General features: G+C 43.5%; 1 protein-coding gene across 1 annotated transcript; it reads left to right on the top strand.

The window, feature by feature from the left end:
- The first annotated feature begins 15,024 nt into the window (after nt 1–15,024).
- On the top strand, nt 15,025–71,430 carry LOC141110089 (transmembrane protein 26-like). Its single transcript, XM_073601310.1, has 3 exons — nt 15,025–15,236; nt 55,218–55,353; nt 70,534–71,430. The coding sequence occupies exons 1-3, from the start codon at nt 15,025–15,027 to the stop codon at nt 71,110–71,112; spliced, it is 927 nt and encodes a 308-aa protein (XP_073457411.1). The 3' UTR covers nt 71,113–71,430.
- Nucleotides 71,431–144,179: the final 72,749 nt, after the last annotated feature.

The following is a 144,179-nucleotide window of genomic DNA, read 5'->3' on the forward strand; positions in this document are numbered from 1 at the left end:
ACCATCAACAGACCCTGGAGGGGTGCCAGTATAATCCAGAAAATATCCCAGAATTAAACAAAATGGATGGGTTAAATGTAGAATTAGAGTTAAATTGCTTCATTACAGATTATTAATTTTAGAGGTCACCTCCATTTATTTTATCAATATTAAATTTTTCTCAGTGTAATTAATATATTTTTTTAATCTATTTTTTAAATCTGTTTTAGTAATTATATACCTCGAATCACCACCATTCGAATGTAAAGTTTTTTTATACATAACTGGTTAGCTATTTTATTTCCATGTCTACTCCTATTAACCTTGTTTTATTATCCAATTTCTAAATATTTTATTATCCAACCTTGTGAGTGTTCATATGGGTCATCTACTCACTCAACTCATCTATTTAACACCATATAATATGTCACATTCTAATATTCAATATTTTATCATTAATTTTCACTTAGCAATTTGTTCCACACCATCTACCTTTATTTTTTCACCTTTATGTCTTATGTAATATTATATCACTCCACTAGATGGCCTCTTTAATGTGGTCGAGCAAGAGCTCATTTACTGCCCATGCAAAGCAGAGGGCCTTGTATTTTTTCAGTATTTTTTCAACATCCCACTCGTCCTATTTTCACTATCACCTTTTTATTTAATTTTATTTTTACTTTTTTATCCATATGGACGTACATATTTATAAAATCTTAATTTGTAGATATCAATGTTAGCCCAGTTCTCTAGACATTGTTTAATAAAGATTGTACACTCCCTGAGTATGCAGCAGGTGTTTACATTGAACCAACCAATCAGATTTGTAGTAAGGGTATAAATGCCCATAACAAACATGGTGGATTTACCACTTCCTGATGATGGCTTTGTGATCGGCCGAAACGTCGAAGGTTACACCGCGTCATTGTGTCTCTTCCGTCCATACGAAGCTACCCGGGAATTGAGCAGAACTGCGGCTTTCTTTATCAGGGCTGATTACCCTTAACAATCACCTACTACACACCCTGGGTGCCAGGACTATAAGGCACTTTTAAATGTGAGTGGGACTATTTTAATTTGTGTATTCAATAAACCTGGTTTTACGGTGTTGCGCAATGAAGGTTTTCCTTTGTCATTTCCATTTAGGTGCACTCTTGCAAGAGACGTCATTTCAACAGGCTCCCTAGGGGAATCCTCACGTGCCTATTAGACCATACTAGTGATAGTTGGTCAACATCCAGGGTAAGTGTACATCAATGTGGGGCACCCAGTCTGAACACCATTGCACAGGAGATGTCAATTTAAGCACAAGCACTTTATTTCATCACCTAATGAGACTTTATTAACCCTTTGTGTGGTTTTTTTTGCGTGTTCTGCATTTTTATTGCATGTTCTGCATGTTTTATATAAATTTGATCAACCCTAAGCGCAGCAAACTGTTTTTACAAGATGGAGTCCCCATTTCCCTTCCTCCAGAGCATGTACGCCTTAGTAGTTCCTACCCGTATACAAAGCTATGAAGCTGTTTTTGATAGAGACTACATTCAGAATCCTTTGCAGCTGCTGCTTGTTAGAGTCCCTCATATTGGCTCCTGTAACTGCTCCTATAATTGGCTCTCCTCCTCCTGCCAATAGGGACACAGGGGAGGTTGTAGAGTGAGCAGTTCTGTGTGGACGAGAAACTCCTCATAGCTGCAGACATTCTGAATTTACCCTGTCAGCTTGTCTGTGTTAATGTAAGACTTTGGCTGCAGCACCCGCTACATCTGTTTATTTGTGCACTCTTTTTTCTGTAATAAATATACAGTTGAGCAAAGAGATTGAAGTGGTCTAATTTCTTTGGAGCCACGGTAAACTTTAGTTTATTGATATATAGTTACATAGTTAGTCAGGTTGAAAAAAAAACATCTATTTCAACCAAAAAAAAAAATTATACAATCCCATATACACAATCCTTCACCCATGGTTGAACAAGAGGAAGGCAAAAAATCCCCAAAGCAAAGCATGTTCCAATTTGCTACAGCAGGGGAAAAAATCCTTCCTGATCCCCCGAGAGTGTCAGGGAAGAAATCAGGTAAGAACTGGCAGATATGCCAACATCCATTATGGCCACGCGAATCTGCGCATGCGCATTAGCAATCGGTACATAACGGCGAACGCACGTTGGCAACGGCTAATGTGCATACGCAAAACGTGCTAATTACCAGTGTTCTGCTGGCCTATATAAGGACTCCAAGTGCTCTTATAAATCGCTCTATTATCGTCAGCTCTGTATCCTGTGTTCCTGTGTTCCTTGCTCCTGTTGGATTACCCTGACCTGCTCTGGCTCCAGATTGACTTCCTGTGTTTGACCCCGGCTTGATCACAACTATACCTCCTGCCTCTGCTTCTGACTGCCTTCTTGTGTTTGACCCCCCGGCCTGGCTTCTGACGACATCTCTGCTTTTCCACCTGTTAAGATCCGCCAGTACCTCCAGAGAATCATTGGCTGTGACCACCCTCTCTGCTCCTGGGTGTCCACTCCTGGAACCATCAGACAGCTTCACCGGCAGGCAACCCGTGCATCTCTGGGCATAGCACCCTCTGTCTCCAACTCCAGGGGTACTCTGCACTCAGCCGCAAGGGGAGCCCTCCCATCACCTTAGCCTCCAGCTTGGTACGTGACAGAGAGGCAATCGGATTTTCCCTGGCTCAAATTTACCTATAAATGTTAATACCCAGTTATATTATGTACATTTAGGAAAGAATCCAGGCCTTTTTTAAAGCAATCTACTGAGCTTGCCAGAACTACCTCTGGAGGGAGTCTATTCCATATTTCCAGAGCTCTTACCATGAAGAAACCTTTCCGTATTTGGAGATGAAATCTTTTTTCCTCTAGACGTAAAAAGTGCCCCTTTGTCCTCGGTATTGACCTTAAAGTGAATAACTCAACACCAAGTTCACTATATGGACCTCGTATGTATTTGTTAATGTTGATCATATCCCCCCTTAATCACCTCTTCTCAAGAGCGAATAAATTCAGTTCCTCTAATCTGTCCTCATAGCTAAGCTCCTACATGCCTCTTATCAGTTTGGTTGCCCTTCTCTGCACTTTCTCCAGTTCCTCGATATCCTTTTTGAGAACTGGTGCCCAAAACTGAACTGCATATTCCAGATGAGGTCTCACTAATTATTTGTACAGGGGCAAAATGATCTCTCTCTCTCTCTGGAGTTCATACCTCTCTTAATACAAGAAAGAACGTTGCTCGCTTTGGAAACGGCAGCTTGGCATTGCATGCTATTATTGAGCTTATGTTCTACTAAAACCCCTAGATCCTTTTCCACTATGGATTCCCCCAGTTGTACTCCCCCTAGTATTTATGATGCATAAATATTCTTAGCCCCCAAGTGCATAACTTTACATTCATCAACATTAAACCTCATTTGCCACTTAGTTGCCCAATTAGAAAGTGCATTGAGGTCGACTTGTAAATTGGAGACATCCATCCTGTAAGGACGTTAATCCACTGCATAGCTTGGTGTCATCTGCAAAGACAGAAATGGTACTTTTAATCCCAGACCCAATATCATTTACAAAGATGTTAAAAAGTAAGGACCCCAACACTGAACCTTGGGGTACACCACTGATACCCTTAGACCATTCAGAGTAAGAATCATTAACCACTACTCTCTGAATTCGTTTTTTTAGCCAGTTTTCTATCCATTTACAAATTAATCTTTCCAAGCCTGTAGACTTTACCTTACACATTAGTCGTGTGTGGGGAACTGTGTCAAACGCTTTTGCAAAATCCAAGTATACCATGTCCACAGCCACCCCTCTGTTCAAGGTTTTACTTATCTCCTCATAAAAAGAAATCAGGTTTGTTTCACAACTTCTGTCTTTCATGAATCCATGCTGTCTGTTGCTTAAAATATTTTTTTCCAGCAAGAGCTCGTCGATGTGGTCTTTTATTAAACTTATCTTCCCGACTATAGAAGTTAAACTAACAAGTCAATAGTTACTTGGTAAAGACTTTGATCCCTTTTTAAATATGCTCTAAATATACGTAGTTCTGATTGACATATATTGATGTATAGTTTAGTTTTTATTTTAAAAAGGTTCCCTATAGCTTTAATTGACACATGATCGTAGCAATTGGGTAGCAACTTCTCTATTCAGTGTGGAGTTCTAGCCCGCAGAGACACCTTTGAAAATCACTAATCAGCGGCGGTTGGTCCAAAAGGGGAGTAGGTACAGCCTCCCTAATTTCCGTGCGGGGCACTGGACTCATAGGTTTCTATGAGTTTTTTTTTTTTAAGCACATTATTAAAGCCTACGGCTTTAACTGGCTTCAAAAAGGTTGGACTTGGGGCACAGTGCCACCCACGTGGGACATTAGCGAATCAATATTCGCTATTGTCTTCCAGCTTCTCCTCCCCACCTATCAGGGCAGGAGGCAGATCTTGAGACCGGATTCGATGGAATGGAGAAGCCAGGGAAGTCGCGACTGTGGATGTGGTGAGTGCAGACCTGGTGGGGGGTTTGTGTGCCGCCCTCCTAAAAAATTGAGCACCAGTTGCCACTGTCACCAACAGATCTAAGTTGGTCATATTTTCTTTGCCCGGGAGATTGTTCTTTTCTTGGTGAGCTGGTCAGCAACTTGATCTGTACTTTTTTGTGCAGAGTGGGTGACCCATCAATAAACCAAGATCGTCTCTCCTCATTTTAACTGAGCAGATCACAGACAAACATTTCTTTAACTTCAGGAATGGCAGAGACAGAGCACATCTTACTACAAGACACAATATAGCATACAAGTATGGCCGCACACTGTATTCAACTCTGGTATGAAATAAATTAAAGACAGGCTTCAGCTCAAATCACCACCCACCGGTCACACTGAGGTATGTCAATGAGGCGCTCTTGTGCACGTCTTTGGATTGAGATCAGGCTCAGGTATGTATTCAGGGGTGGCTGCAGAGAAAACTGCATGCAGAAGGTTTTTTTACTGCATAGGATGTAGTAAGGTAAAAAACCATCTGCCTTTACAACTACTTTACATTTCTGTGTTGTACTCAGATGTCTGATCATGCTATTTCTAAAACCCCTAAATATGGCCAGGTTCTCATTCTCCTTGTAACATTTCAAAAAATAAATAAAATAAACTCAGGAAAGAAAAAAAGGGATTGCATCGTCCACAGCTGCATCTGCCACCAACATTACTGCCCTCACAAGCTGAGACCATAGCTGTCCAAATATGGGCAGTGATATCATGAAGAACTACTTCCCTAGATTTCTTAGAACCATGCTAGTGGCAGGAACTTCTTCATTGCTGGAACACAATTTGAGCATTAAGGAAAGCGCTACCTTACATCTGACATGCTGATGCTGGATCAGATGCTGAAACTTTGAAGGCAAAAATTATTTAAAAATACATTTATAAAAGATTTTTAATTTGCTGTGAGTGCTTTTATTTACATCCTATGCTTACCCACAGGCACTGTGAATAGGTTAAGTGTCCTAGGGTGCCCTGAAACCAGTTTACTAGGGAGGGGGTGACCCTATGGAGGGTAAGTAACTGTCACATAAACCTCCCCCCTTTTTCAACACCTGTTTCCGAGCACCAATGTCTAAAGAGCCCAGCGTCCTTCAGCATCAGGCATCAGTGCTTTGGAAGGGATTCATTCGTTTTGCTGTATCAACAAGGCAGGGGGTTGTACTCGCACTGTTTTCTTTGCTATGGGGATACTAGCCTTGCACGCCAGTTAACTCTCCTGATAGAGAGCTATTACCAGCAGAGCTTATACCAGAGCTAATGGTTAGCTAATTCTAGCAGATTTGCCTGCAGTGTACATGTTACTCTTCACAAGTATTGCACAAGTGAGATTTAATGGCTGTTCAACTACTGCTGCACTTGTCTGGTGCACATTCATCCTATTGTAAACAGGGTTGACTGTGGAAAGCAGTGCAAATGTCATTGAATTTCACTGGACATGTGTCAGCAAAGCGCTGCACAAACTGTTGGCGCTATATTAATCCTGTTTAATATTAATAATTTCCCAGTGAATCCTTCATGAATAGACCGCTCTGTGTGCCCAAGTATAAAAAAAAAATGTTTTTACCACCAAAAACCCAGTTAAAGCTCAAGCTTTCTGTGTACAGTCGATGAAATCTGTGAACTGGCCAACAACACAATAAAATAAACAAATACATAAATAAGTAAATGAGCTGTAGTGTAAGAATTTAACCTTTAATAACCAGCTTTGTGACATCTGAAAAAATAGAGCTGTGATGAATCATTATAGACCTAGAGGAGCTTTCTCTTTTTTTATAACAGGCCATTATCTCAAAGTTCTGCTTATGGCACACATTATTTTCTCATCAATTAAATACTACCAGGTCCTCCAGATGCTAAGTGAAGCATTTTAAGCAATCAAATAACATTACATTATTCCCACTGTGAAGGATTCTTTTATGACTAAAAAAACATGTCCCATTGTTCCATTAATTCTGTGGGCTGGTACATAATACCAATCTAACTACTCAAAGAGATGTTCAGACCCCGAAAGCAGACTCTTGAAAACTGATCTCCTTACTGATAACATAGAACGACAAAGGTTTAATAAGGTGGAAGGTAAGTTATCATATATTAACTCAATCTAGTAGAACTTTATATTTGCATTTCTGTATACAGTATATGTTGCATGAACAGATCTACAGATGCTGTATCAAGTTAGCTAAACTTGTGTAGTATATATTTAAGCTTTCCTAATAAATATGTGCAAATAGTGTTCGAGATGTGCATAGGGCAGTTAGCCATAGCAATTAATCAGTTTTCCCCAGTTTAAAGCAAAAGAAAAACAACATTTTTATGAATGATTCTTGTGGTTTACTGCTCTTTGCATGTTTGTTATTGGCATTATTAAAAGTCTTTGTGCTTTCTTAAAGAACAGTGAGGGGACTTTTGATGATGTGAACCTTCGGACCTTGGATGTTTAGCAACAAAATCCCCAGGTTTAGGAGGCTGGCAATGTATTATGCTTGGGAAAAAATTGTGCTTAGCTCAAACCACTCCTGAGCTGCCTTAATGCATATCTAACCACCCCCCACTCAAAAATGTAATATATTGCAATTTACTAGATCTTAGATGTGGTTGCTGCATTATTTTAAATTTGTATTTATTAATATTACAGGTACTTATATAGTGCTGTCAATTTACTCAGTACTTCACATATATATTATACATTCACATCAGTCCCTGTCCTCAAGGAGCTTACAGTCTAAACTCACACTCATACATACTAGGGCAAATTTAGACAGGATCCAATTAACCTACCAGCATGTCTTTTCACTGTGGGAGAAAAACGTAGTACCAGAGGAAACCCACACAGGCACAGGGAGAACATTCAAACTCTAGGCAACTCTAGTGCTCCTAGGCAAAAGTGCTAATCACTTAGGCTAAGAACATTTTCAGCAGCAAGTACAGGATATACCAATTTCTTTTTCCAAAATGCAGTGTGCTTGTCACCTGAGTGAGTTGAAAAGACAGCAAAAGCATTGTTTCTTTTTCTTTCGTAAAACTTCTAATCTCATCAACAACCATGTATGGAAGATGAACAAAGGTAGACATGTTTGAGGTCTAGCCCAGGTGACCAATCATGGCTCCCTGCATAGATACAGTGAATAAGACCCCATACACACTATTAGATTTTTTTCTTCAGATTTACCAAAACCATGTAGTGCAAGGGCCTGCCTGATTGCATACAAATTGAAACTCTTAAGTTTTGACCTCATATTATATGGTTTTGGTAAATCTGAAGACAAAAATCTGCAGAAAATCTAATAGTGTGTATGGATCCTAAGTGTAGTCACAAATGAACATGAAATGTGTTATTCACATGATTACCAGGTGAAAATAATTGGAAGAAGCCTAAAGGCCTGTACACAAGATACGAAAATCGGGTGGAAAAATGTGTACGACGAGCTGTCTGCCAATTTTCGGATCATTAGTACGGTGCTTTCGACAGCCGATTTCGCTTTTTTGTCAGACAAAAGCTGGATGTGCAAACTATAAAATTTTTGTCGGATGTGAACTCAACGTCTGATCTTAATTTCATTAGTACAGTTTTTGTACGAAGAAAATCATAAAAGCAAGACTACGCATGCTCAGAAACGAAAGAATACATACGAAACTATTCAACACATTCCGTCAACACATTACGCTGTATTCTGTCGTACGAAATTTTTCGTATTGTGAGTAACCTCTTCACTTTCGATATGAGACTAGCATGCCACAAAAAAACGGATGTTCGGTCGTCTGAAAATCTAAGCGTGTGTACGAGGCTTAAAAAAAATGAATGTAGCCACCACATTAAAGGATTGGTAAGCTGTGATAGATTAAATTTTTGATTTTGGTTTAAGATACTCTTGGGAAAACAGCTCCCACCATTTAGTGTAAATTATTAAATGAGAGGTACTGTATCTTCTCACAGGCTCCAACAATTGGCTTTCTGTTTTTAAGTTCCCAAGTCTGCACACCTGCTGCAGTCATTATGATGGTGTTCATCTCTATCTTTTTTTTTCTTTATTTGAGTATATTTATCCACCAGAGTTCTGGAAGATTTTAACCCCCTTCATGACCAGGCTATTTTTTGCTATTCAGCACTGTTCTGCTTTAACTGGCATTTTTGTTGTCATGCAACACTCTGCCCAAATTAAATTTATATAATTTTTCTCACACTTTCTTTTGTTGATATTTGATCACCACTGTTTTTTATTATTTCTTTTGCAATATAAATAAAAAAAGACTTAACATTTTGAAAAAAAAGAATATTTTCTACTTTCTGTTATAAAACATATTCAATCAAATCAAATTTCTTCCAAAATTTAGGCCAAAATGTATTCTGCTACATGTCTATGGTAAGAAATCCCAATTTGTTTATAATATTTGGTTTGCGGTAAAGTTATAGCGTCTGCAAACTATGGTTTATATATTTAAAAATTGATCAATTCTGATGTACTGACGGCCAATCTCATTTCTTGAGGCTCTTAAAATGCCAGGACAGTACAAATTCCTCCCAATTGACCCAATTTTGGAAAGTAGACAGTCTGAGGCATTTAGTAAGAGGCATGGCAAGTTTTTTGAAGTTGCAATTTTTTGTCACAATTTTTATGAAAATGAAGAAATTATATATTTTTTACATACTGTCACCAGTGCAGTACAGTATCATCATATGACTGGTGTGGCGGTGATTAGGGATACTGACTGGTAACAGTGTGTTAAAAAAAATTTATAATTCTAACATTTAAGTTTTAACATTTTTTAGCATCTTCTCTCTTTTATTTTTGTAATTTTTTTAAATATTTTTTTTCTACATACTTATCAGAGTAGTTCAAGGTCACCATAGTGACACTGTACTCTGGGGGGTGATTAGGGATTTTTGTTTTGTTACTGTGACGGGAGTCACTTTGGGCAGGGGGCTCGTGGAACCCAGAATCCCTTGGAGAGGTTGGAAAACCCTTGTTTTAGCTCCCCATGCACCTCATGCACCTCCTATGTCTAAGTAACGCTTGTCTATTAGGGACACAAGGTATATATATATACATACATACACACAGTATCTCACAAAAGTGAGTACACCCGTCACATTTTTCTGAATATTTTATTATATTTTTTCATGTGAAAACACTGAAGAAATGACACTTTGCTATAATGTAAAGTAGTGAGTGTACAGCTTGTATAACATATGTAAATTTGCTGTCCCCTCAAAATAACTAAACACACAGCCATTAATATCTAAACCGCTTGCAACAAAAGTGAGTACAAAACCAAGTGAAAATGTCCAAATTGGGCACAAAGTGTCAATATTTTGTGTGGCCACCATTATTTTCCAGCACTGCCTTAACCCTCATGTACGAGACCTTGCGCTCCCCCACCTCCTGTTTGAGGATGCCCCACAGATGCTCAATAGGGTTTAGGTCTGGAGACATGCTTGGCCAGTCCATCATCTTTACCATCAGCTTCTTTAGCAAGGCAGTGGTCATCTTGGAGGTGTGTTTTGGGTCGTTATCATGTTGGAATACTGCCCTGCGGCCCAGTCTTCAAAAGGAGGGGATCATGCTCTGCTTCAGTATGTCACAGTACATGTTGGCATTCATGGTTCCCTCCCAGTGCCGCCAGCACTCATGCATCCCCAGACCATGACACTTCCACCACCATGCTTGACTGTAGGCAAGACACACTTGTCTTTGTACTCCTCACCTGGTTGCTGCCACACACGCTTGACACCATCTGAACCAAATAAGTTTATCTTGGTCTCATCAGACCACAGGACATGGTTCCATAATCCATGTCCTTAGTGTGCTTGTCTTCAGCAAACTGTTTGCAGGCTTTCTTGTGCATCATCTTTAAAAAAGGTTTCCTTCTGGGATGACAGCCATGCAGACCAATTTGATGCAGTGTACGGCATATGGTCTGAGCACTGGCAGGCTGACCCTCCCACCCCTTCAACTTCTGCAGCAATGCTGGCAGCACTCATACGTTTATTTCCCAAAGACAACCTCTGGATATGACGCTGAGCACGTGTACTCAACTTCTTTGGTTGACCATGGAGAGACCTGTTCTGATTGGAACCTGTCCTGTTAAACTGCTGTATGGTCTTGGCCACCATGCTGCAGCTCAGTTTCAGGGTCTTGGCAATTTTCTTATAGCCTAAGCCATCTTTATATAAAGCAACAATTCTTTTTTTCAGATCCTCAGAATTTTTCTGCACCATGAGGTGCCATGTTGAACTTCCAGTGACCAGTATGAGAGAATGAGAGCAATAACACCAAATGTAACACACCTGCTCCCCATTAACACCTGGGACTTTGTAACAGTAACGAGTCACATGACACTGGGGAGGGAAAATGGCTAATTGGGCCAAATTTGGACATTTTCACTTAGGGATATTAATGGCTGTGTGTTGATTTGTTTTGAGGGTACAGCAAATTTACACTGTTATACAAGCTGTACACTCACTACTTATATTGTAGCAAAGTGTAATTTCTTCAGTGTCGTCACATGAAAAGATATAATAAAATATTTATAAAAATGTGAGGGGTGTACTCACTTTTGTGACATACTTTATATATATATATATATATATATATATATATACATATATATTGTATATTGTCTCATTCTGTTGTGGACTCTTTGCTGGGTCGTTTGCGGTGTGGCTGAATTCCATTGTTCTAGTGTGTCTGTCTGCCTTGGGAGAAAAGTATTATGGGATGTGTATGTGTGTTTGCTGTGAGGAAGGAAGGGGGGAATTCCTCCAACAGCTCCTCCTTCTGATTGGACAGTTGTGACAGACCTAGCCAGGACAAAGGCTGTTGGAGAGGACCGAATGCAAGCCTGTTGCCTTTTGATTATGGGCCCTAGCATTTGGGGGAATGGTGCTCTCTGTGAGCTGTATGCCTGGGGACCCTGGGGTTGGTGTTACTTTGGATTCAGCTCCATGTCCCCCCAAAACACACAGACTCTGGGAACCCTTTATATGCCATATTAGAATGATAAGACTGAATTATACTGTTGGGACACATCCTGTGAGGAGATGCTGGTGTCATCAACTCCAACTACCTGTGTTTATGTTAATTGAATGAGCTGATCACATTGTCCTCTATACAATGTAGGAGACGGGACGACTCCTATTGGAGCTGCTGCTATTGTGAGAAGGTGTCCTGTGATAATTAACTCAGTCTGGGCAAAAGGTCATGTCTCAATCACCTAGGATTAGTTAATTAGCTCATGTTAATTAGGTTAATTAGGTTACGTTTGTATTGTTAGAGTAATATTTTCTCTTGTATATAAGACTGTATTCTGGTTCTGAATAAAGTGAGTTCATGTTAGCAACAAGCAAGTGTCGCCTTGTTTTGTGCTCAGAGAGGTTGGAATATCTGATATCTGTATACAGACTGGGAGGAAGTGGTATATGACGGAAGCACACAAGCGGAGTGTGGGACGTTCCGTGACAACAGTCTACCCCGCCCTGAATGCAAAGGGAGGGGGAATTGTCCCGAGTGTTACCTGTGTACCTGTGCTTCAATAAACAGTCCATGTTCAGCAGCCAAAACGAGTACTGTCTAGTTCTTGGTTGTCAGCGGTTGAAATATCTGATATCTATATTCAGACTGGAGGAAGTGGTATATGACAAAAGCACAGTGTGGGACGTTTCATTACAGTTACAATTTAATTGCTGTCACAATGATGATCATTGTAACAGCAATGTTTTCAACTGTCATGAATGGGTTACATTCATGAGAGCTGTGATTACTAGCGATCTGTGATTGGCTACAGCTAATAACATGGTACAGGGTGCTGTGATTGGCCCAGGTACCACGTGATAGCTTTGGGCCAATCACATCATCACTCAGGAAATAACTGCTTTATTGACATTGTGATCATATGATAGCATGATAGATGATGTGATAGCCTTTCGGCAGCCGAGTACCAGGATCTGCAATCTGCTGTGGACACAGCGATCATGGGCAGGGCTGCTGATAAGGCAGTACAGCCAGCCCTCCTTTACTAGGCCAGGGCCCCATCAGTTCAAAAGTAGGGCCCGGGCACGTGTTGAGCAGGAGGTCTGGCTGTACTGTCTTATTGCAAACACAGATGTCCTTCTGCCTCCCCATGCAGCGCTGCCAACTTCTCCTCTTCTTCCCCCTCCGGCTGTACTGTAGGGATTGGTTCTAGCACATGCGTTCCTTCCATCTGCTGTCCAGGCCCCCCATGTGTGCCTCTTTCCCCTGCAGTGCTACCAGCTTTCCTCCTCTCCTCCCTCACTAGCAGCTGCTGCGAGAACACAGAGGGATGTTTTAAGATGTAGCACGAGGGAAGAGGCAAGTAAATATGTCATTTATTTAAAAAAAAAAAAGTATGTAAAAAAAAAAAAAAAAACTGTGCAATAAAACATTTTTTTTAATTTAATTTCTTCTTTAACAAAATATTGTAACACAAAATGACAACTTATTACAAAAATTACAACTTCAGAAAACGTGTTATGCCTCTTACTAAATATCTTCGACTGTCTAATTACCAAAAAGGGGTCATTTTGGGGGGTTGTACTGTCCTAGCATTTTAAGGCCTCGAGAAAAGAGGCTATCAGTACATCAGGATTGATCCATTTTCAACCTTACCATAGTTTGTAGACTCTATAGCTTTCACGCGGACTCAATAATCTACACAGATTTGGTTTATTTTTACCAAACAAATGTTGCAGACTACATTTTGAACTAAATATATGAAGAAAGATTATTTGTTTGCCAAATTGTATAACAGAAAATAAGAATACCTTTTTCTGTATTTTTTCATTTTCAGCGATGGCTGCATGGCATTTCCCAAGATGGGTTACCTGATAGTGACAACAGTAAATCATGCCTGTGTAATGTTTAACTGTCTCTGGTCTAGCCATAGTACATAAACAGCTGGACGGTGGCTCCCTGAGGGCGGTAGGGCATATATATATATATATATATATATATATATATATATATATATATAGGACTTAGGGTGGTGGGGGCCCCTGGGCTTGAGTCACTTTCGGGCCCTACCTTCTATACATTACTTTAAACCTTTAGTTTTCTTTTAAGCGCGCCACTCTGATACATCTCTGTCTAATGCAGACAGGTTTTCTCAACAGCAGTAGACGAGGCACTACTTAACTGCCAATAACCAATCAGCAAACCTCAAGATAAGAGTTTAAGGAATTTTAAGGAAAAAACTGTTTAAGGGAAAAAAATTTCATATAAATGCTTATCAATGCAGCCTTGTACAGCATCCATCTGCATGCTTGTCCAGTGTCATTTACAGCCTTATCAGTGTCATTTGCAGCCTTGCCCAGTGACATTGCAGCCTTGTCAGTGTCATTTGCAGCCCTGCAGCCTTATCAGTGTCATTTGCAGCCTTGCAGCCTTGTCAGTGTCATTTGCAGCCTTGCAGCCTTGTCAGTGTCATTTGCAGCCTTGTCAGTGTCATTTGCAGCCTTGCAGCCTTGTCAGTGTCATTTGCAGCCTTGCAGCCTTGTCAGTGTCATTTGCAGCCTTGCAGCCTTGTCAGTGTCATTTGTAGCCTTGCAGCCTTGTCAGTGTCATTTGCAGCCTTGCAGCCTCCATCTGCAGCCTTGTCCATATCATTTGCAGCCTTGCCCAGGCTGCATTTAAACTGCAGTGACTGCAGTGACTTGTCAGTGTCACTGCAGTTTAAATATGGCGCAGCCGAGATACACAATGCCGGTCCTGTGTATCTCGGCTCTTGTCTGCTTTTCTCGTCTCCTCTCCCAGTCCCGCCCAGTCCCGCCCTATGATGGACATAACACAGGTCAAATAGCGGGACTGGGCGTGACTGTGAGCGGAGCCAAGCGCCGCCGATATACATACATAGCCGAGTGTACTCGGCTAGCTCCGCTCACAGTCAGGCCCAGTCCCTGTGTTATGTCCATCATAGGGTGGGACTAGGCATGACTGTGAGCGGAACTAGCCAAGTATAGCCGAGTACACTCGGCTGGGGCCCACGGGGCCCTCTATTGGGCGGGGGCCCATGGACTTGAGCCCAGTCAAGCCCAATGGTAAGTCCGGCCCTGTATATATATATATATATACGTAATACCCACAGCAGTACGTGCTATGATGGCTGTGTCCTTTTGGTAACTGTCCCGCTGATAACTCGGAAACAACCACTTATGGCCCTGACAGAGATCCAGAAGCTGGCATCTAACAGTAAACCGAAAAAAGGTAAGAGAATTCAATCTTGATGTGTTGCACAAGGAGGACAAAAAGAGGAAATGTGGTCAGGACCAGCCTCAAAATTAATGGCGGTGGGTAACTAGGGGGTAGGAGCGAGGGCAGAGTCTACCTAAACATATGCGGCACAGCTACACTGTTTGCTGGATAGCATGAGCATTTCACAGACTTTATAATTAACAAACAGTAATTTAGCTTATGTAATAACTAATATACACATACATATAGACAGTTTATATAAAATTATTTTATATTTTTACAGATAACTGGACAATGCTAAAATGAAGTCAAATAGCTGGAAGTCAAAATCCTGGAAGTTTCTGTCAGCCTTTCTCAGTCGCTTTTTTTTTTGTGTACATGGGATCTTTATGATATGTTGTACTGTGGAGGAGACAGAGAATGATGATTACATGTATTTGCTCTGTATTATTGTCCTCTTGTTCATTGAGATGGTCATCACACTGGCATTAACAGAGAAAGGAGAATGGAAATGGTAATACCATATGTAAAAGCATATATAATTATAATGCAAAAAAAGACAGCTTAGTTGTCATAAATTAAACAAATATGCATGAATGACTATGCCTCATTAAAAAAAATGCAATAATATGCAATAATATTTGATAATATGTGAAACATTGGTAAAGTGTGCTAATTCAAGAAGCTATACAGCAAAAGTAGACAAATATGCAGGAATACCTACCCCTAATTTAAAAAAAAAAAAAACCACAAAACAAAAATTGCAGTAATATGTTAATATGTGATAATAAGGTCTCTGTGTGGGGAAGCCCAACCAATATTTTTAAATCAGCATTTTTGAATCAGTGGAGATATATAAAGTTGTCTCAGTTCATTCGGAGCCTCCCGCAACCTATTTGCTCTATGAATGAAGCGATTATGCAAAATAAAGACCTGCAGCATAGTATTTCTCAATTTTATAAAGCTTTTGTGATCTTGCAAAATCTGGGTTATATAGGGTATATAACCTACCTATATGTCCGCCACTTCATGCAGTATGGAGGAGGTAGATTTTAAACTCCTTACCAAATGGCACCCTACATCAGTATAATTATATGCTATGTAGAAGTCAAATCCATTGTGTTGGAGAGAATGTGGGAGTCGAGCAACACATGGGCATATATGGTGGTCCTGCCCTATGATTCGTTCGTTATGGGAGGAAGTGGTGAAAGCAATTTCTTTGATACAAGGGGAAGTAATCAGACCTGAACCATTGGCATTTTTATTTCATTGTACAAAGGAATCAATAGGTCAATATAGGGTGTGCATAACCCCAAATCTTTAATTCCATTTTACTGGAGAAAGCGATCTATACCTACTATTTCCAAATGGTTACGAAAGGTCTTTGTTTAATGGAAGAATTAACATGTAGGAATAAGGGGCTGATCAGAAAACATTTTAAGACATGGGCAAAATGGTATGAATCTAAAACTACTTTACTGTACTATGAAATAATTGCAGACTCCTAAGTAAAGCATGACAGAACGAGATACATTAAATAACCTTTAGTTTTTTGGGTTTTTTGTCGCAGGGCAACCTATAGTTGGTGAAATTGACTTCTTGTATGCCCGTATAGGCCAGTATTTATATGTTTTCCTCCAACTTTTGACCTCAAATGGTAAGGAATTTGTGAAGGATAGTAATGATATCATATCAATGTTACAGGAACAGGTCATAAGTGAATCCACGCTATTGGTGACAATCGACGTGGAGTCATTGTATACAAATATTAACCAGGATGATGCCCTTAATGCAGCCAAGTGGGCCTTGCATGGACTTACATATCTTAAACAGACACAAATTGATTTAATATTAGATGGACTCCATATGACGATGTCAAACAATTATTTTGGCCACCAAGGTGAATTTTTTAACCAAATAAGAGGTGTGGCTATGGAAGCTAGCTGCCCCCAGTATAGCCAATATTTTTCTTAATAAATGAGAGGAGGAGGAAGTTTAAAGGTATTGCTTGATTTGAGATGTTATCGTTTGTGCATCATCGACAATATCCTGCTTGTATAGGAGGGGTCAGAGGAGAGGCTGATTTCCTTCATAAATGAACTAAATAGGATAGGAGTAAGTATAATATCAAACTTACTGCCAATTGGAGTGATAAAGTGATACTATTTTTGGATTAAGAGATTTCTAAGGTTAAACAGAGCCTGGTGACCCATACTCAATTCATGGAGGTGGATAGAAATGGGTATAGTTGCCAGAAATGTCCTGGATCCACCAAAAAGAACTAAAACTTTTCTAGATAGAGTAGGATTTTTTAGATGTGGGAGGTGCATTTCATGTAAAACTAGTAATGATAAAGGAAGAAAGGTGGAGCAGTTTTACTCCACAATGGGGAAAGAATAAAACATTGATAAATGTATCACCTGTGGCACTAGGTATGTCACTTATCTCCTCACTTGTCCATGTGGTTTGAACTATTTGGGGAGAACTACTAGACCACTGTTCAAGGGCATTAATGAACATGTAAATTACGTCAGAAAGGGAGTGAAACATCATAGTGTATCAAATCATTTTAGATTGATGCACAACAGAGATCCTTTGAGTATGAGCTTTGTGGGTATTGACAGGCAGGGGCGTCACTAGGGGGGGCCAGAGGGGGCCATGGCTCCAACATTATACTGTGCCCCCTATTTGCCCCCCCATCTTAAAAAAACTGACACTGGGAATGCAGGGGACAGGTATGGACTGAGCCGCTGTGTTGCTGGCTCTGGCTCCGCCTCCACCTCCTGAGTCTACTCCCGGCCACTGGTTGCTATAACCGCCTCGCGTCTAGCAACCAGTGATGTCAGAGCCAGCATTGATGTCTTTCTCTCCCCTCCTTCCTCTCTTGCGCTGAATGATACACAGATGATCTGCTCCTTCTCCCCCTCCCCTCTCCTGTGTGTGTACCGCAGGAAGTGTGAGCTCCTTAGCTTCACACTTGACATCCATGGAGCACACACAGGAGAGGGGAGGGGGAAAAGGAGCAGATTGTCTGTGTATCATTCAGTGCAAGAGAGGAATGAGGGGAGAGAGAGACATCAATGACGGCTCTCGGGCTCTTAGCTGTTCCATGCAGGGACAAACCCTCCCCCCCCCCCCCCCCCAGCATCAGTCAATTTCACAGCAGCCAGGCTAGTTAGCCTATCAGCTGCAGGAGCCAAACTGCAGACGCTGGATACCGGCTGAAAATACATTTGTCCCCGATCTGCCTGCATTGTAAAGAAGGTCGGTTCTTGAGAGGACCCATATGATGTCGGGAGGGAGGAAGGGAGGAAGGCACTTATCGTGAGCTTCAGCTACCTATTGGCTGGGAAGGCAGCAGGGGCGGTGCTTCTGCCTCCTTAGCCAATGGGTACACACAGTGCATTGTCCTTCCCTGCATATTCATCCCACGGGCTTCCAGAAGCTGCAGAAGTTCCTGCAATGATCGAGGTGAGAGAGGAGAAAAGTTACTTTTACTTTCTCCTGATACATCGGCATCTTTCACCCCCAGCTTTACTTTCCTTCTCTCTGTGTATTACATGGCTCCACATTCTCCTGATAAGACTATGCAGTGATCAGACACTCACACACAATCCTCATCCCCCTCCCCTTTCCAGTTCACTAGCTGCTGTTACTTTCTGCTCTCCACTCCCATAAATCTGCACTAAACACATCCTGCAGCCTCCAGTCTCAGATTTGGGCATTCCAAACTAGGAGTACACACACTGACTGTGTGCATGGCACCCTTTCATTCCCAGCTTACTTCCAACTGTTATGCAGCCTCATACATTCTTTACAGTCCTTAAATATATTTTTTTCTTTCAGCCAGCAGGCTAGTATAGTACTAGAGTGAGACTCAGACTGCAGATGTTGCTACAATATACTGCTGTTACTACTTTTGACAAGAGTAGTAAAAGTATACAGTGCAAACACTGTCTGCAGCCATGAAAGATACAGCCACAGCACCTGTGATCATCATTATCATGCTGATGATCACACTGTACAGCCTATATACAGTACAGTCACATGAAGTACAGTGTAATCATCAGCATGATAATGATGATCATAGGTGCTGTGGCTGTATCTTTCATGGGTGCAGACAGTGTTTGCACTGTATACTTTTACTTCTGGCTTTTTTTCAGCTGAAATGTGGCACTCCTAAAATCTGGACTCTGTAAGTAGCACACCCTGTACTCTGCACGTAGCACACCCTGTACTCTGCACGTAGCACACTCCGGACCCTGTACTCTGCATGTAGCACACCATGGACCCTGTACTCTGCACATAGCACACCATGGACCCTGTACTCTGCACGTAGAACACCATGGACCCTGTACTCTGCACGTAGCACACCATGGACCCTGTACTCTGCACGTAGCACACCCTGAATTCTGTACTCTGCACGTAGCACACCCTGAACTCAGTACTCTGCACATAGCACACCCTGAATTCTGTATTCTGCACGTAGTACACCCTGAACTCAGTACGCTGCATGTAGCGCACCCTGAGCCCAGTACTCTGCACGTAGCACACCCTGGGTATGGGTATAGAATTGCGTTTTATAGTTGGCCCCCCTACTTTTGTCCCTGTCCCCCCATTTGCCCACCCTAAATATGAAAGCTGGAGACGCCACTGTTGACAGGGTCTTCAAACACTGGTAGGGTAGTGACCTCCGAAAACAAATATCCCAGAATGAGGCCAAGTGGATATTTGAACTTAGATCATTACAGCCTTTTGGCTTTAATGTTGACATAGATCTGAACTGCTTTATTACCAATTTTTGAGATTTTCTCCTATTTTTACGTACCCTTTTTAATAACATTTAATAACTTTTTTTGATCTCTTGAACAAACTGCTGAGTTTGACTGTCTGTAGGTGTGTAATGCCGACGTTGAGGGTCCCCCCGAATATGTAGGTGTTTCTTGGGGGATCTTCTTGGCCCTTGATCCTGACCTTCCTAGACTTTTTAGTTAATAATTGTATTTTATTTTTATTTTAATTATATATTTTCTTGCAGATATGTGATTTTATTGTAGGGATACATATATTTTTAGGTTTGCAAGGGTACTGCTTCCATAATTAGGGAGTATTCATCTTTGTTCCCAGAGGCTCATCTCTGGGATGGTTAATTATACCATTAGTGGCCCTTATATTGTCTATTTATAGGGAGTACACATGGTCGGACTTTGTTCGGACATTCCGACAACAAAATCCTAGGATTTTTTCAGACGGATGTTGGCTCAAACTTGTTTTGCCTACACACGGTCGCACAAAGTTGTCGGAATTTCCGATCGACAACCACGAGGTCACGTACACCACGTACGACGAGACTAGAAAAGGCCGGTTCAGAACCAAGCGTGGCACCCTTTGGGCTCCTTTTGCTAATCCCGTGTTAGTAAAAGTTTGGTGAGAGACGATTCGCGCTTTTTCAGACTCGTGGCTTTCAGATCGTTTTCTGCCGTTCAGTTTGTGCTTGTGGGTTTGTATCTGCTCTTCAGTGCGTGCAAGCAAGTTCCGTGTGACTTTAGGTAGTCATTGTATTCTTGTTCGTTCGTTACTGGTTTTCAGGTCGCTCTTCACAGGCCTTGCTGTTCTTCAGTGCGTTCTGTTACTTCGTTCTGAGCAGCCGACCGTTTTCTAGCCATGTTTCGTATGCGTACTCCTCGTAGAGTTCGTGCTGTGCGGGGGCTTGGTGTTGGGGTCCTGACCTTGACACAAGTCCAGTCCATGAACAGGGTGGGGAGGAGTTCATGGACCAAGAATTGGTTGCTTCAGCGTGACCAGTTCTCTCATATGCCTTTGCTCCGTAAGATCCGTGAGAATAATCCTGATGATTTCAGTAACTTTCTCAGGATGACGGACCCCGTGTTTCACCGTCTGTTGGCTTCGCTGACCCCCTATATCAGCAGGCAGGATACCTGCATGAGGCAAGCCATCACTGCGGAGCAGAGGTTGGTCGCTACCTTGCGGTATTTGGCCACAGGGAGAAGCCTGCAGGACCTCAAGTTCTCGACAGGCATCTCCCCCCAGGCTCTGGGGATCATTATCCCAGAGACCTGTTCTGCCATCATCCAGGTCCTGCAGAAGGAGTATATGAAGGTAAGATTTTTATCCTTTTATATCCCATTTTATTGTATTGAATGTTTGATAATATATTGTATTTCTTTCCTCATTCCCTAATTACCATGATTGTAATATGCTGTGAATGTCCCCTTTGTCCTCATGCATGCTGGATTTTTATGTAATTATTATTTTATGTCCTTCATACATATTTGCCCTTCAATAACCTCTCCAGCATGGTGTCTCCTGCCCTATATTCACCTCATGTAGTCACTTAACAATGTATTTTATCAGCTCTATAGTAGTGCTTTACCCCAAACACCCCCTAAAATGTTTGGAAATGTTATTTTTGATTTAAATTCAGGCAGAGTGCCAGAGGCTTTTTTTGTGGTGTCCCCAAATTTTTTGTAACCCTCCCTCCCCCAACTGCTAAGTCAGCTGATCCCAATTCTCTATCTATCCTCAATCATCTATCTGCTGACTTTGCCAAACCCATACACACTATACCCACCTCTTTACTGGTGAGATTTATGGATGAATTCCCCAAAGCATGTAGTGCAAGGGCCTGCCTGTATACTTTCCAATGGTACTGTTTAAAGTTCTTGTATCCTATTATTATCTTGATAGGTAATAGCAGAATGTTCAAATGTGCTCAAATGTGTACAGTGTGTATTTATATCTTTGTATTATGACACTTCTTACCTGTCCAGTGGTCTGCCAATAGTGTAACTAAGGAGGGTCTGTTCCAAGTAATACCCATTATTTAGGCATTCATCTCTCAATGAAGTGAAGAGGGTTACCTGTCCAAGAGTTCCCCCCCCCCTATAATGTTAGAAATGGCCCATGAGGGGGGGAGGGGGAATATGATAGGTGTACCTTATACTTTGTTGCCCCATAATGTTTGTGTCTAATCTGCTTGCCATGTTTCTGTGAAAAAATAGTAATGTTTATTGTTGTTTCCTCAACAGTTTCCTTCCACGCCACAGGAATGGCAGACTGTGGCCTCCCACTTTGCCCAGCGGTGGGACTTCCCTAACTGCGGAGGGGCAATTGATGGGAAACACGTCCACATCGTCCCACCACCCAACTCGGGGTCGTACTATTATAATTACAAGGGGTTTAATAGTATAGTGATGTTGGCGGTGGTGTCGGCTAATTACGAGTTCTTGTATGTGGACGTGGGGAAAAATGGCCGGATGTCCGATGGTGGAGTGATCGCCCAGACGGAGTTCTACAGGCGTCTCCAGAATGGCAGCTTGGACTTGCCACCTCCAGAGGACAATGTTGAAGGTCTCCCATTTGTGTTCATTGCTGATGAAGCATTTGCGCTGGGGGACCACCTGATGCGGCCATTCCTGATGAGGACCCTCACCCCGGAACAGAGGGTTTTTAATTACCGGCTGGCCAGAGCCCGAAGAGTGGTGGAGAACACATTTGGAATCCTGGCCAGCCAGTTCCGATTATTTCTGACACCCATCCATATGGCGGAGTATAAACTGAACCATATAATACTTGCCTGCTGTGTTCTCCATAATTTTTTAAGAAAACATTCAGCCAACTATGCTGGCTCAGTTGGGCCTGAGGCCGGAATCCCAAATCCATCAACACTGACGGCGCTTGAAAGTGGCCATCCTGGCTTGCGCTCCCTGAGTGCCCGTGATGTCCGGTTACGCTACCTGGAGTTCTTTGCGGGTAGGGGGGCTATCAATATGCCAGACAATCTGTGAAACCTTTTTCAAATAAAAAACAACCAAAAGAAATTCTTTGTGGACATTTACTGCTTGTGTTTGTTTTAGCTGACCCTGACAGAAATGTGTTGAGTGCAGAAAATGTCGTGATTGGGTAACCTTATAAAAAACAGTGTTGGCTGGTACTTCCTAAATGCAAAAACACATTTCACTACAAGTGCACTTGCAACTGCACTGAACCTGCACTTGTAGTGCAAAGTGTATTTGCCCTTAGGAAATAACCCCCATTTTTGCATAAAACAGCAATTACATCACCCCAAAAGTGTTGTAGTGTTGACACAATAATCCACACATTCTTGAGTAAGGCACTTTTTTATACCTGCACAATCACATGTGCATTTACGAAAGGTTTTTAAAACAAACAAACATGTTTGTTGTATAACAATTTTTGCAGTAGCATTATCAAAACTCGAAATATCCATTTTTAGATAAAACAGGCCTGTGTAAAACCAACAAGAAAGCCAAAAAACTTGAACTTACAAAGTTCACATATGGTAAAACCTGAATGATATATCAGACATCAGTATTTAGGAACTGGGTTTGATATAGCATTCAGATGGGGGGAACTCACCCCTGGAAAAGCCAAATTTGGAAGATGCACACCAATTTACGAATGTCAACATGTGCTATCTGCCATCAGGGGGGATCAAGGGACGTGTTTTGGGGGAGCAAGCCCTTCCTCAACGCGACTTTTTAATTGAGGAAGGGGTTGCACCCCCAAAACGCGTCCATTGATTTCCCGTGATGGCAGATAGCACATGTTGGCACACTGTGTGCATCCTCCAAATTTTGCCTTTCTAAACATTGTAAAAATTTTTGCAAGATTGGACCACAAGTAAACAGGTGATTTTGTGGGGTTTAAATTCGCCCCAAAACATCAATGATGTTATTATTTTTTTTAATAACATCACTGATTTGTTGCTGTATGTTGTGCAATTCGAGATTACACCCCATGATCTCCCCAATCAGTATCTGGGCACTTTCAGATGTGAAACGTTCTGGATCCACAACATCACGATCACCTAAAAAGAGATAAAGAACAAAAAAAAAGGTATCAAAAATCTGCCACCATCCATCTCTTTTACCTGAGCCTGTGGTCGCAGACACTCACCCGATCTCCGAACAGCAAACACTACGGGGCGTTCGCAGGAAATACGAGCACCACGGAACACACCATAATGCACTGGGAGATTGCAGTGCATTAGTGTCTGATCAGGCTCAGGGAGACTAAGTCCATGCCCCACACTATATAAGGCTGCTTACATAGCGGCCCTGTGTAGTGTTGTTGGCGTGGACAGAGCAATAGATTGAGCTAGATTAGGCAGGCAGTAAGGATGAGCCGAACACCCCCTGTTCGGTTCGCACCAGAACATGCGAACAGGCAAAAAATTTGTTCGAACACGCGAACACCGTTAAAGTCTATGGGACACGAACATGAATAATCAAAAGTGCTAATTTTAAAGGCTTATATGCAAGTTATTGTCATAAAAAGTGTTTGGGGACCTTGGTCCTGCCCCAGGGGACATGGATCAATGCAAAAAAAAGTTTTAAAAAAGTCTGTTTTTTCGGGAGCAGTGATTTTAATAATGCTTAAAGTGAAACAGTAAAAGTGTAATATTCCTTTAAATTTCGTACCTGGGGGGTGTCTATAGTATGCCTGTAAAGGGGCGCATGGTTCCCGTGTTTAGAACAGTCTGACACCAAAATGACATTTCAAAGGAAAAAAAGTCATTTAAAACTACTCGCGGCTATTAATGAATTTCCGGTCCGACAATACACATAAAAGTTCATTGATAAAAACAGCATGGGAATTCCCCACAGGGGAACCCCGAGCCAAAATTAAAAAGAAATGACGTGGGGGGTCCCCCTAAATTCCATACCAGGCCCTTCAGGTCTGGTATGGATTTTAAGGGGAACCCCACGCCAAAATTTGAAAAAAAATGGCGTGGGGTCTCCCCAAAAATCCATACCAGACCCTTATCCAAGCACGCAACCTGGTAGGCTGCAGGAAAAGAGGGGGGGACCAGAGAGCGGCCCCCCTCCTGAACCGTTCCAGGGCTGGGATCTAGGGGTCCCCTTGTTAAAGAGGGCTTCCAGATTCGGATAAGCCCCCCGCCCACAGACCCCCACAACCACCGGGCAAGGGTTGTGGTGGGGATGAGGCCCTTGTCCCCATCAACATGGGGACAAGGTGTTTTGGGGGGCTAACCCAAAGCACCCTCCCAATGTTGAGGGCATGTGGCCTGGTACAGGAGGGGGGGCGCTCTCTCGTCCCCCCTCTTTTCCTGCGGCCTGCCAGGTTGCGTGCTCGGATAAGGGTCTGGTATCGATTTTTGGGGGGACCCCGCTCCGTTTTTTTTTATTTTGGCACGGGGTTCCCCTTAAAATCCTTACCAGACCTGAAGGGTCTGGTATAGATTTTGAGGGGGACCCCACGCCATTTTTATTTTTAAATTTTGGCCGGGGTTACCCTTAATATCCATACCAGACCTGAAGGGCCTGGTATTGAACTTAGGGGGACCCCCCACGTCATTTTTTTTTTTAATTTTGGTTCGGGGTTCCCCTATGAGGAATTCCCATGCCGTTTTTATCAATGAACTTTTATGTGTATTGTCAGACCGGCAATTCATTAATAACCGCGAGTCGTTTTAAATGACTTTTTCCCTTTGAAATGTCATTTTGCTGTCAGACTGTTCTAAACACGGGAAACATGCGCCCTTTTACAGGCATACTATAGACACCCCCCAGGTACGAAATTTAAAGGAATATTACACTTTTATTGTTTCACTTTAAGCATTATTAAAATCACTGCTCCCGAAAAAAACGGCCGTTTTTAAAACTTTTTTTTGCATTGATCCATGTCCCCTGGGGCAGGACCCAGGTCCCCAAACACTTTTTATGACAATAACTTGTATATAAGCCTTTAAAATTAGCACTTTTGATTATTCATGTTCGTGTCCCATAGACTTTAACGGTGTTCGCGTGTTCGAACAAATTTTTTCCCTGTTCGCAAGTTTTGGTGCGAAGCGAACAGGGGGGTGTTCGGCTCATCCCTAGTACTTATATAGCGCCGTCAATTTATGCAGCGCTTTACATATATATTGTACATTCACATCTGTCCCTACCCTCAAGGGGCTTACAATCACACATAATCTATGGTCCACGTTTAGTCATATCAGCAATTAAGGTAATTTATGGTATTTGTGATTTATTGGTTTTCCTTTTTCTCACTTGTTTGTGTTGCTTTTGTTTTTTTCACCATTCCTGCTGTTTTTAGCGGGTCAACATCACTCACTCAATTAATTAACAAATAATTTCTTATCTAGCACATTACATCACTTTATTATTTTTATGGCTCGGTTATAAGCATTTTTGAAGCTTCACTATACTTTCAATATATTTTCACTACATCATTCCTCTTTTTAGTCATTTTTTTCACACCAATAATAAATACACATTCACTGTTAAATACTGTTGACTTTCTATTAAAAATATATTTAAGTAATTCTGTTCATATCCCATAGGATAGAATTTTTAGAATTTTTTTCTGATGGATATTAACATTGACCTTTTTCTGACATATTGTCCTCACTATTATGCTGCAGGTGCTGCCTTTCTGTTGCCTCTAAAGGTATCAAAAGGGTGGCTTCTTGCAAGCCCTCCTGGGCTGTTGTTCTTTCCTGGGAGGGCAAGGACTGATCATGGAGTTTTTCACATCACTCAATAAAATTTTAAATTTCTGGTTATGAGATTCTACTTTCTAGTGGTAAATATATTATTGCTATACACATACTGTAGAAGTTAATATATGATGAAATGTCTTGAAATGTTCTGAGTTGTTTGTATTACCTCAGAGCAAATTATCCCCCCTGAAGAACACCACGACTGTATAGGTTGAAACGCGTCAGTGTTCAATATGGTCGACATTTTGAAATGTAACAATTACCTTTGTATTGTGTCCATTGCAATACTGTGAAAATGTACTGATTCGGTAACCATAGCTCATATATTATTTGAAACATGACATTGAATTTCACTTACTAATAAAGTAATAAAGCATTTTTATCAACAATTCTTTTTTTGATTCCTACTATATTTCTGCTTAAAAACCCCTCAGGGAACCCTTCTATAGTATACTGTTTTGGGGGGCGCAGCCACAGTTTCTCTCCCGTATGTGTTTTTTTCTATAATATAGCATTTAATAAATTTTGCCTTTTTTTTCTTTGTCCCCAGTCACCCACACTAATGTCCCCTGCCCCTTCACCCCCCCCCACAATAATGTCTTTTGCCCCCTTCACCCCCCCCCACACTAATGTCCTCTGCCCCCTTTACCCCCCCACAGTAATGTCCTCTGCCCCTTCAACTCCCCCCCAGTAATGTCCAGCTTCTCTGCAGTTCCTGGAAGAGTGGGGGCCAGTGAGATCGCAACTGACCTGTCAGCGAGGTGGTGAGCTGTCAGCGGTGTGGTGCCATTGCTCCGTTGACCAAGGGGTGGCTGCGGTGGACCCGTAGAGCGTAGGCTTGGTGGTAATGGTAGAAGTGGAGACGTGTGCGGCAGCGGGGTGAAGGAGGAGGAATTGGGAAGGGAGAGTGGAATGGGGCACACCTCTCTGTGACATCACACACCAGGCATGCAGATTCTCTGAGGATTGTCATTACACTGGGACACTCGCAGCTGGTGTTTGGGACTCGGGAATTGTTGTTTCCTAATGCACTGCTCAGTTCTCCCCAGTCACCACCCACCGCCACCAGGAACTTGAGCGAGGTCCGGACTACAACTCTGTAGCACAGCAGCCTGCCACCCACCGCCCCAGCCTAGCCCGCCCCTGTTCAAAGGCCAGTCCTGCAGGAAGCGGCTGCTAGCAGGAATGGTGTTCCTGCTGTGGAAAAAGTACAGGAACGCCGTTCCCGCAGGACTCGAGCCCTATATATATCTGCAGTGTTTTGCTATCTCTCTTCAAAGCACTATGTCCCGTAGCTGTCTCCTGCTCCGTTCTTCTGTTATCAGCCTGATAACTCCTGACTAGGGATGAGCCGAACACCCCTCGGTTTGCAGCAGAACGTGAACAGGCAAAACATTTGTGCAAACACCATTAAAGTCTACAGGACATGAATGTGGTAAATCAAAAGTGCTCGTTTTTAAAGGCTTATATGCAAGTTATTGCCCTAAAAAATGTATGAGGACTTGGGTCCTGTCCCAGGGCACATGTATCAATGCAAAAAAAGTTTTAAAAACTGATGTTTTTTCAGGAGCAGTGATTTAAATAATGCTTAAAGTGAAACAATAAAAATGAAATATTCCTTTAAAGATCGTGCCTGAGGGGTCTCCTTAGTCTGCCTGTAAAGTAGCGCATCTTTCCTATGTTCATAAGAGTACCACAGCAAAATGAAATTTTTAAAGGAAAAATGTCATTTAAAATTGCTTGTGACTGTAATGTATTGTCGGATCCCGGCAATATAGATAAAAATCATTGTAAAAAACGGCATGGGTCCCCCCCCATTCCATTACCAGGCCCTTTGGGACTGGTATGAATAATAAGAGGAACCCCGTGCCAAAATGTAAAAAAAAAAAATAATGCCATGTGGTCCCCCCAAAATCCATACCCTTCAGGTCTGGTATGGATATTAAGGGGAACCCCGTGCCAATTTTTTTTTTTAAATGGTGTGGGGGTCCTCCCCAAAATCCATACTAGACCCTTATCTGAGCATGCAACCTGGCAGCCCACAGGAAAAACAGGGACGAGAGAGCACCCCCCCTCCTGAACCATACCAGGCCACATGCCCTTAACATGGGGAGGGTGCTTTGGGATCCCCCCCAAACACCTTGTCCCCATGTTGATGGGGACAAGGGCCTCTTCCCTACAACCCTTACCCGGTGGTTGTGGGGTCTGTGGATGGGGGAGCTTATCGGAATCTGGAAGCCCCCTTTAACCACTTCAATACAGGGCACTTACACACCCTTCCTGCCCAGACCAATTTTCAGCTTTCAGCGCTCTCACACTTTGAATGCCAATTATTCAGTCATGCAACACTGTACCCAAACAAAATTTGTATAATTTTTTTCACACAAATAGAGCTTTCTTTTGGTGGTATTTTATCACCACTGTTTTTTTTTTTATTTTTTTGCAACATACGTGAAAAAAGAGCGAAAATTTTGAAAAAATTATTGAAAAAAATTCACATTTGCTAATATATATATATATATATAGATATATAGATAGATAGATAGATAGATAGATAGATAGATAGATAGATAGATAGATATATCTATATAGATATATCTATAGAGAGAGAGAGAGAGAGAGAGAGAGAGAGAGAGAGACAACAGAATCATTGTAAATTATACAGAAGTAATGGAAAAATTACATTTGACCCGTTTTTGATGGGAATATGGTTAGAATTATTATTTCTCATGGGGTTTATGGGAGGAATATCATGTTAATCATTAAACCTATTTCTGATACGAATATGCATATAATTATTTTTGTACATGGGGATTATGGGTGGAATATATATAGGAATATATTAAACCTAACTACAATATTCCACCCATAATCCCCATGTAGAAAAATAATTATATGCAAATTCTTAAAACAAATAAGTTAAATTTGTTCCTGAGTATCACCACCAATTGGTCTACAAAGTATTACTGCCCACCTCTACCTTGTTACCCACCACTGCGCCTCAGAGTATACACAAAATTATTTTGTGAAAAGTGTTGATGCAGATACCTAACTATAGCTGCCACTTTATATGAAAAATTAAACAAAGTGTTTTCTTCTGTAACGTGTAAAATAAAAAGTGAACAAGCGTCGCGGTTCAGCTCACCAGGAAAAGTGATTTGTCAGAGCGGCTGAGCGAGCGAGGAGTGGGTGAGATAAGCGAGCAGACGCCTGCATACCTCGGGTCCGCTGTGACCGCAACCCCTAACGAGTATTATCCAAGTTGTTGTGCTGTGCTGTGCATTGGAGTGCAGTGTGCTGTGGAAGTTTTTATTGTGCAATTTTTGAATTTTAAAAGTGTGAGTTTAACCACTGAAGATTTGGCATGTGTGTTTTTCATTAAACTGGTTGTACGAATTACACTATTGGAGCATTTTTTCATTTCACATGTGGAACGGGTTGTGCGCCTATATTTGGATGGCTGGTTTGTCGCTATAATCCTTCCTGTTTGGAAACACTAAGCATTGCAGCCTTACACGCAAGTGGGGGCAATTGGAGCTGGTGAGTGAGTTTTTCATTAGGAGTGGGTCCACTCAACACTTGGGTGCGGTGGAAGTTGGAAAGAAGACATCACTTTTTGAAAGACTTTATCACAATAACCTAATGAACATTTCTTTGCTGTTAAATGTTTTTTACGTTTTGTTTTGTCTTGAAGTAGATCCTGGCAAATTAATGAGCTATAGTGATATTCTCATTTTTTTGTGTGGAATTTTTCCAAAAACATTTTTTTTATATAACTCGTGATATGATTTTCACTCATCACCTGGTGTTCACGATATATATATGTATTTATATGTATTTACACTTTATCAGGTGTATAATTAGTTGAGGAGTCACTGTAAGGGTGTAATTATTTGTTTGAAGTAAGCGCCACTGTTTTATTCCACGTGTTGTTCACTTTTTATTTTACACTTTACAAAAGAAAACACTTTGTTTAATGTTCCTATGTATGTTTAACAGTTTGCTGACCAGTGCACTACGATATACGTTGGCACAATGGCACGGCTGCGCAAATGGGCGTACCTGTAGATCCCCTTTAAGACGTGGCATTGTGGGCGCGTGTGCGCACAGCTGGCGGGGCGCGCTCTGTGACCGCGCCCATGGGTCCCGTGGACTCTATGTCCGCCGGTGTCCCGCGATCGTGTCACAGAGCGGTAGAACAGGGAGATGCCTGTAAACAAGGCTTTTCCCTGTTCTGCCTAGTGACATGACAGATCTACTGCTTCCTGTCATCGGGAGCAGTGATCGCTGTCATGTCAGTGGTAGTCCATCCCCCCCACAGTTAGAATCACTCCCTAGGACACACCTAACCCCTTGATCGCCCCTAGTGTTTAACCCCTTCCCTGCCAGTGTCATTGATACAGTAATCAGTGCATTTTTATAGCACTGATCGCTGTATAAATGACAATGGTCCCAAAATAGTATCAAAAGTGTCCGATGTGTCCGTCATAATGTCGCAGTCACGATAAAAATCGCAGATCACCGCCATTACTAATAGAAACAAATTAATAATAAAAATGCCATAAATCTATCCCCTATTTTGTAGGCGTTATAACTTTTGCGCAAACCAATCAATATATGCTTATTGTGATTTTTTTAATTTATTTTTTTATTCTTTTACCAAAAATATGTAGAAGAATACATATCGGCCTAAACTGAGAAAGACATTTGTTTTTTTATATATTTTTGAGGGATATTTATTATAGCAAAAAGTAAAATATATTGCTTTTTTTTTCAAAATTGTCGCTCTTTTTTTGTTTATAGTGCAAAAAATAAAAACCGCAGAGGTGATCAAATACCACCAAAAGAAAGCTCTATTTGTGAGGAAAAAAGGACGTTAATTTTGTTTGGGTGCAACTTCGCACGACCGCACAATTGTCAGGTAAATCGACGCAGTGCCGTATCGCAAAAAGTGCTCTGGTCAGGAAGGGGTTAAATTCTTCTGGGGCTGAAGTGGTTAACTACAATATTCCACCCATAATCCCCATGTAGAAAAATTATTATATGCATAATATTATCAGTAATGTGTTAAATATGTTCATTGTCTGGTGTTAACATGATATTCCTCCCATAAACCCCATGAGAAATAATAATTCTACCCATATTCCCATCAAAAACAGGTCAAATGTAATTTTTCCATTAGCAAGTGAACAGTTAAACACTGCTTCTTGCAACATTGTACCAAGCACTGCAGGAAAGAATAACATATTTTGAGAAAAAAATCATTACCATATATATGTGTATAAAGTATACTGACATCTAGTGAGAGTTCTCATTATTGAAGCCAATTATCCAATTATCCCATCATCCCAATATGCAGTTTAGTACGTCCCCATTTTGGAAGGCCCTGGAGCACCAGGACAATGGAATTGCCCACAAAATGACCCAATTTTGGAAAACAATCACCCCAGTGTGTATTCTATGGGGCATAATGAGTCTTTTGAACGGTTCATTTTTTCCCACAAGTCTTCAGAAAACGTGGAAAGAAAATTAAAACGTATTTTTTTATTTCACACAAAGTGGTCAGTTTATAGTAAAAAATGACAACCCAAAATACATTCTGCTACTCCTCCTGAGTATGGCAATACCAAATGTGTGAGACTATTACACAGCCTGGCCGCATACAGAGGCCCAACATTGAAATAGTACCTTCAGGCGTGCTGGGAGCACAAATTATGCATCTCATTTCATTCCTACCACACTTTTGAAGGTCCTTGAGCACCAGGACAGTGGAATTACCCACAAAATGACCCCATTTTGGAAAGCAAACACCCAATGTATATTCTATGAGGCATGGGCTGCAGATAGGTACTCGGGTACTCTGGGCTGCAGATAGGTACTCGGGTACTCTGATGGGCTGGAGACAGGTACACGGGTAAATTGATGAGCTGCAGATAGGTACTCGGGTACTCTTATGGGCTGGTGACAGGTACTCGGTTACTCTGATGGGCTGGTGACAGGTATTCGGTTACTCTGATGAGCGGTGACAGGTACTCAGATGGACTGTGACAGGTACTCGGGTACTCAGATGGACTGTGACAGGTACTCGGGTACTCAAATGGACTGTGACAGGTACTCGGGTACTCATATGGACTGTGACAGATACTTTGATGGGTGGTGACAGGTCCTCTTTATTAGGGTGGGCAATCAGTGTGATTGGTGTACACTGTAAGTGGTAACAAGATGTTACCGCAATCTCCTTGTCACACACAATCGGTGTGTGAGGAGGAGAACCCGGTAACATCTCGTTACCACGGTTTGTTGACATTCTGTGACCAGCTGTGATTGGACACAGGCGGTCACGTGGGAAAGAGCCAATTTCATTGGCTCTTTACTGCGATCGGGGCTGGGCTGTGTCAGGGTGACAAGCCTCGTCCCCGATTGCCGCTCTGCGTGCGCCCTAGGGGCACGCATGAGCGCCGTTCAACTGGACAGTACATGTGACCGGCTGTGATTGGACACAGCAGGTCACATGGTAAAGAGCCATTTTTTAATTGGCTCTTTACACGGATCTGGGATGGGCTGTGTCCGAGGGACACGCCTCATCCCCGATCGCCGAGCTGCAGGCCTGCAGGAGCGGTGAGAAGCCGAGGACGTCATACGACGCCCCCCAGGATGGGAGATCCCATTTGCGGACGTCATTTGACTATGGCCCAGTATTGAAGTGGTTAACAAGGGGACCCCCAGATCCCGCCCCCCCCCATGTGAATGGGTATGGAGTACTTTGTACCCCTACTCATTCACCAAAAAAAGTAAAAATGACAGGAGACAGTTTTGGACAATTCCTTTATTAAAAAAGAAAAAGTTTCCCGCGATGTAAATCCATCGTCAATCACAGCACCGATGACTGACGTAAGTGGGTGGCCCCATCCCCTTCTGAGGTCATGTGATGTCACGTGACATCAGAGGGGCGGCATCACCTGTTTACATCACTGGGTGGCCCCGCCCTCAGCTGTATAACAGCTGTCATTGCAAAAAGGCTGCAGTCAGCGGCGACGCCTCCCATGAGTTTTTCCGTTTCTTTTTTCTCGGGACCATCGGCGCTGTGATTGAAGATGGATGGACATTGCAGGACACTTTTTTTTTATAAAAAAGGAATTGTCCAAAACTGTCTCCAGGGGGCTGTCTGCAGGGGGCAAAACTGTCTGCAGGGGGCTTCCAGATTCTGATAAGCCCCCTGCCCGCAGACGCCCACAACCCCCGGCATGGGTTGTGGGGAAGAGGCCCTTGTCCCCATCAACATAGGGACAAGGTGTTTTTGGGGGGGACTCCAAAGCAGCCTTCCCATGTTGAGGGCATGTGGGGCTGGTATGGTTCAGGAGGGGGGGCGCTCTATCGTCCCTTTCCTTTCCTGTGAGCTGCTAGGTTGCGTGCTCGGATAAGGCTCTGGTAAGGATTTCTGAGGGGACCCCACGCCTTTTTTTTTTTTTTGACTCAGGGTTCCCCTTAATATCCAAACCAGACCTGAAGGGCCTGGTAATGGACTGGGGGGGGAACTTGCGCTGTTTTTTTCAATAATTTTTATGTATATTGCCGGATTACAGCCATATAAAAACAAATAAAAATCAGCCGCACACTATAGGTAATCACATATGCCTAAAAAGTAAATGGGTAAACAATGGTAAGTGCAGCGCAATGTATATAATAAAATAAAGAAAAGAAATAAGTCCAGTCCATATGAGCAAAACAAAGCTAAATCCCGGAAGGATGGAACCCAAGATTCCTCGTGACAAAGAGTGAGCTAATTCCTTTGTGTAAAAAATGGATGACGACAAGAGGAGTTTGTCTTCGGTAGCAGGCCTGCACAGCTGGTCTGCTACGAAAGGTATATAGACGATTTGATCATGATATGGGAGGGGGGTTTGATTAGCCTTCAACTCTTTATGTCAAAGCTCAATGGTAACACTAAAAATATTTGTTTATCTTGGAACGCTGATGCTTCACGCATAGCCCTACTGGACTAGAAATTATTTCAAGCCAACCGACAGAAATGGATTCATACTACTGGATAGCTGCTACCACCATTCATGGCTATCTAATATACCCAGAGGTCAGTTCATCCGCCTACGGCGGAATTGTACTCTGGACTCTGATTACTTTGAACAGGCTAGTGTACTGGCTGATCACTTTTTGCAAAAAGGTAACACCAAGGAGCATATAAAGGGCGACATAGATAGCATTGGACTTATGGATCAAGCCACTCTAGTCGCAGATTCTGATAAAAGTAAAAAGAAGAATATAGAAAACTTTGAGTATAAAATAATTTTAGACTACAACATCCAACATAAGAAATTTGAGAGGATTATTATGAGACATTGGGACATCCTAGAAAAGGATAGTATTCTTGGCACAGTACTGTCCCCCCATCCGAGATTTATCTACAGGAGTCCACCTACTCTGAGGGATTTGTTAGCCCCTAGCGTGGTACATCCTCCAGTGATAAAGAAAAATAGAATCTTCAATTTTTTTGTCAGGATTTTATGCCTGTGGGAAATGCCCGGCATGTAAGCAATGCCGACATAACCACAAAAGAAGAAAGGAATTTACTGCCTATGCTACCAATAAAAAATATCAGATAAAACATCTCATTACATGTGACACAGTAGGAGTTGTGCGTATGTTGCAGTGCGACTGCGGACTCCAATATGTAGGCAGAACTTCCAGACCCATGGGTGTTCGCATAGCTGAACATGTAAGCAATATCAAAAGGGGAGTCAAAACACACAATGTTTCCAAACACTTTAGATTAGTCCATAATAGGGACCCCAGATGCCTTAAATTCTGGGGTCTCGAATAAGTTAATAAACACTGGAGAGGGGGAAACTATATTAGGCAGTTGAGCCAACGGGAATCCCTGTGGATTCATGAAACCCAGGTTTCGGTCCCAAAGGGGTTAAATGTTGAATTTGATCTCAACTGTTTTATATCAGATAAATAAGCATGTATATATTTGTTTCAAAAATGTTTTAATTATTGGATTTTATTTTAGATTGCTATATAGATGGCCGCGGGTAACTTTACTTTTATTTGTCCGTTCTTAAGCATAATATTTATTTGAAACCTTTCATGTTCGTTTTTTTATTATGGGTTGCATTTGGCTTTTTATACTGGTGTCCCCGTTTAGAAAGGCAACCGTTTTCTACAGAAGTTTCTCCTTCTGCCGGTTCCGCTACATTCTATGCAGACACCAGCTGCCTATTTAAACTTGTCGGGTGACTGTCTAGCTCCACCCTCGCTGACGAAGTCCTATCCGGACGTAATGCCGCGTACGGAGGAGGAGCTTATGCACGGACGTCACCCGCTGCCATCTCTGAGTGTGGTTACACACACTCGATCTACGGATCTCTTACTCACCGACCTTTGGCATTTTAAATGTTTTATGTTTGCGCCCATGTGCGCTGCACATACATGTCCATTTTATGACTTTATTTGAATAAACGGAGTACACTTAGAGTGTGTCCTGTGTCCTTTTATATCCAATGGGAAGGCGGTAACATCCTTACACCCACGGTCTGTGATCTGAAGATCTTTCCATTTTGAGCCTTCTGCTGGACGATTTCTTTCATCTGGCTGGAGCAAGGTCCTTTACAGCAGTACCAGGAGGTACCATCATCCCTGGTGAGATACATGTCTGTCTGACCTCCTGTAACTAAGAGGTCCATCCTTTCTGGTAAGCACAATTTGGTTCATATAGTGGAGGATATCGTCACCCATTTTTCACACGGAGGAATTCCATCCTTCCGGGATTTAGCACTGTTTTACTCATATGGACTGGACTTATTGCTTTTCTTTATTTTATTATATACATTGCGCTGCACTTACCATTGTTTACCCAATACATTACAGCCGCAAGCAGTTTTGAATGAAATTTTTTCCTTTAGAAATGTCATTTTGCTGCTCTCATTCAGTAAGCTATGTTTGGCTGCTATGTAAGCAGCCTTACATAATATGGGGCGTAGACTTAGCCCCCTGAGCCATGATTGGCCAAAGGCACCCTGTCTTTGGCCAATCATAGCTCTCACAGCAGAGCATGCTGTGATTGGCCAAAGCATGCAGGTCAGGTGCATGTTTGGCCAATCAGCCGCCGTCAATGCACTGCATTGACGATCTCCTAGTGCATTATGGGGCAATCGGTGGGCGCTCGAATTTCCCGTGAACGCCCCATAATGTTCTAAATTCGGCAAATGAGCAAACACCCAATTTGTTACTTATGTTCGAAACATTGGGCTCATCCCTACTCCTGACAAGTTCTCCATCTCATGATAAAAGCAGCCTAAGTTTTGTGTTGGGGAGGATGCTATAAATAGATTAGCAGAGCCCTGAATGATTCAATGAACAGAGCTGAAAGTGTCTACCTATGAGGAGAGGGGGTGTGTGTCCAGCTGTCTTGGCTGTATGCCCAGGGTTCAGTGCAGTGTTGAATAGGAAGAGAAAATCTCCTAGCAAGATGTGCACTTTCTAAACAGTATATAAAGCTGAAGACCGCAGATATACATGTAAAACTTATGTATGGAGATTTATTTCATCCTTGTGTATCATATGAGGCTGTTTACTTCACTGGGTATATGTGATGGTTTACATCCACTTTAATGCTACTTGGGACAGACTTGAGTGTAGCTTTGACAGCACTGTGGGGGCACGGGAATAGGAGTATGAATGGATTGGGGACATCGAAACTGACGATGATATGGAGCAATTTTCCAGGGGTGGGTTTCTTGCCTGCCAAACCCACAGGAGTGGTACGTGGCTGGGGGGAGGTAGCTGAGGATAATGTCATCCTCAGCAACCATGAAGACTTGGATTTCTCTGCCTTTAATAATTTGGGCTTCCTCATGCCCTGGAGCCTATGAACGGACTAGAATTTGTGGCATTAAGTAGAATGACCATTACTGGTCCTTCCTTGATCCACAATACAAGGAGAAAGTCTCAGCGCTCATCCTGCCATTGAAGAGGCAGCAGAGGATGAAAAATCTGGAGAATGCACTATGAAGGAACATGTATCACTTATTTCCATAGACTAACAGAATAAAGTTCCATGGACAAGGTGTCTCAGATCCTCCAGTAAGTGAGAAGCAGTGGTGGAAGTAGTTGCGTGAGTGATACTTTTATCAAATGTTTCAGTTCTCAGAGCCCAGTGCTGTCTGCTGCCTGCACCTATCGGCAATGGCTGCATCACATGGAGGCTAATGATCTGGGGTCCAGAGCAGATACAGAGACCCCCTGAATGGATGACCCCCTCAACTACTATGTCATATGGATGGACCACTGGCCAGAGATGGCCCAGTATGCAGTTGAATGTGCTCTCTGAACATGCATTTAGTGCAGCGGGGGGACTTGTGACAAACAAACTACTGCACCTGTCCATGGATACTGTTGGCTGTCTGACATTCATGAAAATGGATCAGTATCAGCTACCAAGCTGCAAGAATTTGTTGTTGAGTTATGGTGCTTTGTCTCTATGACCAAAACTTAATTTTTAGAAAGCTTCCTTTATGGAGGTAGAAATTGTTACATTTTTGGGCATGGGTAAATAGTGCATTGACCATTCATTTTTTGGGGGGTAACATTGCAGTACATCATTAAAAATGCACAGCACACTATGTTTCTTTATGCTGCTCCACAGCTGTGAAATTTTGAATATGCACTCTTCAAAGTAGTGTGGCCTAACAGTGATACCTTACATGAAAACCGTCCAGTCTTACTCTTTACCTCCCTTAAAGAAGAGTTCCAGGCTCCCCCAAAAAAATGAAAGTCAGCAGCTACAATTACTGTAGCTGCTGACTTTTAATATAAGGACACTTACCTGTCCAGGGATCCAGCAATGTCCTCACCCGAGCTGATTCTTTAATCGGCTTCAGGTCCAGGTGCGTAAGTGGGAGTGTGAAGTGGGGGTGACTACCTATCAAAACCAGGTAGCCGTTTCCCCCCAAGGGGGGGAGGTTGCAAACAAGAGGTACTTTCCCTTTTAGGTGAAGTTCAGCTTTAATTATGGCCTAAGCTATGTGCTGTGAAGCATGTGCAAATAATTTTTAAAAACATTTTCTCCTTTGCCCCAAGGAGAATAAAATGTAATTTTTGTGTGCCACCACTCCACTGGAATGTTGTATGGAAGTGCTAGACTGCTTTTTTATGTAAGTGTACTATTGTGTGGAATAAATACCTTTTACATACTATATTATTGGGAGCATTTGTTTGATTGAGGAACATGAGCCGGGATTTGAACCCCAGCAGGGGAAGGTGTTTTTATACATGGAGACAGGTCTAAGATTAAGGTGAGCGCAGTGGTGAATGGTGGGGGATACACATTATGCCATTTAAGACCCACAAGGTTGAAGAAAAACATAATATAAGGATCACATATTTTCGATTACCTTTAAAAATAGAAGAAAATGTGGACACATACAGTATGAACTTTTTGTTATTCATTGTATATGAAGATTATACTAATATATAATTACGCCACTGGGTATTTGTATATTGGATAAAAGTCGCAGCCAAATTTTTCACTTTTAATTTTTGTGTTTACAAATGGAGCCTGCCTACTTGCTCCCTCTCATATTGCCTCTGATGAGCACGGTTTATATTTTGTGCAGAAAATAGCAGTCTGTCCTAATAGGCTGCTTAGCTGTGGTGCAAACCTGTATGTGGCTTTCATCATCATTGTTCAATAAAGACACTATTTCTTTTCATAAGCTATATGCCTGATCAATCTCTAAGAAATTGTAGCCTGTTCAAAAAGCCTTTCTAGCTGTGGTGCAAACCTGTATGCTATAAAAAAATAAAAAACACAATGTGGCGCTGAAAAAACGTGATGTTCGTTATTGGGCAAGACAAACCAGAATGGTCATCTGGAAGTCGAAATGCACAATAAAGTTTTATTGAAACGTGTCTCCACTAAGTAAATGTGAAACAAACACAGTAAAACTATATTAAGAACACATGTGTGTCTATGAACTCAAACAAACTTAGATTGTGCATAAAATTCCTAAAAGTCCAGAAACCATAAAGGAATATGTGTATATAAGAAATATATTCCAACAAAATAGTGCAAAAAGAAAATTATGCAAAAAAAATTTAAAGAGTAACTGCCAAAGAGATACCTTCATATAATATGCATTCATGTGAATAGTGTGAAGATAGATATGTGTACTATATTCAAAATGATAAGGAGTTCAATAAATGTTCACAAAACATGTATCAAATGTTGATGTAAGCTTGACTTATGGAGCCTTCCGCAGAGTGTATCAATCACCCATGGCTAGGATGAATTCTGAAGCAGTATACTACCCGGGCTCTTAATGCAGGTATAGACAGGTTAAAACACCCTTACCGGAACAGGTGGACTCACTAGCCAGCGGCTGAGAGTCTGACAGGCTTTAAGAGGTGAGTAAAGATGGTTGTCATGGAAAGAATGGATATGACTCCACGTCCGGACTTGGTAGGAAGATGGCCGCAACACTCACCAATCACCTACTCTGGGTCTCCCTGCCTTGGGATCTCCGCGATACAGGATTGTATAGTGATTGGTAGGTCCAATTCCAGATCAGCACAGAAGGGGTATAACCCTCAAGGTAAAAAAATGAAAAAAAAATGCCTCCACATAGTGTGAATCTGCTTCCAGAAAAACTTTTAATAAAAGCTTGCAATAAAAACACTCTGGCTCCTAGGACAAATAAGGACCAGGTGTAGACAGGTAATAAAAAAGTGCTTACATGAATCGTGGCATAACAGGCATATCAAACCCGACACGTTTAGTCCGCATGGACTTCAACTGGGGTGTGTATGCTATTTGCATTATCAGTGTCCCCCTAAAAAAAAACAATACATTTTTGATGCTTAAACTCTCTAAAAATGCCTTCTGTTCAAACAGGCAATATATAGGAGAGTTCACCGCTGTAGCTATCATTAATTTGGTGGCTGTTAGTGTGGATGGTCCAATGGGTGGCCATCTTGGGTATGGGCAGCAGCATGCCAGATGTATGGGCAGCTTTTTGCTGGAAGAGGAAGCGCTGGGACACTGTGTACATCAGTTAGCACAGCATTTTTACATTAAAAAACAGAGGCATTGGCGCAAATTGCATTTTTGCAGAGGGGTAGACACATTTGTATTAATTCTGGCAGGCCTACTTCAGGTTCTTGTGGGAGGGTGGACAATGTTATGTTCCTGGGAGTCCTCTCTGTTGTGTGTTTCTCAACACACTATCTGTCTGTTGGCCTGTGTTTTTCTTTCTTCCTCTTCTGTGCAGTGTGAACTCCTTGCTCCAGTATGAACTTTCTGCTACACTACCAAGACCCTTATGTGCTCAGGTAGGAACCATCATGTGGTAAGAAGAGGAAGGAAGAGGAATTTGTTTTCTGTGAGCGTCGCCTTCGTCTTCTGGTGTAAACTAGCCTCTTACTCTTGCTTAAGGTCAAGCTAAAAGAGCGTTGTCAGGTCATGTTGAATCTGGTGTGGACAACAGCTCATAAAGCCCCGCAGGTCTTTCCCAAAAAGTGCAGAGAGTTCCAGTGAGTGTCAGCATTACTCCTCCCCTGAGAGCTAACAGCGATAAAAGGGTAATAAGTGCTGGGCCTGTGGCGCTGACCTACTACCAGACTAACATGTCTGTGAAAATTGCCTCCTAACCAAGGAGGCCCTGAGCCCATCACAGCCATTTTTATTTCTGGATCAGAGTGCACCTTATCCAAGCCATTTATCCCTGACCTGGCAACACTTTTAGCTTGACCTTAAGCAAGAGTGAGAGGCTAGGTTACACCAGAAGATGAAGTCCATGGTCTGACACAGCCTTGCCAGAGGCAGGTCAATCATCCTGTTTGAAGAGGCTAAGCAGGGTTTGAGTGTCTCCCAGGTCCAGTCATTCATTAGGACAGTTAAGCAGGCCTGGAAAGGGAAGACCCCTGATGACTGCATTCAAAGTCAGAACATACTCCCAATTTTCTCCCCAATAAACAGAAGGGTGATGAGATTGATTCAGGAGGAGTGGCAGTAGTGGTAAGAAGTCCTACATAAGTAAGCAGCAGCAAAATTATACTCGACCCAGAGGAAAATGCCTGGTCAGAAGACTGGCACTGCAACATGCTAACACACTTAAGCCATGTACACACAATCGCACATTCCGACAACAAAATCCATGTTTTTTTTCTGACGGATGTTGGCTTAAACTTGTCTTGCATATACACAGTCACACAAAGTTGGTTGGAAATTCCGAACGTCAAGAATGCGGTGACATACAATGCGCACGACGAGCCGAGAAAAATGAAGTTCAATAGCCAGTGCGGCTCTTCTGTTTGATTCAGAGCATGCGTGGTACTTTGTGTGTCGGAATTGTGTACACACGATCGGAATTTCCGACAACGGATTTTGTTGTCGGAAAATTTGAGAACCAGATCTCAAATTTTGTGTGACGGAAATTCCGACAAAAAGCTCCCATCAAACATTTTCGGTATGTAGTAAGCTATGCCTCCCAAGTGAGAGTGTGGAATAGGGATCTCTTCTCTGTTGGTTGGAATCTGGTTGCACTCAATGAGAGTGGGCAATGGTACTTCTACACTGCCATTCAGGGGAGCTTCTACAAGACCAGTGGCTCTACTACTTAAAACTTCTGTAATGAAAGCACAGGTGACCAGGGTATATGGTAAGGCATCTCCTGTTATGTTTGACAGGTCAAAAAACTTTTTTTTTTTTTTTTGCAAAAGATCCATTACTCTGATCATCTAGAATAGTATACTACTTTACAGCTTTTTCAGGATGACCCCGTGTACATGAACTAAGCACATTTTGGCATTTTGGCACAGGATTTGTCACAGAATTCTTCTCCACAGACATCTGTACATGTAAAGGAAAACTGAAGTATGAGCCACTGTTTGGTGTGTGCTCTCCCACTATGCTTTGGACTTGATCATCACTGTTGCATTCTATGCACTTAATAGTAGCCTTAGAGCCAGTTCACACTGGGACGACTTGTCAGGCGACCTAGCCGCCTGACAATACAAAATATTTTACAGCGCACACATACAAGAATGACATTTCCTGCAGGGCTAGTTAAAAACACCTGAACATATTCAAAAAATACGGGGGTTTGGTCACACTATATGGTCATATAGTGCTAAGCCCACTTACTGCGACAAAGTACCCCGAATTAGTGGGTCCTACTCTAGTAATAGAATGGAAGATCCTTTGTCTCAACCATGGGAGTTAAACTCCTCTATGTGGGAGAACTGAAGGGGATACATCCCATCCTATGCATTGGTGGCCACTAAATAAGAGGTAATGAGGAGGGGGAGGGGTGCTCCAGCCCAAAAGACCTGGACAGGGCCTATTACAATATACAAGAACATATTTGGGGGGCACACCATACAATGCGTTTAAATTCAAGATGGTGCTGCTATAAGACCTACAAACAGTACAAAATATTTTACAGCGCACACATACAAGAATGACATTTCCTGCAGGGCTAGTTAAAAACACCTGAACATATTCAAAAAATACGGGGGTTTGGTCACACTATATGGTCATATAGTGCTAAGCCCACTTACTGCGACAAAGTACCCTGAATTAGTGGGTCCTACTCTAGTAATAGAATGGAAGATCCTTTGTCTCAACCATGGGAGCTAAACTCCTCTATGTGGGAGAACTGAAGGGGATACATCCTATGCACTGGTGGCCACTAAATAAGAGGTAATGAGGAGGGGGAGGGGTGCTCCAGCCCAAAAGACCTGGTCAGGGCCTATTACAATATACAAGAACATATTTGGGGGGCACACCATACAATGCGTTTAAATTCAAGATGGTGCTGCTATAAGACCTACAAACAGTACAAAATATTTTACAGCGCACACATACAAGAATGACATTTCCTGCAGGGCTAGTTAAAAACACCTGAACATATTCAAAAAATACGAGGGTTTGGTCACACTATATGGTCATATAGTGCTAAGCCCACTTACTGCGACAAAGTACCCTGAATTAGTGGGTCCTACTCTAGTAATAGAATGGAAGATCCTTTGTCTCAACCATGGGAGCTAAACTCCTCTATGTGGGAGAACTGAAGGGGATACATCCTATGCACTGGTGGCCACTAAATAAGAGGTAATGAGGAGGGGTGCTGACAAGTCGCGTCCCATTCTGTACAATGGAACCGTTCTAATAGGACCGACGCAAGTTGCTCCGACTTAGAAAAAGGTTCCTGTAGTACTTTGGGGGCGACTTGAGGCGACTTGCATTGACTTCTATATAGAAGTCATTTTGCAAGTCGCCACTGCTGTCGCGTGCAGGTTGCCTGAGGCAGTCGCGCTGCAAGTCGTGCTGCCTCAGTGTAAACCGGCTCTCACAGTCTTTAGCATAAAGAAGATTTGTTAACTATTTGTTAACTATTCTGCCTCTCCAATCTAAGCACTGCAGGTAGCTTAATTTACAATAGAATTAGTAGACAGTGACTTGATCCAAACGACATCTTGCAGATCATAGAAAGCTTTAATCCAAAACATTTTGAAGGCCTTCACAGATGAACATTCAGTTAAAAAAATAATAGTCTGTCTAGCTACAGCAGTATACAGAACATGTGGTGAATGGAGGCTAAAGCAAACTGAAAGAGGGTGGGACTAGCTATACAGAGCATTCCCTAGCCAGAGTGAGGTAGAGACAAAATTATTAAAGGCAAACAAGCAGACAATGCAGGTGTAACATGATAGCAGTAAATCTCTGCAATATGCATATTTCCGCATGTTTTATTCCTTGTAAAACCCTGAAGATACAAAACAATACCTATTGTGTTTCCTGAGCTGAAATTTTAAGGAATGGTGTAAGCCCTGTACTGTTGAAATTGGTAAAACTACTAAACTGTCAGGAGCGTGTAGCACTCCTGCTCTTCATTCCAGTCCACAGTGAGCACTGAGCAGTCCTGCAGGCACACACCTGTACACACTCAGACCCCCTCACACTTGTACGCACTCAGCCCCACCACACCTGTACGCACTCAGCCCCACCACACCTGCTCGCACTTAGCCCCCCTCACACCTGTACACACTCAGTCCCCCCATACCTGTACATACGCAAACACACCACACAACACACACATACCACACACAGCTCTGGCCCACCTGTACACAAACAGCTCTTCCCCTCACTCATACACACAGCCCCTACTTGTAAAGGAAGTCTTTTTAGGCCCCTTTCACACTTGTGCGACTTATCCTGCAACTTGGGACTGCAAAGTCGCATGACAAGTCGTTCCCCATGATTTCCAATGATAACTATTAATATATGTGCGACTTCAAGTCGTGCCGACTTCAAAGTAGTCCCTGTACTACTTTGGTCTGACCTTCCTGTGAGTTGAGGTCCATAGACCTTATGTTTATGCAGGCATTCCCTGAAATCGCGTCGTAATCCAGGAAAAATCATAGCAAAATCGCGGCCACAAAACGACTTTTAAGTCGTGGCAATGTGAAAGGAGCCTTAGTCCCAGCTTGTTTCCAAAAAGCTGACAAGCTGAAAAATGTCCCTGAGACTCAGAGAGGAGCTGCAGCCAATTACAGTCCATAATACAGTACAAGCAGAACTCACACGAGGAATGCATATGCAGAAAGCAGCTACAGGTGGCAGTAAAAACCCAAATGTGAGCAAAATAACAGAGCAGCATTTCCCGACTCTTCTGTGAATGAATGCATAGAGAAGGACAGGGCAGCCATGCTCTTCCCGGCCCTGCTCGGCAGCTAGGCCCCGTGGGACGCACGGGCCCCTCACGTGTGTATTGGTTGTCCCTCCCTGATGGCAGCCCTGTTTGTAGTTTTCTTAAACCTCTGAGATTTCTGGACAGCCTCACTACTCCCTTACTCCCTTTCTCCCTTATCCTAGCCCACCAAGGTATCCAACTGCTGCCTGGGAAACTTCCAACACTCTGACTGAGGGCAACGAACAGGCTGAGCTTTCTCTGGCCTTGCGGAACATTGGAATTCAAAGCTGACAGAAAGTTTTACAGGCAGTAGCCAGTCATCTTAGTGTTGTCAGGGCCAGTACTGAAAACCTCTCACACTCCTAAGAGTGTCAGAGATTGAAGACAACTGGAAAGTGTTTCTTGATGACAGTGTCTCTTTAAACCTATACACCAGGTATGCTCCAAATTGGACCAATGTAAGTATGCATATCTCATACCTGAAGGATGCTGAGGAGTTAAACAATTACTGTAGTAGTCAATACCTCTACAGTAATCACTGCAATCTTCTGGATTCTTTTTTTTTTTTTTTTTTTATATCAGAAAACCGGTTCACCGGGACATACAATAATAACATGGTCACGTTTAACATCGATAAAGTCAAAGGTTCAAATAAATTAATTACAATACAATGGTATAAATGATACAAGAAGCATCCCTTTTCCAAAGACATATGTGTCAGGGAAGGATATAGCAGTGTAGGTAGTCTTGTTGATTCTTATTACGTATATAACCAGACTCATAACAGGCTTTCCTCTGGTCATCTATCTGTCTGTGTACCTTGTATTTTGATTATGGTATGTCAGGATGTCATACTCCCGTGATAAGTGGTTCCCTATTCTTTTAAAAAAAATAACAGGGGGGAAGAACAGGTTAATAGCGGGCAGAGCCCATACAGAGTGGAAAGAGAAAGGTGGATTAGGGTGAAGAGGGGGACGCACAAAGAGGTGGGGTGGAGGTTGGGGTAGTAATTCATGAACGTGTATCTTAGCTTTCGCCTGTCATATGCTATTTCTAATTACATGTAACAGAGTTATATTCACTGACCTCGGGGGGCCTGCCCTTCTTCTGAATATTTGAAGATATTCCATAGTTGCCAAGTTTTGGAGTACGTTTCCTGTCTGTTTTGGCTTGTGAGGATTAAGTCCTCCATCTGATTGATATCTTCAACTTTTTTGAACCAGAAGGCTATGGTCGGTGTGTGGGGGGATTTCCAAAAGAGTGGGTTGCAAGCCTTTGCTGCATCTAGTAAGTGGCGTATGATTGATTTTTTGTAAGTCCGTGCAGGGGTGTCAGTAGCATGTAGGAGGAAATATGCAGGGTCGTCCGGAATGTTACGGTCCGTGAATTTTTGAGCTATCAGGCGGACTTCTCTCCAGAAGTTCTGGATCCGGGAACAGGACCAGAAAATATGAAGGAGTGTGCCTTTTTCCTCTTGGCATCGCCAGCAAACATTCGACGCCGAAGGGAAAATCGTGTTAAGTAGCGCTGGAGTTCTGTACCAGTGCGTGAGGATTTTGTAGTTTGTCTCCTGGATCTTGGTGCACAAGGAGGATTTGTGTGTGAATTTAAGGATGTGCTGTGTTTTGCTGGTTGTAAAGTGGCAGTTTAGTTCCCTTTCCCACTTGGTGAGGCTTTGCAGTTGACATTCCCCTGGTGGTACAATTAACATACTATATGTTAGTGAGAGTGAGTGTAGCAAGGTCCCTGTCCCCGTGCATAGCTCCTTGGGTGGCGTGAGGGCCTGGTTGGTATCATTGGGTGGTGGCATACTGCGTAGGAAGTGGTGGAGCTGCAGCGCTCTCAGAAAATCTAGTCGAAACTGTCCCTCTGGGTCTGATAGTTCCACGATCATTTTCCATCGACCCATAGCGCTGAAATGTGAGGCTTGGTACAATCCCCCCTCTCTCAACTCCCCAAACCTCCCAAGGCCTGGTTCAAATAGGAGGTTACCCAATATGGGACGAAGGAGTGAGTCACGGGAAAAGAGGAAGGAAGAGTGAACCAGTTGTGCACAGACCCTAATCGTGTTACCTATTAATGGGTTGCGTTTGAGATCTGATGGAAGGGCGGTGTAGCACCAGGGGGCTCTGTGTAGGGGAGTCACACTCTGTGATTGTTCAAGTTGCGTCCATAATTTGGTATTTGTATGTCGGCACCAGTCTATAAGCCTACTTAGGTGGGTCGCCTTATAGTAGGTGCAAAGTTCTGGCATTGCCAGGCCTCCGTTGGGTTTGGGAAGTGAGAGAATCTTTCGTTGTAGGCGCTTTTTTTTCCCTGCCCAGAGGAATTTTATGAAAGCTGCTCATATTTGGTTAAAGTAGTCTGTGGGTATATGAATAGGGATGGTCTGCAGGAGGTAAAGGAACTGGGGTAGGATTGTCATTTTAAGAATGTTGCAGCAGCCAAACCAAGAGTGTAGACCGCTGGTCCATTTATCTAGTAATTTTTGGACATTTTTTAGTAGGGGAGGGAAGTTAAGTTTGAATAGTTGGGAGAATGTCGGAGGTATGTGTGTACCCAAGTATTTCAGGGCTGTAGTGGTCCATTTTAAGTGGAAACTGGTTTGGAAATGTGTGAGTTGTGGTTGAGGGATTCCCAGACCCATCGCTTCTGATTTGCTAAAATTAATTTTATAGATTAGCAAGTTGACCATAGGTGTGGAATTCTTTCATAAGGTTGGGGAGAGAGATGGTTGGGTTTGTGAGGGAAAACATCAGGTCGTCAGCATATGCGGAGACTTTAAATTGTTCCTTGTTAACCTCTACCCGGTAATGTCTGGGTTCAACCTAATGTGACACAGGAAGGGTTCTAGGGTCAACGAGAAGAGCAACGGCGAAAGTGGGCATCCTTGTCGGGTCCCGTTAGTAATTGGGAAGGCCTCTGAGATTACCCCATTTGCTCTAATTCTGGCCGTTGGGTCTGAATACACCGCGGTTATCCAGTTCAACATTTTGTCTCCTAGTCCTATGTGTTTCAGCGTTTCGAACATAAACTTCCAGCTAACCCGGTCGAACACTTTTTCAGAGTCTGTCCCAAGAAAGACGCACGGAGTTTTGGTGCTGTTAGCTACATGTAGTAGATTGAGGACTTTAATCGTATTGTCTCTAGCTTCCCTGGTTGGGATGAAGCCAACTTGATCTAAGTGTACGAGAGAAGTGAGGTGGTGTTGTAGCTTGGAGGATTTGATCTTTGTGAAGAGTTTGAGATCAGTATTCAGAAGGGAGATTGGGCGGTAGGATCCGCATTGACCAGGATTTTTGCCCTCTTTTGGTATAACTGAGATTTGCGCCTGTACTGTGGATCTGTGAGATCATTATAAAGTCTGACCAGATGTTGGCCTAGGGAGGGAAGTAAAGTCTTGTAATAGGAGATAGTAAGTCCATCCGGACCTGGAGCTTTACCTGGTTTGGTACTACTTAGTGCAAGTTGTAGTTTGGACAAGGTAATGGGGTCATCTAATAGTGTTTTTGCTTTGTCTGGGAGGGACGGCATAAGGGATGACGATATATAATCTGCAGTCGCTTCTGGGATGTTTTGTGTCTCGTTTAGATTGTATAAAGAGGAGTAGAAGGAACTGAACTCCTGCACAATATGCTGGGGTAGGGAAACCTTCCGTCCCGTGGGGGGACATGATGTGAGGTATGCATGACGCGAATCTTTGCTCTCTGAGCGATTGGGCCAGTAGTCTCCCGCATTTGTTACCGGATTCATAAATTTTCCTTCGACTAATCTGTAGTGCCGCTTTTGCTTTGTAGCGTAAGAGGTCGGTGACCTGCATACGAACTAAGTCAAGTTGTCTTTCTAGTTGTTTGGTGGGTGTCTGTTTGTGATTTGCTTCTAATGTTTGTAATTTCTTTAGTAGTGTGTTCAGCTGTGCAGTCCTTTGTTGTTTGAGTCGTGAGCCATGTTTGATGAGTATCCCCCTAATAACGGCTTTGTGCGCTTCCCACACCAATTCGGTGTCGCAGTCAGGGGTGCTATTAGAAGTAAAGTAGTGACCTATTTTCTTAACTACCTCCGCCAGAACGTCCGGATCTTTCAGTAGGCCCTCATTCAATCTCCATGGTGGTCTCTGTGTCGACGGGGTGTCTGAGATAGCGTAACGCAGTGTTATCGGAGCGTGGTCCAGCCACGTGATTGATCCTATTGTGGTTTCTTTGATCGCTTGTAGATGTCTGTGAGGAATCAGGAAGTAGTCGATACGAGAGTACGTCTGGTGTGGTTTAGAAAAGAAGGTATAGTCTTTTTCTCCCGGGTGAAAAAGACACCAAGCATCTATCAGTTGCATGGAATGTAGTATCGAACTGATACGTTTACGCATGTCTCACGAGTTAGAAGACGTTCCACTGGAAGTGTCCTCTGACGGTGTAAGGGGGACGTTAAGGTCTCCGTCCAGGATCAGTTGCCCAACTGAGAATTTCATAAGTAATTCTAAATGGCGTTTGAGGAATACGTCTTGGTGTGTGTTGGGGGCATATATGTTGGCTAAAGTCACTCTTGCGTCTCCTATCTGCCCCTTTAGGAAGAGGAATCTGCCTTCCCTGTCATGTTTTACATCTATGAGTGACCAAGGAATTTTAGCTGAAGTTAGACTGGAGACCCCTCTGGATTTAGCTTCCGTGTACCTTGAGTGGTATACCACTGGGTAAAATCTGTTCTGAAGTGTCGGTAGGGAACCTTCTCTAAAGTGTGTTTCCTGCAAAAGGACGATGTCAGCTCCCATGTGGCGCATGTCATGAAGCAGCATATGTCTTTTCTCAGGTGTGTTTAGACCTTTCACATTTAGAGAGACTATATTTAGAATAACCATGTTCGCAAATTGTAAGGGTGTTGGGGGTAGAGGGATGTGGGGGGGGGGGGGGAGGGGGGGAGGGTAAGGGGGGAGAACTGGAGGTTAAGAGGGGTAGAGTCAGTAGATGGGGGTGGATAGACCCAATTAAGAGTTAGGAAGAAGTTAGGAAGCTGTCACTAGGATGTGCAGCTTGGTAGGAATACTAAAGTAGCCGAACTGGCTACTACGCTCCCCAGGAAAAAAAATACCTGGGTATGGAGTGCAGTCCTATGTGGGATGATGGATAAACAGTGCAGGGATGCAAGCCCCCGGACCCCCCCATCCACCCCCGACTATTTATGATTTTAGTGTGTGTGAAGGCGGTGTACCACTGAAAATAAAACAGGTAGATTGACTATGAAATATCATATGTACTAGTGGTATAAGCAAATAAACAGGCAAAGGCAAAAAATGGAGCCAACATTACCAGAAGCAAAATAGTTTCATTCGTTTGAGTGACAGTCCCATCCCCATCCAGCATTAAAGATTGTCCAAGTAAAGTGGAGTAAATGTGGGTAGCCCTATAAGCAGTAGTGTTCCAGTGTGCAGGAGATGGCACACAATTTGTGATCTGTATGTCACATACCGGGAGGCGTTTAAGTGTCCCACCCCTGTCACTGCACTTAAAGCGGGGGTTGAACAATGAGGGTGTACCCCTCTCCCCCCCCCAACGCCTGTGGTAGCAGTTAGGGTAAACGTGTAAGTGTATCTACTACCGCAATACAAAGCAAAAAGGTGTAACCGAACAGGAACAAGGCCAATCCACTGCTCGCTGTATCACTTCCATGAATAAGTAGAGCTGTGTTCCCATCGGTGGCTTCTCTTCCTATGGAAAGCGTGGCATATTGAGTCCCATATAGGCTACTCCCCTGTTGACCCTTTATTTCACAGTCTCCAGCGTCCTCTGAGCCAAATAAGGCCTCTAAGGGTTGTAAAGGGAGTGTCCCAAGAGATCCTTAGTTAGGGCTGCACCTGTGATCAGAAGGAGAGTTCAGTAGAAAAGCCCCATAGAGTCCTGCCATAGCACAGATGCAGAGTTGGAACAGCCAATAGTAGGCTTTAAGTAATGGAGTCAACTTTTGCACTAAACGTGCAATGTAGGCCTGTACACTGGCCATCGCTGGTCCTGGCGGGTATGGTAAGGGGGAGGGGGGGGTAGGCAACTAGGGTACTGTCACTTGTCTGGTCTCCCCACTAAAAACGGGGTAAGTGTCTGGAGGTTATTGCCTTGTGTGCAGGGACTGGGGGCTACCCACATTGGCCTTAGCAGGTTGAGCTGGACAGGGATGGATGAATGGCCGCTGGCCTACTCACGCAGTTCTCCTTCCGAGGCCGTCCGGTGCCTCCTTCTGTTCCTCAGTTGGCGTGGTAGCAGGGAGCCATGGAACATGAGGGGACCTGATCTTCCAGCTAGGTGTGGGAGAAACTGGAGCCAGTCCGGTACTTGAATTGGTTCCGTATCCATGAATTGGAAGAGAGCTGGGAGATCCGCGGTTCGCTGAAGGGTAAAGATGCCTGTGTCCTTGCGGAACGTCACTGACAGTGGATATCCCCAGCGGTACGTTAGACCTTTCTGTTTTGCTAGATCAAGGAGGGGGCGGAGGAGGGCTCTATGTCTCAGAGTTGCCCTTGATAAGTCCGGCAGTATTTTGGTCTGCATGCCCCCCACTTCCACATCCCCGTGTTCCCAGGCCCGGCGGAGAATGCTTTCCTTCTGGGTATAACGATGTAGTCTGCACACTACATCACGGGGCCTGTTCGGGTCTTCAGACCTAGGGCCAAGAGCCCTGTGAACTCTGTCCAGTTCGATGGTAATTTCAGGGTCTTCTAACACGGAAGATCTCTCTTACCGTCTCCCCGAGGCTCTCTGATTCTGTCCCCTCCAGGATCCCCCGAAGCCGCAAGTTGTTTCTGTGACTTCGGTCCTCGATATCCTCCAGGTGGAGTTGTAAGGCTATGGCGGAATCTCGTTGCTGGTCTCTGGTTTGCTCCAACGCTGATACTCTGCCCTCTAAGGAGGATACCGAGGCTTCCCCTGTTGTCATTCGGTCTGCTAGGGTAGAGACTTCTCCCCTTACCTCCTGTATGTCACGTCGGTGGGTTTCCTCTAGTCTGAGGATGAGATCCTCAATGTCCGTCCTGGTGGGGAGAGCCTGCAGCAGATTTCGGATGTCTTGGTCAATCATGATGGGTTCAGGTGGTTGTGGGGATGCCATCATGTCCCAATGCAATCCTCTAGTTGTATCCAGGGAGTGTTCAGGTGTAGCTCGGGAGCTGGAAGAGTTATGAGCTCTGCACTGTTTTGAGGCCTTCTGCTTATACCCACGTGGGAGGCCTCGTGGCGCCGCTACTTTGGCTCCGGGAGACGGCCCCTGTAACTGCTTGAAATAATGGCGGATTTCTCCTGGGCTTCTGCCAACGGGTGTCCCCCGTGTTGTTGCTCTTGTTCTGTGCCTTTTAGTTGATTGCATACCTCTTACAAGGTGTATTTAGCTGGGTTGTTTAGGACGAGGCCGGGAGCTCAAAGAAAAAGCAGCCTCACTCAGCCATGTCCAGGCCACGCCCCCAATCTTCTGGATTCTGTGCATAGTGGTTGCCCCACTGCACACTGACCACAGGGGGATGCTCACTAGACCCTGCCATCATTCACAAAACGTCTAGTATTTTTTTTAATGATAACAAAGTGTTCTCTGACTGAACAAGGTAGAGATTATGATAACACCACCCCTCCTCTCCATTTCCAGTCAAAGAACATCTTGCATTAATTGAAAAAAATTGAAGGTGCTCTGTAAATGGAGGGAGTTTAAGGTGAGCACCTCCCTGTGGTCAGTGTGCAGTGGGGGCAGACACTCAGCACAGGACCAGGATGATTCCTGCGATCACTATAGTAGCGCTGACTACTACAGTGATTATCAGCTTCCATACCGGTCCCTCAAGTATGGGATATGCTTACTTACATTGATTCCAACTGAGCTAATATAAATATTTGCAATTAAGATTATATCTGAGGTTCAGCTTTAAATCAGGCTCCTTTAAAGTGCATATTTTGCAAAATTTAAAGGCTAAGAGTTCAGCTTTTTTTCTCTAAAGTGTAGCTTCCCTTATCATCAAAGGGGTTGTAAACCCTCGTGTTTTTTCACCTTAATGCATCTTATGCATTAAGGTGAAAAACACCTGGCAGTCACTGGCCCCCCCAGTCCCCCCCCCCCCGTTTTACTTACCTGAGCCCCTTCATCGCCTCGGCGGGGACGCAATGTCCCTCTCTCCACGGGGTCCTGGCTCTTGATTGGATAGATTGATAGCAGCGCAGCCATTGGCTCCTGCTGCTGTCAATCAAATCCAATGACGTGGGTGCCGTGGGGCCGAGTCGGGCATTCGTGTCTGTGGATGCAATAGCTGGACTCGGGAGCACGCCCGCAAGGTAACCCCCTCGGGAGAACGCTCCTCCTAGGGGGTTATCTGATGCAGGGAGGAGCCGCCGAGGGGCCCCAGAAGGGGATGTTCAGGGACACTCTGTGCAAAATGAGCTGCACAGTGGTGGCAAGTATGATGTTTGTTATTTTTAAAAAATAATAAACAATCCTTTACAATCACCTTGATGTACCTCTGTTGTAGTATAAAAATAAATAAATGAAAAAGCATTACCTATAGTCTAAAGCAAGCATCACCTCAGCATCCAATTTCTTCTATAGAAAACTCCTCCATGACTTCTCGGTATATGCCCTGCAGGATGGGAAAACTGTTAGCAGAGTGAGGCTGGGTTCACACCAATTCGCATAGCAGAGAATGTAACTGGCTCTCTATGGAGCTGGTTCACATATCTCCAGGGAAGCTGCGGAGTGCACTGCACAATAACACTGTGTGTCTTTGGCTCTGTTTCAGGGCTGAATTCAGGCAAAGATTCGTCCCTGAAATGGAGAACAGGGACGCACAACGTTCCTGTGCGATCCACGGCCGGTTTCAGTGTAAACCGAGCCTCGGGAAGCACTTCAGCAGCTGACCTCATTAAAACGCATATCCTGAACCTGCGCCCCTACCTCTAGGACATTGCTTCTGCCCACCTCTACAGTTGCATGCTTCTCCAATCATTGTTGTTGTCAGTGAGCACCATTCTCCCTCAATACACAGCTAGTGTCCCCCTCTGCTGTTGAATTGTTTTGTGCCTTACCTTCTCTTTGCATGGATCATTCATTCGGCAGAGTGTGCATGCTGGAGCAGAAGAAGAAACTGAGCGATCAGCCTGTGTGGAGAAGAGCTACAGTTGATAACAGGAGAAGTGTGTTCCTGGAAGAGTGTAAAGCTGACCATACACTATACAATCTGATTGTACAATATCCTACCAGCAACTATGTAGAGCATGGGCCTGCCTGATTGGATGCAGAGTAATTGGATAGATTGGTATGTTCTTTTATTATATGGTTTTGGTAAATCTAAAGGAGATCATACAGAGATTGTAGAATCAGATTGTATAGGGTATGGTCACCTTTATACACTTAAAATTAACTAGTCAAAATTTCGGTGCCGTTACTTGTTAAGGGCACCCCAAATGTGGAAGCAAGCATGCATTTTGTCACATGCACAAATGTGGAAAAACGAGCAGTAAAAAAAGTGCAAAAGTTTGTGCTTGAGAGCTATAGGATGCCCTGCGTATGCACGGCGTTTCTGTATCTCCATTGTCAGACTGCTGCTGACACACCTCCTCCCAGCCCTGTATAGTTCAAATTACGGCAGCTATGGTTGTGCCTGTACCCTCATTAGATTTCTCTTAACATGTCCCCCCTTCTAGCCCTGCACAGTTCTTGTGCCTGTATCCCCTTAGAGACTCCTCCAAACACATCCCCCCTATGAGTCCTCCAGCGACTGGAGAGATTGTGCCTGTACTCCCATCAGACTCCTGTTGACATCCCCCTCCAGCCCAGTCCCTCATTGTTTGAATGACAGTACCTGAGATATGTGACATCAGCAGAAGCTGGCGATCTTTTACAAGGATTCCTAACCCCTAACATCCGAAGCTCAGGATGTACAGTAGTTTTGAATGGAGATCATGACTGCTGGAAACAATTGGAAAGAAAGGTATTTACAATGACTTTTTTATTTTTATTAAAACATTTTTCATTATAATATTTATATTGTAAGGGTTCTCATAAACCATAAAAATATCCAAAAACAATTAAATGTTGATTAAAAAATTGAAAACTAGCTATCCTGTAAAATACCTGTGCTTTCTCTGGTTCTGATTGCTGGCTTCTATGTCACTACAGCCCTGCAGGGACACAGTAGAAACATAATGGACAGCGGATGGAACCATGGTGGGCAGCGGGAAGTTCCAAACATCTGACACACCCTGAAATGTTGGGTGATGAAGATTCTGATACTGATTCATAGTCTGTTCTATTACAGGTTCTCACCCATGGTGTTTATCTATCTGTGTTCTGTTATTCCTTCCATCTTTATACTGGAACTTAAACTCATACATTTGGCACAAAAAGAGAGCAACATAACAACAAATACAACATGTGATAACAATCAAGGAATGGTATGTATCAGATAATGTTGTGTCCATAACCTTTCAAATTGCCAAGAAGTATCCTATGCACTATGACTGCCTCTCTCTTGGGTGGCCAACAATATAGAAAATGCATCAGGGAAACCAAAAGCTTAAAAGGAACTCATTGCAGCCAGGGCCGTCTTTAAGGCAGGACAAATGGGGCAGCTGCCCTGGGCCCTGTCATTGTTGTGGGGCCCAAAGCAGTTCCCTCATACTTGCCAACTATCCCCGTTTAAATTCCCTCGTCCCTTGAAGTTTTAATCCTGTGCTGTGTCCCGATATCTCAATGTGAAGTGCTGTTACTAATGCTGCCCAGCTCTGCCCTATTGTTGTGTACAGATGACTCACCTGCAGACCCTGTGTTTACATGTAAATAACCGGCATTCATATGTAAATAGCGGCGGCATTACCAAGTAAATAGCTGCGGCGGTATTGAAATGTATATAAAGGCGGCATTCATATGTATATTATGTTCCCCTGCAGTGAGGAGATGATGTGCTGTAACCTCTAAATAATCAGTGTGCCGAAATGTGTGCTGTAACCGCTGGCAACCAGTCAGTAAGCAGTAATGATATGGTGTAACCGCTGGCAACCAATTGCAATTGCTGACTGATCTGATACAGTAAACTGATTTTAAGTCTAGCTGCTATTTATTGTATGTCTCAGAGCAGGTGGAGAGTGAAATTGCATGGGAGGGGGGGCCCAAGAAAATTTTTGCCTAAAGTCCAATCAATATTAAAGACGACCCTGATTGCAGCCATTAGCTTTATGTGTCTTGGAAGCATGGCCTCTCCATGAATTGCAGAATTAATTTGGGTGGCTACAAACATGAGTGAACAAATCAGTGAGCATGAGTCTTATGTTCCCGTATAAGGCAACATGCACACTAAACACTCCAGCAGCAGCTTTTGAGCATTTTGTTGTGCTTCTAGAAGCAAATAGTGTTATCCTATGTTTCAATGCACACTATTTTAATCTAGAAGCGCTGTTGGAGCTTAAAGTGTAAATTCAGGCAAGGATTAACTAACTCTAAACCTGCTCTCGGCCACATTCTAAACCTAATCTATCTAACCCTATAAACCAAAAATCACTGTACTTATCTATTCTGCAGACAATCCAGTTTCCAGCAGTGAAAGCTGTGTGTAGGAGAGGACCGACCATAGCTGTGAAATGGCTGGGAAGTTACCGTATTTATCGGCGTATAACACGCACTTTTTTCCCTTAAAATCAGGGGAAAGTCGCAGGTGCGTGTTATACGCCGATCCCCTGCGATCCCGAGCTGTCACAATTTTAAAATCGCCGACCCCGATTTGAAAATGGCGCCGCCGGCGCCGAAATACACCGAGCCGGTCCTCGGCTCTTTCCGGCGGCTCTCGTTTACTTTCGGCTCCACTCGTAGTCCCGAGCGGAGCTATCCGAACCTACTCGGCTAGGTTCGGATAGCTCCGCTCGGGACTACGAGTGGAGCCGAAAGTGAACGAGAGCCGCCGGAAAGAGCCGAGGACCGGCTCGGTGTATTTCGGCGCCGGCGGCGCCATTTTCAAATCGCGGTCGGCGATTTTAAAGCTCAGGACAGGGGATCGAAGGCTGCACTGGGAAAGGCTGCACTGGGAAAGGCTGCAATGGGAAAGGCTGCACTGGGGAAGGCTGCACTGGGGAAGGCTGCACTGACATGGCTGCACTGACATGGCTGTACTGACAAGGCTGCACTAACAAGGCTGCACTGAGAAGGCTGCACTGACATGGCTGCACTAACAAGGCTGCACTGGGGAAGGCTGCACTGACATGGCTGCACTGACATGGCTGCAATGATGGGCATTTAAATGTAAGTTTTTTTTCCTTCAACTTCCCTCCTAAAAGTTTTTTTTTCCTTAAAATTCCCTCCTAAATTGGGGTGCGTGTTATACGCCGGTGCGTGTTATACGCCGATAAATACGGTATCTCACCAATAGACTTACTATGGGGCTTCTGTTGTTGGCTGACTCTCCTGTACACGGCTATACACTTAAGCCGTTGCTGACAGCTGATGCTGGGAGCGGACCGAATCGACTGCAGAATAGGTAAGTATAGCGATTTTTGCTTTACAGGGTTGGATAAATTAGGTTTAGACTGTGGCAGAGAGCAGGTTTAGCGTTAGGTTTCCACTTTCAGCTTCTAGGAGCAGAAAAAAAAACAATTTTTTGCATTTTTGGGAGCAGAACAAAATGCTATTATGAGCATTTTTCATCCAGCGTTTTTCTGGCAGTTTTTTAGCTTATCGTGTGCTTGGAGCCTAAACCTGCTGATCCTGGAAAAGGTATTGAGTCAGGAAACTCTGACACTTTTCTGACTCTCATTTGTAGCATGCTTGCTCTGGGCCTGTAACTGAACAGTACTGAAATCAGACAAAGCCAGGCATCTAAAATTTTCTAAAACACAATATAGTGATAACAATCAGCGCAAATTAACCCACTAAAATGAATTATACAATAAGAGCAACAAATGTGAATAATGCTGCACAGTCAAACACTGTAAAGTGATTCCACAACACCTCAAATGAATATTCAAACATAAATCAGTGTAGCGCAGCAATAAAAAAACAAATGCAATTAATAAACAGTCTAAAAAGTCCCATAAAGATGTGATAGCATACACATCCAACAAACTGTGAATATATCGTGAATAATAAATAAAACAATGTAGACAAAATCTTCCATTAATCTGTGCACATAATCATGTACTTCCAAGCACCCCGTGCCTACTCTCCTCATGCACAGTGAGAATCCATCACCAGGTTAAGGGTCTGCTCACCTCCATACAAATAAAAATCGCTTCTCTCTTTACACCCAGACAAATCTCTTCACTCCTCCTCAATTGGACAGAGGCTTCCATCCTCACGGCTCACTGAGGATCACCCAGACTCAGCTCATGTGTAACAAAGCAAAAAGGACAAGCACAGTGTACTCCGTAACAACTCTTTATTAAAACTCCACTTAAAATTACACTTATAATAAAGTAAACAATATACGCTTTACAAGCAATATTGTCCGGCTCGACACCTCTATCGGCGCAACTTCACTAAGCTTGACTCCTCCCCTATTAATTGCATTTGTTTTTTTATTGCTGCGCTACACTGATTTATGTTTGAATTTTCTAAAACAGCCCAGTAATTGCAGCGCATATACTTTTCTAATTAAGAGTCACTTTAATAAGATCTAAACTTAGTTTCTTTTTTTTTTTTTTTCAATTTAAATACTGTTTATTGAAAAATAAATAACAGTACAAAATTATCGAACTGGTAGAGACCACCAGGAGTAACATATCTATGTAAGTTACATTAGTGTCAAGAAGTACATGTACCTCCCCTTGATTCAAAAACAAGATAAAAGTGTACACAAATGACGACTCAAGGTCGTCAATCCAAACTCTATCTCCTAGAGTGAGGCTGCCAGAGGTCAGGAAAGGGAACCTAAAGTTCACAGGTACCAGAGTTCCTCCAGGTTCGGCCACGCACCCCAATTGGGAACCTGCTGTACGCGGACCCGCCTAGAGGGACCCTGGGATAGCATAATAGCCTTCTCTGAACCTGTCCTGAGCTCACGGACCGCCCATTGTTGATCAAATGAGAGCTCTGTCGTTTCAAAGAAGGGAGTAAAAACAGACTATGAGCCTAACTGTAACAAAATAGAAAGTATCACTTATACAGGGGACTAACCCCAAAACTTAGAGAAGGTACCTGCTAAATCATTAAATTGTGAATTTTTCAATTTTCAAATTGTACAGCCGTAATATATCTTTGAAGGAAAAATATACAGTTAAGGGGGTTACTGCCAGGTACTCTATTCTCAACTTTTGCTCATCATACTTAGAAGGATTTTAGACAGAAGGTAGTAGTAAACTTAGTTTCAAGCAAGATGTAGATAGGGCTGGATTAACGTAGGGGCTATTGGAGCTGTACCTCCAGGCCCCTACCATAATATTGGTCCAATACATTGATTCTAGACACAATTACCGGCCGCCAACCGCTGGCCGCTACATTGCCTTGCAGACACCAGACAGCTGAATTGTAGGCCCAATACAGACATTAAGCCAGCCGGCGGGCACTACATACATTGCCTTGCAGAACGGTCTCTTGCAGCACTGTACCAGTGCACCACGGCTGAACATGCTCCTCCCCTTGGAGTCCAGCACACTTCCCTGTCGGGTTGAGCTTGACCTCCCGGCCGGCGTGACGTCATCTAGAGGCTAGATGGGAAAGGAGTGCGGGTGGTGCCGCTGCGAGCAAGGAAGATGAAGCACTATACAACTACAAGTAAGCTCTGCATGGGGATGGCAGTTGATAAGTTGCTATCCTTTTGTGCAGCTCAGTGTACTGTCTGAAGTGGGTTAACTCTTGGGGAGGGGGTGCTATCAGTGCAGCTCATCAGTGCCACCTATTAATGCCCATTAGTGCAGCTCATCAGTGCCACCTATCAGTGCCAGTGCCACCTATCAGTGCAGCTCATCAGTGCCAGTGCCACCTATCAGTGCAGCTCATCAGTGCCGCATATTAGTGCTGCCTCAATAGTGCTGCCTTATCATTGCCCATCAGTGCAGCCTATCAGAGCCCATCAGTGCCGCATATCAGTGCAGCCCATCAGTGCCGCCTATCAGTGCAACTCATCAGTGCTGCCTATCACTGCCACTTATCAGTGCCCATCAGTGCTGGCTATCAGAGCCCATCAGTGCTGCCTCATCAGTGCCGCTTTATCAGTGCCACCTATAAATGCCAGTGCCACCTATCAGTGTTCATCAGTGCTGCCTATTAGTTCCCATCAGTGCTGCTCATCAGTGCCACCTATCAGTGCTGCCTATCAGTGCCCATCAGTGCTACCTATAAGTTCCCATCAGTGCAGCCCAACAATGCCGCATATTAGTGATACCTCATCAGTGCCCATAAGTGCTGCCTATCAGTGCAGCTCATCAGTGCTGCCTATCAGAGCCCATTAGTGCTGCATATGAGTGCCCAGTACAGCCCATCAGTGCCGAATATTAGTGCTGCCTTATCAGTGCCACCTTATCAGTGCTGCCTTATCAGTGCAGCTCATCAGTGCCGCATATCAGTGCAGCCTCATCAGTGCTGCCTCATTGGTGCCCATCAGTGTTGCCTATCAGTATAGCCCATCAGTGCCACTTATCAGTGTAGCATCATCAGTGAAGAAGAAAAATTACTTTTGTGCAATATATTATAAAAAACTAAGAAAAACATTTTTATTTTCAAAAATGTCAGTCTTTTTGATGTTTAGCAAAAAATAAGAAAATTACTTAGAACCCCCAAACATTATATATATTTTTTTGTAACACCCTAGAGAATAAAATGGCGGTTGCAATACTTTGTCACACCGTATTTGCAAAGCGGTCTTTTAAGCGCACTTTTTTTGGAAAAAATTAATTTTTTTATTAAAAAAATAAGACAACAGTAAAGTTAGTCCAATTTTTTTTTTATATTGTGAAAGATGATGTTATGCTGAGTAAATTGATACCCATCATGTCACACTTCAAAGTTGCACACGCTCATGGAATGGCGACAAAATTTTACCCTTAAAAATCTCCATATGTGATGTTTAAAAAATTCTACAGGTTACATGTTTTGAGTTACAGAGGAGGTCTAGGGCTAGAATTATTGCTCTTGCTCTAACAATCACGGCGATACCTCACATGTGTGGTTTGAACACTGTTTCATATGCGGGAGCTACTCACGCGTGCATTCGCTTCTGCAAGCTTGGCGGGCCGGGGCGCGTTTAAAAAAAAAAAATTCTTATTTATTTTACCTTTTTATTTTTTATTTTTACATGGTTCTTTTAAAAAAAAATGTGTCACTTTTATTCCTATTACAAGGAATGTAAACATCCATTGTAATAGAAAAAAAGCATGACAGGGCCTCTTAAATATGAGATCTGGGGTCAAAAAGACCTCAGATCTCATATTTACACTAAAATGCAATTAAAAAAAAAAAAATTAAATGTCATTTGAAAAAAATAAAATGTTGCTTTGAGAGCTATGGGCGGAAGTGACGTTTTGACGTTGCTTCCACCCTGCAATGGTATGGAGATGGGTGGGGGCCATCTTCCCCTCACTCATCTCCATACCTAACAGGGAGAAGGACGCGATCGGAGGGCATCGGAGGGCATCGGAGGGCATCGGAGAGCGGTGGGAGGAGGGGGGCCCCCTCTCCCGCCACCGATAAAAGTGATCTCGCTGCGAATCTGCCACAAAGACCACTTTTATCTGAAAGCAGACCGCCTGCTGAAGAAGAGGATAATGGGGTTATGGCAGCTAACTGCTGCCATAACAACGATATCCCTCTTCAAACAGCCGACGTATAACGATGGTGGGCGGTGTTTAAATACCACCAAAAGAAATCTATATTTGTGGGAAAAAAATGATAAAAATTTCATATGGGTACAGCGTTGGGTTGACCGCGCAATTGTCATTGAAAGTGTGACAGCACTGAAAATTGGTCTGAGCATTTCCATTAAAAGGCCCACCTCAGCACCAGGCCCATGATACTCTTAATCTGGCCCTGGATGTAGACATGAGAAAAATGCTGGGCATCAGCTGATTGTCACAAAAGGGCATTAACACCTAAAAAATTCTTCTGTTATCACTGCTCATCCAACAATCATACTTTTAGCATAGTTGAACAGGCATATATTATTGTTCTTTTTGAAGAGTTGCCCTATACTTTGCAGATCTCATCAATATACATACTTAGGCAATTTTAGCCTGCGGGTTTATGCACTGATCTTGTTTTTTTTCTTAAAACATGTGTCAAAACATGTACATTTCCTCATGTTTGTTGCTTTAAATACCCTGCAAGTACAAAAAAACAACCCATTGACTTGTCGGAAATGCACTCAGCTCCTAGGTCCTGCTGTGAACTGACAACACACAGCATTTTTGTGGCCTGAGTGTTGTCAGCCTTGCCCAGTGTATTTTACTACACTAATCAACCACTCCCCACTCTCAGATCTCCAAAACAAAGAATAACTATGTTGTAGTCCAGGATAACAACTAGGCAGGATAAAAACTAGGAGGGCTTAAAACCTTCCCACCTGGCCTATTGTAAAATGATGGCCGAGTGGGACATTTGCTGTTCTGGGGACCAATCACAGTAGATCACATGACAATTGTACACAATAGATGGCTTCAGTTCATACCATTCATTGTGCACTATTTTGGTAATCTCTCTAATTGGTCACAGGGATCACATGGTACAAACAGGGCCAATCACAGATCATCTGTACCATGTGATTAGCTGTAACCAATCATAGCTAATCACAATAGTAAACACCTAATGAATAGATTTTATTTTAAAGAAATGGTTGCTTATAACAGTGAAATTCACTATTATAATTTTTTTTTAATTAAATAAACAGATTTTTAAAAAAAATAAAAAAATAAACTTTAAACTTTTTTTTTTTTTTACATACTGTCACCAGTCAGTGTCCCAGATCACTGCCACACCAGGTATATGGTATATGATGACACTATACTACACTGGCGACAGTATCTCACATGGCAAGGATAACTTGCCACAAATTTGTGGCAGAGTTGAATTGTAAGTCTGTTAACTTGCTGCATCTTTTCACTGGCAAGTTGTACACTTGCAGAGCACTTGAAGCACAAGTTCTAGTTGACACTTTTCCAATTTGTAACAAATTTACATTGCAAGTCTCTAGCAAGAGCAAAGTTGCAGTGGTGAGTCTACAGAAAGAGCTCTGCAAGTCTACACCATGAAATTTCAGCCACAGTGACCCCTGTGATGGGATGACTATTGCACAACATAACTGAACCAGAACTTGCAGTAGACTTGCAGAATGTTTGCAAAGAAAGTTGATCTGGAGTCATGCAATACGGACTTGCTGCAATTGTGCATTAAACTTGTGAAGCCTGGCAAGTCTAGCAATAGCTTAGCAAGTAATTTTCAAACTTACAGCACAATTGCTTGGTATCTGGGATGTTAGAGAAAAAAAACATCAGAAAAATGTCTTCATTACTTAAATTCTTTGCAAAAAAAGTGTAATTTGGGGGATATTTGTACTGTCCTGGCATTTTCGGGCTGTCAGTACATCAGGATTAATCTATATATCTATATATATATATATATATATATATATATATATATATATATATATATATATATATATATATATATATATATATATACACCCATATTTATCGGCGTATAACACGCACAGGCGTATAACACGCACATTCATTTTAAGAGGGAAGTTTCAGGAAAAAAACTTAAATTTTAAGTAAGGAACTTTGAAGCAAAATAAGGGTCAGTGCTAATCTGCAGCCTCACCATTGCCATCAATGCAGCCTGATCAATGCCCATCTGCAGCCTCACAAGTGCCATCAATGCAGCCTCATCAGTCCACATCAATGCAGCCTCACCATTGCCATCAATGCAGCAGCCTCACCATTGCCATCAGTGCAGCTTGATCGATGCCCATCTGCAGCCCAGAGGGGACAGGGAGGGGGACAGGACGAGCGCCGTCAGATTACATACAGTGAGAATCTCCTATGATAGACAGAACAGTGGTCCAAAGGCGGCCCAAGAGACGGGACTTCTTCTTACAGATGCCGCCAAGTAAACAGGAGATTCTCGCTGTATGTAATCTGACGGCGCTCGTCCTGCCCCCCCTCACTGTCCCCTCCGAGGCAGCTAAAATTAAAGTATTGGCGTATAACACGCACACGCTATTTGCACCCGATTTTAATGGTGAAAAAGTGAGTGTTATACGCCAATAAATACAGTATATATATATATATATATATATATATATATACTGTATTTATATATATATATATATATATATATATATATATATATATATATATATATATATATATTATATATATATATATATATATATATATATATATATATATATAAATATATATATTATACTATTATATATATATATATATATATATATATATATATATATATATATATATAATAGTTTGTGGACTCTAGAACTTTTTTACAGATAAAGTACACTGATTTGGGTTATTTTCACCAAAGAAATGTAGCAGTATACATTTTGGCCTCAATTTATGAAGAAAGATTATTTATTTGCAATATTTTATAACAGAAACTAAGAAAAATGCTTTAAAAAAAATAAATAAATTGTTGGCGATTTTTCGTTTATTTAGCAGCCAGTAGTGATTAAATACCACCAAAAGGCCGCTCTATTTGTGTGGAAAAAATGATAAACATTTCATATGGGTGCAGTGTTGCATGATTACACAATTGTCATTCAAAATGTGACAGCACTGAAAACTGCCTTGGGCAGGAAGGGGGTAAAAGTGCCTGGTTTTGAAGTGGTTAACAAACTCTTGAAGATAGGAGATGAAGTGTACAGAAAACTCAGGAGAGTGCTGAATTTCTGACAAGATTAAAATGGTTCTAAAAGTTTAAAGCATAGCTCCCAACTGTGCCTGATTTCGAGGGACTGTCCCTGATTTGGAGCAATGTCCCTCTGTCCCTCTTTCCTCCTCATTTGTCCCTCATTTTGGTCTAATGCATATAGCTGTATATAAAATTCACTTTTTATCCTTGAAAAGGTGTTTCCCAGTGCTAAACCTTTCATCCAATTTCTAAATTACTGTATTTGTAAATTTTAAAAGTCAATATAAAGGAATAGTAGTGGTAAAAAAAAGCCAGTGTGGATATAAATAACCTTTTTTTTTTTTGGTTAATTCTCCTTTAAGGGTTTGTGACAGGGGGGAATGTCCTATGCCTAAATATGTTTGCTAGTAGGTGTCCCTCATTCCCATCTCAAAATGTTGGGAGGCATGGTTTAAAGTATAACTAAAAGCAAAACGTTTTAGTTTTCGATAGAGTGGAGATGAATTAGAACACCTGTCAGTTTTTTATTGCTGTCTATGGCCCTGTTAAATAGATTCCCCCTCTCTAATTCTCGCCACAGAATTCCCTCAGTCCCCTTATACTTACCTGAGCCTGATCCTGATCCAGCACTGTGCACGAGAGCAGAAGCTCTCTCTGTTCTCTCCCTCCTCACCGGGCAGTTTGATAGCAGCGGGAGCCATTGGCTCTTACAGCTGTCGTTCAAATTCTGTGACGAGGGAGCGGGATGGGGCCTAGCCATGCTATCTGTGTTTTTAGACAAGCATGCGTATTATTGTAAAGAAAGAAAAAAGGTTTACAATCACTTTAACGTTTTTTTCCTTTGCGCTTTTCAAACAGATACAACAAAATGCTTTCAATGGTATATTAAAAAGACCAGAAGGCGAATGACTCTGAACTGATAATTACTGAACTAGCTTCCTTCTATGCAGACTTGTACAAGCCATGTGAGGACTACTGGGGTGAGGCACTGCAGGGCTACCTAGATACAATATCCCTACTGGTTTTGACCCGTCAGGCGCACATGGAGCTGGAAGCCCCATTCGCACTGGACGAATTGAGGGAGGCGGCTGCCTCCTTCCCTACTTGCAAGGCGCCAGGGGATGACGGGATCCCGATGGAGGTCTACACCCAGTATGATGAGGTGATTCTATCCAAACTACTGGAGATCTTTAACTCCTCCTTCAAATCAGAGCAGCTACCAATAACTATGACAAGGGCAAATATTATATTACTACTCAAACCTGGAAAAGACCCGGTAGACCCGGGCTCGTACAGGCCCATCTCGTTACTGCAAAGTGACGTTAAAATATTGGCCAAGGTTCTGGCCATGAGGGTTAACAAGGCTATTCTGTCTATCATTCACCCAGACCAGGCAGGCTTCATGCCACGGAAATCCACTGCAACCAACCTTAGACGGCTTTTTTTGAACATGCAGACGCCGGCAGATGTGGCTGGCCACAGGGCAATGTTGTCTCTTGATGCCAATAAGGCATTCTACAGTGTCAGTTGGCGATACCTCTGGGCTATATTGTCCAAATTTGGGTTTGGTCCTAGATTCATTGCATGGGTACGGTTACTGTATGCCTCAGCACAGGCCGCCATACGCATGTCAGATAGGATGTCACACGTCTTTGCACTAGGCAGGGGAACTAGGCAGGGTGCCCCCTGTTTCCCCTGCTATTTGCATTGGCTATTGAACCTCTCACTGCACAGGTGAGGGACTGTCCACAAATTAAGGGATTTCGTTATGGGGAATTGCATGAGAAGATAATGCTCTACGCCGATGACATGCTCCTCTTTCTGGAGGACGTGGATGCTTCATTGTCTCATGCAATGTCTCTCGTTGCGGATTTTGGCCACTATTCAGGTCTTACCATTAATTGGTCCAAGTCCACACTGATGTTTCTGGATGGGACTTCTGTTTTGAATACAGATCTTCCTTGTCCTGTCCCCGTAGTGACTTCCTTTAAATACTTAGGCATTTATATATCCCCCTAACTGACCGATTACTATAGGCTAAACATATATCCCCTGCTGACTCAGAGACAAAATAAATATATGGAACAGACTCAAAATGTCCCTGGCAGGGAAGACGAATCTCGTCAAGATGATCCTGATGCCCCAATTCCTGTACCTGCTCCACAACACGCCGGTAGTTATTCCACTGAAAATATTTTGAGTGGTAAACTCCTTATTCAGATTACTATTATGGCACACTAACCCCCCAGGATCAAATTGAAGCAGCTACAGTATCCAAAGGAGGGGGGGAGGTCTTGCACTCCCCAACCCTTGGATATACTATTTGGCTGCACTGTTACAGCACCTGATAGGAGCTATGGCTCCGTCTCCTGCAGACTCATCAGCTAAACTTCTGCTGATTGGCACAGGGGCGGAGTCGGTACCACAGAGGGCCTGGGGCCTCAGCCGTTTCAATGGCCTAACAAACAAATGCCCACTTACACACTTCTTCAGAAAGTGTGGAACAAGGTCAAACAGCTGCAACATGTCACGGGGTACACAGCCTACCGCCCAATTTGGGGGAATAAATCTTATGAGGAACTGGCCAAACTTCAACAGGGTCCCACGTGGCGTCCCCTAAGACATGTCTTCCATAACAGGAAGTTGCTCTCTTTCGACTTGCAATCTAAATATGCACTACCTTCCAACATGCTTTTCTACTACTTACAACTAAAACATGCTGTTCAGGCGCAGGTTGTCGCAGTGGACTGGGTACGGTCTCCCACCCTTATTTTCCACATAGTGCAAACAGACACAAAGGCTATAATATCCCAATGTTACCTCATGCTTCTTTCTTCATTTCTGGAGGGACACCCCATGAAGGCAGTGTCACAATGGGAGGCAGACTTAGGCCCCAACACAGGGGAACAGTGGGAAGAGGCCCTTTAGGCTGTCAACACCTGTTCGCTAAACGTATCACAAAAAGTTTCCCAATTATACATCCTATTAAGAGTGCACTACACTCCAGTAAAACTTTACAAGATGGGTAAAATGCCAGACCCGTTGTGTGGCAGGTGCAGGATAGTGCCGGATGACCTGATACATCTCCTCTGGTGCTGCCCCAAACTCCACAGGTATTGGACGGGGGTCCTGGCCCTACTCAACCGGGTATTTCAAACTAATGTCCCTCTTGATCCACTAGGGTGCCTTCTAGGGGTATTGGAGGAGGTAATCCCGGAGGAGATGACAAGGACGGCTTTCACCAGAGCACTGTTTCAGGCTAGGAAAACAATACTTAAATACTTATGAGCTGAAAATCTGCTACACCGTCGATGGTTAAAACATGGATTCAGCATATGGGTAACTTTCTTATCATGGAAAAATACATATACCAGCATAGGGGAATCCTGGGAAATTTGACAAGTTGTGGGCTGCATGGCTTGATACGCCAGGTATAAGCCCCAGAGAATTGGTACAGATGAGGTTGCTTAGATGTTCATAGAGATACCTGGAGACACACTTGGGTGGGCAACAGTACAAACACTGGGGCAGAAGTGGAGAAGCTAGGATTATTGACTAAATGGCAAGAGATTGAAAGGACTTGTTGGGTAAAAATGATTTAATAATCCCTTTACTACGAACTGTGTATCCTCATATATATGCATACAGCAAGTTGTGATTAATGGTTGTATAACTGACTCTTAATTGACGATACAAAATGCAATGTCTAACATGTATGATGATGTTTTCTGTTTCTTGAGCAATAAAAACCTTTTTGATTTAAAAAAAAAAAAAAAGACCAGAAGGCATCATATAGTAGACGTTCATCGTTAAGGTTTACATACACTAGAGTGTTTAGTCCTGGTGCATGGGGTTCCGTTGATGCGGGCGGAGGTCACAGGTGTCCCATCCAGCCCTGCTGCTGGCAACCTATCACACTCCATGATCGGCTGAAAGCTGGCTGCTGCAGCTGAATTGTGCACCTAGCAGAATGAACATTTCAGGCAGTATGCCCTCAGGGATGAACGCCCATAATGCAAGAAGGGTGCATTCCAGGCATTTGTCCCTGAGCTAACAACTGAAGTCCTCCAAAATAAAGTGCAATTTTGCTACAATGTATACCAAAGAAATCCACAGTTTTAACACTAATGTGTTCCAAAACACCTTGGAGCTTCACGTCACTTCACAATGGAAAGCAAGCTGGCTCCTTGGAGTTTGCAATTTTATTTGTCAGATTCTAATTTTAATAGAGTTGTATGCAATGGATCTTTTCTCACTATGTGTTTTTACATGTGGTTATGGTGGAATGAGGTGGAAAATAGTTGGATTTGTTTTTGCAGTTTACTACTTGCCTGTCTGTATGTGAAAGGAGATCAAGTTTCCTGAGGATTTCGGAGAATCTGAAGATCATTTTTTTCAAGAGAAAGCTCCACATGCAACAGAGCTCTTTGACCTCCTTATTTCTAGTGGTCACTGGTCATGAGATCTGGTGAGTGATTCACTCTAAAGGGGAACATAAGAACGAAAGCACAAGAAGCTGTTTTTGCACTTGATTTATGACAATTGCACTTAAAGAGGAGGGCCAGTCAAAAAAAAAAAAATTAAAAATTAAAAGTCAGCAGCTACAAATACTGCAGCAGCTGACTTTTAATTGGACACTTACCTGTCCCAGGGTCCAGCGATGCGGGGGATCGAAGCCCCGCTCGTCTCCCTCTCCGTTCAGCGGCGCCGGCATTGCAACTGTGGGCGCCGGGCTGTGGCTTCATAGCCTGGCACCCACTGCGCATGCGCGAGCGGCGCCGCGCGCCGTGATTGGCCGCTCAGTCACCTGGGACCTGTAATGGGTCCCAGATGATTGACAGGAGAGAGGGAGCAGAGCTGAGTCCTTCCTGTGCCGAGACGGAAGTGATGTCACCAGCCCAGGCACTGAAAGAGGCAGACTACGAGGGACCCCCTAGCAACAGGCATTTAGAGGTGAGTAAAAAAAAATAAAATATCCAATTTTTTTTAGGATTTTTTTTTTTTTAGGATTTTTTATGTAGTTTTTTTTTTTTTGGGTGGAACCCCACTTTAAATAGATACTTTATCAGCACGGAGACTATGGACTAAACAATAATTATCTATGCAGTTGGTGTTAATCATTTTAAGTCTTTGTTTATAATTACATTTGTGGATGTATTGATATATTTGGATGAGAAGAAGGTTCATTCATTCATACACATGGATGTGTAGAGTATTTATTAGTTGCATAAATAGTGGATTTTATTGGAGCACTTTATTGTAGCACAGTTGCACTTTAAATATTTTGGAACACTTTAGTATTAGCTAGTTGCATAGAATTGTGGATTTCTTTGTTGTAGACAATTGCACTTTATATTTTGGAACACCTTAGTTATTAGCACTGCTATTCATTTCCAATCATATTTGCAATTGCTGTAAGAGGGAATACACCCAGTAGCAGCTGCTTAGGTCAAGTTGTTTTCTATACATTATTAGCATGGGTGCATATTGTTTTATTATTTGTCCCTGAGTGCATAGAGACCTAAACATTCATACCATTAGTTGCACCTTCCAGCCCTGTCCAGCCGCAACATTTGTCATAGAGTTTGACATGCTGCTGGAAGCAGGCAGGATGGGACACCTGTCCCCTCCACCAGAGCTCCATGCACCAGGGCTAACTACCCAGTGTGCATAGGGCTTAGGTGTTCCTGTCCAACCACATCTTTAATTATTTGAAAAACTGTTTATATGTTTGTTAATATTATGCTCATTCTAATTTGCCTTAATGTTCTAATCTTTCCAAGAAGTTCCAGGAGAAATCCACTCTTCTCCAAGTTTTGGAGCAGATACTGATCGTAGTCCTGATACTGGGACGCTGGTTGATGCCAAAAGGTGGCCTGAACAGAGAACAGCTTTCTCAGCTTCTCCTGACCTACCTTGGGTTAGGTGCCGACATACTGGATATTTTACAGCTAATCAGAGAAAAGAAAGTGAACGCTCATGCAACTGTAGCCATTGTAGGCCTGTGTCTCTTTTGCTGGACCATCACACAGTTCACAATTGTGCTCACACAAGAGGAACCAGCACCAAAGTCTCAGAAAACAAGCATCACAGACAAGTCATTGTCATTATCAGATGTTAAAATGCACAAAATGGCTCTTTGCAGCTCTAACGAAGTACAAAACTTCCTTATCACTGTTGCAATGCACGATGGACCATTACTTGTTTATCGAGTTTACGTGGTAATTTTACTTGGAGAAGTTACTGATTCTATCGTTTTCTTCATTTTTAAAAACATTTTAAAACTCACATTAGAAACATACAGGCTTGGTGCGTTACTATACAAAGATAGGTGGGATAGGAAAAAATATGAACAAAATGAATGAAATCAAATTTTAGAACTGGGAGTTAGGGAAGGGGGAAGAATGCATAAAGTTTTGACCAGTAGTATATAAACAGGGTTGACCTATGGGAGTGTCAACTTCATGTTACTTATGAAGTAGTGATGTCCAGCAGAGCTAAATGCATTCACCTTTAGTGGCAAGAAACTAGCATGAATCTGTTTCCGTATTTTGTCTTATTTGCATTCAGACAATTGGGACTCCTGACTAGTAGGGGGCCCTAAGTCAGTACAAGGGAGTACAAAGTATTACTATTGATTAGAGACATACACTCTACTTGAAGAATTCCTTTCACACCTTTTAGTGCCCCTTACCTGATTGTTGTATGTTGACAAACTACCCAGAAACTGACCCTCTTTGTCTCACTGGTATCTTGACCAATTAAACTGCATTTGCATGTTGCATTTTCATTTGGTTGACTTTTGGCATTTTCAGTAGTTAGCGTGGCCATGTTGTTGAATTTATAACTGACTGCACAACAACAACTTATTTCGTTTGATGTACACTATATTGTCAAAAGTATTTGGACACCTGCCTCTTAGTCCGAAGGGTTCAATATTGAGTTGGCCCACCCATTGCAGCTATACCAGCTTCAACTCTTCTGGGAAGGCTGCCAACAAGGTTTATGAGTGATTCTATGGAAGTGTTTCACCATTCTTCCAGAAGTGCATCTGTGAGGTCAGGCACTGATGTTGGACGAGAAGACCTGTCTCGCAGTCTCCACTCTCATTCATCCCAAATATGTTCTATCAGATTAAGGCCAGGACTTTGCAGGCCAGTCAAGTTCCTCCACCCCAAACTCACTCATCCATGTCTTTATGCACCTTGCTTAGTGCACTGGTGCGCAGTCATGTTGGAACAGGAAGGGGCCATCCCCAAACTGTTCCCACAAAGTTGGGAGCATGAAATTGTCCTGAATGTTTTGGTATGCTGGCGCCTTAGGAGTTCCCTTCACTGGAACTAAGGGACCAATTCCAACCCCACACCATAATCACCCCTCCACCAAATGATTTGGACCAGTGCACAAAGCAAGGCTCATAAAGACATGGATGAGTGAGTCTGGGTTGGAGGAAGGTGACTGGCCTGCACAGAGTCCTGACCTCAACCCGATAGAACACCCTTAGGATGAATTAGAGTGGAGACTGCGAGCCAGACTTCTTGTCCAACATCAGCGCCTGACCTCACAAATGCACTTCTGGAAGAATAGTCAAACATTCCCATAGACACACTCCTAAACCTTGCTGACAGCCTTCCCAGAAGAGTTGAAGTTCTTATAGCTGCAAATGGTGGGCCAACTCAATATTGAACCCTATGGACTAAGCCTGGGGTGCCATTAAAATTCATGTGCGTTTAAAGGCAGGCATCACAATACTTCTACTAAGAGATCTTTCTCTACACAATCACTGGGGGGCAATAATGCAAGAAGAAAACCTTATGTCTCCCGTTCTACTTTGCTCAGTTTTATTTTACTTCATTACCTTTGTGGAGTACACAAACCACTTCTTGAGGGTAGGAGTTCCATGTTACACAAAAATCACATGTATGCTGTATCTTGGTCTTCAGAAGACTTTAATATTAATATTTTGGGGTAAATATCTGTTGTTGCTTATGGAAAGTTATCTTCAGAAACACTAAAAAATGTATTTTTTCAAAACTTTCTATCTCACTTCTTTTGTAAACCTTGCAAAGTAAAACATACAGTATATACTTGATGTGATGGTCAGTGGTCCACAAATGTTAGGTCATATAGTATTCAAACCTGCTACCAATTTAAACATCTACCTATCCTAAAACAAAAGATGGCTAACATGTTTGCAGAAATGCAAATAAATTATTTGATGCAAAATCTCCAAATAACTAAAGGATAAGTTCACCTTTTTAAAACAAAAAAATAAATGCACATTTTTTGCAGGTAAAACAATTTTTACATTTTTTTTAGGAGCCTGTAGAAGCATTGCACCAGTTATCAGCAGATTGTGGGTGCCATGCAGGACTCCTGCAGACTGTCAGTGTAAGCTGTCTGCCCTTACATCGTAAAAACGGGTGGAATATGTAACATTTTCCCAAAGGTGAATTTATCCTTTAAGCTGCTGATCCTTAAAGTGGTTGTAAACCCTTATATACCACTTTTACCTACGGGTAAGCCTATAATAAAGCTTACCTGTAGGTGCTGGAAATATCTCCCAAACCTGCACAGTTTATAAGATATTTACCATATATGCTTGTGCCGACATCATTGGAGCATGCGCACTGACGAAAGGGCATGTTTCTATAGGGCCCGTGCCGTGACTGTCGGCTCCCGCTCTGGCCAGTCACAGAGCCGGAGTCCACAGCCCCGAAAGGAAGAGGGGTGAAGATGGACGCAGCCACCAGCAGGGACATCAGGGACATCGCAGCCTTAGTTTGCAGGTAAGCGGCACATAATGGGCTAGTATGCAATGCATACTAGTCCATTATGCTTTTACTTTTCAGGGAACAAAAGAGGAAGTAACACCCATCAGGGTTTACTTCCTCTTTAAAGCTACCCTGTCAGGGTGAAAATAGTAGAAATATCTCTGCAATAGGAGTATTGGTTCCCAGTCTGGAGCTGCACAGACTCTACACCTCCGCCCGCTCCTCCTTAGATCTCTCCCATTGGGCCAATACATTTGCCCTGGTAGGTGTATAGCGGCACTTTCACCCTAATAGTTACGAGTACATGTGTCACTCCACTACTCATAGGACCCCCTCCCGCATTGATTTGGCATAACCATCTGTTTTTTAGTGAGTGCAGTCTGTACAAATTATACTACATTGCATCTCTGACCACGCTCCCCTTCTGGTGCAGCTGCATCTTTTAGTGATGTCAGAGAGATGGTTTTTGAGGCTTTCCATGTTCTAGGCTGTTGATCCGAAGTTTCAAGAACCCATTACTGAGTCTGTATGAAACTATTGGGTACCAAATGAAGATTCCGCCTCTCCCCAGGTGATATGGGATGCTTTTAAATCTTATATGAGGGGTGAATATATTACTCGTATTTCTGCATCCCGATGGGGGTTGGCTGCCTCACTGGAGGCATTGGAGGCAGAGGAGGCTCGGCTGGAGGCGGCATATGTTGAGGTTCCGGACCAGGCTCATTATGTGGCTTGCAAGGACTCATTATGTGGTTCTGAAGGGGTACCAGTCGAGGCTGTCTCCTCTCCCCTAGTTTGTTTGCCCTACTTGAACCCCTGGCTATCTTAGAGATTCCCCAGGGATTCAAGGTCTTTACATTGGACAGCTAGAGGAAAAATTGTTGCTTTATGCTGACGATGCCTTGCTGTATTTACAGGATGCCTTACAGGAGGCCCCTTATTGTTGGCAACCTTGGAACTGTTTGACACTTTTGGTACATACTCTGGCATTCATATTAATTGGTCCAAGTCCGTTATGTTTCCTCTAGACTCTGGGGCCAGGCGGATGGCTAGTGCTTCTTCTTTGCACTGGGTGGACAAGTTTAGGCATTTGGGCGTGCAGGTGTCATGGGATCTGACTGCCTTTACTGTTAAAAATGTATATCCCCTGCTTTTGCTACTCCGGGAACAAGGTGCCTCTTGGGCCAATCTCCCACTCAGTTTTTTGGGACACATTAACCTCATTAAGATGATGATCTTGCCAAAATTTACATATGTTTTTCGGAAATTGCCCAGTGTGGGTTCCGACTTCCTTCTTTCAGGAGATAGACAGCTGTGTGAGTATGTTTATTTGGCATGGGACCCTTCCCTGATTGTCGAAATCCACCCTACAACTCCCAACGCTCATCGACCATCCTCGTTACTGTTCATTGGTGGTTTGTTGCATTCAATGCTGAGGTCTGTCTGGAGGCTGCATTTCTGGGCTCTCTTTCGGAGCTCCGGAATTTGATATACAGAGGACCGAGGGCCTGTGTCATGCTTCCTATTCCTACTAAAGCCACCTTACAGGTGTGTGGAGCGGCTAGGTGTATATTTATTTAGGTAAATCATTGGTCACCCACTCAACCCCTGTGGGGGAATTCTACCTTGGCTCACTTTCCACCTCTCTCAGAAATTCAGATTGCTGGACTGGATGTTTTTTCGGTACTTTCAACTGCGCCATGCCATCAGGTATCAGATCCTTCTTGTGCCTGTCCTCCAAGCTGACCCAACTGAGGAATTGCTAGATCAAGATGACCTGAGCAACCCTCTTTCTGCTCTATATGCAGCTCTCCTACATACAGACTCTCTGAAGGAAACAGTTGTGGGATTTGTGTAAGGCTAACATCCCAGCTCTTGACAAAGAGGACTGGGAGAATTGCCTGGAGGCCTGTTCTAAATTGGTTATTTCCTCCAGGGATAAATTGATACCAATGACATTTCTTCATAAGGTGTATTACACAATAGTACAGTTACATAGGATTTACCCTAGGCGTACATCTACTTACCCGCGAGCCTGCTCTACCCAGGTACCTATATTCACATGTTCTGGGAGCGCCCCAAAGTTTCTCAGTTTTGGTTGGAGGTCTATGATCTCCTTAATTCTGAAATTCAGCTAAGCCTTCCATCGATCCCAGAACTTGCCTTTCTGGGTATCTATGATGATGACCAAAGACCGCACCATATAAAACTATTAATCTTATTTGTTATATTATGCAGAAAGGTAAAATCTTGAGTAAATGGTATAAAGAAAGGGGTTGGTTTGGGACTTTGAATGAGGCATATGGTTAAAACGAGCATACGCCTCCATCCCTATTAATTAATAAGAAAAGGAGAGTTGGGACTTTAAATGAGGTGTGTTTGCACAAATGAAAATTAATACACAATATTACATACGTTTATTCATGAATTGCACATGAGACATGGTACATTACAGATATGATGAGCTGATGTGCATATAATTGACAATAAAAAATTAAAATGTCATTATTGCACATGGTGGATGAAATCCATATATGGGATATGATGTAAACGCATAATTAATAAAAGACTGCATTAAAATCTTGACGCGTTTCGTGGATATATTGCCACTTCTTCAGAAGCTAATGCAGAATGCATATCTACAAAAAATATGAAAGATATTTCAAATTACCTAAATAAAATAAGGATAAGGGGGAGGAAAAAAGCAAGACACCCCAAAATTACTTACATATCAGCTCCAAAATTAGTCATGAAATGCTGAGAACCGAAAATTGAGGAAAGCTGGAAAATGTCCCTGCCGGGAGCTGAGGGGACGTAAATCTGCAGGCAACCAAGGCAGAAAACATCACACTCGAGAGGAGGGAGGGGGAAAGGGTCCATGGTGGAATACATGATGGTGCCTGGGAACAGATCCAATATCTAAATACATTTAAAAAATGCGTGTGGTCAATGATGAGTGCAAGGTGTGACTTGTAAAGGGCATTAAGCTTATGTACTAATGGAGTCAGTGTGAAGGAAAAGGGGTGAGGGAGGTAGGAAACCTCATACCAAGAAAGGCAAAGGGTGATACAGTGCAACATCCTGAGATAACGACAGATCAATTCTGTCAGGAAAATCAGGAACTAACTGAAGTGACCAAATAACAAAAAGAAACCAGAGGGAAGTGAAAGGAGTGGGTACCTGATGATCCTGGCGGTGGTGCTATTGCTGACACGTGTGTTCTAAAGGGTGTGCAGCATGAAATGAGAAACCATGTGCAATAATGAATTAATTTTTTATTGTCAATTATATGCACATCAGCTCATCATATCTGTAATGTACCATCTCTCATGTGCAATTCATGAATAAACTTATGTAATTTTGTGTATTAATTTTCATTTATGCAAACACACATCTCATTTAAAGTCCCAGCTCTCCTTTTCTTATCTTGTGTAAATGGGCCTTGGTTTCTTTCCCTACTCTTATCATTATGGGAGTCCATGATAAGTTAATTTATACAGTGGTAGAGCAGCATGTATCTTAACCATGGCTGCTCCTGGAAATGTGATAACGTCTGGCTCCCTTGGACATCTCAATAGTAGACTTGGCTGGGGTTATTTCTCACAGAATGTTGGTTGGGAAGTCGTCCCCCCCCTCTTTTTTCCTTCTCACTTCTCTCCCTCTTCCAACCCACCCACCCCACCTACTCCCCATCTTCATGATGCTCTCTAGGTATTGAATGGCTTCTCTTGAAATGCTCTACATCAGGGGTCTCAAACTGGCAGCCCTCCAGCTGTTGCAAAAGTCCCATCATGCCTCTGCCTGTGGGAGTCATGCTTGTAACTGTCAGCCTTGCAATGCCTCATGGGACTTGTAGTTTCGCAACAGCTGGAGGGCCACCAGTTTGAGACCCCTGCTCTACATGCATCTTGTGCCGTATGTTTATAGTCAAGGTTGTCCTATTTGCCTCTAAGCTCATCACTGTTATGCTGGTGGACTATTGTGTGCAGTTATGCTCTGAATTGTACCATGTCAACTTGTTTGTTATTTTTTTGTACTTTTACGTTATCATTTTACCTGCTTGTTAAATGTAAAAGTACTCAATGCATTTATGCATTAGAATGTGGCATTATGTACTGTTGTTGCATTTAAATGATTGTGTTGATTTCCTTTTTTATGGACTATAACTTTACATGTTACAGTACATATATACAGTATAAATATGGGGTACCTAGCAACTTTGCAAACAAAACCGCTTACCTTTGTCTTTATTGTTCCTGTGCTTTTACAGCTGCCATCACATCCCCAGACTAGTGTTTCTGCAACTCCAGACAAGAAGCAATAAAAAGGCAAATCTTCCACATATCTGGTAGTTTCAATGCCATCACAGCTATAAGCCATACATTGTGATTTTAATGCTGCAAAGCACTTCTGCAACCACTGGATATAACAAACTGCTAAATGTAGACAGACAGTGTGTATGTTTAGCCAACTCCCACCTATGCTCCTATTACTGGTGATTTCAAACAGCCAAATGTACTGTACATCTAAAAGAATCTCTAATGCCTTGCTTGTGAAGACATTGGATTAGATAGTCACTAACACCTAAATGCCCAGACCAAAGTTTGCAGCACAACACTAGCTGTCAGTTAACTTGCTATTAGGGCTTTTATTTGGTACACTGTAATAAATCGGAACTAAAATCAAAATTAAATAGCTTTCAAGCAGGCAGGCTATCTATCGCAGAAGAAACATTCAATGGGGGTTATTTACTAAAGGCAAATCCACTTTGCACTACAAATGCACTGCAAGTGCACTTGGAAGTGCACTGAAAATGCACTTGGAAGTGCAGTCGCTGTAGATCTGAGGGGGACATGCAAGGAAAATAAAAAACAGCATTTTAGCTTGCACATGATTGGATGATAAAATCAGCAGAGCTTATCCTCATTTCAGATCTTCCCCTCAGATCTACAGCAACTGCTCTTCCAAGTGCACTGCAAGTGCACTTTCAAGTGCACTTGCAGTGCACTTGTAGTGCAGCGTGGATTTGCCTTTAGTAGATCAACCCCAATGTCTCTTCTGCAATAAAATAAACCTATGGGCCTGCAAGCATTGTTCTGCAGAATGTATACTTATATATTGTAAAGTATATAAAAAGACCCTGCCTTTCACTAACAAGTGGGGAGTGCTTTGACCTGTAAATGGATAGTGTGCTGCTCAGGCTCGGTAAAAGGGTGGTATGCAAACTAGTGCTTCTGCAACTGCTGCACAGAGTGCTGGCAGGGGATGGAGCCTGTCCTTGCTTCTGCAAGAGCTCAAGGAAAGAAGAGTGACCCTTCAATGCCACACATCCATAGTGTCTTAAAGGGATGAGTGAAGTGGCAACCTCAGCCTGGACTCTGACCAGGCCACGCCCCCAATGTGTTTTGCTCTGCCCTTGGAGTTTAGACATGGGGAACCCCATGTGTCCCATGATTAAGCTCCAGTGGTGGGGGCGTGGCCTGGTCAGGGTCCAGGCTGAGGTTGCCTCTTCACTCATCTCTGTAGGACACTATAGGGGTTATTTACTAAAGGAAAATCCACTTTGCACTGCAAGTGCACTTGAAAGTGCACTGAAAGCGCATTTGGAAGTAAAGTCGCTGTAGAACCGAAGGGGACATGCAAGGAAAATGAAAAACAGTATTTGATGATAAAATCAGCAGAGCTTCCACTCATTTTAGATCTACACCTTAGATTTAGAGCGACTGCACTTCCAAGTGCACTTTCAGTGCACTTTCCATTGCACTTGCAGTGCAAAGTGGATTTGCCTTTCGAAAAATAACCCCCTATGGATGTTGGGCATGCAGGGGTCACCCTTCTTCCCTTAAAGTGGAAAGAAGAGCTTGCTAATGCCTGTACTTACAGGCAGAGGTCGCTGTCACATGAAATCATCATTAAGGTGCCACTTCGACTTAGAAGAAAGCATACTTTATTTGCACAGTTAACCCTTCCTGTACTTTCTCTTCTTTATTGCACACACCTCATATTTGGCTGCTCTGTAACTTCTCCCAATGGATGCAGCAATTCTGTACCGTGGAGCCTGTATCATACTCCACCAGCACAGGCTGACATGTCACCTCACTACAAGACTTCTCCATGGCACAAAAGATCATCTCTTCACATGTTCCCAAGTTTCTCTATTCCTGAGGCCTCTCTCACTTCTTTTCCATGGCACCTCAGGCTAAGCACATGGCAAACCCTGTACCACTATATTGGTCCCTATATGTGAGGCACCGCTCACTAAAGAGGAAATCAAACTCCCAAACTTCTTACCAGGGCCCTCCATTACCCATGCCCTATCACTAAGACTCCCGCTGGCTGGCTGGCTGCTTAAGCACCTTACATTATTCCGGTTGCCCCTAGCAATGGCGATATAGTCTCTTCTCCTCCCGCTGCAAGTTAGACACACTTGTAATGTGTCCACACTGACTTCTCTTCACCCCCCTTATAAGCCCTGTTCTTTGATGCACCATGCATGCACACCTTTATTGACTTCAGACCAAGCAGAGTGATTTGACAACAAAGTTCTTTTGCTGAAGTATTTAAATGTGACAATGGACAGTTCTCAGAAACATCTTCCATACACATTCCTGTACAAAGTCCTCTAAGTGCCCTTTCAGGATTTTCCTGGTGCTCCCTTGTGCCCAGGAGGTAGGCATACCTTAAATAGATGAGAAATATTTTAGTCCATAAGCCCATTCAGCAGCATAAGTGCATAACCCTTGGAACCCCAACTGGGCTCCCGCAAGGGGTGGTAAAAGAAAGAAGATTAGCAGACTATCTTCCTATCTATGTTCCCTAGATAGTTTCCTCTTTTTAATGCTTTGTCCAGCAGAGGATGGTACTCTTCAGAAAAACATGACTAGCAGAGTTAACTCTTGCTTATCAAACAGCATCACGTCTTCAGGACAACATTAACTAAATAGTGCAACTTACCTAGCATAAAATACACTAAACCAAGAAATTAATTAATGCAACCAACACAATCATACCTCAGTGAACACCTGCTTACAAACTTGCTGGTAAAAAGCAAAGAACCCAGAAATCCAGCTGGCCTCTGATGATGTCTGCAGCTTTGCCCTCAAGCCACTGCGAAACCCTACTCCTGTAGCCTCGTGGGATATTTGACATGGAATCCCAGGAGGCTGAAGCAGCAGAGACATAATATTCTCGCCTAGGCGAGCATGGCGGCGGGTGGATGGGGGCAGGTCTAAAGTTTACTTTTTTTTTTTTTTTAAAAACCCCCAAGTGAGTGCCAATTAAATTTTTTGAAGGGTAGTGGCAATGATGGAGCAACACAGTAGAAACAGATGCTAGCTTTCTTTTTGCCAGTAAGTTGCTGTCAGCGACAAGATTGCTAGCATGCAAAGCCTTAAAGTTAAGTTTTAAGGTGCATTTTAACCACTTCCCACCCAGCCCCAGCATTCCTTTAGCTGGGCTATTATGCCCGGGGGGAGGAAGGTCTGCCTGATCAAGTGGCCACTGTGATTGGTTGTCAGCAGTGGTCACATGATCGGCACTCGGTCCTGCTGGCTCTCAATCATTACTCGAGACCGGGAGTTGCCTTTGACAGCTTGGGTTCTATGCTGGAAGCACACAGTGCTTAATATATACATATTGTTTTGACCATTTTCAAACACTTTTTTTAAAATCTGTTTATTGCACAATAGATGCAATGACAGAATTGTGGTTACATATCAGAAAGTATTGAATGCAGAAATCGTACATTCATGAGTATCAAAAAATAAGACATTTGTTCAATAAGCATACTCCTAAATAAAACTAGAAACCAATAAATGACTGTCCTGTATTTCATGTATTGATAAGCAAGGTAAAATATACATTCACTATATGTCCAGCTAAAGCATCACACAGTACTCACTAGTGTAAGTAACTACCTCTTGTTAGAACACAATCACCATATATCACAAATTTTGTGTTACTTATGAGGACACCCCCTATTGCCATATATAATATTTTCATTAGGAATGATTTCATTGACAGAGTGTAGCCATTGTAGGATATAGTAGGTGAAGAAGCTTGCATACACTTGAGTGCTATCATTTTTCAAGTTAAAAATAGTTTCCCTCAACAATATTCTAGAATACCTGGGCCATATTTCTTCGTCCAATGATCCAAGTAGACAAACCTTTGGGGTAAACGGCATATGAGTCAAAAGCAGGGAAAAGAGCAATTTTTTTACTTCTGTAGCCATATGCTGGATTACAGAAACGTGGCAAAGGAGACATTTTCCTCTTTACAGTCAGTTTTACTTTCAATTTCTATTGCTATGCTGGATGTTGTGTTGCACTATTCCTTCCAGTTAGCAGGGAAAGAACTATAGCTAGGAAAGCTTATGGACTTCTATGCAGCACGCTGAGGATCATGTGAATTGAAGTTCAGGACATCAACCATAGAATGGGGCTCCTAAAGCCATACACTATAGGAATTGAGTTGCCACCTTTTCTTCAAGCCAAACCCAAACACTTTAGCAATGCACAGCAATTTTTTTTTGTAGTATACACTATAGCATTGTAAAAGATCTGGGACACCTTTGGGTACCCCAAGGAGAGTAAAAATGCCCCCACTGCCCCTCCTATCCAGGTGTGATAGGGAGGCCGCATGGGCCCCTGGAGCGTAGGGAGCCACAGTCTGGTCTGAATAATGTGTCTGGGTCTTAGGAGGACTGAAACCTGGACACATGATTCAAAACCCAGACTGTCCAGGCTAATCCCGAACAGGTGGCAACCCTATATAGGACACTGAGGAACACGGGGTGCATTGGAATAGCTTTTACCGAACCATACCGGAAACTTCTTACTCTTGGCAGCATGGGAGTCCATGTGAGCACATCCGCTTGTGTGCACACATCTCTGTGGGAGATCAAACCAGCAGAGACCAGAGCTTGAGGCCTTAAAGCTGTGACACCAAGGCAGCACTGCATGGACCATGGCAATCCCATCAGTCTCGTCCTTGCCACAGGGAGACTGGAGCATTCTCTCACTCTCCCCTCCTTCATTTCTGATCACTGGATCCATTTGTCCAGAGGCAAGGGGCCCCTTTTCTACACCACAGGGACTGGCAAGAAGGCTCACTGTCCACCATTCGCACACTGATTGCAGAGGCTGATTTACTGGAAGCAGGATTCTTAGTCATAGTACCTACACTTCATGCTGGTTTACCAAGACTGTTGTTAAGTGCAATTATATGGAAGAAAGAAAAACAACAAAAAAAGTCCAGTGCTCTGTATGTCAGAGAAGCAAATGCAACAATCAGAAGTATATTGCTGAATAATTTAATAAAAGTTTAATAACAAAGATAGACAGTCCACGTGAACAGACAAAAAGCTACAGTCAGAAGTATATGGCTGAATAATGTATTATTAAAGATAGGCAGTCCATGTAAACAGCCCTGTGGGTACACAGTACTTTAAAAGGTATTAACAAACATGTGGTTGAATGACTGACTGTCCTTCCAGCAACGAGAGCCAAACCTGGAGTCTCACCCAAACTACATAATCCCAAGATGTAGCAGGAAGGAGGGGAAAATAAGAACCCGGGTGCGAGGAGCACTGATGGCCCACTGGAACCTCCTATGGATGTGGGATGTAATGCCCGAAGGGTGACTCACCAGCTCCGGAGTAGGACTCCACGTGTGCAGCGGTGGAGGAAGCGGCCGCTCGCTTCGGAGAAAGAAAACTGAAGCTCAGTCTCTCAGTGGGCGGTGACGTCAGACCAGCTGATGGGCTGTACCAAGGAGGGAAGGGCTCGGCAACATCGAGGAGAGCCGCTGTAGTGTCGGCTGGAAACACACAGCACCGCTCGCATGCAGATCCGTGCCCCCTCAGGGATAAATTGCCTGTAACAGAATGGTGTCACTTCTGGGATAACTGCAGCTGTGCGGTATATGGCATGTAGGTGGAAGATGGAAATCGGCCGGCTAAAAGAGATAAAAATTGCCGCCAATGCTGGATCAGTGTGGGAGTCCCAGGAATGGATGGTCAGCGGGACATATGCCTCAGTCAGACCACTGAAAACTTATTGTTTTTGTTTTTTATCTGTTTCCACCAGTTACGATTTAGTTCAGGTGGGTTCAATTTCCCCCTCTAGGCTGTTATATTACAATTTTCAGTTATAGCTCCTCAGGTTTCCATATACTAGTGCTGGGGCATTGTTGTTTTTTTCTTATATGGAAGAAAGAGCAGTGCCAATCTGAGTGTAGCATTAAAAAGCACCGGATTTAATCAATGGTAAAAAACCTCACAAGATAACGATTTGGTACATTGGAAGTAGTGAAATGCCCATCTGGATTGCTGAGGTTCGTGCAGTAACCAGTACCAGCCATACTAGTGGTGTAGCAATGGTGCGCATTCGGACTTTGGGATAAAAGTCATTGGTTGATTTAACCCATACTGGCTGCCACCAGTCACATTTCTTCGATACCCCTCTAAGCGATTTTCAAACCACGTTACCACTTTTGTTAAGTGCACAAATACTGCTTATAAGCCTCAACTTTAGCCTGCAGAAGAACACAGTAAATGATTGCCCCTTATAAAGTCATTCTACAAGCCCCCTATTTACTACTCATATAAAGGGTACCTCTGTCCAGTTAGCCTAGGTCTAGCATAGAAACCCTCCTGCCAGGCCTCCTGCTGCCAAACCCTTCCAGCAGACTGATAGCTAATACCAGCCTTTTACCCCAAACATTGTACACACACAAGATGTTGAGGCAAAAACCAAAGGAATAACTTTATTGAACAGAAATACAGTTTTTTATACCTCAAAAATTGGGGCAGTCACCACATGAACAATGCAAACTTCAAACAGCAATCCAATTAACAGCTAACAGTGATCTAATTAAACAGTAATCTAATGAACAGCTAACCGCTAATAAATTAACCAATACGCCAATTAATAGCTAGCCACCTAGACACACCTTGATTAGTCAGGGAGTGCCCAACCCAGACAGTCCAGCACCCCAGCATTCAAGAAGAGCCAGGGCTGTTCAAATCTCATTAACCAACTTTCTTTTCTCTGAGTTTCAAGTTGGCAGAGACCATCATGGCTTCCTTAACAGTTAAATGTGGTAATAACATGTCATATTGCATTATATAACAGGACAAAAGAAAACACCTAGACTAGTGCCAGAGGCACAGTGAACCCCTCAGGGGTTGTTGGACAGACCAGGCGAGTAAAAAAGTACAAATTTTATTGAGAGATCATAAGGATAAATGACAAACAGTGCCAAAAGACACATATAGTGTAACATCAGATAAAATCAGATGTAATTGCGATACAAAGTACCCCAAAAGAAAAAAAAACACGTCATGTATGTCAGACAGTGGCTGCCCTCGTAGAGCTAACAGGCTAGCCTAAGCGCACACAGACATGGACACCTTACATGTTTCAGACCATTGTAAGTCTTTCTTCAGAGGTTTTTAAGTCGTATTGGTAATAGATTCTACAATGTAATTTTATAATATTAGTATCATAGTAACATTTAAAACAAGAAACAATATATACATATACATGTATCAGAAGGCTGGCAGCTGGGTTATCAGCGGTCCCACAGCTGGAACGATGTGCAGAGGAAACTCCCCAGAAGGGTGAGCCAAACACAATGAGGGAGATGAAACGCTCCAAACTTCACAGACCCTAGAGCTATGCAGTGTAAACTCCTGCTGATAAATGTCTGGCAACTCAAGGGTATACATGTGGGTGTTTGTACATGTTGATCTGTATATATTAACAGATAGTAAGATTATAGCCATTATAAGGCTACTATATCATGTAGTTCAAAGCATTATATTATCAAATCATGTTAGATATAAAGAGATGGCTGCATGCCTCTGAAGGACATGTAACCATTAATATATAGTAATAAAGTATAAGAATCTACCTGTTGTTCCTGTGCCTCAAGTGTTTGGGTGTAACACAGAGCTCCTCTTCCCAGCTTGGTGCTTACCATTTGGCTGCACCACGTGAGGTATAAATACACAGATACGATGACCAATCATCTAATCACCTGTCTAGTGATTGTAAGCAGCTGTCAGTAAGATGGACTTGCAGGTATACAGTATCTCACAAAAGTGAGTACACCCCTCACATTTTTGTAAATATTTTATTCTATCTTTTCATGTGACAACATTGAAGAAATGACACTTTGCTACAAAGTAATGTAGTGAGTGTACAGCTTGTATAACAGTGTAAATTTGCTGTCCCCTCAAATTAACTCAGCACACAGCCAATAATGTCTAAACTGCTGGCAACAATAGTGAGTACACCCAGGGATGGACTGGCCATCGGGACTACCGGGAGTTTCCTGGTGGGCCGATGGCTCAGTGGGCCGGTTTCAGCGGCCTCCTATTGCCTCGGAGGTCCGAGGCGATCTACCCATCAATCGCCAACAGCTGGCGCCTGACGGATAGATCGAGAGCCAGAATGCAGAGTAGCGCAGGAAGCGTCTGTCTGTAGTAAGTTCTCTCTCTCATGTCATGCAGCGCTGCTCGCTCCCGGGAGGCCCCTCCTCTCTTCTCGTCTATCCCATATGATGTCACAAGCCAATGGGGATAGACGAGAAGAGAGGAGGGGCCACCAGAGAGCGAGCAGCGCTGCATGACATGAGAGAGAGAGCTTACTACAGGCAGACGCTTCCTGCATGCTGGCCAGGCTAGTAAACAATCCCATAATGTGCCCCATAATGTGCCCCCTGATGTGCCCTGATGTGCCATCTGCTATGAGCCCCCTGCCCTGATGTGCCCCGTGCCCGGATGTGACCCTATGTGCCCTGATGTGCCCCTATGTACCCTGATGTGCCCTGATGCGCCCCGATGTGCCCTGATGCGCCCCGATGTGCCCTGATGTTCCCTGATGTGCACCTATGTGCCCTGATGTGCCCCAATGTGCCCGATGTGCCTTGATGTGCCATGTGCTCTGATGTGCTATGTGCCCTGATGTGCCCCAATGTGCCCTGATGTGCTATGTGCCCTGATGTGCTATGTGCCTTGATGTGCCCTGATGTGCTCCGTGCCCTGATGTGCTATGTGCCCTGTGCCCTGATGTGCCCCGTGCCCTGATGTGCTATGTGCCCTGATGTGCCCCGTGCGCTGATGTTCTATGTGCTCCATGCCTTGATGTGCTATGTGCCCTGATGTGCCCCGTGCCCTGATGTGCTATGTGCCCTGATGTGCCCCATTCCCTGATGTGCTATGTGCCCTGATGTGTCCCGTTCCCTGATGTGCCCTGTGCCCTGATGTGCTATGTGCCCCATGCCCTGATGTGCCCCGTGCGCTGATGTGCTATGTGCCCCGTGCCCTGATGTGCTATGTGCCCTGATGTGCCCTGTGCCCTGATGTGCTATGTGCCCCGTGCCCTGATGTGCCCCGTGCGCTGATGTGCTATGTGCCCCGTGCCCTGATGTGCTATGTGCCCTGATGTGCTATGTGACCCGTGCCCTGATGTGCCCTGTGCGCTGATATGCTATGTGCCCCGTGCCCTGATGTGCTATGTGCCCTGATGTGCTATGTGCCCATGTGTCCTGATGTGCCCCATTCCCTGATGTGCCCTGCGCCCTGATGTGTCCCGTTCCCTGATGTGCTATTTGCCCTGATGTATCCCGTTCCCTGATGTGCTATGTCCCCTGATGTACTATGTGCCCTGATGTACCCCGTGCCCTGATGTGCCCCAATGTTCTATGTGCCCTGATGTGCTATGTGCTCTGATGTGCCATGTGCCCTGATGTGCCCCGTGTCCTGATGTGCCCCGATGTGCCCTGATGTGCTATGTGCCATGATGTGCCCCGATGTGCCCTGATGTGCCCCGATGTGCCCTGATGTGCTATGTGCCCTGATGTGCCCCGATGTGCCCTGATGTGCTATGTGCCCTGATGTGCCCTGATGTGCTATGTGCACTGATGTGCTATGTGCCCTGATGTGCCCCGATGTGCCCTGATGTGCCCTGATGTGCTACGTGCCCTGATGTGCCCTGATGTACTATGTGCCCTGTGCCCTCATGTGCCCTGTGCCCTGATGTGCTATGTGCCCTGATGTGCCCCGATGTGCCCCGATGTGCCCCGTGCCCTGATGTGCCTTGTGCCCCGATGTCCTGTGCCCTGCTGTGCTCCATGCCCTGATGTGCTGTCCCCCGATGTCCTGTGCCCCGATGTCCTGTGCCCTCATGTCCTGTGCCCCGGTGTGCTGTGCCTCAATGTCTTGTGCACTGTGATCTGTGCCCTGATGTCCTGTACCCTGATGTGCTATGTCCTGATGTGCTATACCCTGATGTGCTGTGTCCTGTACCCTTATATACTTTGCCCTGATATGCCCTGTACTCTGATGTGCTGGGCTCTGTACCCTGATGTCCTGTATCCTGATGTGCTATGTCCTGATGTGCTATACCTGATGTGCTGTGCCCTGTACCCTGATGTGCTATGTCCTGATGTGCTATACCCTGATGTGCTGTGCCCTGTACCCTGATGTGTTGTTCCCTGATGTGCTGGGCTCTGTACTGTGCCCTGATGTGCACTGTAACCCTGATGTGTTGTGCCCTGATGTTCTGGGCTCTGTACCGTGCCCTGATGTGCACTGTACCCTGATGTGTTGTGCCCTGGGCCAGTCTGTATGAAGTCCATTTTTGTCCCAGTCCAGCCCTGAGTACGCCCCTAAGTGAAAATGTCCAAATTGAGCCCAAAGTGTCAATATTTTGTGTGACCACCATTATTTTCCAGCACTGCCTTAACCCCCTCGGGCATGGAGTTCACCAGAGCGTCACAGTGTCAGGGCTGGCTCAGCCCTTCCTTCTCTGAGCTGGCCGCTCAGCTGTTGGCTAATTGTCAGCTCTCATCTCTCTCCACAGTTAACCAGCTGTTGTGGATCTGCTTGTCAGTCCCGCCTGCTTAAAGATCTCCAGCTCACTTCATTCCTGCCTTCGCCTTGGTCACATCACTAGAAACCATCTCCTGCATTCCTGTTTAAAGACTAGCTTTGCTGACATCCCTTCTGGCTCCTTATCCTGCTTGCTGTTCCTCTACTTGGATTCCTGACTTCTGGCCTGGCTGATTACCCGATCTGGTTACTGAACTCTGGCTTGGCTGATTACCCGATCTGGTTACTGAACTCTGGTTGGCTGACTACCCGATCCGGTTACTGGACTCTGGCTATGCTTTGACTACGCTTACTTTATTTACCTTTTTATTTTTTTAAGAAACAAGTGTAATTTTACTGTACTTCTGTCTCGGTCTGGTTCATGGTTTCTGACACACAGGTTGACACTGGAGTCCTCTTCCACTCCTCCATGACTACATCACGGAGCTGGTGGATGTTAGAGACCTTGTGCTCCTCCACCTTCCGTTTGAGGATGCCCCACAGATGCTCAATAGGGTTTAGGTCTGGAGACATGCTTGGCCAGTCCATCACCTTTACCCTCAGCTTCTTTAGCATGGCAGTGGTCATCTTGGAGGTGTGTTTGGGGTCATTATCATGTTGGAATACTGCCCTGTGGCCCAGTCTCCAAAGGGAGGGGATCATGCTCTGCTTCAGTATGTCAAAGTACATGTTGGCATTCATGGTTCCCTCAATGAACTGTAATTCCCCAGTGCTGGCAGCACTCATGCAGCCCCAGACCATGACACTCCCACCACCATGCTTGACTGTAGGCAAGACACACTTGTCTTTGTATTCCTCACCTGGTTGCCGCCACACACGCTTGACACCATCTGAACCAAATACGTTTATCTTGGCTACAGGACATGGTTCCAGTAATCCAGTCTTCAGAAAACTGTTTGCAGGCTTTCTTGTCCATCATCTTTAGAAGAGGCTTCCTTCTGGGACGACAGCCATGCAGACCAATTTGATGCAGTGTGCAGCGTATGGTGTGAGCACTGACAGGCTGACCCCCCACCCCTTCAACCTCTGCAGCAATGCTGGCAGCACTCATATGTCTATTTCCCAAAGACAACCTCTGGATATGATGCTGAGCATGAGCACTCAACTTCTTTGGTCGACCATGGCGAGGCCTGTTCTGAGTTAAACCACTGTATGGTCTTCGCCACCATGCTGCAGCTCAGTTTCAGGTTCTTGGCAATCTTTTTATAGCCTACGCCATCTTTATGTAGAGCAACAATTCTTTTTTTTAGATCCTCAGAGAGTTCTTTGCCATGAGGTGCCATGTTGCACTTCCAGTGACCATTATGAGAGTGAGAGCGATAACACCAAATTTAACACACCTGCTCCCCTTTCACAACTGAGACCTTGTAACACTAACAAGTCACATGTCACTGGGGGACATGGCTAATTGGGCCCAATTTGGACAATTTCACTTAGAGGTGTACTCACTTTTGTTGCCAGCGGTTTAGACATTAATGGCTGTTTGTTGAGTTATTTTGAGGGGACAGCAAATTTACACTGTTATACAAGCTGTACACTCACCACTTTACATTGTAGCAAAGTGTAATTTCTTCAGTGTTGTCACATGAAAAGATATAATAAAATATTTACAAAAATGTGAAGGGTGTACTCACTTTTGTGAGATACTGTATATACTGCACCAAAGGTCCATCATATATAAACAGATAGTAAGCTTATAAGCTTATAGTCATTATAAGGCTACTATATCATATAGTTTGAAGCATTATATCTCCAAATCATGTTAGGTATAAAGAAATGGCTGCATACCTCAAAAGGACATGCTACCATTAATATATAGTAACAGGGTATACGAATCTACCTGTTATTCCTGTGCCTCAAGTGCTTGAGTGTAACGCAGAGCTCCTCTTCCCAGCTTGGTGCTTACCATTTGGCTGCACCCGGTGGGGTAAAAATACACAGGTACAATGATCAGTCATCCAATCATCTATCTGACCATTGGAAACAGCTGTCAGTATGATGGACTTGCAGATATATACACTGCACCAAAAAATGTCCATCATGGGTTCCTCAGCGCCATAGTATGTGGCACGAGACCTCCCAAGATGAACCGCCTCATGTCCTGCATCATCGCACCGCCGACGCGCGTATGGCCATTGCCTGTGCTTCAAACTGGAGCACAAACAGGAGGGGAAATCACGGAACTTACCGTGTATCCCCAGGCCAGAAAAGAGTCCACAGCAGCTCCGACATGGAGTGAGCGTGTGCCACAAAGGACCCATGCACACCGGGGTCCTTTGCAGCAAAAATGGATCGTATTTATGCTAACCCCCGAGGTGAAGACTTCAATAAACTATTACTACAGAGCGAACTAAGATATTCTATTTACAAGCTACTAGGCCACCAGGTCTCAATGAGGCGTTCAATTTTAAACCATATCTAGCAGGTTTCCAATCAGGGGTGTGTGAATTAGACTTGTAATGGGTAACCTCCCACATACTTACATTAATTTCAATTTTATTTTCATTTATTTATTTTTTATTCATTTTTATTTTTTTTTTTTTTCTTCTTCTTATATTTGTCTCCTGTCATCATATATCTATTTATATGATATTGTTTCCAGTGGATTATGTTGTATGATTTTTTGAATACTATGTGACAATATGGTTATATCACTGGTTGGGTATAATTCCAAATATTTCCACTAGAGGTCTTTCTCTACATGTATACCCCCACAGATGGCTTTATACTGGTTGGTCTGATGTCCCCGTTCTGGTCCTGCATAGTTGCCCTATGGGAGCCTTTTTTCATTTTTAGAGGGATGGCACCCTGACGGCACAGCCCGGTGCGTGTGGATCCTTTGCGGCACCTGCTCTCCCCATGTGAATTTTTTTGGTGTGGGAGCTGCTCTGGACTCTTTTCTTTTTAAGTGTCTTTCTGCTGCTTCGTTCCTCTGTTATCAGCATGATAACTTCTGATAAGTTCCCCAACATGGGAGATAAAAGCAGCTAGAGATATGTGTCTGGGAGGTTTCTATAAATAGATTAGCAGAGAGCTGATATATTCACAGCACAGCTCTGTAAGTTTCTTTCTTCCTCTGCCTATGTGGAGGGGGGGTGCCTTTCCTCCAATCAGCTGTCACACAGTGTATGCCAAGACTCCTCCCACTGCTGAAAGAGGTAGTAAAAATTCTAACACGATGTTCAGTTTCTAAAGAATATAGAAAGCTGAAGACAGCACATACAGTATACAAGTAAACCTTATGTAGGGAGATTTGTTACATCTCTGTGTATCATCTGAGGCTGTTCACTTCACTGGGTATAGGTGAAGGTTTACATCCACTTAAACCCCTTTTTGTTTACAAGCTACATGGCTGGGTCAGTGGCACCAGTGAATCTCCCAGCACCCAGACTGCTGTGTGACAGATGATGGTGGTAACAACCTGGCTGGAACGCACGCCGGAAGAGCGGCCTGGCACTGCGTTCCACTGCTTCCAGGTCCTGTGCCGAGCGTCTGGCCTAATGCATTGTGAATACAGAAGGTCGAACGCTCAGCACATGTGCCATTCAGGGAATGCTTTGCATTTTCTGAATGAATGCAAAGCATTCTCTGATTAAAGAAGGTGGACGGCAGGTTGCCACCTCTCCACCTCATCCAATCAGTGAATGCTTTGCATTCATTCTGAAAATTGCAAAGTATTCTCTAAATTGCTCCCGTGCTGAGAAGCTGGCATCCTGTGTTCACAATGCATCAGGCCAGCTGCTCAGCATTAGATCTAGAAGCAAGTGGAGGTCACTGAAAGAGCAGTGTCTATTTTAGTGATTTACAGCTTTCGGGGGCATTGCCAGGTATTGTATGGACATAGTTAAAATGGTCCAAGCTGGACCAATATACAGTATCTCACAAAAGTGAGTACACCCCTCACATTTTTGTAAATGTTTTATTATATCTTTTCATGTGACAGCACTGAAGAAATTACACTTTGCTACAATGTAAACTAGTGTGTGTGTAGCTTGTATAACAGTGTAAATTTGCTGTCCCCTCAAAATAACTCAACAAACAGCCATTAATGTCTAAACCGCTGGCAACAAAAGTGAGTACACCCCTAAGTGAAAGTGTCCAAATTGGGCCCAATTAGCCATTTTCCCTCCCCAGTGACATGTGACTCGTTAGTGTTACAAGGTCTCAGTTGTGAAAGGGGAGCAGGTGTGTTAAATTTGGTGTTATCGCTCTCACTCTCTCATACTGGTCACTGGAAGTTCAATATGGCACCTCATGGCAAAGAACTCTCTGAGTATCTGAAAAAAGAAATGTTGCTCTACATAAAGATGGCGTAGGCTATAAAAAGATTGCCAAAACCCTGTAACTGAGCTGCAGCATGGTGGCCAAGCCCATGCAGCGGTTTAACAGGACAGGTTCCACTCAGAACAACCCTCTGTCAACCAAAGGAGTTGAATGCACGTGCTCAGCGTCATATCCAGAGGTTGTCTTTGGGAAATAGATGTATGAATGCTGCCAGCATTGCTGCAGAGGTTGAAGGGGTGGGGGGGTCAGCCTGTCAGTGCTCAGACCATATGCTACACACTGCATCAAATTGGTCTTCATGGCTGTCGTCCCAGAAGTAAGCCTCTTCTAAAGATGATGCACAAGAAAGCCCACAAACAGTTTGCTGAAGACAAGCAGACTAAGGACATGGATTACTGGAACTATGTCCTATGGTCTGATGAGACCAAGATAAATGTATGTGGTTCAGATGGTGTCAAGTGTGTGTGGTGGCAACTAGATGAGGAGTACAAAGACAAGTGTGTCTTGCCAACATTCAAGCATGGGGGTGGGAGTGTCATGGTCTGGGGCTGCATGAGTGCTGCCACCACTGGGGAGCTACAGTTCACTGAGGGAACCATGAATGCCAACATGTACTGTGACATACTGAAGCAGAGCACGATCCTCTCCTTTCAGAGACTGGGCAGCAGTGCAGTATTCCAACATGATAATGACCCCAAACACACCTCCAAGATGACCACTGCCGTGCTAAAGAAGCTGAGGGTAAAAGTGATGGACTGGCAAAGCATGTCTCCAGACCTAAACCCTATTGAGCATCTGCGAGGCATCCTCAAATGGAAGTTGGAGGAGCACAAGGTCTCTAACATCCACCAGCTCTGTGATGTCTTCATGGAGGAGTGGAAGAGGACTCCAGTGGCAACCAGTGAAGCTCTGGTGAACTCCATGCCCAAGAGGGTTAAGGCAGTGCTGAAAAATAATGGTGGCCAAACAAAATATTGACACTTTGGGTACAATTTGGACATTTTCACTTAGGGGTGTACTCACTTTAGTTGCCAGCAGTTTAGACATTTATGGCTGCATGTTGAGTTATTTTGAGGGGACAGCAAATGTACACTGTTATACAAGCTGTACACTCACTACTTTACAAAGTGTAATTTCTTCAGTGTTGTCACATGAAAAGATATAATAAAATATTTACAACAATGTGAAGGGTGTACTCACTTTTGTGAGATACTGTAACTATATAAAAACTTACCATTACTGGAATTCTTGTTTAGCAAACTCTTGCGGATAACATATGTAGCGGGTGCCCCACAGCTCCTGCGACCATGCCAAGCTGGCCACCGCCGGACTGTTTACACAGTGAGAGTGAGAGAGAACCTATCAGCTTCTGTATGGGACCCCTCCCCCCCCCTCTCCTTTACACTGCATGATACATGCGGCGCTCGCATGGGACACAGCCCGCCTGTCTTGCTCTCTCCCCTGCATCCTCATTGGCAGGGGGAAAAAGACAATCAAGAATAAGCAGAACAGCTGCAAAGCATTGTGGGATATGTAGTCCCAAGCACAAACGGCCCTACGGGTTTCTATGGGGGCAGGAACTACAAGGTCCAGCAGGCTCTGCAAGAAAAGTACCAAGGACAACATCTTGTCTGCCAAGGGACGGGGAGACACCACGAGGCAAGTAAAGAAACTGGACCTAGAGGAGAGGTGTTGCCTCTTGGGTCAGTCCACTGTATTTTCCAGGTATTCACGGCCGGTCGGGACATCCAGCCTGAGAGAGGGGGATCCCAGGTGCTTATCCAGGCGCACCTGCACCGACGGCGTGAAGCATTCCAGTGTGAGGTGACCAGTAGTGTCGCCAGAAGAGCCTGCCTGTTCCAGGGCGTTCGTTTGGGCCTTGACTGCAAGATTGGCGAGAGGGCACTTTCCCAATTTGCAGGAAACAAGGACACTGCATACAGACAGAGTTACTTCACTTTTGCCCACACTTGCCAGAACCTGGGTCTCAGTGACGTTGTGTTAAGCAGTCACAGTGTCCGCCTTGCTATCCGGATATTGTCAGCATACCACAGTTACACTTTGCCAAGCAGCAGTTTAAGTGCCCCAACTAAATTGGCTAGCCAAAGATACAAGGCCTCATCCTTCTTCCAAAGGACTGAAGTTACCGGTGCCATATGGACACGCGCATGCATACTCAGGGATCTGTCTTTGTAGTGTATGTGCTGGGTAGTCTGACTTGGGAGTTAAGCTACTGAACACTGAATTAGGTATGGTGTTTATAGTTGGACCTGTGGTGTTAGGGGAGAGAAGAGAGAGGCATTGTTTTACTCTCCTCCTGCCTGGACTCATAGAGCCAATTTAGTAGAGGTAACCAATCCGGTATAAAGTTGCCATATTGTGATTTGTTGCTATTGAAGTGTTTGCCTCTGAACTTGGGGTTATTCACAGTTGTGGAATCACCTGAAAGCAGCCTAAATATAATATTGAGTTATACTGTTCTTGATTTCAGTTTTTACTCTTCGGTTGATTCATTTGATATATACTGCTACTGTCTGTTAATATTCCACAGAAACCTTACAGAAAAGACGATTTCTATGTTTTATCATAATGTGTGTGTTTTCATTGGTCCTTGCACTTACACTATTGCCAGGTGTGCCAGAGGGGCTGAGATTGTTCTTGGGGTTGGGAGGCAGAGTTGGGAGTTGGGTGGCATTGGAGTTGGGAGGCATTATGCAGCATACACACGATCGGAAATGCCGCCAACAAAACTCCGATGAGAGCTTTTTGGCAGAAAATGCAACTGTGTGTATGCTCCATCGGTGTTTTGCTGGCGGAATTCCAGGCAGCAAAAGATTGGGAGCATGTTCTCTATTTCTTCGGTCGGGAAAAGTTCCTATCCGAAAATGCAATCGTCTGTATGCAATTCGGACATGCAAAAAATCACGCATGCTCGTAAACAATTTGACACATGCTGAGGAGCATTGAACTGCATTTTCTAGGCTCGTCGTAGTGTTGTAAGTCACACTGTTCTTGACGGTCGAAAGTTCAGAGAACTTTTGTGTGACCGTGTGTATGCAAGACAAGCTTGAGCGGAATTCCGTCGGAAAAACCATCCAAGATTTTTTAGATTGAAGTTCTGCTTGTGTGTACGCGGCATTATTGTACTAAGTTTTCCAAACTGAAAAAACGTCATACTTGATTGCTTGTTCAGAGTACCTTCGCTACTTCATTAGTTCTCTCTGCCAACAACTCTAAACAAGAATGAATAGCTGTAAGCACTTTTTTATTCAATGTTATATTAAAGTAATAAATAAAATATGTATGCATATAAATGTGGAAGAATCCAACGCATTTATGCATCAGAATTTGGCATTACGTAATGTTGCTGCATGTAAATGATCATGTTTATCTCCATTAAAGGACCATGACTATACTGTACATGTACTCATGCATTAAAAAAGTTGGAAGTGTATTAGAAGTGTATTAGATACTGTAATTCATTAATAAAGTTGGAAGTGTCTTAGAAATGTATTAGATACTGTAAGATTCTTTTAATCGCATTAGCTGTTTAAATACTGTATATGTGGGGATACCTAGCAACTTTGCAAACAAAACTTCTTACCTTTGCTTTTTTTGTTCCTGTGCTTTAACAGCTGTCATCACAGCCCCAGACATTGTTTCTGCAACTACAATGCCACCACTGCTATAAGTTATGCCTTGTGATTATTAGGGCTGCACTCCTGTAATCACTGGCGACAACACCCTTCTAAATGCAGATAGCTGCTGCATACATTTAGCTAACCCCTGCTTATGCTTCCATTACATTTGATCCCAAACAGACAAATGTACATTTAAATGAATCCCTAATGCCTTGCTTGTTCTCATTCCTGGCCTGAAGATTTGTGTTCTCTACATTGCTGCTGCAGTGGCTGTCTGCTTCTGCTAATGCAGCAATGTAGCACAGATATAATAATGTATGACTCATGCCAGTTAAGATATCGAATCAAATAGTTTGATTAACCCATTTATGACCAAAAGTCGCTGACGCCTAGATGCCCAGACCAAATTTTGCAGTATCAGTGTGCAACAGTTAACTTACTATTAAACCGGCCATAACAGGTTTGAATCTCTGCCAGTTCATGTGTATGGACGCATATGACAACAATGAGCTGTTTCTAGAAAGGCAAAATACAAAGCTCCTGTAGAAACAGCGTTTTGTTAAGCCAGTGTGCATGGACCCTTAGGGCTTTTATGTGGTGCATTGAAACAAAGAGGAAATAAAGTCAAACTTAAACAGATAATGAGCAGGCTGGTCTGCAAATGTCTCTTCTGCAATAAAATCAACTTACCTGCTCACGGTGTTCTTTAAAATGTACAATGAGCTGTGCAGGCACAGTTCAGTTTACATTTCTAACATGGTGCTGGTGTATCAGGATGAGTGAACTCCTGTGCTTTGTGACAACTGTGACAGCTGCATAGCACCAGCTTCAGCTGTAACTCTGCATCTCACTGTGCAAGGCTCAGGGGCAGCTAGTACCAGCAGGTAGAGTTGGGCAAGCAGTTTGGGCAGAGCAAAAGGCCTCCCGAGTTTGCGGGGCACTCAGATCGATTTTTTGCCCAACCGAGCCCCCACAATGCACTCCACGCTCCACAGTGCATTCTAAGCCCCGATTGGGCAAACCTTTGCCCAATCAGGGCACAGTGAATAGCTGGTTGTTAAGGAGGGTGCCAGGAAGCTGGCCGGGGCATCCTTAAAGTGATTTAAAGCTACGTTTTTTCTTCTCTTTTAAATAACAAACATGTCAGACTTACCTCCACTGCGCAGTTCGTTTTGCACAGAGTGGCCCCGATCTTTGACTTCTGGGGTCCCCCGGCGGTGCTGGTAGCTCCTCCCCACATTCTAAAACCCCCTAGGAGAAGCACTTTCCCAGAGGGTCACCTTTCGGGCGTGCTCCCGAGTCCAGCATTTGCATCCATAGACGCAAAATGCCAGACTCTGCCGGCGCCAGCGTCATTGGATTTGATTGACAGCAGCGGGAGCCAATGGCTGTGCTGCTATCAATCTATCTAATCAAGAGCCGAGACAATGGGCACAGGTGAGTAAAACTGGGGGGCTGGGATGACAGAAGTCATAGGATGCATTAAGGTGAAAAAAACATGAGGGTTTACCACCCCTTTAACAATGGATCAGTCATCAGCTGTAATAGAAAATAGAAAAATGTTTAAAAATAACGGCATGGGGTCCCCCAAAATCCATACCAGACCCTGCAGGCTATGCAGCCTGGCAGGCCAGGAAAGGGGGGCACCAAACCATACCAGGCCACATGCCCTCAACATAGGGGCTTGCTTTGGGGCGGGGGAGTGCTTTGCCCCCCCGCCCCAAAGCAACTTGTCCTCATGTTGATGGGGACAAGGGCCTCTTCCCCAAAACCCTGGGCTGTGGTTGTTGGGTTTTGAGGGCAGGGGGCTTATCCGAATCTAGAAGCCCCCTTTAATCTAGAAGCCCTCAGATCCCAGCCCCCCCATGTGAATTAGTAAAGATTCATTGTACCCCTACTCATTTACCAAACAAAAGTGTCAAAAATAAAGACAAGAGGCAGTTTTTGACAAATCCTTTATTAAAACAAAAAAACAATGTCCCTCATTGCAGATCCTTCGTCAATCACAATGCTGGATCAAAAAAAATAAAAATAAACTGCTCTGCCCGCGACGAAGGCTAAACGCCGACTATTTGCTTTTTTTTGTTTTTTGGATCCAGTGGGGTGGTGGGCATGGTAATAGATGCTGGATCTACATCAGGGGGCTATGAGCTATGTGTAAGCACTCGTCATGAGTGCGAAATGCGTCAGCTGATCCCTGTACACTTCTGCTGTAGTGTTTTGTATTCTTCTATGATCCAGCTTTTTATCAATAAAAGCACTTATCATCAGACCGGTGTGCGGCTTCCAGTTCTCCTTGGTTTCTGTGCTTCATCCTGCATCAGCCAGCACCTGGGACTCTTCCCTTTGAAGGATATAATTATATCTGTTTTCATCTCCACTGATTTGTACCTACCTAAGCGGTGGAACCTTTTCTTGCTTGGTTTACATCAGGGGGGGCAGTGTTTTTTCATTTTTTAAATAAAGGAATTGTCAAAACTTGTTTTTGGTGAATGGAGGCCAGGATCTGGGGGCCCCCTTGTTAAAGGGGACTTCCAGATTCCGATAAGAACCCTGCACGAAGACCCCCACAGCTACCGCCCAGGGTTGTCGGGAAGAGGTCCTTGTCCCCATCATCATAGAGACAAGTTGCTTTTGGGGCGGGGGGCAGGGCCACCCCCAAGCACCCCCTCGTGTTGAGGGCATGTGGCCTGGTATGGTTTGCCTGTCCCCCCCTTTCCTGACCTGCCAGCTGCATGTTTGGATGAGAGTCTGGTATGGATTTGGGGGGGACCCCACGCTGTTTTTGTTTTTCATTTTGGCATTGGGTTCCTCTGAAAATCTATGCCAGACTCGAAGGGCCTGGTATGGATTGGTAGGGGGGCCCCCCCACCCCGGTTTTTTTTTTTTACTTTTTTCTCTTGTTTTCTCTTGTTGGCAATGGGTTTTTTTCATTCAACTGTCAGCGGGGAAGCCCAGCTGATGACCGCCGAACGCCCCGCAAATTTGGATGTTCACTGAACAGGCGATGTTCAGGCCGAACTTTTTCTTGGTTTGAACTGTTCGTCCAACTCTACTTGGTATCCTGAGGATTGGTGAGTGGGCAGAAGTCCACCCTAAGTATTCTATATGAAGACATTGCATGCAGACACCTTTACCCTACCCTTTCCATATTAAATACCCTCCTCTTGGAAACACTTTGCTTATGCTATTCACCATTGCTGGTCACCATTGCACAGCAGCATCTTTGAGCTCCTGCGTAGCTAGCTGAAGATTCTGGATACCTTTACTTAAAGGACTCTTCTCTCCCCCCACACAAAGGAATTAGTCCACAACATCTGTTCACCTTAAAGGGGAACTCTTACTCAGATTGTACATTTTGTATTGTTTTGTTATTTCATTATGCCAAAGGCATCAGGGTCTAGAGGGGAGCTCATTGACAAAAGTTTTTTTCCCTCTCTTATACCTGGGGTCATAGGTCTCCTTTAGATCTGCTGGTTTATACCACCAGGTTCACTGTTATTGTAATCTCTTTGTATATCTCTGTAATTTGTTTATGCTAAAAGTTGCACTTTGAGAAAAAAACAAATATTCTACATTTCTTTCCATTGTTGACTTAAGTATATCCAGTAAAGTCTCCATTTTCAATTTCTGGTATCTCTTAGGTGTCTTGTGTATTCGTAAATTTTCTTTGAATAATGTCAGAACCCAGGGTGTCAAAGGTGTTGGGAGGCTTGCAAGGTCAGGACAACCTTTGGGGATAGTTATCTTCCAGCGGCCCCTACGGGGGTGGCGCTACATACATTTAAAATGCATTGAAACCTGGAATTCTACTTGTTCTGCTTAATCTCACAGTCTCTCCTTTTACTTGAGAGCAATAAACTGAGCATTTCCTATGTACAATATCTCTCTCTCTCATGAAAGATTCAAATTCAGAAGAATCAAATTGTGGTCCATTGTCAGATACTGGGTAATTTGTGTTCCCTTCCCTTCTGAAAACTGTGGGGAGAAATGGAATTATATTAGCAGATATTATATTCTGAGACAAATGCAGTTTCTGCCCATTTAATGTAATAATCCATTAAACTAGTATTCAACTTTTTTTTTTTTTTTAGTGATACTAAAAACCACAAATAAAGCACTACTCAGCAAAGCATTTCCTTTAAATATGTAAAAAAGCACTTACATAGAGATTATCACCACCTCTGGCCAGAATTGCGTATCAAGGCTTTCCTGAACTTCTGTTTGTGCTGTTCAAAGCCCTTCTAAGTGCACCTTGCTGTAAATGCTTATCTAAAGCCTAGTACACATGGGCTGAATGTCAGGCGGTCTCTATTGAATCAGTTGAAATTTGACCTGTTTGTATTGTAGTCAGTCCATCAGAAGCCAGCCGAACGAACGGCTTCTGTTGAAGGGGCATGACCGAAAAAAAGTATTGCAAGCTCACTAAGTTGTAGAAAAAATGGTGTAGGCTACTGTAATGATAGAACAGACATCCTCATCTCCAATGTTTTTTGTGTCCTGTAGTTTGGGAGGCAGAGAAGTTGTAGAGTGCTTTATTAAATAGTTCAGGCATCCAAAATACATGCATTTGGAAAAAACATGAACAGAGTATAGAAAGTATTATACTTTTTTTAACAATCAGAATGTTCCTTTATTGAACAAAGCTATGATACAGAGTAAAAATATGGACAATATCAAGAAGCACATTATACACTGACAGTTCTAAATAGAGCGAAATACACATCAAGTAAACCGATAAACTAATAGTTCTAATGTCGCGTACACACGGTCGGACTTTTCGTCTACAAAAGTCCAACGGACGCCGACGGACTAAAGCTGGCTGGTAATCCGATCGTGTGTGGGCTTCTCCGGACTTTCAGCAGACTTTTTCAGCCTCAAATCCGACGGACTTTAGATTTGAAACATGCTTCAAATCTTTACGTCGTAACTACGACGGACCCCGAAATCCGCTCGTCTGTGTGCTAGTCCGACGGACAAAAACCCATGCTAGGGCAGCTATTGGCTACTGGCTATGAACTTCCTTATTTTAGTCCGGTGTACGTCATCACGTACGAATCCGTCGGACTTTTGTGTGGTCGTGTGTAGGCAAGTCCGTTCGTTAGAAAGTCTGCTGCAAGTCCGCCGAAAGTCCGCCGGAAGTCTGTCGGACAGGCTGTCGGACTTTTGTAGACGAAAAGTCCGACCGTGTGTACGCGGCATAACACCACGGGTAAACCACAAATAGAGAATAACCATCAATAATAGGAAGGAAAAATTAAACACCAATCCCATTGCCCAATCAAGATCCATCAGAGACAAAGGTGAAGCAGCCACTCCAGCACCGAAGGCAAGGCACAAGAAAGGGAGTGGCCTAAGCCATCCATGGTTGCCACACCTTGTCAAATATCTTGGGGCAATTCCTGTTAATGTAGGCTAACTTATATAGAAGAAGAGCAGCATTAATTGTTTTTTCCTATGAACCTACGTAGGGAGGGGAATGGGCATTTCATCTAAGAATAATTTCCAGTTTGGCATAAAAGAAGAAGTATATTAGCAGTAGTTTAGTGCACCTAGGCCGCCGCTCATCATCCTGAATTCCCAACAGTGCCATCTCCGGTGAGACCGGAAGAGTCAGCTGGAGGCGACCATTAATGAGTTCCACCACCTTCTACCGAGCAATTCTCGTGGCAGCCCCAGAACATGTGGAAATACATTCCCTCACCACTACCACACCTGGGACATTCCTGCAATCTCTGGGGGTAAATCCTGCGCAGTCTCTGGGGGGTATAATAGACCCTGTGCAAAAATCTTACCTGTATCAACTTATCCTTGGAAGAGATTAACTTAACACTATAGTCCAAAAATAAGGATTCTTGAGCTAGAAATTCTTCAATGAGTTTCATAGATAGATTTGGTGGAGTTGGGAACTGGGCACGAGCAGCATGACATAATTGCATGTATCGGAAATACAGCCAGCCAGGCAAGTGAAATTTGGTCTTGAGATCCAGGAAGGGGCGCAAGGCCCCCGCCAAGAACACATCCCCAATAGTTTTATTGCCATACCGGGCCCACACCTGGAGTCAGGGATAGAGCGGAACTGTAAAAGGCAGGGGTTCCCCCACAGTGGGGTAAAAGGAGCCCACTGATTGGGACAGCTGAATCTACGACTGCCCACCCCCCAGACCCTTAATTTCATTCTAGTAGGAAGCTGAAGGTCAGCATAGGCCCGCCATCCCCTATATACCAGGTTACCCAGCTCTTGGAGCGACCCAAGAACGAACGCCTCCAGACACACAGCTGCATTGACCCTAGAAAGCACAAACCACCACCAAACTTTGACCAAAATGGCCTCCCAATAGTAGGTCCGGTAGTCTGGCAAGGCCAGCACTCCGCATCACACAGGTAGAATCGGGGTCAATTTAGTTAACCTAGGGAGAGCACCCCCCAGATAAATGTCCCAATACATCTATCTGTGTCCGAGAAGAAGGAGCCGGATATCCAGATTGGGCAGTTACGGAACATGTACAAAAATCTGAGATAATGCCAGTGCCAGATTAAGGTAATAAAAACTGGTTAACTCCAGCTGAACTCAGATACCGAAAATGATCAGCCCAAAGTAATGGGACATCTGCAGCAGCTTCTCTAGCTTGGGGATCTAAAGGAAAGAGCGTTGACTTAGCCCAGTTAATTTGAATGCCAGAGAACCTACCAAATTCGTTAAAGGTGTCCAATGCAGCTATTAGAGACTCTTTGCAGTGACGTCACTAGGGTTGGTGTCACCCGGTGCTGAAAAAATTGGTGTCACCCCCCTCCCCCCGCCCTCCACCAAATATAGCCCCCCCTCAGTACAGACCCCCCTCCGCTAACTACAGATCCCGCAGTATAGATCCCCCTCCCTCAGTATATATTACCCTCACTAAGAACAGACCTCCACCCTCAGTGCAGACCCCCCCATCAGTACAGACACCCCCCATCAGTATATAGTCCCCCCTCAGTACAGACCCCCCTCCGCTAACTACAGATCCCGCAGTATAGATCCCCTTCCCTCAGTATAGATTACCCTCACTAAGAACAGACCTCCAACCTCAGTGCAGACCCCCCATCAGGGTAGAATCCACCCTCTTAGTGCAGACCCCCCATCAGTATAGAATCCCCCCTTAGTGCAGACCCCCACAGTTTAGACACCCCCTTAGTGCAGACCCCCATCAGTATAGACACTACCCTTTAGTGCAGACCCCCATCAGCATAGAATCACCCCCTTAGTGCAGACCCCCCATCAGCATAGAATCACCCCCTTAGTGCAGACCTCCCATCAGTATAGAATCACCCCCTTAGTGCGGACCCCCCCATCAGGGTAGAATCCACACTCTTAGTGCAGACCCCCCCATCAGTATAGAATCCCCCTTAGTGCAGATCCCACAGTTTAGACACCCCCCTTAGTGCAGACCCCCATCAGTATAGACACCCCCTTTAGTGCAGACCCCCATCAGCATAGAATCACCCCCTTAGTGCAGACCCCCCATCAGTATAGAATCACCCCCTTAGTACAGACCCCCATCAGTATAGAATCCCCCTTAGTGTGGACCCCCTTCAGTATAGAATCCCCTTCCTAGTGCAGACTCCCCATCAGTATATAACCTCCCCTTAGTGCAGACCCCCCATCAGTATAGAATCACCCCCTTAGTGCAGACCCCCATCAGTATAGAATCCCCCTTAGTGCAGACCCCCCATCAGTATAGAATCCCCCCTTAGTGCGGACCCCCCTTCAGTATAGAATCCCGTTCCTAGTGCAGACCCCCCTTCAGTATAGAATCCCCTTCCTAGTGCAGACTCCCCATCAGTATAGAATCCCCCCTTAGTGCAGACCCCCCATCAGTATAGAATTCCCCCTTAGTGCGGACCCCCCTTCAGTATAGAATCCCCTTCCTAGTGCAGACCCCCCTTCAGTATAGAATCACCCCCTTAGTGCAGACCCCCCATCAGTATAGAATCCACCTTAGTGCAGACCCCCCCTTCAGTAAAGAATCACCTTCCTAGTGTAGACCCCTCATTAGTATATAACCTCCCCTTAGTGCAGACCCCCATCAGTATAGAATCAGCCCCTTAGTGCAGACCCCCCCATCATGGTAGAATCCACCCTCTTATTGCAGACCCCCCATCAGTATATAATCCCCCTTAGTGCAGACCCCCACCGTTTAGACACCCCCTTAGTGCAGACCCCCCATCAGTATAGACACCCCCCTTTAGTGCAGACCCCCATCAGCATAGAATCACCCCCTTAGTGCAGACCCCCCATCAGTATAGAATCACCCCCTTAGTGCAGACCCCCATCAGTATAGAATACCCCCTTAGTGCAGACCCCCCATCAGTATAGAATCCCCCCTTAGTGTGGACCCCCTTCAGTATAGAATCCCCTTCCTAGTGCAGACTCCCCATCAGTATATAACCCCCCCTTAGTGCAGACCCCCCATCAGTATAGAATCACCCCCTTAGTGCAGACCCCCCCATCATGGTAGAATCCACCCTCTTATTGCAGACCCCCCCATCAGTATAGAATCCCCCTTAGTGCAGACCCCCACAGTTTAGACACACCCCTTAGTGCAGACCCCCCATCAGTATAGACACCCCCCTTTAGTGCAGACCCCCCATGAGCATAGAATCACCCCCTTAGTGCAGACCCCCATCAATATAGAATCACCCCCTTAGTGCAGATCCCCCATCAGTATAGAATACCCCCTTAGTGCAGACCCCCATCAGTATAGAATCCCCCCTTAGTGCGGACCCCCTTCAGTATAGAATCCCCTTCCTAGTGCAGACTCCCAATCAGTATATAACCTCCCCTTAGTGCAGACCCCCCCTCAGTATAGAATCACCCCCTTAGTGCAGAACCCGCATCAGTATAGAATCCCCCCTTAGTGCAGACCCCCATCAGTATAGAATCCCGCCTTAGTCCGAACACCCCATCAGTATAGAATCCCCTTCCTAGTGCAGACCCCCCATCAGTATAGAATCCCCTCTTAGTGTGGACCCCTTCAGTATAGAATCCCCTTCCTAGTGCAGACTCCCCATCAGTATAGAATCCCCCTTAATGCAGACCCCCCATCAGTATAGAATCCCCCCTTAGTACGGACCTCCTTCAGTATAGAATCCCCTTCCTAGTGCAGACCCCCCTTCAGTATAGAATCACCCCCTTGGTGCAGACCCCCCATCAGTATAGAATCCCCCCTTAGTGCAGACCCCCTTCAGTATAGAATCACCTTCCTAGTGCAGACCCCTCATCAGTATATCACCTCCCCTTAGTGCAGACCCCTCATCAGTATATAACTTCCCCTTAGTGCAGACCCCCCATCAGTATAGAAAATCCCCTCTTAGTGCAGACCCCCCATCAATATAGACACACCCTCTTAGTGCAGACCCCCATCAGTATGGAATTCCCCTTAGTGCAGGCCCCCCATCAGTATAAGCACCCTCTCCCCTCCCATAGCGCCTCCCTGCACATGTCCATCTACTAATCTACTTATAGAGTGTACAGACCTCAGAACAGTGTGGCCGCGGACGTATACACACAGAGGTGTGTGTCACTCGGGCTCCTCCTCCTCATTGGATGTAAACAGAGGAGGAGGCAGCTTCAGTTTGCTCCACGGGGGACACAGAGTGAGCAAGAGGCACAGGGCAGTGGGCGGTGTCAGTGATTCTGCTATACACGGGTGTCACCCCTCTGGCGGGTGTCACCCGGGTAAGGTCCACACCCCCCGCCCCCACCTTGCAACGCCACTGACTCTTTGGCATCCTGAACATATAAAAGTGCGTCATCAGCATACAATGAGATTTTTTCCTCCAAGGAGACCACCCTCAATCCCCTAACCCCATCAGAGCTTCAGATTAAGATAGCCAAGGGTTCAAGGGTTAGGGCAAAAATGGCAGAAGATAGAGGGTACCCCAGACACGTGCCTCACTGCAGTGGGAAGGACGCCGATAGGCTGTCATTAGTTAGAATATGGGCTTTGGGTGCACTATACAACATACGCAACCACTGGAGAAATCTAGGGCCAAAACCGAATCTATGCAATGTCTCCCACAGGAAGTTCCACTCGACCGAGTCGAACGCTTTTTTCAGTGTCCATGGAAGCGATAACCCTATGCCCACTTGGCATTGGATACCAAGAGGTTGGGAAAAAGGCGCTAGAGGTTAATATCAGTGCCCTTTCTGGGCATAAACCCTGTTTGGTCCACATGAATAATCTCCTCTAATACCCCAGACAGCTGATTAGCCAAGATCTTAGCCAAAATCTTGGCATCCACATTTATGAGGGATATCGGTCTATAGGAGGAGCAGTCCTCAGTGTCCTTGCCCGGTTTGAGCATCAATACCACCACCGCCTCGGACATAGATTCAGGGAGAGCACCTAGGGAGAAAAATTGATCAAAAAGAGAAACAAGTCTAGGGGCTAGCAGCTCCTGATAATGGGAGTAAAATTTAGTCGGGAGGCCATCCATCCCGGGAGTCTTCCCAGCCTGCAGTTGCGAAAGAGCAATCTGTAACTCCTCCAAAGGGGTAGCAGACTCCGGTCCCTCACTCACCGCAGGGTCAAGAGTAGGAAAGGCAACGTTGTCCAGGTAAGTATCCAACTCAACCGAAGTATAGTCCACCCTAGAGGTGTACAGAGCCCTGTAAAATTGAACAAACCTCTAATTTTTTACTGCTAGGCAATCTCAGCACCTCCCCACTTTAATCCTTTATACCACTAATGTGGGTGACCACAAATTGCCCCTTGGTCAACCACGCCAGTAATCAGCTATTCTTATTGCCGTATTCAAAAACCCGCTGGCGGTATTCAAAATGGACTTCTGTGTCATTTCATCCCTAAGTAGGGAGACCTCTCTTAGAGCATATTGCCAAGCCACATAAGTACCCTGATCAGGGTTGGCTACATAAGCAGCCTCCCTCTGTCTGGCTGCCTCCCCCAATCCCTCCAGAGACTGCACCGATGCCTTTTGCTCTGCAGCAATACGGGAAATATACTCTTCCCTGGTCCAGGCCTTAAAGGCATCCCACTGTATCGGGGGGGGGTGGTCTCAGCGTTGGTCAACCAGTAACAGCAGCTACCCTCATGACTAGCCTCCTGAACTCCGTACAGCCTACCTGTCAGGGCCCCCTTCAGCCCCACCCCTATCCCCTTCCAGGCTTTCAACGGCTGCAGGAGGAAATTGGAGAGATCAGTGTTTCTCAACATTTTACCAGTCATGGTGCAATATATTGCCTCTTCACTGCTTGTCAACTGCCTCTGAAAAGCGACCTGAGCCTGGATTTTTTTTCAATGGAATGGTATTTCCTTGTTGGTATTATGAACCACTCTAAGAAAATCAGTTCTGATCGTACAGAAAAAGGGTATCAGACTTAAAAGTAGTGTGTGTGTACACACACGCATCTAAACACCCATGTACGCACATATACACACATATACATACATATATAAATACACACACACATAGACATACACACACATAGACATACACACACATATAAATACACACACACATAAACATACACACACATATACATATAAATACACACACACATAAACATACACACATATATACATACATACACATATAAGTACACACACACTTAAATATACACACAAATAAACGCACACACACAAACATGCACACACACAGACACATGGCAGAGGTCATGAGGCTAGATTTACAAAACAGCAGACAACTTTTTTTTTGGGACAGGGGGACAAAAATGACAGATTTCTTGCCATGCTTTCTCAACAGAATAGGCCCCTCACTTTTACTGTATATCCAAAATGTGTGCATTTGAAGGGTCTATGGTCTCCTCTCCTGAGGGGATACTGTGAGAATTTACCATCTACTATAGTCAGTTATATGCCTCTTCCCTGCCCTCTGATTTTGAGCACACACACATGCATACAAACATATACAGACTGCTTTTTTTAAAATTGGCAGCAGCACTGTACCTTCACTCTCCATGCCGGGCACTGCGCTGTAGGGGGAGGCAGAGAGCACAGCACACACTGCAAGACATCTCTCCCTTTGCTTTCACTTTCAGTGTAACTTTAAACAGTGAGATCGAGTTCCTGCATTGCCGATTTACACATCGGCTGAGGATCGGGCAGCCACCTCTCTAACAATTCAGGCATGGGGGGGCCACACGGGCCCAGCCAGGATAACAGAAGCAGCAAAACTCCGGAATAGAAGTCTGGTCACTCCACCATCTTAAACACACCCCCCAGAAAGTATTATACTTGTAACAACTGTAAATAGTGACATCTACAAGTCAAAGGCTGGGGCGGCCCATCCATTAAGGGCGCACGTGTGCCTCCCCTTTATCCATCACCGCCCACCCCTATCCATGCATCCGGCCCCTGGCAGGACGCCGTATGCATGAATTCCAATGCGGAGTGGGTGTTTTTTTTAAGCACCTGATTAGAGCCAGAGGCTTCAAAATAGGGTGGGCTTGGGGGGGGGGCAGAGAATGCGCTCTGAGCCCACCCAAGTGTAGTGAATGACTAATCCCTATTGTAACACTGATCCTCCTCCCGGCCAATCAGAAAGCGGGTTTTGAGACCTGTCATCCGATTGGCTGAAAGCACAGGCGATCCTATTGGACGCCTAGGAGGAGGGGAGGAGCCGCACACTGGAAGCTGCCTTGATGGAGGAGAGGAAACTAAGCTGCTGCCCGGTGCCTGCCACCTTCTACCTGCCTAGATGGGGTAAGTGCCGGACCAACCGGCAGACAGGGGGGAGGTGCCTTGGGGGGGTGGTTGTTTGCTGCCCTCCCCCGCCACTGGTCAAAGGTCTCAATAGCATAAGGTGTGCATTATTTAAAGTGATTGTAAGGCTTTGGTTGTTTTTTGTAAATAACAAAAATGCAATACCTCCACTGTACAGTTCATTTTGCACAGAGTGGCCCCGACCCTCGACTTCTAGGGTCCCCCAGCGGCGCTGGTAGCTCCTCCCTGCATCGTATAACCCCCTAGGGGAAGCGCTCTCCCGGGGGGGTTACCTTGTGGGCACAATCTCGAGTCCAGCATTTGTGTCCATAGATACAGAATGCCAGACTTGGCCCCGCCCCCCCCCCGGGCCCGCATCATTGGATTTGATTGACAGTAGCAGGAGCCAATGGCTGCACTGCTATCAATCTATCCAATCAAGAGCTGAGGTCAGTGACAGAAGTTTTTTCACCTTAATGCATAGGATGCATTAAGGTGAAAAAACATGAGGGTTTACAACCCCTTCAAAGTGGTTCTAAACTCTAATGCCCCGTACACACGGTCGGACATTGATCGGACATTCCGACAACAAAATCCTAGGATTTTTTCCGACGGATGTTGGCTCAAACTTGTTTTGCGTACACACGGTCACACAAAGTTGTCGGAATTTCCAATCACCGAGAACGCGGTGACGTCAACCACGTACGACGAGACTAGAAAAGACCAGTTCAAAACCAAGCGCGGCACCCTTTGGGCTCCTTTTGCTAATCTCGTGTTAGTAAAAGTTTGGTGAGAGACGATTCGCGCTTTTTCAGACTTGTGTTTTTCAGATCGTTTTCTGCTGTTCAGTTTGTGCTTGTGGGTTTGTATCTGCTCTTCAGTGCGTGCAGCAAGCTACGCTTGACTTTGATTAGTCATTGTGTTCTTGTTCGTTCGTTACTGTTTTTCAGGTCGCTCTTCACAGGCCTTGCTGTTCTTCAGTGCGTTCTGTTACTTCGTTCTGAGCAGCCAACCGTTTTCTAGCCATGTTGCGTATACGTACTCCTCGTAGAGTTCATGCTGTGCTGGGGCTTGGTGTTGGGGTCCTGACCTTGACACAAGTCCAGTCCATGAACAGGGTGGGGAGGAGTTCATGGACCAAGAATTGGTTGCTTCAGCGTGACCAGTTCTGTCATATGCCTTTGCTCCATGAGATCCGTGAGAATAATCCTGATGATTTCAGGAACTTTCTCCGGATGACGGCCCCCATATTTCACCGTTTGTTGGCTTCTCTGACCCCCTATATCAGCAGGCAGGATACCTGCATGAGGCAAGCCATCGCTCCGGAGCAGAGGCTAGTCGCCACCCTGCGGTACTTGGCGACGGGGAGAAGCCTGCAGGACTTGAAGTTCTCGACAGGCATCTCCCCCCAGGCTCTGGGGATCATTATCCCAGAGACCTGTTCTGCCATCATCCAGGTCCTTCAGAAGGAGTATATTAAGGTAAGATTTTTATCCTTTAATATCACATTTTATTGTATTTAATGTTTGATAATGTATTGTATTTCTTTCCTCATTCCCTAATTACCATGATTGTAATATGCTGTGAATGTCCCCTTTGTCCTCGTGCATGCTGGATTTTTATGTACTTTTTTTTTTTGTCCTTCATACATATTTGCCTTCACTTACCTCCCCAGCATGCTCTCCTGCCCCTATATTGACCTCATGTAGTCACTTAACAATGTATTTTATCAGCTCCATAGTAGTGCTTTACCCTAAATACCCCCTAAAATGTTTTTAAATGTGATTTGTGCTTTAAATTCTGGCAGAGTACCAGAGGCTTTTTTTGGGGGTCCCAAAATCATTTGGAACCCTCCCTCCCTCCCCCCAACTGCTAAGTCAGCTGATAACAATTCTTTATCTATCCTCAATCATCTATCTGCTGACTTTGCCAAACCCATACACACTATACCCATCTCTTTTGTGCTCAGATTTATGGATGAATTCCACAAAGCATGTAGTGCAAGGGCCTGCCTGTATACTTTCAAATGGTACTGTTTCAAGTTTTTGTATCCTATTATTATCTTGCTAGGTAATAGCAGAATGTCCAAATGTGCTCAAATGTGTACAGTGTGTATTTATATCTTTGTATTATGACACTTCTTACCTGTCCAGTGTGCTGCCAATAGTGTAACTAAGGAGGGGCTGTTCCAAGTAATACCCATTATTTAGGCATTCATCTCTCAATGTAGTGGAGAGGATTACCTGGCCAAGAGCCTCCCCCTATAATGTTAGAAATGGCCCATGAGAGGGGGGAATCTGATAGGTGTACCTTATACTTTGGTCTTAAAAAATTCCCATTAATAAATGTTATCTTGATGTTGGCCAAGAAGTTTTGTGTCTAATCTGCTTTCCATGTTTATGTGCAAAAAGGCTAATTTTATTTTGTTTTCCTCAACAGTTTCCTTCCAACCCACAACAATGGCAGACTGTTGCCTCCCACTTTGCCCAGCGGTGGGACTTTCCTAACTGCGGAGGGGCAACTGATGGGAAACACGTCCACATCGTCCCACCACCCAACTCGGGGTCGTACTATTATAATTGTAAGGGGTTCAGTAGTATTGTGATGTTGGCGGTGGTGTCAGCTGATTACGAGTTCCTATATGTGGACGTGGGGAAGAATGGCCGGATGTCCGATGGTGGAGTCATCGCCCAGACGGAGTTTTACAGGCGTCTCCAGAATGGCAGCTTGGACTTGCCACCTCCAGAAGACAATGTGGAAGGATTCCCATTCGTCTTCGTTGCAGATGAAGCACTTGTGCTGGGGGACCATCTTATGCGGCCATTCCCGATGAGGACCCTCACCCCGGACCAGAGGGTTTTTAATTACCAGCTGGCCAGAGCCAGAAGAGTGGTGAAGAACACATTTGGAATCATGGCCAGCCGTTTCCGCCTATTTCTTACACCCATACATATGGCGGAGTATAAACTGAATCATATTATCCTGGCGTGCTGTGTTCTACATAACTTTTTATGTCAACATTCTGCCAACTATGCTGGCTCAGTTGGGCCTGAAGCCGGAATTCTAAATGAAACAACCCTGACGGCGCTTGAAAGTGGCCCTACTGGCTTGCCCTCCCTCAGTGCCCGTGATGTACGGCTAAGATACCTTGACTTCTTTGCGGGTAGGGGGGCCATCAATATGCCAGACAATGTGTGAAACCTTTATCAAATAAAAAAAAAATAAGCAAATCTTTGTTGACATTTAATGCTTGTGTTTGTTTTAGCTGACCCTGACAGAAATGTGGTGAGTCCTGAAAATGGCGTGATTGTGTAACCTTACAAAGCACTGTTGGGTGTTATTTATTAAAGGCAAAGACACTTTGCACTACAAGTGCACTTAAAACTGCACTGAAACTGCACTTGTAGTGCAAAGTGGATTGGCCCTTATTAAATAACCCCCATTGTCACATAAAGCAGCAATTGGAGCACCACAAAAGTGTTGTAGCGTTGAGACAATTATCCACACATTCTTGATTAACAATCTTTTTAATACCAGCACAATCACATGTGCATTTAGAAAAGGTTTTTAAAACAAACCCACGTGTTTGTTGCATAACAATTTTTGGGGTGGCATTAGAAAAAGTACAAATGTCCATTTAAGATAAAACAGGCATGTTTCAAACCAAGAAGAAAGACACAAATCTTGAACTTACAAAGTTCACATTTGGTAGAACTTGAAGGCAATATCAGACATGAGTATTTAGGAACTGTGTTTGATATTGCGTTCAGATGGGGTGAAGTCACCCTAGGAAAAGCCAATTTGCACACCAATTTACGAATGTCAACATGTGCTAGCTGCCATCACGGGGGATCAAGGGACGTGTTTTGGGGGTGCAACCCCTTCCTCACAGCTACTTTATTATTGAGGAAGGGGCACCCCCAAAACACGTCCATTGATCTCCCGTGATGGCAGATAGCACATGTTGGCACACTGTGTGCATCCTCAAAATTTGGCTTTTCTACAATTTGCGAAAAAAAATTAAAATTGTAGTACACCATAAAAGAAAGGGCTTTGGAGGGGTTTTAAACTCTCCCCAAAACATCAATGATGTTCTTATTTTTTTCAATAACATCATTGATGTTTTTGGTGATGTTTTCCAAGGCAACATTACACCCCATGATCTCCCCAATCAGGATCTGGGCACTTTCCGAGGTGAAAGGATCAGGATCCACAACATCACGATCACCTACAAAGAGAGAAACCAAAAAAAAACATGTATTATAAATATGCCGGCATCCATCTCTTACCTGAGCCTGTGGTGGCAGACACTCACCTGTTGTGGTGACTAGTTCCACCATGTCTTCCTCCTGCTGCTCTTCTTGTGTTGGGGGTATTTCCCCTTCTTCCAGAGGTGGGGGGGTCTCTGGTCTCCTCGGATGAGGGGTGTCCTCTGAATCTTTTCTCCCCTATGTGAAACAAAAAGGTATACTTAGCACACAGATATTTGATGGCAGAACTATAAATATGAAACATTGCTTGGAAGTGGGGTACAATTGTCTATTTTGGCAGAGTTCCAAGATGTCGAATTTGTATTGTCCTTTGTCAAGCTTCAATACTTTACCTGTTTTGTACAAGCTTCACAGATGGAGACCCCCCTATAGTATACACTGGAGCACCTGTGTGGGACCCCTAATAAAAAGGGTGTTTTTGTGTCCCACACTAGTGCTCCAGCATCCAGATGTGTAAACAGCTGCTGAGTGTCCTCTCCTTACACAGAATCTAGTTTGCATTTCATTCTAGTAACAAACACATCTACACAACCAAATTAGTTTCATACAAGTAGGCCCTAAAAAATGTGGTCAAATGCATATGGCAAAAACAATGGTGTTTTATAGGCCGAAAGAAAAATGTTTGATATGAACGAATAATGTGCCCATGAACATTAAAGTTGCCATTTTAAACTGTACAACAGTTCCTAAAAGCACATGGAGCAGCACGAATGTAATAAACACAAAAAGAATAGGAACACAGCACAACTACTTACTTTTTTTGCAGCACTCTCCGGATCTTTCTGTACTGCTTGTGTTCTCTTAATTTCAGGTCCGACCACCACTTCCTGAGCTGATCTTTCGATCGTCGTACCCCGAAATTCCGGTGCAGACTTTTGACCACTTTTGCCATTATCTTGGCCTTTCTGACATTGGGGGTTAGGGTAAGGTCCATACTTCCCGTCATAGTCGACCTTCTTCAGGATGTCGACCATCTCCAACATCTCCCCAAAGGACATATTTGAGGCCTTAAATCTTCTCCTTCTTGATCCAGACGTTTCCGGATCAGGGCTTTCCTCTCCCTCCTTGTTTCTGTAATTAGCACGCGCCTGCTGTGTCTCCGCCATGTGCTCTTCCCCCACTGCACCGAATGAAAAGGGGCGGGGAATAGACTAGAAAGAACGTCAAGGGCGGGCGGAGTTACACGCATGCGCAGTGTGTATAAAGCGTATCACGCGTGCATAGTATGTACGATCTGTGAGCGGAGGAAGGAGTATCAGAGGCGCCGATCGTGATAACAAAGGTAAGAGCCAAACTTGGGCCTATACTGCTTCTAGATTGAGGCCTATATTGTAACAAGATTAGTAGAGTTTAGCCTGACATTAGGGTTTGTCTTGTGTTGTGTCTTGCAGAGAAAATGGATGGCTTCAACGACCACAATTTCCTCCCCCTGTTCATAGACAAATACAGGGAGCTGCCCTGTCTGTGGCAGGTGAGACATGCTCATTATAATAATAAACAAAAGAGGCAGGCAGCACTGGAGAAACTGCTGGAGTTGGTGACGCCGGTGGTCCCCACAGCAACCATCCCCTATTTAAAAACCATAATTGGTGGCCTGAGGAGCACTTATCTTAGGGAGCACAAGAAGATCACGGATTCCCAGAGATCAGGAGCTGGAGCAGATGACGTTTATGTCCCCAGGTTGTGGTACTACCCTGTTTCCCCGAAAATAGGACCTAGCGTGATTGTCATTGATGGCTGCAATATAAGCCCTACCCCCCAAATAAGCCCTACCCTGTTTCCTCGAAAATAAGCCCTACCCTGAAAATAAGACCTACAAGGACTTTAACTAGGGTTTATTTGGGGGGTAGGGCTTATATTGCAGCCTTCACCGACAATCACGCTAGGTCTTATTTTCGGGGAAACAGGGTATGAGAGACTGCGATTTCTGTCAGACCACACTGAAGTCAGGGAATCCCTCTCAACCCTTCCTTCCACCCCAGCTGAGGCTTCTGATGTCCAGCCTGGGCCTTCCAGCCAGGAAGAAGTGGAGGAGCCCAGCTTGAGTCAGGTATAGCATTCTTCTACAGATTTCTGGTCAATAAATAAATGATGTCTACTAGATGTCATTATTGATCACTAATTGCTGATTGAAAAAAGTGTTTTACATATCAATAGACAGTAGTGGGCACAAAAAATTGGGACAAGAATGAAAAATGCTGGGCTCAGAATGATAGTCTGTTATATTTGTTAACATTCAATTTGCAACAGTCAGGAGGTGAAAATTGTGTGTGATTGATAAATAAAAAACTAAAACGATGTCCCTTTTTCATACACAGGAAGACCTCAGCCAGGAGGAGGCTGTGGAAAGTGGCAGACAGGAGGAGGCGGGGGTTAGTGGCAGCCAGGAGGAGGCGGGGCTAAGTGTCAGCCAGGAGAAGCCTGGGACCAGTCGCAGCCTGACAGAATCGCAGGTTCCTCCCCTCCGCCTTCCATACAAAAGAGCGAGGAAGGCAACTCACATGCAGGATTCAGCTCTCAGGCTCATTCAGGAGGCTTCTGTGTCCCTCAGAGCCTTACCCACTCCTGAAGAGGCCTTTGCCTGCATGGCTGCCACCAAACTGAAGTGCATGCAGGAGGGTCAACGCCTCATGTGTGAGCAACTTATTTATAAAGTCCTAACTAAGGGGGTGAGTGGCGAAATCACACCCAAGACCGACGTGATTGAGTTGGACCACCCTCCTCCTCCTCCTGCTGCCACAACTCCACCACCAAAGCCACAGCGTGGAAGGAAGCCTGGAAGGAAGACCAGAGAGTGATAGCCCTGGGTTCAGTCTGGTCTGGCCAAAGATGCAGTCTCTTGTATGACCACAGCCTGGGGACATAGATGTCATCTGCTGCTTTCCAGATCTCTGGGACTTCTGGACCAGACTGCACTCCCTTATATATGGACTCCTCAGGCCACCAATTTTGCTTGAAAATAGTTGATGTGTGCCCTGGGGGCCAAAGGCTTCACCCATTTCAGCTGTTTCTCCAGAGTTGCCTCCCTCTTTGTTTAGTTGTGAGCCCTTAATAAAGGAATTTTTTGTTCAATTATACTTGCCTATGTGTGTTTTCCTTCAAAAAGGACAGTTTGTTTGTGAGGAGACAGGTACATTTCAAAATACTATGTGAAATTAACACCAACACCAAACAATCTCCTACAGATTAAATAATACAAGATATCAATGGTGTTGTGGTAACTTGACACACAAAACACACACAAAAATATTCTGGAGTAAAACACAACAAAAACAACAATAAAAACACAGCCTTGAAAAAAAAAAAACCCAAAAAATACAAAACCAGCCTGGAAGAAAACCAAAAAAATTGAAAAACAACCAAAAACAAATTTGGTCAGATGTGACTAATCTTAATATTTTGAGGGAATCACAATAAATAATAAAGAAAGAAGTTTGTGAGAAGTCTGTGTGAATATGAGCAGCAAAACTACTTCATTATTCTCACATTATAAAGAAGAAGAGAGTGTGCTGTATTAAACTATTTTTGACATTGCAGCGTGACGAAAGTGCTGTATCCATTCACAACACTAATTTTACCCGACCGAGCTGTTCCATCTCGGAATTTCTTCTGAGCATGTGTGGCACTTTGTGCGTCGGAACAGGCCACACACGGTCGGAATTGACGCGATAGGATTTTGTTGTCGGAAAATTTTATAGCCTGCTCTCAAACTTTGTGTGTCGGAAAATCCAATGGAAAATGTCCGATGGATCCCACACACGGTCGGAATGTCCGACAACACGCTCCGATCGGACATTTTCCATTGGAAAATCCGACCGTGTGTACGGGGCATAAAGGTTTTTGCATTAATGCATTCTCTTCGTGAACATAAAAAACCTTCCAATACTAGTTTCCCCCCACCCCCTTCCCTAACACTTACCCAACTCCTCCATCAATCCAGCACTGTGCCAAGCTCTGAGTCTATTCTCCCCTCTCCCTGCTGTCACAGACTTTGGTGAGAGCATCGGGAGCGATTGACTCCTGCTGCTGTCAGTCAAATCATGTGAAGAGAGAGCGGGAGGAAGGCCAAGCTGCACTGTGTGTGTGTCTAAGGATGCGGCTTGAGGAAATGTGGACAAGACTGGGGGGGAACCCTAGAAGAGGAGGTAAGGTTCTCTCTTTGCAATACCACTGCACAGACTAGGTAAGTATAAAACTTTTTTATTTTAATTAAAAAAAGGTTTACAATCACTTTAAGTATAACTTTATTTTTTTTCGTTTTGGACAGGGATTAGAACACCTATCAAGTTTTTACGGTTGTCTATGCCCTCTTTAGAAGGAATCACCCTTTTTATTTGTTCTATTCGCCCTCATCACCAAGAGTAAAACATGAAAGAAAATCCTCAATTTTGGGTTGTCTCTAGAACAGAATTAGAGAGGAAATCTTCTAATGGGGACACTAGTTCTGGTGACAACCAGGGATTCCCTCACTTTGGAGGGATTTCCTCTCACCTTTTGTTTTGGCTATGGGACAGGAAGTGAAAGGAGCTCTCCCCAATTAGACACAAATCACACAAAAAAAAAAAAAAAAAAACATACAGGGCTTATAACACTTTCTTACTCTATCCAAGGTGAAAAAAATTGTTTTGGTACTTTAAGTATGTAGCACAGTCCCCTTGAAGACTGCTTGGATTTACCTGCTCATCTGCATCACCATGACCATGTGACCCTTCCAACCCACCTGACACTCTGGGTTCAGACATCTTTCACAAGCACCTTTAAATGACACGTCACACAAGTCAATATATTTGTTTTAGGTCAGCTTTTACTGGAGTAAGCAAAGTAGTATTAATTTAGAAAAGGGAAGGGCAATAGATCAACTGAGTTCTGGATAACAGCCCAGACTCGGTAGAGGAATTCCCCCAAAGACAGCTTAAGAACAGTTTAACAGAAGGATATAATACACACGTATGTACAATGAGATACCACCTGAAGCATGACCTGCAGGACAATAAAGGGTTAAATGTTGAATGCAGTTGGTTTCACTCTAAAGGGTAACCCTGGGCTGGCCTATTCAACCTTTGAATCCCAATGAGATCAGACAGAATAAGGATAGTGTAGGGCTCTTTAAATAGTAAGAACAGCAATGTCCGAGGTGCAGGCATGATAGTCTTCACCAGCAGTTGGAGGTCATTAGGTTATATCCAATAAGGCACAATGGTGCATTAACAGACTGACTGGCTTAAACAGGCTAATGGTACTCCTTAAAATGGTTGTAGGTAAAGGTGTCTATGTACAGTGTTCAAATAGAATTTGCAGTAAAGTGTTCCCAAAGTAAAGGTGTCTGTACACAGTGTTATAATAAAGTAACCAGAGAAAGATTGCAGAAGCTGGGCAATTGCCCTCTTACCAAAAACTGAACCGAACTAGATGCCTTGCAGACATCGACCCTGAAATAGACATCAATCAATGGAACTGCCAGCGATGACCCACGGTGCGGAGCGTGGATGAACGTGATGTTGAGCTGCTGAGTTCGTGCAGCGTAGATGTCTGATGAACAGCAAGCAGAGCTGGGCCTTCCAAGGCCGGGCTGGAATCACTTGGAAACCACATGGTAGGCCGCAACCTCTCTCTCCCCGTCACGGAGAGGTGTGCATTCAGCAAGGCCTAGTAAGAAGAGAGCGTGGGGCGGATCTCCGGTCTCCGTTATAGACTTTCTCAGAAGTCTCCTCTGTTGGTAGCAAAGATCCCTGGAATGTGTAGTCCTGTATATAAGAAAAGAAATTCCCCTGAGTGGACTTTAACGGCACTTGCTAACAAATATTTAGATAATAAGTATGTGTAACAGAGTATAGAGAGTAAAAAGATTTTTTATTTCAACATACCATAGATTAAAAACATAATGTATCATACATTCAACGGAGCATATTACAGAATCAATAAATTTTAGTGTTGTTATCGAGCAATAGGTTATACGAGGGCTCTTTTTCACACCCAACGCGTTTTGGAATAAACAGTGTTTTTGTCCTTTTTCAGGGATGTAGCAGAAAAGAGCAATTCATCTAAAGTAATTCAAATGTAAAATAATGAGTGGGTTACCATGACATGTAAATATGGATGTATTTATCCAATATATGGTTAGATAATAAGTCACTCACTTATAATATGGTTCGTTGAGTTACTTTAAAACTCCAAAATTGGGCATTGGGCATTATTGCTGGTGTAGTTGTTATCATTGGAACATCATAGTTAGCACTAAGTGAAATTATTTGGTAGTAGTCCCATTTAATGGGGCATGGTGTCTCACCTACCCCCGTCCCTCCCGGATGCGTGCAGGCCAGAGCAATATACTGAGGCAAAAGGAGAGGGAACCCCTGGAAGTAAAAGAATGTAAAAGGGGTAAGTATTTGAAAACAGAAATTAAACATGGGTCTAAGAATTAAGTGTACATAGTATCTCATATAAGAAGTAGTGTTTTGTTACTATATAAATAACATGTGTCCCAAATAGGTAGAATATATATGGTACAAATATGGTTACTTATGTATCTGTGTCTTTAAAGTGAATGGTTATCAACATGAGGTTTATCAATAAAAGAGACGTAATTGATTTATACGGTTTAGTTTATGAATATATAGTGTGCATGCGACACTGGAGTATCGCTGAGTGTTTTCTATTGCTAATGATAATATAGGTAAATGCATAGATATACATTTTAAAAAGTCATGAATCATATTATTATATGGCATTGGATGTGGCCCAAGAATATATTTAACCAATGGTATTAGTGTCAGCATGTAGGCAAGCAAGTAAAAAGACTATAGTCTGCTAACCAAGCTGTAACTCTAATGGCCCGTACACACAGTCGGATTTTCCGATGGAAAATGTCCGATCGGAGCGTGTTGTCGGAAATTCCGACCGTGTGTGGGCTCCATCGGACATTTTCCATCGGATTTTCCGACACACGAAGTTGGAGAGCAGGAGATAAAATTTTCCAACAACAAAATCCGTTGTCGGAAATTCCGATCGTGTGTACACAAATCCGACGGACAAAGTGCCACGCATGCTCAGAATAAATAAAGAGGTGAAAGCTATTGGCCACTGCCCCATTTATAGTCCCGACGTACATGTTTTACGTCACCGCGTTCAGAACGATCGGATTTTCCGACAACTTTGTGTGACCATGTGTATGCAAGACAAGTTTGAGCCAACATCCGTCGGAAAAAATCCATGGATTTTGTTGTCGGAATGTCCGAACAAAGTCCGACCGTGTGTACGCCCTATTAAAGAAGAATAAGTAAGAAAAAGAGTTCTATAAATAAGGATTATATATACTTTATAAATAGGCCATAGAAACTAAATACTATATAGTGGTTTCAGAGCAAGTATTTATAGATCAGACAAGGGGAGGATTGCTCAAGAGTTGTTTAAGTAACAATAGACAAGCCATGTTTCACAATATAAAGCAGTTTTCTTACCTATTTGTGTCAACTTTCAAATGTGCCAGCCACGCATCCCAGCATCCAGCGTGTGTAACGCCTGAGCTGGGAGTGAGAGGATCTGGCATTTTATATCGGTGAAAACTCACAATCAGCTGGCTCTAGTAATTGTGTAGTTCTTAGTAGGGGAAGCCTCATAGACGCCCCCTGAGTCATGTATGCGTTGCGCCACCCCTACCGCGCATGCGCGAGCGCACTTACGTTGGGGTGGCATCACGCACACCCGACCCTCCGACATGGAGAGCCACACTGGCAGACTGCGCATGTCCGCCGGAGTAGCAAGATGGAGGTCGTGGGCGGTGATGTTATACGTCCAGCTGACCTCCTAAGACGCCGCCCAGATAACATATCTGGGCGGCTTTCCATGCCGGGCAATCGCTCTGGCTGATCGCACCGGGGAGAGACCTGGGGAGGAAGTACACTTAGTACTTTGATAAAGAATGATGCTTAAAGTGTAGTATATACTGGGACAAGGACAACAACGATAATGAGAAGTTAAAGATCATGTATACTGTCATGTGTATTCAAATGAGCAAGTGCATACACGTTTTTGAAACTGGTTAGTAATGCAAAACAATCAAATTAATAACATCATACAACCAATGGTCAACTGGTATAAATTTGTCAGCCTAGACTCGATATTATCTAAATAAAGTATCCATTATGAACCATGTTATACCAGGGGGTAAAAAATAGTAATAAATAAGCAACAATACAAAACACTGAAATAGGTTCATACCCACAATGTGGTGGGCTAAGTTTGCTTGGGCCAGCATAGTAGTTTTTGACAGAATCAGACGCATGCAGTGTTACAAATTAGTTATAATTTTCAATAACTAAAGACAGTACTATATGTAAAAATGCATGATATCATATATATATATATATCTACATAGTATATGGCATACATGATCTGCAGAATCTGAGTCTATTCATGTAGTACATAACACCGATCATGTTGTTACATTTGTTCTGTATAGCACTTATAAATTAATTATTTGAATCCTTTGGGCAAGTATGTGAAGATTTAATTAAGAATTTAGATGGGTATATTATATGTTAACCATATCTAGGATTGGGAGACATAGGAGAAACTGATCCCATATGGAATAGGGTAAACAGGTCTCAATATTCATAGTGACTGAAGAGAGAAACATTATAGATAGTTATGTGTGATTGGCTAATTCCCTCTATAGACAGTACCTCATTAGAGACCCACACTAATGCAGACATGTATGTCATAGATCAACAAAAAATTCAAGAATTTTGAGTACATATAAGTCAAACATTACATTTGATCTTTATTTATACATCGTATTTAATTATTATTTTCATTCAGAAGTTTATTAGTAATGAATACAGAAGAAGAAGAATGAGTCTACCTATGTTGACAATGTACTGGATTAAGATAAGGGTATTAAAAAAAAATTCCAGAATTTTGAGGGGGGAACCCTATTTATTTCTCCATTCCGCCGGAGCAGAAGCCTTCGAGGAATGGTTTAAAACAGACAGCCTCATTTAGGCCTGGGGGCGAAGTAGCCTTTAGTAGGTAAATCCATCTTAACTCTCTCTGAAGGAGAATTTTGTTCCAGTTGCCCCCCTGGGGCTAGGGTGTATCCAATCTAATATCAAGAATTTAATCTTTGGGAAAATTCCTCCATGTACTGAGACATGGCGACCTAGGGAGAGGTCAGTATCGCATGTTTGCATGGAAAGTATGTGTCTGTAGGCTCTTCTCCAAAACTCTAGCTCTGTTTTGCCTACATAAAAACAACCTCAGGTGCACTGGAGCAGGTAAACAACTCCAGTGGTCCTGCAGTTGGCAAAGTGTTTTGGGTAAAATTTCTTGCCATTCGGGAGGATAGGGTTCCTCTGTGTAAGCATATATCTAAAATAGCAACAGGATCCACAAGTAAAGGTACCCTTGTATTTACAATGTGTTCGCATTGATTCTTTTTGGATTCGCTATTTACGATTCTGTCGCTAATGGAGGTGACTCTTCTAAATGTAAACTGTGGTTTCTCTGGCACTAGGTTACCCAGGGATGGATCCAGGGTCAACATGTGCCAATATTTTTGGACAATTTTTCTAACTTGACAGTGTTGTTGATTGTATGTTGTAATGATGCGTAATTGGTTAGTATCTTTCTGTCTACGAGATTGAAAGAGTGTGTTCCTGGGTTTCTGTGATACTTTTTTAAAGGCTCTTTTTAAGGTCTTGTGAGTATAGCCTCTTGCTAGTAATCTGTCCCGTAAGAGGCCTGCTTCTCTTATGAACATGTCGTTATCTGTGCAGTTACGCTTGATTCTGAGATACTGCGAATATGGTATCAAATTAATAAGAGGTTGAGGGTGAAAGCTAGTTGCGTGGAGGATTGTGTTTCCTGCGGTAGTTTTTCTAAATAGTTTACTCCCTAGTTTACCCTGTTCGTTTTTATAGATCTCTATGTCTAAGAATGTAATCCGATTTTTATCGGAAGACATAGTGAATGTCAAATTGAAATTGTTCTTGTTCATTCTTGATAAACACTGCTCGAGCACATCCATAGGTCCATCCCAGATGACCAGGATGTCATCTATATAGCGGTACCATCCCACAATGTGGGTGGTATATTGGGTAAGGGCTTCATCTGAAAGAAAGGTTTTCTCCCACTCCCCCAGGTACAGGTTGGCGTACGATGGGGCACAGCAAGTCCCCATCGCTACCCCCTGCGCCTGTAGGTAGTGGGAGCCATTGAAAGTGAACACATTGTGGGTGAGGATGTACTCGAGCAGTGCAACAATGAATTCATTGTACGTAGGGTCAGTATCCAAATTTTGTTGAAGAATATGTCGAATGGCTGCTAGTCCACGTTCATGTGGAATCGAACTATAAAGCGTTTCTACATCAATTGTTACTAGATAGGCTTGGTCTGGTACGTACAGTTAATCCAAAATTTGTAAGAGATGACTTGTATCTCTCACATATGATGTCAGAGAAACTACAAATGGTCTTAAGTATTCATCTACTACTTTGCTTGCATTATCACTAATTGAACCGATGCCTGAAATAATTGGCCTGCCTGGTGGGTCTTTAAGATTTTTGTGTATTTTTGGAAGTATATAGAACGTGGGAGTTTTAGGGAAATTGTTTCTGATGAAAGTCCAGGTAGATTTGTTAATAGTGTTGTTTAAAAAGGCTGAGTCTATTAACATGTAGAACTCCTTGTTGTATTTGTCTACAATAGTTGCTGGCGTACGCCGGTACCAATTTAGGTTATTCAGGATTTTTTTTACAGATATTTACGTAATGTTCATTATTTAGGACAACCACATTGCCGCCCTTGTCCGATGATTTTATAGTAATTTTAGTATTGGCAGCTAACAAGTTTAATGCATCTAATTCTCCTGGGCTTAAATTAGAAGGTCCTTTTGACTGTACTTTTAATTTTTCAAGGTCATTATTTACTAATTTTAGAAAAGCTGCCGCATTCGGGCATGTACTTGGTGGTGGACAGAGGTCAGATTTTTTCTTTAGTTTAGACAAGGTTGGAGTGGTTAAGTTAACCGGATCCAGTTCTTCTATAGACTGTAACATTCGGAGGAGGTCTATTGAATCAATTAGGTCAGATGTATCACTCTCTTCAAGGAGGGTGATTAGTTGATCCAAAGCTTGATTTTCTTGAGGAGTGTAATTTGTTCTCATATTTTGTTTCTGATAATGTTTTTTAAGGATTACTTTTCGAATAAATAACTGAAGGTCTTTGTAGAGTTCGAATTTGTCTAGATTGTGATTAGGGCAAAAATTCAGTCCTTTTTTTAGGACTGAAAGTTCATCTCTCGATAGAGGATGTGAAGATAAATTAATTATACTGAGATCTGTGTCTAAGTGTGTTGAGGTTTCTTGATGAGCATTTAAAGTGTTAATTGAGTGTAGGTATTGGAGTGTAGGTATTAGAGATTGGGTAGAGCTGGTTTGATTCCAGCTAAAACTTGATCTAAAAAAGATGCATCATTACGTGTCGGGTCCTGTGTGGTGTACGTGTCTTGACTAGTGGACAATGTGCTTTCCTGTGATGTACAGTGAGACATAGAAAGATTGGTGGGTTTATCAGAAAGTGCAGAACTAGGGTGTAGGGATTTCGATGTCTTTTCTGAGATTTGTTTTTTCGATTTATGGTCTAGTGTAGAATCGTTTTGGAACTGACGTTTGGTCCCTACTGTAGGTTTAGATTTAGAGCTCATAGAGAGCGTGTTATGAGATGGAGGTCTATTAGAGTTGGAGTTCGATATCGTATTAGTATTTCTGGTGGTGATTTTGTTTTGATTCCATTTGTATGCTTTTCCAGCCTCGAATGCATTTTTGTCTCTGAGAAATTGTTGACCTTTTTTAATGAGAATATCCTTATTAAAAGATTCTAGATGGATCTTCAGTTTTTTCTCCCTATTGATGGCTGATTTGTGTGTTTTAAACTGCTGTAGGCATTCACATATTTTGATCATTTCTATACCTAAGATTTTGGTTTTCTTAGTATATTCCTCGATTAATGCTTCCATAAGACTTCGTGAGCATGTTCTGAGTATATTTTCCCACATCAATTTGAAGTTAGCGTCCAGGTCTTCCATAGTCGGGAAGATCTGGACACTAAGTCCCAGTGGGTTGATATTGCTCTTGATATAGTCTTGGAATGATTTTACATGCCAGAAGAGAAGAGATTTTTTCTCCAGATTTTTGGACAATCTAAAGAACAAAGAAGAAATCTCTGCCTCAATTTGTTCGTTGTCTCCAAATTTTTTTAGGTATCCCTGCATGAGGGATTCCCAATCTTGTCCTATAAATGTGTTTTACATGTCCATGCTTTCAATTTCGGATGCCATGAGAACAAAAGATACTAATAAAAAGTAGTTTATATTAATAAAAAAAAAATGAATTCTATAGAACTGTCCTACAGATAAGGGCAGGTTGCTAGAGATTATTGTGTTGGTTTTAAAAGAATTTTCAACTATCTTAACCTCCTAGAGAAGCTAAATCATACGGGGAGTGGTATTTTCTACCGGAACTTAATAGTTAATACGGGGTGATTTGCTTCCCTAGGTCAAGAAAAGCAGTGCCACATCCAATAATACACATGTATAAAAGAAAAGAAATTCCCCTGAGTGGACTTTAACAGCACTTGCTAACAAATATTTAGATAATAAGTATCTGTAACAGAGTATAGAGAGTAAAAAGATTTTTTATTTCGACATACCATAGATTGAAAGCATAATGTATCATACATTCAATGAAGCATATTTCAGAATCAATAAATTTTAGTGTTGTTATCGAACAATAGATTATACGAGGGCTCTTTTTCACACCCAACGCGTTTCGGAATAAACAGTGTTTTTGTCCTTCTTCAGGGAATGTGTAGTCCTGGTGTATGGTTAGGCAATGAAATCGCTGGTCAGAAAGACTACTAATCTCACAATCCATTGGGTTGGGTTCACCAATATGATGACAGTCACTGGCGCCCAGCATTAAAGAGACAGAACTACAGGTAGGGAATGATGAGAGAACATACTGTATTACGATTATAGTCCACCATCGCTACAAGTATAATTTAGTAGTTTTACTAGATGAAAGCTCTGGGTCCCACAAATGTCTTAGAAACGGAAGGTGTATCAGAACATAAGAAAAGTTATTCTGCATATATAGAAAGCATACAGTATATGAAGACAAAGCAATGGATTCTAAACTTAGGCTAGGTTCACAATAATGTGGGCCATGCGTCCCATGTTTTCTAAGGCACAACAGCCTATCCATTTGAATGGCCTGCTGTGCCGTGTACACCACACAAAAAAGGTGCATGCACCTTTTTAAAAATGCAGCCGCAGGGAAACCGCATGGTCTTTTTGACCATGCGGTTTCCCTGCTGTTCCTGCAACTGCGGTCGCGCTGCGCGCTGAGATGCGTGGGGGTGCCATGCAGAATGACGGCAGCCCTGCACATCTCGCAAGAGTAGTACGGGTCACGGGTGGTTGCGGGTGCGGGAATTGATGCAATTCCCACACCCGCAACTGGAACGCACAGTGCTGGCTAGTGTGAACCTAGACTTACAGAAGGCAAAGGCATATCTGTCTAAGACATTACATATTCTGCAGATGTGGAAAACACATCTTGGCATGAACAGGACATCACAAACCAGATGTTGCAGATGCAATGCTCGAACAAAGCATGTCTGCACATAAGAAAAAGTTTTGCAGTTGTTGGAGGAATATCCGAAAACTAATTAGGCACAGTACATTTAGAATCTGCCACAATTTCATGTCTGGTGTCACCACCTAAAGTTTCCTCTAAAACTGCCAGCTCAATCATCTGGTCTATTTCAACCAGTCTTTTTTCTTGCAGCTTGTAATTTCTTTTGTGAACCAGTTTTATATTTGGTGCACCTCTTCAGTTTTCCTAAAAAATAATGAGTTCAAAGAAACCGTGGACAATGTGTCAAGCATGATCTCAAACATACTGAAAAGTAACTTTTATCTATACAAGTGGAGTATCTAGTTTTTAGAAATCGAATGTGCTACTGGATTAGACAAATGTACCTACGTCCCATCAATTAGATATTGAAAATATGGAATTTTGAGGCAAAAAGGACTTTTTGCCTCAAAATTCTGCTGTGCTCTGCTGTGTTTGGCAGTGTGTCTGACAAGTGGATGATTAGATCCCTCCCATCTTGCCCTGTTTTTCCCATTTGTGATAATAATTGGTTGCGGATTACATACCTCTCTGCTGATTTTGGGATATGGACTCTGCTTTTTTTTGGGACTGCTATGGTGACCTACCGATTACTCTGGGAGGTTAAATAGCCCCGATGGTTATCTCTGGGAAACTGATTGATTGTTTGAATCATCCAGAATCCATGTATACACCACCTATTCATCACATTTTATGAGCTTGGCCGCCTATTTTGAGCCTCTACTAATCCTATCTACTCCCCGGCTCCCATACTCGCCTGCAAGGCGACCAGTTTTGATGCATTTCCTCAATGTTGGGTGTGGTGTTATTTGCTGAATTAATACTCCTTTCAATCTAACTCCCGAAGAAGTGTTTTTTCCCCGCAAAACACGTTGAATGGAAGATTGGATTTTAATTTCCCTTACATGGGTAAATACTATATAAAGATATCCAATCTTTAAAGGAGACAATTCCTTGCTTTTTAACCTCCTTGGCGGTATTCCCGAGTCTGGCTCGGAGTGGATTTCCAGTACCAAAAGCGGTAACCCCGAGCCAGACTCAGGATTGCATCGCAGGATCCAGGAAGAGCTTACTTACCTTGTCCCCAGGATCCTGCGATGTCTCCCCGCAGTGTAAGCGAGCCGTCCTGCGCTCGATCTATCACAATGCCTAGGCTCTGTTCCCTGCGAATGTTGCGACGCACGGGGATGGAGTACGGCGCCAAATTCAAAAAGTAAAACACACAATACATATACAGTACACTGTAATCTTACAGATTACATTACTGTATCAATTTATTTCAACTCCCTTTGTCCCTAGTGGTTTCTCCAGTGCCCAGCATGCAGTTTTATATTATAACAAACTGTTCTTTTTGCCTAGAAACTGGAGATTGTTCATAGCAACCAAAACCGTCCCTTTACATCAAAAGCAGGTTTAGACCAGCTAGAAAACAGCGATAATAAATTAAAATCACTTGCAGATTTGAGCAATAGAGATTTGTGGGGAAATCCGTCATCAAACACTGAAAGTAACGACAGGGACAATTCTGCAACTGAGCAAATTTCAGTGTTTTTGATTTGATTACATTATTGAATCATTTTTGTTATTATTATATTATTATTTCTTATAAATATTTATAGTTATTTATTATATTATAATTTATGATTTAGTGTTTCAAACTTTGTCATACCCAGGATGTCTACTAGACTCTTGTTTGGACAGATATAAGTGTGTTATTCCTAAGAATTACAGGCCTACAATATAAAACGCCAAATTTCCATGCAAAATAATGGTACCGCTTTCAGCACCAAAAATCTGAAATAATCATACCGCCAGGGAGGTTAATACATGTAGATTTTTGTCTTGTCAAATGCTTTGATTACAATTTCTGTTCTTTTTTAAATAAAATAGCTGTAATAAATATTTGATTTTAACAGTATTTTGAGTTGTGAGTTCAGTGGTACCATGAAAGTCCTTTTTGCCTCAAATTCCATATTTCCAATATCTAGTAGAAATGCTAGCTACCTCAGACTAGGCTTCAACACTGTTAGATGGCAAATTACCAACATTAATGACATCAGGAATAGGGCACATCAATATGCTACATCTTTCTTAGAGTCTGTTGATTTGGGAATGGAATCTGGAATGGGGCCGGCTGGAGCATGTCACTGTGTTACTTCATGGTTGGCATCCATTGGCCCGGGAATGACCTCAGGAATGGGGCACTGCTGCTGAAGAACATCTCTGCATATTACATCATGGTTGGCACTTATTTGCATAGTTATGGAAAAGGTATCTGGACAGGGTACTGGTGAAAAATGTTTATTCCTTTAACAATGTTCTTTCCTTGTAATGGTTCTGTTAAGTTTCTAAATATTACATTTCATGTTTTATGTTGTAAGACCATGAAACACAAAACAAAAGTATAGGGGAATAATGAACATAAAACATTAGCTATAGTACTGTCAGGACTATTGGGGTTAAAAAGAATTAATTTCTGAGGCCTTTATATTGTATATTTTTCATATATATGCTAAGAACAAACCAGAAGCCATCTTGTTTAAAAAAAAAAAAATTCTAAAGAGGTTAGAAACTAAGGAACCCTCACAAGGAACCCTCACAAAAAGGTTCTAAGTGCCTTTTTTTAAGTTCTCTTAAGATCGTAAATTCTCTTTCTGTTAGCCTGTAAAGATAAGATCATATTTCAAATGAGTTCACAAACCTAATTTTTGTTTCCAGGAATGAGAGAAGGGGCTTATTCAAATACGACCATATGAAACATATTGTATTATATACTGCATAAGCAATCATATACCGTATTTATCGGCGTATAACACGCACCGGCGTATAACACGCACCCCAAGTTTAGGAGGGAATTTTAAGGAAAAAAAACTTTTAGGAGGGAAGTTGAAGGGAAAAAAACTTACATTTAAATGCCCATCATTGCAGCCTTCTCAGTGCAGCCTTGCCCCAGTGCAGCCATGTCAGTACAGCCTTGTCAGTGCAGCCTTGTCAGTGCAGCCTTCCCCAGTGCAGCCTTCCCCAGTGCAGCCTTGTCAGTGCAGCCTTGTTAGTGCAGCCTTGTCAGTGCAGCCTTCCCCAGTGCAGCCTTCTCAGTGCAGCCTTCCCCAGTGCAGCCTTGCCCCAGTGCAGCCTTGTTAGTGCAGCCTTCCCCAGTGCAGCCTTGTCAGTGCAGCCTTCCCCAGTGCAGCCTTGCATCCTGTGATCCCCTGCCATACTGGGCTTCAAAATCGCCGACCGCGATTTGAAAATGGCGCCTCCGGCGCCGAAATACACAGAGCCGGTCCTCGGCTCTTCTCGACGGCTCTCGTTCACTTTCAGCTCCACTCGTAGTCCCACCCGGGATGGGCGTGACTGTGAGCGGAGCTATCCGAACCTAGCCGAGTACACTCGGCTAGGTTCAGGCGGCGCTCGAGTGAAGCCGAAAGTGGCCGAGAAGAGCCGAGGACCGGCTCTGTGTATTTCGGCGCCATTTTCAAATCGTGGTCGACGATTTTTTAGATCTGGCAGCTCAGGATCGCAGGGAATCGGTGTATAACACGCACCCGCGATTTTCCCCTGATTTTAAGGGGAAAAAAGTGCGTGTTATACGCCGATAAATACGGTAATCCTCAATATATAAATAAGTTCTTTATATTGGATTAATTATATGCATGATTAAGTGAATCATTTTACATATATATTGGTTTAGGTATTTTATCAATAATTTTCTTTCATAATATTTTCGTAATGTATTGTTTGGATATTTATAAAATCCATTAATGCATATATATTATTATGAAAAGGGTTACAAATATGGAACCTATGAAAAGTTTAAGAGTTCTATTATTGAGAATATTCATGAATAGTTGTTATGCTTCTAGTCAGAACCAATGACTAAGTCTCAAGGTATTTAGAAGACAAGTTAAGTGTGTGGGTTAAACTCACTTAGAAGGCATAAATTTGAGTTTTAGCCAGAATGTCTAAAGAGAATGACAGAATTTAGACAGTTCTAAATATTTAATAGTTTCTGTTAAGTCTAATGCCGCATAAACACGAGCGGACTTTACGGCAGACTTGGTCCGGCGTACCGGATTTCGTCGGACAATTCGATCGTGTGTGGGCACCAGCGGACTTTGTTTTCTCAAAAGTTTGACGGACTTAGATTTGAAACATGTTTCAAATCTATCCGACGGACTCTGCTTTCTAGCGGACAAACTGGTCGTCTGTTTGCTAGTCCGACGGACCAAAACTCACGCATGCTCTAAAGTAAGTACAAGACGGAAGCGCTCGGTCTGGTAAAACTAGCCTTCGTATTGAAGCTAGCACATTCCTCTTCTGTGATCTTTTAATACAGCGCTTTTTTTTTTCTTTATAATGCGTGAGGAATGAAGTTGTTTTGCTGCTTTATATTCACACAGAGTTCTCACAAACTACTTTCTTCATGATTTATCCTCATGCCATGACTAATATGATATTTTTAAAAAGCCAGATCTCCATAAATAAAGTATTAAATTAGATTTTGGACTCATCTTTCTTTTTTTAGATTTAAACACTATCTATTTTACAATGTGTGCTAAATTATACAAAATGTGTTTTTTTTTTTTTTTTTTTTAGTTTTGGAGTTTCAACTTACCACAATAACCTTAATATTTTGTGTTGTTTCAATGAACCTTAATGAGGTTGGTGTCCCTTGTTAATTAGACATAGGGGGGTTTATTGTCCAAAGGCAAATTCATTTTTCATTACAAGTGCAAATTGTACTTGGAATTGCACAGAAAGAGCATTTTGAAGTGCATTAGCTGTGGATCCGAGGGGCACATGCAAGGAACCACAAAAAAACAAAAAAACAAAAAAAAAACCTTTCTCTTGCACATGATTGTATGATAAAATCAGCAGAGCTTCCCCTCATTTCAGATCTTCCCCTCAGATTTACAGCGACTGCACTTCCAACAAGTGCACTTGCAGTGCAATTTCTAAAGTGCACTTTTGACTAGTACTTTGCACTTGATTTTCAAAATGATTTAGCCTTTTGGAAAAAACACACATCGTCTTTTTGACCTGTACCTGCCTACTCCCAAACCAAATGTTGTTTTGGAATAAAAACACATAGTCAATAATGTAAGGTAAAGAAAAAATCCATTTATTTTGGGAAAAAAATGAGGAAGGCAACACTGGAGACACTTTTGGAATCTGTGAAGCCTTTCGTCCTCCAGGACACACCTCAAGTTTTAGGACAAGAAAATTGGTATCTTGCGACTAGGGAGCACAGGGAGCACAGTCAGACAAGACAGAAGCCAGGCAATCACTTTCGACTCTTCCATGGAGCCTTCCCTGCACGCTTCTCTGCAGCCTTCCCTCCACGCTTCTCTGCAGCCTTCCTCGGAGGCTGTGCCTCTGGTGGTGTACTTGGGGCAGGAAGAGGAGGAGGAGAAGGAGTGGCTTCATCTGCTAGATATGTTTTAGCAGTAAGCTCCCCTCTCAAGCCCTTCTGATAGGCCTGAAAAATCAGACCCTCACAGAGGAGGCGTTGCCCCTTTTCGAGTTCCAGCAATCTGCTGGCCATATATGTCCCATACGCCTCTTCTGCATTGGGTGGTGTGCTGATGAATTTGCTGGCTTCACGAATGAGGGCTAGTGATTCCTCCTCAGTTTGGGTCATTTTTCTGGGCCTTTTGGTGGTAATGCGGAGGGGAGGCACCTGACACTCCGTGCGGCTTCTACTGGGCCCAGCCACAGCCTCCTCCTCTCTCCCACTGGGCAAGGCCTCCTCCTCTCTCCCACTGGGCAAGGCCTCCTCCTGGCTGAGCTCATCCTGGGTAAAAAAAAGGGACATAGTTGTAATTTTGGGTTACGCAATCACACACAATTTTCAGCTCATGACTTGCAAATATAATTCGAAACAAATAGTAAAGGCTATCTATTTGACCCCACCATTATTCCAGCTGCTCACAAATATCTGAAGTACATAGGCGTGCACACAGGGTGTGCCAAGTGTGCCTGGGCACACCCTAATCGCCTTGTGTGGTGCATATTCCCCCCTGTTTAGACCACTGATATTTCATCCAAAAAAAATGTTACAAAAACAAATAATTTGAAAAGAATATAAATAAAACTACTGACACTGTCCACTGCCATACTGACACCATCAGTACATATACACATGCATATGTATTTGAGCTTTGGGGTGCACACCCTAATGCAAGAGGCTGCGCACACCTATGCTGAAGTATATTTTTGGCCACTACTGTCTAGTGATATGTCTACATATTAATATTTGTGATTAAGTCATTTTTTCTGAAGCACTTAAAAATTTGAGACGTTTACATCATTAATATTTACACAATCACAAATTCAACAAAAAAGGATACCTGGCTGAAGCTGGGCGCATCCACTTCATCAAGGATGAAAGGGCCCAGTTCTTCCTGGGACTCCTCAGCTGGGGTGGAGGTGGAGGGAAGGGTGGGGGGAAGAGTCGAAAGTGATTGCCTTGCTTCTGTCTGGTCATCCAGAAATCACATTTTTTGGTAGTACCACAGCTTGGGTACATAAACCTGGTTGGCTGCTGCTCTGGATCTGAGCGACTCCTGGATCTTATTGTGTTCCCGCTTGTACATATTGCTCAAGATACCAATTTTCTTGTCCATAAAACTTGAGGTCTGCCTGGGGGACTCGAGTCTTCACACATTCCAAAAGTGTGCCCAGTGTTGCCTTCCTTACATCTCTATTGAAATATAATGGGTGTTTGACCTCCCACAGGTTTTTGTTTTCCTGATACAAATCAATGAATCTTGACAAAAAATCAGGCTCCTTAAAGGGATTCATTTTTGCTGAAAGACAAGACACAAGATCAAAACTGTAATGTCAGTCAGAACTCCAAGGATTATTTTTGGCAGAATCTAGGGGACACATATACACATACACACACACACACACACACACACAAAAAACACATTCACCAAACACACACACACACACCCCAACGTTTCCTCTTACCTTCATTTCTGACACTCGCTACTTCCGCACGGACATATGTAGGCCATCGTAATAGCTTAATATACACTGCGCATGTGTCATGCTCCGCCTGCATCGCCCACCCCTGACGTTCTTTAGTACGGTTTGCGCAGTGGGAGTATATAGAGAAAGATGGTGGAGAGATTATCTGCAACCAGCGCGGAGGAAAGCCCGGAGCCACAACCATCCACATCCAGGAGGAGATATAAGGCCACCAACAAGGCTTCTGAAGAGATGGTGGAGATGGTGTCCATATTGAGAAGGGAGGACTACGATGGGAAAAAAGGACCGTACACAAGGACAAAATAATGGCCTCAGTTGTCACCTCTCTAGAAGCAAAATTTGGCACTAAACGGGCTAAAGAACAATTGAGGAAGTGGTGGTCTGACCTCAAAAGTAGGGAGCCTGAACAATATTCGCGAATAAAGAAGCTGCTTTAAAAAAGTAAGTACTTGTTGTGTGTTCCTATTGAGATACTTAACTTGCATGCTGATCCATATGTTTTTCGTTTATACAGCATCGTTCGTAAAGACCGTTCTTTGTAAAATACATATGATACTAAGAAAATTACGTATTTTTTTCGCCAAAAGCGATGGTACAGGGTTGGACATACATTTAGGTCTTGAGAATTTGTCGTATTCCAAAAATGTGGTGATGTTGTGTAGATGTGTTTTAAAATATAATGCTTCTTCAAAAATGATTCAGTGTAATGTAAGGACAGGACACAGCAGCTGTTTCCACATCTGGATTCACGCGCACTAGTGTACTATGTGACCATAAAGAAATTTTTGAGGGGTATTACACATAGGAGATCATTGAGGTGTCTGCATCTGTGAAACTTGCATGAGTATTGTTTAGAATTTTTGTTCAGAGGGAATTTTCATCCTGTCTTCTAAATTTTTGTGGCCAAAAAATGACAATTGTCCCCAACTCCTAACCAACTTTTCATATTATTTTTAAAAAAAAGAAATATGATTGTGTTTTAACTATACCTTTTGTTTAATATCATAGGTGAGAAAAGACTCAGACAACAGTCCAAGGATCCCAGGACCCCCCCAAGTCACCAGCCTGAAGCTGAATATACCCCAAGCCCCAGCCCAAGACCACGCCCACCCGACGAGCTGGAGGAAGGAGAGGTGGAGGAAGCGTGCGAGATTTCAACCCCACCAAGTGAGTGACTGACAACCCAGCCCAAGGTAATCTATTTAGGTGTGCATATTTTAACCCATTTTTTTATCCACACATTTTAGGTGATGTTCTGGTTGTGGAAGGCCAAGCGGCGGAGCCATTTAGCACAGACAGTGCACAAAGACTTATTGGCCAGATAATGGTGTGGAATGGCCAAATTGATCAAATGCGTGACCAAATTGACAGCATGAAAAGTCAGCTGGACACCATGCAACAGGAAATCATGTTCTTCATTTCATTGTCAAGTTTGTTTTTTCTTAAATTTTGTAACTTTAAAAAAAAAAAAATCCAAAAATTTGCAGATGCACACGGTGTGTCATCATGTGCTATCTTCCATCAGGGGATATCAATGTACTTGTTTTGTGTTTGCAACCCCTTCATCATAAAAATGTTAGTTTGTGAGAGGATCAAAGGGATTGCACACACAAAACACGTACATTGCTCCCTCATGATGGGAGATAGCACATGTTGACTTGAACCTTTTTTAATACCCAAATTTGAGCATCTGCAAATTTTAGGCTTTACAAGGGTGACATCACCAGCACCGTTATTAACATGTTGTTACTTTGTAAGTTCTTTTTTTTTGTATGTTTTTAAAAACACTGTTGTTAATTGTAATTTTGTAAACAAGGTCTATTTTTTGTGGAAATATGCCTAAAATAACCACAAAAAAAAGAAGAAGTCATGTGTGCAGTGACGTCACGCGTAGGGACAGGATAGGCACCGATGCTGATAGAGGCTTACGAGCTCGCCGCTCGTTGGAGATAAGCGCTGTTTGTTTACTTTTTATGTGAGTACTTATGCTGTTTGTGAATAAAACTAGTCTTGCCAAACAATACTACACTATTGTGGGACCTTCCTTTTTTATATTTCCGTGCCCCTTCACCTGCTGAGGGAATATGCTCCAGGAGTGGGATCGTAAGGATTGAGAAGGAAGTAAAAGGATGGTACCCTCATTACTGTTTTTTTGCTGTTACCCCATTACCCTAAGGTAAGGGGCCACTACCCACTAGTGTGTAAACACGAAGAGGAGCACCATTTTGTCACATTTGAGCACCCCACTGTATATCTGCATGCTAGGAAGCTGAGATCACTTTATGAAGGAGCTGCTCTTTTTTATGAATACACCTTGATTGAACTGTCTTTTTTTTAAGGATCACGTGGATGTTATTGTTTTTTGGTTGCACAGAGCCACTTTTTTGAGGAGTGTATGTATGCTACATCTGTGGCATCCATTTTTATTTATATATTTTAGTTTTTTTACTCTATATAGGAGCTGATATTGCAGTATCTGCTATCAGCACTCTTGCACTGATTAAGCATTTGTCACAGCACTAGCACGTGTGCACTTTGTATTTACTTACCATTTATTTGTTTTGATTTTTATACTCTTACATAGGAGCTGCTATTGTCGAATCTGTCATTCACACTGTTATTATTGCAGCACAGAGCACTAGTGCACTTTATATTTAGTTTTTACTTATAGAATATGTATGTTGTGTAGTGGTTGATCCTGCCAAGAGACCACCACTATATTTATTATATATGTTTTTTTATTGACGTACTACTTAGTGCGGATCATCATAGGCATTAGGAGTATCTCACTCACATCATTTGTGTTTTCTGCTTGGATGAGCGCGGCACCAATTTTTTATATTTGAATACAAAAAATAAGATAAGTACTTTTAAACATAACTTGGATATCAGATTACACAAAAACATTCTTGAACAACAGCAGTCGAACATTATTAATATGTGTTTTTTTTTCTATTAATTCTAAAAAACATAAGGCCCACTTATAAGATTACTCACCCCCTCTAATGGCCCATTGATCAATTTGAATGTGGGGGGAGGGGTTCTAATTTGGTTAAAAAACACACCTGACAGTTGCAAACATTTGAGGGGGTGGGGGAGGGGTTCTAATTTGGTTAAAAAACACACCTGACAGTTGCAAACATTTGAGGGGGTGGGGGAGGGGTTCTAATTTGGGTAAAAAACACACCTGACAGTTGCAAACATTTGAGGGGGTGGGGGAGGGTCAAACAGTACAATGGAGCTGACAATATACATTGTTCAAGGGACTAGAGGCTAGAGATATAAATGGACCCAGGATTGCATGGTGGGGAGGTTATTGAAGGTAAATATGCATGTAGGGCAAAAAATGATTAATGTAAAAAAACAGGCATGCATGAAGATAAAGGGGACATTCACAGCATATTCCAAGCATGGTAATTAGGTAACGAGGACATTTAGACAATACATTAGCAAACATTTAATACATATCATGTAATGTTAAAGGATAAAACTTACCTTCATATAGTCCTTCTGCAGGACCTGAATAATAGCAGAACAGGTCTCTGGCATTATGATCCCCAGAGCCTGGGGGGAGATGCCTGTCGAGAACTTCAAGTCCTGAAGACTTCTCCCAGTCACCAAGTAACGTAAAGTGGCAACTAGCCTCTGCTCTGGAGTGATGGCTTGCCTCATGCAGGTATCCTGCCTGCTGATATAGGGGGTCAGCATAGCCAGCAGACGTTCAAAAACGGGGTCCGTCATCCTGAGATAATTCCTGAAATCCTCATGATTATTCTCACGGATCTCACGGAGCAAAGGCATGTGCAAGAATTGGTCACGCTGGCGCAACCAATTCTTCATCCATGAACTCCTCCTCGACTTGTTCATGGACTGGACTCGGGTCAAAGTATTAACCCCAACACCAAGTCCCCATGCAGCACAAACTCGAGAACGAGTACGTCCACGCAACATGGCTTCAAAACGGTCGACTGGTCAAACAAACAAACTTATAACAAACGCACTGAAGAACAGCAAGGCCTATGAAGAGCGACCTGAAAATCAGGAACGAGCGGACCAGAACGGCCTGCTAGGCAGGTTACGAACTGACCAACACGCACTGAAAAGCAGATACAAACCTCACAAGCACAAACTGAACTGCAGAAAATGATCGAAATAAGCTGAAGTGTAAAAGCGCGAATCGTCTCTAACCAAACTTCTACTAGCACGAGATAAACACGAGATTAGCAGAAGGAGCCCAAAGGGTGCCGTAGTGGGGCTTGATCTTCCTTTTTCTAGTCCCGTCATACGTGCTGTACGTCACCGCGTTCAAAACCAGCGGACTTTCGGACTGATCGTGTGTGTCCAAGTCCGTCCGTTTTTAAGTCCGGCGCACCTAGCGGACAAAGTCCGTCGAAAAGTCCACCGGACAAAGTCTGCCGTAAAGTCCGGTCGTGTGTACGCGGCATAAGTCAAGGGTCATTCATAAATTGACTTGGACATAAAATAATAACATTTAACAATATAATTCTTATCCTATACTGCCCCCTTTGAAATGGTGAATAAAGGAAACTACAATTTTACCTATAAGGATTATCCAGGAAATGATGTGTGTTTTACGTCACTCATGACGTGAAAGCCATCTCCACACCCATATTCTAGGGGGATATAAAAGTGTATACACATAGCAGAGAACTGAAGGCAGAGAAGGTCTGAAAGAATTTTTGGGACGGAAAGAATCCTGGAAGAAGAGAGGAGAAGGAGAGAATTGGGCTGGTGAATCTAGAGGGGGACTGAAGGAGATCTTGAGACGGAGAGAAGAGAGGGAAAGAACAAAGTGCAGAAATGTAGTAACGAGGGTCAAAGAAGTCCTTTGAACACTCAGTTGGGTTTCTCAAAACAATAGAGTTCTTAAATCTCTGGTAAAGTATTATGCCCTGTACACACGGTCGGATTTTCCAACGGAAAATGTGCGATCGGAGCTTGTTGTCGGAAATTCCGACCGTGTGTGGGCTCCATCGGACTTTTTCCATCGGATTTTCCGACACACAAAGTTTGAGAGCAGGCTATAAAATTTTCTGACAACAAAATCCGATAGCATCAATTCCGACCGTGTGTGGACAATTCCGACGCACAAAGTGCCACGCATGCTCAGAAGAAATTCTGAGATGGAACTGCTCGGTCTGGTAAAATTAGCGTTCACAATGGATATAGCACTTTCGTCACGGTGCAATGTTTGAAATTGTTTAATGCAGCGCAATCTGTTCTTCTTTATAATGCTAGAAGAATGAAGTTGTTTTGCTGCTCATAGTCACACAGACTTCTCACAAACTTCTTTCTTTATTATTTATCGTGATTTCATCACTATATTTTGATTTGTCACATCTGACTAAAAAATTTCAAACTTTTTTTATTTTTTTTTGGGGGGCTTTTTTATTTTCAAGCCTGATCTGGTTATTTTTTGTTTTTTTTTGTTTTTTTTAACTCCAGAATATTTTTGGGTGTGTTTTGTGTGTATAAAGTTACCACAACACGATTATTATCTTGTATTATTTAATCTCAAGGAGGTTGCTTGTTGTTGGTGTCTCTTGTTAATTTCACATTGTATTTTTGAAATGTACCTGCCTCCTCACAAACAAACTGTCCTTTTTGAAGGAAAACACACATAGGCGAGTATAATAAATCAAACCAAAAATTTATTAAGGGCTCATAACCAAGGAAAGAGGGAGGCAACGCTGGAGAAACAGCAGAAATTGGCGAAGCCTTTGGCCCCCAGGGCACACATCAACTATTTGACTGCAAAATTGGTGGCCTAAGGAGTCCATATCTAATGGAGTACAATCTGGTCCAGAAGTCCAAGAGATCATGAACAGCAGCAGGTGACATGTATTGTCCCCAGGCTGTGGTCATACAAGAGCCTGCATCTTTTGTCAGACCAGACTGAACCCAGGTCATCACTCTCTGGTCTTCCTTCCACGCTTCCTTCCACGCTATGTCTGTGGTGGTGGAGTTGTGGCAGGAGGAGGAGGATGGTCCAACTCACACAGGTGTGTATTGGGTGTGATTTCGCCCCTCACCCCCTTAGTTAAGGTTTAATAAAGAAGGTCCTCACACATGAGGCGTTGGCCCTCCTGCATGTCCTTCAGTTTGGTGGCAGTCATGCAGACAAAGGCCTCTTCGCGAGTGGGGAAGGCTCTGAGGGAAGCAGAAGCCTCCTGAATTAGCCTGAGTGCTGAATCCTGCACGTTACTCCCCTTCCTGGGTCTTTTGTTTGGAAAGCGGAGGGGAGGGACCTGCGATTCTGTCAGGCTCCTACTGGGCCCTACCTTCTCCTGGCTGCCACTTAGCCCTGCCTCCTCCTAGCTGCCACTAACCCCCGTCTCCTCCTGGCAGCCACATTCCACAGCCTCCTCCTGTGTGCCACATTTCACAGCCTCCTCCTGGCTGAGGTCTTCCTGTGTATGAAAAAGGGACATAGTTTTAGTTTTTTCTTCATCAATCACACACAATTTTCATCTCATGACTGTTGCAAATTGAATGTTAAGAAATATAAAAGACTATCATTCTGAGCCCAGCATTTTTCATTCTTGTGCCAATTATTTTTGCCCACTACTGTCTATTGATATGTAAAACACTTTATTAAATCAGCAATTAGTGATCAATAATAACATCTAGTAAACATAATTTATTTATTGACCAGAAATATGTTTAACAATGCTATAACTGGCTCCAGATGGGCTCCTCCACTTCTTCCTGGCTGGAAGTCCCAGGTTGGACATCAGAAGCCTCGGCTGGGGTGGAAGATAGGGTGGAAGGAAGAGTGGAGAGGGATTCCCTGACTTCATGACGGGACTTCCCTGCGGCATTCCCCGTGACGTCACAGGGAAGTCCCGTCAAGTCACCGTGCGTCAGAGGGGGGCGGGGTCACCGGGTGACCCCGCCCCCCGTTATTTAAGAACCGTCAGACGAGGAGACGCCGTCACACAGCGGGCAGCATGGGTGCAGAGTGGCCTGGAGAAGAAAATGAAGAAGAGAAGAAGAGAAGAAGAGAAGAAAAGAAGAAGAGAAGAAGAGAAGAAGATGAAGAAGATGAAGAGAAGAGCGTGAGCCTCCCCCCATGCCATGGGTGCGGAGCGGCCCGAGGAGAAGAAGATAGAAGACGCCGCGGAGGAGATGCTGGACGAGAATGCCGGAGGAAGAACCAGAAGAGCCAGAAGAACCAGAAGAAGAAGATGAAGGAAGATAGAAGAAAGAAGAAGCATTTAAATAAAGGAATTGTCAAAAACTGTCTCTTGTCACTTTTAACATTTTTGACAGTTTTTTAGTGAAATGGTAGGGGTAAGTACCCCCTTACCATTTCACACGGGGGGGCGGGATCTGGGGGTCCCCTTGTTAAAGGGGGCTTCCAGATTCCGATAAGCCCGCAGACCCCCACAACCACCGGCCAGGGTTGTGGGGATGAGGCCCTTGTCCTCATCAACATGGGGACAAGGTGTTTTGGGGGGCTACCCCAAAGCACCCTCCCAATGTTGAGGGCATGTGGCCTGGTACGGTTCAGGAGGGGGGGGGCCGCATTCTCGTCCCCCCCTCTTTTCCTGCGGCCTGCCAGGTTGTGTGCTCGGATAAGGGTCTGGTATGGATTTTTGGGGGGACCCCATGCTGTTTTTTTTTTTTTTTTTTGGCGCAGGGTTCCCCTTAAAATCCATATGGGCTTTGGAAGGAGGCTTTGGAAGGAGGCGGGACCGGAAACGGATGATGGAGTGAGCTGGTGAGGAGAGAATGTGAATGTGCGTTCCCACCTCACTCCCACAATATGGGTGAGAACCCGTTTCGACCCTGACTGCCCAATAAAGAGCAAGGATCAAGTCGACAGTGTCTATCTGACGGTGTGTGCTGAGCCTGGTACCTGTTTCCGCGGACCCCCGTGCTTGACTGCTGCCCCCGAACCCCCGTGCCTGGCAGCTGCCCGCGACCTGTGATATCATCCTGGTGGGAGCGGTGCGCTGCGCTGCGTCTCCCTCTGCCCTCGGAAGCCCTCGGAGGTCCTCGGAGGACCAGAGAGATCCCGAAAGGAAGTCAGGTGGTGGCGCTCTCGCGGGAGTACGGGCGGGAGTGAGAGTGAGTACGAGTGAGAAGTGAGGAGTGCTTTCTCGATAGCCCCAGGAGTGTCAGAAGAATCTGCAATACCAGACTGAGAAGCGGTGGTGACCGAGCCCCCCCGAAGCCGCGGTGCCCAAACAAACCACGGAGCCTGGGTGAGTGAGCGGACAGTGTATTTGAAATTGAACAGACTTGTTTATTAGACGGTGGAGAGAGAGGGCTACTTAAGGCTGTCTAAAGGTTGTATATACAACCGTCATTTAACAGAGGGGGAGCCATAAGTGCTGCTTGGATTTTACCTGGGCTGAACAGGGTTGCCAGTTGTGACTTTTTCTTTTGAGGTTGGAGAAAGGTGTCCCTCATTAATGATTTGCTGAAAGCTACTTTTCTAATAAAGAAGAGGAAAGAAAAGGAAAAAATCCCCCTTATATATTTTTTTTTTTTTTTTTTCTTCTCAAATCAAACCTATGCCAACCACCCACTATATCCATAATCGTATATTGCCTAGGAAAATAAACACAGCTAAGAGAGGAAAACGGGGAAGTTATTATGTCCGCAAGGAGGAAAGGAGATGAACACACCAGCCAGGAGAGTATGGGGGTCCAGTCCTTGCGGTCGGCTAAAGACAAAGGGATATCGTCTACAGTGGCAGGAGTAACAGCGGCGGCAGTTGCAGCAACCGCTAAATTGGAAAAAATGATTAACGTAACCGATCATACTCCAACGAAAGGGGGGCAGCTAGCACAGAGCAAGATAACAGCAGACAGAAAGAGCCAGGGGGGCTCAATCGCATTTGTCAGCGGAACTACAGCAAAGAATCCACCAGTTAAAGGAGCAGGAGGAGCAGGGAAAACGATGGAAACGGCTAATACCCAGAGTCAAGTTCCAGAGGGGGAGCCATCCCTGAAAGACATCCTTCTGGCAATTAATGCCTGTAAACAATCCCTGGGTGAAATGTCAGGACAGATGCAAGACATTAAAGAAGAAATTGCCCTAGTACGCCATGATTTAAAAAAAACAGCGGAGAGAGTAACAGAAATAGAAGGGAGAATAAGCCTTATAGAAGATGAGCTACATCCTATGAAACAAAGAGTCAAGACCCAGGAAGAACAGTTAAATAGGCTCACGGAAAAAATGGACGAGATGGAAAATAGACTGCGTAGAGACAATGTGAGGGTAGTGGGCCTGCCAGAGAAGAGTGAAGGTGCAGGTCCAATAGGCTTTTTTGAAAAGTGGCTGATTGAAACCTACGGAAGAGAGACATTCTCCCTGCAGTTCTCTATCGAAAGAGCGCATAGAGTCCCGTTCAGGCCCCCACAACAAGGAAATCCCCAAGAGCTCTACTGCTGAAATTTTTGAATCATAGGGATAAAATAAACCTTTTACGCAGGGCTAGAGAAAAAGGAAACATATTCTACAATGGAGCGAGAATCTCAATATACCCTGATTTCTCCCCGGGACTGCAAAAGCGTAGAGCGGAATTTTTAAAAATTAAACGTAGCCTCCAAGGGTATGATGTAACATATGCGCTTCTTTATCCTGCCAGACTACGAGTGAATGCACTTGGAGGAAGTCATATTTTTGACTCCCCCGAGAAGGCACTGACATGGTTGGAGGAAAAGAAGGACCAGTTATCATTGAAATAAAAAGGGAGTAGGGCAGAAAGAGTACAGAGCAGGGGAATAAATATATACACGTAAATATGAAGATATATATAATAAAATTGGAACCATCATGGGGGGAGGGGAGTGAGGTGGGGAATACACATGGTTAGATTGAATCAGAAAATAAGTTTGTATGTGAATGGAGGAAGGGTGGGAAGGGTGGAGGGTAAGAGTAAGGAAGACAGGGGTGTGTGTAGAGTTGGTTTTGGAATAAAGGGAGGGTATGGGACGGTCACTAAAAAGCCTCTAATGTTAACCTAGAATGGAGTGGGGGCGGAAGGGGGAGGGTTTTTGGTGGGAGGGGAGGGGGGACGGGTGGGGGGGGGAAGAACACAAAACAAGGGAGTATATAACGCATAAGAATGTAAGGAAATGCTTTGTACACTATTTATTACATTTGCTCACAGGACG

Source organism: Aquarana catesbeiana, linkage group LG10, assembly GCF_042186555.1.
Source record: "Aquarana catesbeiana isolate 2022-GZ linkage group LG10, ASM4218655v1, whole genome shotgun sequence".
NCBI lineage: Eukaryota > Metazoa > Chordata > Amphibia > Anura > Ranidae > Aquarana > Aquarana catesbeiana.

Bases quoted from the DNA above. Each gene is read 5' to 3' on its own strand.
- LOC141110089 (XM_073601310.1), top strand. From the start codon at position 15,025: ATGAAGTCAAATAGCTGGAAGTCAAAATCCTGGAAGTTTCTGTCAGCC. The intron at 15,237-55,217 runs GTAATACCATAT...GTTCTATTACAG, and splicing joins GAGAAAGGAGAATGGAAATG to GTTCTCACCCATGGTGTTTA. The intron at 55,354-70,533 runs GTATGTATCAGA...CTTTCCAAGAAG, and splicing joins GTGATAACAATCAAGGAATG to TTCCAGGAGAAATCCACTCT.